The sequence below is a fragment of the Mya arenaria genome, chromosome 3 (assembly GCF_026914265.1).
Source record: "Mya arenaria isolate MELC-2E11 chromosome 3, ASM2691426v1".
NCBI lineage: Eukaryota > Metazoa > Mollusca > Bivalvia > Myida > Myidae > Mya > Mya arenaria.
In genome coordinates, this window is record NC_069124.1 from 54131575 (window position 1) to 54275753 (window position 144179).

Genomic DNA, 144179 nt, shown 5'->3' on the forward strand with positions numbered 1-144179 from the left:
TTGTAGCAAGACCAACACAGAACAAATGGAAAAGACTCAATACAGAGCTTTAAAAAATATTTTTTAATGATAACACCACAACTTACAAAAACATTTTTCATAGAGTTCAATTGCCAACATTAGATTTGAGCAGGGTAAGATACATTGCTTTTGAAACTTACAAATGTCTGTATGGTATCTCACCAAAATATGTCCAAAACCTTGTAGCTTTGAAAACATGTAATTTTAATCTGGTATACGGAAACTGTGTATATGTTCCATCAGTAAGAACAATTAAACATGGAACTACCTGGAATTTAGAAGGTTGATCCGCACCTGGACAGGTCCCTCTAGTAAATGTTCAACAAATAATACCTTATTGCTTAAAAAATAGAAGAAATTGAGAACTATAAGATGTATCACTGAATATCTGTTATCCTCTGTCTTAACGGAAAAGGAGTTTTGTTTTCAGTGGGATGGCTTACACCCACTGGACAAGATTTGGCATCCAAATACCAGAAAAGATTTCAGCGGACATTTTGAATAAAATAACAAATTATCAAATTAAATGACGTGGGCTAATATCTATTTATGATTGTTTCAAATTTATCTAACATCTGTCGAACACATAAAACTACATGTGTTTTTTCTTTCGGCAAGTATTTTGTTTAGGTGTTACTACTTTACTTTTTCAATCAACATTCTTTTACAGTGGCAGGTGTAATATCAAAATTACATGATAAACATAATACCTCCTCTAAGCAATACTTTCCAAAGATTTTTCCTATTCAGCTAGATGAATTGTAAGTTTTTTACCAACTACACATCGATGTACAATGCTGTAATTCCCTTGTATATTTTGCTACTTACAATTTTGCTATTTCAATGTATAGGATTATCCTTAAATACTCTTGAAAGAACTAACCATTTCACAGTGGTATGTCAACTAGTGGAACCATGCGCGTGTGGATTGCGCGTACAGTCGGGAAAACATTTTTGATTTGTCACTGTTTTCGATGCTCTAATCCAATTTTGCTATTTGTTATTGAATGCATGAATATGATAACGAACGACCTTTGTAAATACTTGTCTCAATATGTGTTAATTTGAACTTATATGCTTTTATTTTCAGGTCACAAGCTCATTGTTATTTTTTGATATGTATGTCTGTTATTCATGCTGGAAACTAGCTCATTGGGCTAATGTTTCTTGTTAACACATACCCACCCTAAAAAAATAATTCTTGTATCTTGTCATCTTATAACAGGAGAAAGAAGGAATGCATGTTTCACATACATCTCTTGTGCTGACGAAGTCACCAACAAATGGCACTGGCTGTGTGAATGACTTTGTATAAGTATTTCCATCACCTGAGCAGGAAGTTTGCACACTCCATCTCCCGGATCTGATATTTATAGATATATATGTATGTTTTACCAAGATCACCACACGAACATGAAATGCTTGTGTTTCAAAATATAGTGTATTTATTCCAGATGCCTTGTTAATGCCAAAGCAGACGCTTTGGATGTGAAGTTTTAACAAAGGTTTAACTGTTGTATAAACAACAGATGATGAAATTAACTTTTCAAGAGATGTTTGTTGACAGTAAAGAATATTTTGAGTTGATGGACATACAAACCACAATGAAATGTTCTTGCTTTTTGAGTTTATTTTTGGAATGCAAAATGCACATATAATACAAAAATATGCATGGAATATAGCAATGGGCAGCATAAATACATGTTACCCCTCATATGATCACAGTAGTATTATTTCAGATCAAAATATCAAGCATTTGACATCAAAGTTGAAATAACAACAAAATCATTAGCTCAGAATAATGATTATACTCTACTCAAGAAAACAAACATATTAAACATCCTGAAACTCTGATAAAATACACATGATAATTGTCTGATTATAATATCATTAACATGAGCAAATCATTATAACAAAATCTCATTGTTTTCATATACAATGTACATCTTTGAAGATATGACAAACATGCATGTACAACATACATGTTCAGTTAGGCAACTACCGTAGGTACACTTTTACAAATGACTAGAACAAAACAAACACAATCATGAAGACAACACAGTTGCTAATACATGTTACTAGACAAATGTTGCATTTACTGTTGAAATCTTGTTCTGTTCAGAATCAACCAGCACAAATATTGTACAATGTTTGCATATTCTTGCATAACTTTTTCACTATGCATTTTTATACAAGAACAAGGGAAATATGACATATACTGTAAAAGTTAAAGATCAACAACAAAACAACAAAACAATGGATTTGCAAGGTATTGTTCAAAACTATGCAATTTAATGAGTACAGCAATTATACCAAAAGATAATAATGTAAAAGCCTTCAAAAACATACAATGACCATAATTGATATAATTTTGCTTATTTAATAAAAACACATACATTGTACAATATCAAAATTGTCAATCAGCTCATAAGTCCTAATTCTTTAATTTTGCAGAGATTTTTTCTAAAATCCAAACTTATTAGCTCCTCTTTGATGAATCATCCATGAATCATTCATGCATTTACTGTAGCAATTACTATATCCATATTAAAACATGCATCTGAATGGTCATTTCATGAAAATCCATTAAAATGACCATTAATTTAAGAATCACCGTTCAATTATATTGCAAATATAGTTGCAAACACACAAGCAGGAATCACACTAACTATTGCACATATGTAACATCAATATGTAATTTTCAAATGGACAAAATACAACACCTTATAACAATGGATTGATACCATGGACTCATGATGGTACAAATTAAATGTGTAAAAAGTCTTAATATCTGATATATGACTCAGTCGCTATGAAGTGAGCATTCAATACTTTTTGATATATAAATGGGAGTTTTGGCACAAAATGGATTTCATTTCATAGTGTATAATTTCTCTATATCATTCTGAGTCGTAGAAAATAAGGAATGCAGACGGAATTTAAATCTCTCGTTAACAATATTATTTTTTTAGAAAAGGAACAGTACAAAATACACAACATTTTTTAATAAATGGTTTGATATAAAGCACCACGTATAGAATAACAAAAAATAATATGGCTGCAAAATTCTCAATTCTAGAATATGTACAAATCGCAATAACATAAAATTTCATCGTCAGACTTCAGAATGGTATAATGGGTGTGGTTTGAAAACATAAGCATTTGATATGACTTTTGTAAGTCCAGGAGAAGTAGATAACACAGTTATGGTTCCTGATGGGGTTGGCGGTGGAGACGTCTGCTTCCGCCGGTGTCGTATATATATCACAAGTACAATAATACCTATCAGCAGTAGGACACTTGCCCCAATCAGGGCAGCAATAAGTGGCATCTGGCTTTCACTGTTTTCAGTTTTTTTGCCAGGCTGGTATTGGTCTTCTTTCAAAGACTTCCCATTGAAGTTAAGTATTAAAGGGGCCATATTTGTGCCCTTTTTACCATTCCCAACCCCTGCAATGTCATCGAGGGATCTCCTCACAGTATGACTGTCAAACATTGATGTTCTTGAAATTACATCTCCATTTGTGGCGGTCTGTGAAAACACTATGTGCAGAAACCATAGTTTTTCATCCTCAGTCTGCAATGATAAAATGGTAACAAATGTAAATATTCATAGCAAATCTAGATCATTCTATGTGCTCTATTTTTCAGTTAAAAAAGAGACACAACTCTACTAATATTTCAATAAAACTTTTTGCTAATAACATTGTACATATAATATCAATATGTACTTCCTTATAACTGTGAATAACTTGAATAATTTTTGAATGATTTGTTAGGGCTTTTGTGAGACTACCACACCAAAACAGACACCAAAATAGACACCAAGACCATGACTTACACAATAACTGGTCTGGAAATATCAACCACATGTGCAAGTACTATTGAGCAATATGCTATTATCAACAGGCGCCAATGGGGCTCCATGAAAAATACTTATTAAGTAAACATTTCTGTTTATAACAATAATTTTTTTATAAATTTTATAGATTTCAAATCAAATCTTTTAATAGAAATATTCTTACTAAAATCAAACAGGAAATGAATGAAAAAGAGGGGAAAATTTAGAATTGGAAAATAATTTCTTAATAGTGATTATCCCTACCTGAAAAAGTGGCGAGGAATCAAATGAGAAACCATCTGCCCCTGGAATGTTGAAGACATCAGAGGATTGTGTGTCATCATGGGCCATCTTAGCCGATAAAGGAACCCCTTGGAATGTTGCGTTAACGGAGGAAGGGTCCTCTATGTCCTGAATTAAAGAAATGGTATAAAGAGTTTATCTTCCATATTGCAAACATTGTAGAACAACTTTGTAACATGTATAGGGTAAGTATTTCCTACACTCATACTGCTTTGATGAACATCACACTAATCTCTACTGGTAAATTCTTGAAAGGTGTTGCCAGAATGCTTTCAGGTTATACAAAAGTAAAATGACCCTGATGGTTTGGACAAATATATTGCAATAAAGGTAGCACCAATTTTGTATCCATGTTATACCATTATTAGTACTTATTTTAATTTATCCAGTCATGATAATGTGCAAAGAAGCATAACAAACCAGAATTCTGATGACAGTGTCCAGTTGTTCTGATTTTCCTACACATCCATAGTGGCCTATATCCGGATTGTATAGTGGAATGTAACCCCTCTGCCCTGCACACATGAACACCTTCTCAATGTAAAGATGGACACTCCGATCCAACGACTGTATGGGGCTCACATCTAGTCTTCCATACACTGTATCACCTGAAATGATTTATTAGTATTAGCTAAATACTAATAAATTAGCTGTACAAATTTATTTCAGCTGGATTTTGACATACATGTATGATGACAGCTTATTACAGAATAACTTTCAAATCCAGTTCTTTGGTAGAAGTCAGCAGTGGGGTCCATTTTGAGAAGCCATGAGAAAACATAACAGGAAGTGCTTGAACCCTCAACCTTTTGGGTTAGACATGGACATTATAGATCACCAAAGATGCAAACTCCAAGTGTAATCTTTTTTTTTAAAACATAAAAGGTTATTCTTAATGGTACTTTAAAGCTAAATCGTTTAAGACCTGGAGTAATGGTCATGTCGTCCTCAGAAATGTATGACAGTTTCTCCGAGAGCCAAACATCACTCTTTCTAGTCACCCTGAATTCTGTATTCAGGCTGAACTTTGAAGGCACAGGGTCACTGACTTGCTGCAATCTGATTGGTAGACTGAAGGTCACATTGTCAGAGGGAGAGCAGCTGATTGGTTGAGTGGAAGTCTGGGTAAAGGTCAGTAGGCATGGCAGCAAGGTCACAACAAAGTCTCCAGAGTAGTCCTTCAGCTGAAACACAAATATTTATTTTGCACAATATTGTTAAAATATGCAAAAGAAACCTTCAATTACTAGTTTAATAAATGTACTCTATCAAGTGGCTGTAAAGAGGGAGGCCTTTAAGTATTTCAAAAATATATTTTAATAATAAATAATACTTATTATGGTTGGTTGTATTTATTTATGACAAATGAATAACAAGACCAATTCACCTTTAGTAATTGATGGTTCTATGTTATTTGCAACAACAACAAAAAAGATAATTTATGAATGAATACATTAATTTCATGAATAAAATAAAAGCAATATGATGAATAAAGTTGTCTGACCCCATTATTAACATATTAAAGGCTTAGTAAAAAATTAATCTCGTTTTCAAGATACATGTACACCAATTTCAAGCCTTTCCACCTAAAAGACACAAATCAACCTATTCTATTTGCTTTTCCAACTTTTGATTGGTCCAAAATTAAGATTGAAAGTCATAATATACATCTTCAACAAGAAAAAAAAATAAGCAAAAATATTTTTCACTGTGCTGAATCCATTAATTTATTAAAGAATGAGAAGTAGGACAAATAATATTTTCTTAACATACCGCAGTGGCAGAAGTGACAAGCCAGTTCTGGTGAGGTCTGTCAGATGTGTTGGGGCCAGGAAGTAACTGAAGGTCAAATGTCAAACCACCATGACTCAGAGACTGCACATTAGAGTTGAACTGGTTTCCTGCAGCAACGTTTTAAAAATGATGATATAATTACAATTTCGTTTTATTTGTTAAGTATGATTTGCCAATGAGTTTTTTTTAAACATGGGTATTATTTATTTTTTTTACTTTTCTTTCAATTGTATTAACACTTACCTTAATCATTCATGGCAAACACTGACACAAAATGAGTTAAAAAAAAATTTCTGTGAAAAAAAATAAGATATTTAATTTTACAAACAACCTTCATATAAAAATCTTACCAGGATGTGAAGCCAGGAACTGTCCCCTGAATTTGGGAACAGTCTGGAATCTGACAACTAGTTGACCATCTGCAAGTATCAGGACATCAGAAGGGAACATCTTGGCTGTTTTGAAAATAAAATAAATATACCTCTATGAATCCAGTGATGAACAAAAGAAAAACATGCAAATGCAAACAGTTGTGAATCCTGATCAAAGGGCGTTACTCCAACATATCAGCATATTGCAAGACCATAAACGGCACCAAGGCTATCCCAATATTTTGACTTCCTGAGTCAAGATTTTTCAACTTTGTTAGTAACTTTGACCCAACTCACCTTTGAGCCCAGCTGGGTGCCTGTTTGATTGTATGGCTTGGTCCCACATTGTCCCTGTACCATACACAAACTTCAGTGTGAGGTATCTGCTCACCTCATGGGCTCGCCATGTGTCTCTCATGCCCGGAGTGAAGTACAGGTATGATACAAACAGGGGGAGTTTTACTACAACGAAGGACTGAGGACCACCATGCATCTGTAAAGGGAAGAAAACACTTTTGGAACATGTTACTTCAGGGTAAAATGGTTTATTTTTCCTAAGATCCATCATGATGTAAAATGGTTGCAGAGGAAGGTTAATTTTAAACTGGCCAAAAGGACTGCTTGTGGAGCATGAATAAAATTAATTAAGATTGATTATTATTGGTCATTTTTCTAAAATACTGTTCTCTCTATGGCAAGATGTAGTATAGTGCTGTACCCGTAAATCAGTGTCCATCAGAGCACCACACATGCTGACCAGCTCTGACATGTTGTAGTAGGCATCAAACGTCCACACACACGAGGACATGTCCAGGTTTCTGGTTAAATAGAAACATGTATGATTTTAAACTTCAGTTTGTGTCTAAAAGTAATCAAGTTCTCATTATATTATGACTAACATATTCATTAATGAAATAGTCTTTTCCGTACCTTACATTGTATCAACAATAGAAAAAACTTTAACACACAACTAGTTACCTATAAAGTGCCAGTGTCCTATTACTCCTCAGCGTCTCGCTATACTGGTACGGGAGGGAAGACCCATAAAACCCCATCAGATCATGGTGATTGACTCCAAAACCGGCCCCCATCCCTCCACTTTTCAGCAGGTTCGTGCACTGGTGCTTGTTCTTGTGTGAGCCATCATCATTCAGGGTCAGCTCATAGTTGGCCATCTTGCGGGTAGAGATGACGGGTAACATTCCATCAGTATGGGGAATCTGTACTCTCACACGAACCTTGTTAGGGTGCCATTCATCATCTGGACCTGGAATTTTAAGTTTGTAATAATTAGAACTCATTGAATTTACAATGTGTTATTTTCTATATGACCATCATTAAGGAAATGTTTTGTATACAGTGGCCCAACCCACAAGAATTTGACACAGTGTTTAGTCTGAAACGATATCTTAACGTCATTTTATAGTCAAATAATAACAACAACAAAATTAACTACTAGTATTTGGAACTATTTCTGACTATTCTCTGAGTCAAATTCCTGTAGCCTAACCCAGGCATTTTATAAAGGGTTGGGGTAGTGAAATTCCTGTTCCCCAACCCAGGTATTTTTTACAGGATTAGGGTAGATCTGGTTATTATCTGTTAAGTCTGAATGTTGAAAAGTTTGAGCCAAGGTATTTCAGTCTGGATATGAAATCCTACATATTTAAATCCATCTTCCACATCCTTTCTCTGTTTTTTTTCATCATCTGTGACACTGTCATTTCAGGGCAGGCTAATTTTAGGTCTGGCACTCGTACTGTATTAACCCAGCATGTCGTACCTGTATACCTCATCCTTGCACCGAATGGTTCAGCCAATTTGACGCTGTCAGTGCTAGATGGACATGCACCCTGGCTTTGGTCAACTGTCATAACAGGGCTAGCTACCTCGATGCCTGGCTCTCCTTCGAAATTAACTGCTCTAGCGTAACATTCAACCTGGCTACCTGCAAGATCAAAAATACATTTTGTGATTATGTATTATACCTGTTAGTCTAACTATTGCAAATCAGAACATAAAACTATATACACTTGTGGCATGTTACATTAAACAATGGTATCACATGTGGATGCAAACGTTCATCATCAACCAAGGGACTAAAACCTATTTTATCAAGAGTGATGCTCAACATGGAAGGTTTTGCATAATGACAATGGCTTGACAACTACACAGACAACAAAAATGCAATGACAGTAACATATTCAGAAAGGCTGTAAAGTGAACACCAATGAAACATCTGTTGCTTTTTACTTAAACAAGGGGCATTACTCTTGTATATGAATATTTTGAATGATCTTTGAGCTATGGCAAAGACTAAAGCTTTTGCATGCTAATGGCATAGCTGAAAACATGGACACAAAGGCTATGAAAATACCTCTACTATAAATCAGAAAACAGACAAACTAGGAACAGACACACTGAAATAATTGATGGACCTGCTGTAAAGTAGACGCTATCCAGAGTGACCCCCCTGGTAGTAGTGAAGATGGTGTCAGAGTCAAGGTCAAACAGTACCCCTCCTGCCTGCCCAACCCTCCAACGGAACTTTGTCTGGACATCGTCAATACCGGCCTCCCTACATACATCCTGGACTGACAGGTACTGGGGATGGTAGGGGCTGCAGGACTGAAACACAGTTATTTTTCATAAATTGACATGAGAAGTTAAATGTTAGAAACACTTTCTTTAACTAACTTTTACCCAAATTTTCTGCCATTTTTTGTGGGTGTGTAAGCTTATTTATACACGCACTCGGGCCTGGCCCATTCGGCAAGTGCTCCATTAAGATTGTTAGTCATTTTAGGTTTTTGGAGCACGGATCCGCCACAACCATGTTTTGAGTACTTTGAGGTTGTCTTTATTTGATATTTCGATAACATAGACATCTTAAAATATGATAAATTGCTGATGAAAAGTATACAAGACGCCCTGCGGGACTATACAAGCATGCACATCAATAATGACAAATAGATTATGTATAACATCGAAAGATAAAAAAAATCCTCTATTTCAAAATCACTACAAAATGTAAATAAGTTACTTACAGATACACACACAAGTGGGTATCCCTGTATGGGCCTCCTTTTAAAATCACTGGCAACAAGGTCAAGGTCACGTAGAGAGACAATCAGAGGCGCCAGGGGAAGTTTTATATCAGCGAGCTTGCTGTTCTCCTCTATATACACCACAGCCTCATCGTGCTAAAAGTGTAAAAGGGTTATTAAAATCAAGGTCAACAAGCCTCATGTTAAAATCACTGTCAACAAGGTCTAGGTCAGGTAGAGATACAACAAGCGCAGCCACAGCAAGTTTGATATCAGCCATATTATTGTTCTCTTCTATATTCATTGCAGCCTCTGACTGTTGTGCTGAAAATTTCAAATTCTACAGGCCTCATGTTGAAATCACTGCTGACAAGAAGGTCAAGGTCACATTGAGAGACAACCAGCTGGGCAAGGAAAAGTTCTATGTCAGCCAGTTTGCTGTTTTCCTCTCTGTAAAACACAACCTCAATGTTGTGCTATAATTGTGAAAAGATTATCAGTGTCAAGGTCAATATGCCTCATGTAAAAATCACTGACAACAATGTCAAGGTTATTACAACTTCACTCAACAACTAGTCAGTGAATATTAAATTATAGGATAATCATCAGAAAAACACTAATATTTTGATGTTATGGCCTGTTTTTGGTCTTAGACACAATTTTAATCCTAATTTCAAGGACACTGTATTCTTTTCACAAAATTAAGATTGTTTTTGTGAAATGGATGATAGCAAAGACATGATTTCCCAACTAACAAGGTTCCAAGAGAAGCTACACGTAGTGTCCATTTTGTCCACCTTCAACAGATGTCCTGAGGTACAAGTAAAGAATTGCAGCTTACCCTGACTTGTGCGATCCTCTGTGTGTCCTCGGACATGTGTACAGTGAACATCTCCCTGTCCTCCCCACTCATGTCATAGAGAATCTCCAATTCTACCGTCTGGTGGCTTACCCCAGGTCCAAAATTAAGCGCTGGAATGTTAATGGGATGTTTACAGTTTTTTCGATACATATAAAAAGGCTGAGAAATTCCAATTGCATCTATGACCACCTATCACCCAAGACCAAGGTCTTTGGCTCAAAACAGACTTGTGACAACAGTACCGGCTTCTACTCAAAAAGACTTTAGCGTGATTCTAAAAACATCTCAGTCAAACTCAAAGAAATTATTATAAACTATGGTGAACTAAATGTTAAAACAAATTGTTACAAACCATAGGGAGCAAGAACCATTGAGTGCTGTAGACATGTCATTTACATCCACTTGTGTAACTTGTGTAATTGGCAAATCTAATGTAATGTCAAATATAGACACATCTTCATGACTTGTGGTCAGTTTAAAACAATGGTCCTAAATAAAGTAAAATTGGTTAATTGTTGATTTACCCCTATCATAGTTTCTAAAGTCTTTGCCAGCTAAGGCACTTCCACTGCGCGTTGTTACTTGTACCACTGATGTTCCTTCTGTATCCCCGAGTCTGACCACAGAGATACGGGCAATCGTCACATCACCTTTGATGATCGGCTCATTCACTGTGTACTGATTGAGTTCAAACATGATTATTGGATCTGAAAAAAAAAATTGAAATCTAATGAATGAATTTTTCCAAAATACATCGAGATGTTTCAAAACTGCATCATTTTTCATCCAGAAACAAATTGAATTGAATGGCAACAAAATTTTTGATATAAAGTACTCAAATTAAATATTGTTGTTTCTTAATAACAGTCAAACATGATCACTATGTTATTAAGTAAGACGGTTTAATGCTGAAACTCTCACATATATATATATATATGACCAACAAGCCAAGGTTGTTATTTTTTACCATAAAGACCAATGATCATCACTCACTATCCTCTGGGTCATCAACCACAATGTGAGTGGTGACCTGTCCTCCTAGAGTGGCACCCCCTGGCAACAGACTGTCTGGTGTGCCGAGAACCAATCTAAAACTCTCCTCACGTTCCTGGACTGTGTCATCCACCAGCTGTATGTGACAGTCTGCCTCGATCTGTCCTGTGAGGGAAATAGAGAGATGATTATATCTACATGGAATATACAGAATGACGGCATTTAATATACAGACTGACAGCATGTCCAGAACCTGTCTTAAAGTCTCATCCCATTCCCCAGCTGTATGTGACAGTTCCTCTCAAAGGTCAAATAACATTTCCTTACAATAAAGATATATGTTAAAGAGACAGATCAATTTTCTTAACACAGCAGATTTTGTGCTAGCATATTCCTTGTCAACTTGTGACATTTCTTTTTATAATGAAAGTTATATTTATTATTCCATTCTCTTTTTATAAAACTCTCTATTTATTATTCCATTCTCTTTTTTATTATTGCTTTATCAAAATATGATTGTTTTATCCTAATAATAAAAAACAAACTTGTAAATCATTACATCTATAGAGTGAATGCCTATTTAAGCGTACAGATCTATTCTTTTAAAGAAACACATGTTTGATTTGCCTCCCTTTATCTACAAACCAAACTATTTACCTGGAAGAAAGACCACAAGGGAATCCTCTGAGTCAGGTCTCTCCATAAAATCCACATCACTCTTCGCTGTGATTGGTCGAGTGTAGCACCTCACTTCTGATTGGCTGCTGATGTCACCTGACCTTGTCACCTTAGCAACAACTTGAAGGTCACTTTCAAGGACTCTGTACTCGGCTGCCTTAAACTGCATCTTAGGCACTGGTATAAAAATTACATAATTTGATGATGAAATTATTTTTCATAGCAAGATATCTCACTTTTAAATGATCATTAGAACAGTTGCAAGAAATATTCATTTATCAATATTGAACAAGAGCTCACTGCAATTTGGTTAAGCAGTGTTGAAAAGATTTAAAGGAGATATTCAGTTTCACTTTTTCACTAAATGGTGTTTAACAAAGAGTGAGAAAAAATAAACTTACAATCAGAGACTGAGTCATCTATAGTGACTACAGCAGTGCTAGGCTGCCCAACACGGCCCCCTACAGGGATACGGAAATAGAGCTCTAACGTCTTCTGTCCTTCCAGCTGGGGACTTGCCGAGTCATCTAAGATGGCAACCTTCAGAGTCTTAGTCATCTCACCCGGAGAGAAGTCAAGGATTCGGGTCACTGGTAGGTAGTCCAATCCGACTGGGGGATAAAAAATGTGTAAAATGTCTTAAGGAGTGTAATATTGATTTACCACCCTTATTAACCTATTGGAGTATATATTAAGGATGGTAACATTACAATGTACTAGCAGTACTAGATTCAACTGCAATCACCTAATCACCATTATTATGGCAACACTCAAAATCACCTTCAGCAGGTCAATATACTGGAAGGTTTGGGGAGATCTGTTCAAGTTATACACAACTTCTCCTCAGTGATGTGCAAGTGATGTAGCAAGCCTCATCTGCAGCAGGGTTATTCCCCATTCTCTGGAAATGCATAGTAATACTGAAGAGTTTGGACAAGTCCATTCCTGATATCCACACTTTAACCTCCAGTATTATTTTAAAATTGTTGTCAGTGTACAATATAGCATAACCTATCTTCAGAGGGGTTATTCCCAACTCTCTGGAAATGTACAGTAATACTGGAGGGTTAAGACAGATCCGTGCCAGTTTCCCACACCTTAACCCCAAGTATTTCTGCATTCTTGTTAACAGTGTACATTACAGCAATTTCACCTTCAGCGGGGTTATTCCCCATTCTCCGGGAATGCACAGTTATACTGGAGGGTTTGGACAGATCCGTGCCAGTTTTCCACACCTTAACCTCCAGGGTGCCAGCACTCTCATCCACAGTGTAGTGGGCTTGGTCAAAGTAAAACACGGGCTCTGAAAAGATAATGTATATGTTTTAACATCTGTTGCTTGGCTTCTTTCTTTGTATGTAATCTGTAGGTTTATAATAAAAAGCATACCAGAATCATAGAATGTTTGCTAAAATATATTTATGTTTATTGTCATCCATACATATAATTTACTTTTTATGACGAAAGGCATATTCATCTAAATGAATATCTACCCACACCCAGGGGTGTCTTCAAGAAGCCTCACTGTGTATTAGATGGTCATAGATCATATCTTTCTGGTACTTCCCCACTTTACAGGAACAATTTCCCAGAGTTAGGACGTCTTTATGACAATTCCGTGCCAATTCATACCGTTAAAAAGGTTTTATCCTCGTGAGGTTTTTGTCACATATAATGCAAAATGTTGAATCCTACTAAGAAACAAATATTACCAATAATTATGCTTGTTTTGATGCTAATATTTAGTAATCATTGTCTGGAAATCTTGCCAGAACGCTGTAGTTAAACTTATATTTTGGGATTGGTCCAGTTCCCATGACAAGAATGAGTTGTTTTGGAAACTGTTTACTCAAAACATATTGATGATGGTCCTTTTATTTTTAGTCATGCACCTTGTTGGAACATCAGTTAATAATGGCTGAAAATTATATTTAATCTTAAATAGTTGTCATTTGTTAACATAAAGCATGGCAATATCATGGTTCATCTTTATGAAAGTTTGTAAATAACGAAAAATTCTCTTTTTACAAAAAGAACATTTGCCAAAAGTTTAACTTAATATGATTGAAAAATAAGACAAGCAAATTAATTCATTGAATTGATATCCCCCGCCTGATTAGGCAATAGTGACCTAGTTTTTGACCCCATGTGACCACTTTTACCAGTGGTCATGATTTGATCAAGGGAAATATTCTGACCAAGTTTGAACATTTTCTGATCAATGCCTGCCAAGATATGGCTATGGACGGGTGGAGGGACGGAAGGACGGAATGACGGACAACGCCAATACAATATCCCAATCCTGAAACCTTTGGTTCGGTGGGGGATAATAAGGCAAATACTCTAATTAATTAAATAAATGAGCACACCCTTATCTTGAGTTATATCCCTAATATTAAACATCTTCAGCTGTTACAATTAAGAAACTTATATTTTAATAGAATACTTTGATATTATCATACACAATTACTGATGTCAGTTTTATAGTTTCAATCAAAACAACTGTTAAATTAGAATACCACACTGAACATTAAAGTGGCAAGCTGAATAAACAAACTCTTATCATTCTATGATTTTTTGTTTTCATTGCAATAATTGCCAGAGTATCCCAATAAACCAATGAAGAGCTCATAATGGTAATTAATTGAATGTAACACTTCTCATAGATTTACTTGCCCTGGGAGAACATAAAAACACCACTGGTTTGTTGATGAAAAATAGGAACAAAATTGTAGGATACTCCCCAAAAGATAAGAATTCATTACTCTAATGAAATACTTTCAATCTTTCTTGTTCTTGACTTGTGACAGTACTTTATCAATTGGCTCAAAGTTGCCTACATAATCCTGGCAAGCCTAATTCCATTTATTTTTAAAAATAAATCAAGAGGCAAAATCTAGCATTCATTCTATATAAGCAAGGGTTATGGACGTTGAAACACATATGCAATTTTGTGCACACTGAACAGTTTTAAGACAGAGATGAATCTTAGTTAAGCAAAAGTTTGTCAGCAGCAGAATCTTCATGCATGTTGTAATTATACAGCTGTTAAATTATCTTTCCACAAGTTTGCTATAACTCAAGGGACTTTATAATCAAATATACCTAACAGTCTTCAGACTTATCTAACATCAAACACATATTTAAAACATACAGAGCTATGCACTTTGTGAATAACAAATGTATCGATCAATCTTAGAGACATCTTCTATTTGATTTGTCTTGCTCTTCTGATCTGATGTCATTCTCCCCAAATCTTACTTCAGAGAGTCCATATGTAAAACATCAAATGCCAAAGAAAACAGTTTGGAAAAAAGTGGTTTTCTTCCTAGATAATAAATCATGATATCTTTTGGAAGAGACTGATAACATGCTATTGAAAAACGTATTTGATTTGTTAACAACCCTAAACCGAAAGATACCTGGACATCTGTATTTATCATGTTGATGTTTCTTATTCATCAAAAAAGGCTTTTTGCCGACTTTTTGCCCATTAGTCAAGAATAGCAAATCTTATTAGCTTCCCGAAACAGCCTAAACAATGATACAAAAATTATCTTATAATAGACATAATGTAAAACATATTCTTAGACAGACACAGTTCCATTACTCCAATTATAAAACAAATACAGTCTTGTAAAGAATGATTACATAATTTCCGTTGTGAATTTGCCAGCTCTGAAATTGCATATCATAATTGGCTTTGTATGTTAAGTGTTGGTATCAATTTAATATCCTAATCATTGCGAAAATTCAGTTAATAAGTTAAAAGAATGTCAGAGCATTTGAATCCTGGAATTTCATATAAGTCAGGTCAAGTCAAGTTTATTTATAAAGTAATTCCGGCCACCGCCATAATATGAAAACATGTTTACATCAATGATGTACAATAATAGCATCGTTTATGACTATCTTAACAATATTATGTAGAGCTCTATCAATGTTTAGTTAGTGTGCATAATTGCATGGATGAATTGGCAGGTCTTTAACAATTTGTTATAGTTTTTGCTTGAAAGATGGCTATAAAATAATTCCACCGAGGAATTTGCAGTTGTAATATTGTCTAAGTAAAAACGTTGTATTGTTACATATTTCTTGCATTATAATCAAAGAAATAAGATGCGTATAAATCTCCTGAAATTAAAACTATGCTCTCTCTTTGGTGAACTGTATTATTTTAAACTTATCATGGAATCTAATGGACTTTTATCTCTACAATGGAGGCATTCAGTGTATTGCAGACAATTTTTATTAACACCATTGCATTGTAAAAAGTTCTCTTAAAACATGAATGGCTTTTCTTAAAATTATTTCTGAGCACAATCTCGCTTTTGTTGTGTACAGTAGAAATAGTTCAAGATGATAGCTGTGCTTACAAAACATTGCCTGCTTGTTGAAAAGTGAAACAGATAACAATTATCTTACATACTTGTGAAAATATAAAACATTTGGCTACCCCGTTCTCCTCTGATAACACAAGAGCCCAGACTATGTTAAGTATCAAGATATCTCTTACATTCTAGAAAATGATAAATTTAGAGTAAGATTAAGTACAGAATGATGCTTAAACATTTCACTTCAGAATATCTCCTTACGAATTCAGTATAAAAATAAAGATTTCAGTGCTTGATAAAAAATATGGTTAAATAAATGATAAGCACAGTTATCAAAAATGCCAATTTCAACTTAATAGATTAATTAAGAAACTTTAAGGGCAATGATACAAATCAACAACTCTGCCATCTTCACAGAAGATTTCCATGACATATAACCATAGTAAACACAATGCCTCTTAGCAGAATATAAATGATGTTATAAAAAGATATGTGGTTTAAGAAATCATCAGAGAGAGGAAAAGGATAGTCATTCAACCATTGGCAACAGTGTTTCTGGCAGTGTTTCAAAAGTAGCCTGTGTTATTTTCCAGCTGTTTTTTAGACCAACTTTTTTATTAAATCATGCAGTGTTCCCAAAAGGTCCAAAAACTTATCTTCAAAAACGTCATACCCCTTAGGCTAGAGCGCCATAAGCCTGAGAAAAGAACTTACTTCTGACTGACTTGGGCTTTGATATAACAGGTCCTCTTTGATAAAACTAAAGATTATTTTTAAGCTATCTTTAAAAATCAAGCAACACATAAAAGCTGCATAAATTTCATAAAAGTTTAAATAAGGGTCATTTGAAACTCAAATTAAATTGCCAAGAAGACAGTTATCAGAAAATCAATAAAGAAATGTCCATTGTTTTAGTAAGCCCTGCACACTTATCAATTCACTATACTTGAGATTAATTTTAGCTCTTTTGAATACTGTAACAAACGAATACTCTCACAGTCTTTCTTAATGATAGATGGGCAGAGCTCTTATATGTTTTTGACCAGCTCAACTGACAGAAGCTCTACAAAATATATTCCACCAATCACCTACCATCTGCGGGATCAGGGAGGATTGTGACCTCTGTCTCTGCCCTTGATCCCAGCTTGCCTCCCACTGGTTCCTTCAGCATCATATAGAACCTTTTTTGAGATTCATATAGAGAGTCGTTAAGAAGCATAACTCTGCACACATTCTGGCTGTCTCCCCTGGCAAACCTGACAATACTGCTGTGGTCTGCAGGGCGAGTGATGAAGTCAGAAAAGGGTTCAATCTTGCTGGTAGGTGAGCCTCTTGCTGTTCCTATATGAACAAGAAATTTCATAAATTGCTTGTATGATGCCATTTTAAAATTACAAACAAAACACTAATTTTAAGATTGTAGAGATTTTATATCAATGTAAAGCCATTTGCTTATGGTATGCAATTGAGTGAATAAGTTAAGTACCCTATTAGATAAAGCCTTTCGCCAGCCTTTTGGATACCATTTTTACAATCGTCTGTAACAATTTCTTTCTCTTTTCCAACTGATATTATGCAATGTGCATAGGGATGAAAATATCGATATTCACCCCTCTGAAGGAAATCCAATATTTACTTATTCTATTCAATGTACTTATTTTCCTACCATCCCTGGTGTGGCATATGACAGTGAGGTCCTGGGAAATATCCCCTGTCCTTATTACGGGGATGTCAATATGGCTGGCATTCTCCATTACCTGGTAGTTCAGTCCCTCAAAATACACCTTTGCCTCTGAAAATTATATTATTTAATTGAAGAGTTGTGTATTTTCTGATTTTTAGTAAATTTCTTGGATAAAAAAGTATATGCATGTCCAAGCACTCCTCTTTATTGTGTATTGTCATATAAAAGATTAGTTCAAATTTCATATAAAAAAGTTGTTTTCATGTTATGACCAATGTAATGACCAACCTTAAAACTGATGTCCAGCCAACGCAGCTATGACAATGCTGAATATTTTAGATTGAATACAATCTAGCAAAACTAAAGGGTGAACCATGTATACTGGTTTTCAAAATAATATTATAATCAGTATTTAGCCCAAATTAACCATGATGCAAACACTGAGATGTAAAAAATTGTATAGTGTTATTCATCATCCAGATTGTATTGTGTTGTCTGAATTGACTCACCGTCTTCTGCATCATGCAGGGTGACCATGGCAATGTAAGGATGTTCAAGCACAGCAGATAGGGGGTTAGCAAGCTGCAGTGTTAGAATCTCCTCTCCCTCAAATACATTGTCATCCTTAATGGCCAATCTCCACTGCTTCTCTCTCTGACCTGTGACAGAATATGAAATGTTGTAGGTAACCATGGCAACACAAGGACGTTCAAGGACAGCAAATGGGGCGTCAGTGAGCCGCAGTGTGAGAGTCTCCTCTCCCTCAACCACATTGTCATCTTTAATGGCAAGTCTCCACTAGTTCTCTGTCTGACCTGAGATAGAACATGTAATGTTGTAGGTAACCATGGCAACTCAAGGATGTTCAAGGACAGCATATAAGGAGCCAGTAAATTGCAGTGTAAGGGTATCCTCTCCCTCAACCACATTGTCATACATAAATAGGTCAGTCTCCACTGCTTCTCTGTCTGACGTGAGATAGAAAATGAAATGTTAAAGGTAACGATGGCAACACAAGGATGTTCCAGGACAGCAGATAGGGAGGGAGTAAGTAAGCTGCAGTGTTAGGGTATCCTATCCCTCAACCACACTGTCATACTTCATGAATGGTCAGTCTCCACTGCTTTTCTGTCTGACGTGAGATAGAATATGAAATGTTATAGGTTACCATGGCAACACAAGGGTGTTCCAGGACAGCAGATAGGTAAGTAAGCTGCAGTGTTAGTTTTTTCTCTCCCTCAAACACATTGTCATCCTTGAAGGCCAGTCTCCACTGCTTCTCTTTCTGACCTGAGATAGAATATGAAATGTTGTAGGTAACCATGGCAACACAAGGATGTTCCAGGACAGCAGATAGGTAAGTAAGCTGCAGTGTTAGTTTTTCCTCTCCCTCAAACACATTGTCATCCTTGAAGGCCAGTCTCCACTGCTTCTCTTTCTGACCTGAGATAGAATATGAAATGTTGTAGGTAACCATGGCAACATAAGGATGTTCCAGGACAGCAAATAGGGGGTCAGTGAGCTGAAGTTTGAGGGTCTCCTATCCCTCAAACACATTGTCGTCCTTGATGGCCAGTCTTCACTTGTTCTCTGGGTGAACTGAGGTAGAATATTAAAGGATGTAGGTAACCATGACAGCATAAGGGTATTCCAGCACACCAGTCAAGGGTCATTTAGCTGAAGTGTTACGGTTTCCCTATCCGTCAACGACATTGTCATTCATGATGGCAAGTCTCCACTGCTTCTCTTTCTGACCAGAGGTGAGATATTAAACAAGCATCAAAAACACATTCCAGGACAGAGTCTAAGGGTCTTCTCTCCCTAAAACTCATTTTAATTCTTGATGGCCAGTCTCAACTGCTTCTCTGTCTGACTGGGGCTCCAGTTACTGTTACATGTACAGACACTATGCATAAATGAAACCATTGCAACAAGTTATGTCTTCTTTTACATAATTACTATCATCTTAAAATGTTTCACTCTTTATATCTTGAAGTATTCCTATATCATCCGGATTACTAACAACAGAAAACTTATATTTTATATGAAGATATATTCAAACCTGGGTTAAACTGGATCATCTGAGCAAATTGCCTGGACACATCTGTACCAAAGGACGCAGTCTTCTCATGCACCTCAACAGCTAAAAAGTAAAGTAAAATACTTGTATCATACTAGTAACCAAGACTCTGAAGACTTGTACTATATGAGCAACAGTATTCACATACTGTTCATACATAAGGTCGAGTTTTCATACTTTTATTCAAATGAATTAAATCATGTATCAGGATCAGTTGCCTGAATTCAAGTTCAACTGAAAGGGATTACAAATAAAACAATATTAACATATTGTTTAATGTTTATTATAATGCACATATATTTTCATTAACATAAACAATATTAATAACCTTAACTTACTGACAAGACTTGTTTCTCCAAGGTATCCCCTTCTCTGTAGGGTGACATCGATGTAGCCATCTGTCTCATTACCATGGTAACTGTCAGTCTTGAAAGATAGCCATGCCCACTGTAGGTGGAAGGGTTGGTTTTCCAAGGAATGGCCCTCTGAAATTATAAGTTTGAACTTTGGAAATGGAAATTGAAAATTTCTTATACAAAATACATATAATCCTCAAACTGCTATTGCCAATAGGTAACTGCTTACCTTCAAAGTCAACCAGTTTACAGTTCTGAGAGAAAAGATTAATAATTATTGCTACTTTGGATCTCTTAAAATACCAACAGAAACACCCTCTACCACGCTCATCATTTCCATGGTTACTTGTGATTTACTGGGTAGCATGATTGTAGTCATGGTGACCCTGCAACCTTCCAAAGGTTTTAAGTACAATATGAGATAGATCATGATGAAAACTTTACAACTGCCAGAGAATTAGGAGACAGGATGTTTTAAAAAAGCAGATGGAATTCAAGTAATTACAATCTCAACACCTTTGGAATCGTTTACTTCCAAAAATTAATTAAAACGGAAAATAGCAACTTTACATTATTGGTATGACAGAGATTTATGACTTCTTCTGACATGCAATTCAAAATTGAAATTCCCCAAATAACTGATATTATCTTGTAATTTCTGGGACTCATATTCATAATTGCCTTTATTTTTGTTGGGATAAAACACCTTGAACCATGCAGCCAAAAGATATCAACATTCTTAGATATTCTTTGCACTAGTTCTGTGAAAACTTTCAAGGGAATAAAACAAAAACCCTATCATTTCTATCGACAACAAAGATAATTGCAACTTTCCCTTGTGCAAAATTAAATGTAGAAGAACATTATAAACAGCAGCAAACTGAGCATATCTAAAATTAGCTCACAAAAATCATCTTTTTGGAACCATTTCAAAGCATCTGGCTAAACATCTAGATCTGTAACTCAAAACAAAACAAAACTATGGGAGGTGCAAAATAATTATCTTTAAGTACATAAATCCTGAATTATTCTGATAAACAAATAAGATAAGATTATTTCTTAATGAAAAGTTATGCAATATTCTAGAGATAGTTTTTGATAAATTCAGGAATTCCTTTGCTAATCCTATGATAGGATGTTTGCAAATAATAATAATGAGTACCAACTGCTTCTAAATGCATGTTGTATGAGATTTAACAGACAGAATTATAAAGAAATGTGATAATAGGGATTATTCTGTCATAATAATGAATTGCAGCTGGAGATATTGTATTACATGAGCAAAGTAAATTGTGTGAAATTTAGCATGTTCCTATAGCAAAAACAAGGCACAAAGAAGATGAGTTTTATGATGCACATCAAACAAAGAACTGTTTCTTTACAGTGAAATAACAATTTGATATATTACACTGTTTTAAAATTTCAGTCTGAACTCTCACTTCAAAATCAAATAACAGCACCCTTAGGGCTCAATTTAAAGATGTCAAATATAAATTATGTTTAATTAGCATTTGGCGCAATTTCTCTGATAAACTACAATTAACATAATAACAACAAAAGAAGGTTTCTTTCAGTGAATGTTCATAATATTGACATTTCACCTCATGAACATGGAAGGACAAAATATTTTAGTCATGGCTTTGCCATTCCTGAAATATAGCTTTTGGTGCCCACTGAGCGAAATATATAACAACATTAAACTGAAACAAAAATAAAACCCTTCTCTATTTATAATTTCAATGGATTATCAGTATTAATAATGAATGACTTAAATAATGGTCATTGCTTTAAATATTTAACTGTACCAAAGATTTTTTGTGTATAAGTTTGAAAAGTAACCATCATGGTGTCATCAATGTAAAGTCACTTTCATATTTATCAAGATATATAATGTAATACACTGTACCATTATAAACAAATCATTGGAATGTCACCCCACCCCCCCACACACACACTGCCCTTTACTCCACCCCTAAGCTACACCCCACTCATACAACAATAATGTTTTAAGGTATCCTCAGGTTTCCCCACATCCGACAAGACATGTAAAACTTCATTTAGATTTGCCAGCACATTGCAGCATAATCTGCAGAGAGAGAAATCTCATAAAAATCATCATTTAATGCAGTTTACAAATGTGATAGTTTGCCTATAAAAGTCATCATGAATTTTACTAAAAATGAGGAATACATTTTTATAGCCAACTGTGTGTGGTATTGAGATAAAACTCAGACACCTTAACAGCTTTATGTTCTGATACAAACAGAGAAACATGTCTTGTATTAGCAGCCATTTCTCATGCAAATTAGTTAAGTGTATTGTATTATTTATATTTTAAAACAAGTATTAAAATACACATCTTAAAAGAGGAAAATAATTAAGTTTTGAATTTGGAAATGGTTTCCGAAGGCTAAACATTATTTGTAGGTGCATTTGTGTGGACATTCAGAACTATAAATAAGTGCATGCACTTGCAATAGCATGACTATATTTAACACTATCAAATTTAGTATGGACAGCTTTGTGCACAAGTACATGGGTAGATTAATTAAAAAAGCGACTTGTAGAGAACACTAGAACAATAGTGGTTAATAGAAGATGAGATGTGCAAGCAACCTGAGTGCACACAAACAAGGAGATCAAAGTGAACCAACACACTGAAACAACTGGCACAATAGAACAACTGGTGCACTAGAACAACTGGTACAATGGAATAAGTGGTACACTAGAACAACTGGTGCACTGGAACAACTGGAAACAACTGGTGTACTGGAACAAATGGTACACCAGAACAACTGGTACACTGGAACAAATGGTGCACTGGAACAACTGGTGTACTAGAACAACTGGAACAATGGAATAAGTGGTACACTGGAACAACTGGGGCACTGGAACAACTGGAAACAACTGGTGTACTGGAACAAATGGTACACCAGAACAACTTGTACACTGGAACAAATGGTGCACTGGTGCACTGGAACAACTTGTACACTAGAAAAACTGGTGCACTTGAACAACTGGTACACTGGATCAAGTAGTGCACTAGAACAACTGGTACACTGGATCAACTGATGCACTGGAACAATTAGTGCACTAGAACATCTGGTGCACTAGAACAACTGGTGCACTGGAACAACTGATGCACTAGAACAATTGGTGCACTAGAACATCTGGTGCACTAGAACAACTGGTGCACTAGAACATCTGGTGCACTGGAACAACTGGTGCACTAGAACATCTGGTGCACTGGAACAACTGGTGCACTAGATCATCTGGTGCACTAGAACATCTGGTGCACTAGAACAACTGGTGCACTAGAACATCTGGTGCACTAGAACATCTGGTGCACTAGAACAACTGGTGCACTAAAACATCTGGTGCACTGGAACAACTGGTGCACTAGAACAACTGGTGCACTAGAACAACTGGTGCACTAGAACATCTGGTGCACTAGAACAACTGGTGCACTAGAACATCTGGTGCACTAGAACAACTGGTGCACTGGAACAACTGGTGCACTAGAACATCTGGTGCACTGGAACAACTGGTGCACTAGAACATCTGGTGCACTAGAACATCTGGCGCACTAGAACAACTGGTGCACTAGAACATCTGGCGCACTGGAACAACTGGCGCACTAGAACATCTGGCGCACTGGAACAACTGGCGCACTAGAACATCTGGCGCACTGGAACAACTGGCGCACTAGAACATCTGGTGCACTGGAACAACTGGTGCACTAGAACATCTGGTGCACTGGAACAACTGATGCACTAGAACATCTGGTGCACTGGAACAACTGATGCACTAGAACATCTGGTGCACTAGAACAACTGATGCACTAGAACATCTGGTGCACTGGAACATCTGGTGCACTAGAACATCTGGTGCACTGGAACAACTGGTGCACTAGAACAACTGGTGCACTAGAACAACTGGTGCACTAGAACATCTGGTGCACTAGAACAACTGGTGCACTAGAACATCTGGTGCACTAAAACAACTGGTGCACTAGAACATCTGGTGCACTAGAACAACTGGTGCACTAGAACAACTGGTGCACTAGAACATCTGGTGCACTAGAACAACTGGTGCACTAGAACATCTGGTGCACTGGAACAACTGGTGCACTAGAACATCTGGTGCACTGGAACAACTGGTGCACTAGAACAACTGATGCACTAGAACAACTGGTGCACTAGAACATCTGGTGCACTAGAACATTTGGTGCACTAGAACAACTGGTGCACTAGAACATCTGGTGCACTAGAACATCTGGTGCACTAGAACAACTGATGCACTAGAACATCTGGTGCACTAGAACAACTGGTGCACTAGAACAACTGGTGGGTGCACTAGAAATAATGGATGCACTGGCACAATGATGGTACCAGAACTATGGAGGTTGGTGCACTGCGAGTAAAATAAATTGCTACACTGACATTCTGGGTGCACTAGAATGATGGATTGCCTCTTAAGGTACTCTGATGAGACAAAATATCCACTTCTGTATATTTTGCTAAAATGTTAGCAAAAAGGCCATGAAACAGAATGTACCATACTCATTCACACCCTCCCAATGTCTAACAAAACAAAACATCATCTGCATGGGATCAACTACCTAACTTCCTCAGCAAATATCTGATTGCAATATAAACAACTACATGTATCTTTTAAACAGAGACAGTCTGAGATTCCTCACTGATGGACCACAGTATAAGAAACTGGCACCAAACATCTTTGATGTTTGTGACTTTAATGAAAGTTTTCAACACATGGACAGTTGTAAACTCTGACTTGTTAACAGACAAATTGTTCAACTGACACAAGTCAATTTCTACAAAGTTTCTACACAAATTACTTGTGGTTTGCAAAAATCTAAGCAAAAAGAAACAAGCTAATTTTGAAGTGATTAGTCTGGTCCAGAATATGGCATCCACTAGTCATTTTCCAAATTTATAAAAGAAGGTTGCCAAGGATTGAAAATCAGATTGTTCAAATATGTATTATATGGCATGTAAAAAGTGTTAATTTGAAATCCATCCAAACGATGGAAACCAACCGACTAGAAACTCTTAAAACTGCAGACAACAGACTAGCAACAACAAGCTTTATCTCAATCATAAATACATTAAATGCCACAATATCCAGATATCTGCACTTTGCCATGAAATTTCAAAAGTAAAATAGATAATCCCAAAAGATAATAGTGTAACTAATGCATAAAACAAATATTCCTTCATAAAAATGCCAGGACTGCCTGTAAATACAGACAATGGTGGAATTCTCTGAGACCTGGAAATCTGTAAAACATACACCATAGGTGAAAGGGCTGGGCATTTACAAATGTTAATGAGGTGCAAGGATAATTTTGTGTGTATAATTTTCTTCTCATGAAACTCCATCACACCAATTTGATCAAATTAATAGTCTGAGTTGAAGAGAAAGCAACTTTTCTTTAAAACATTTTTGTTATTTCTGATAATAAATGTTTATAATATAATATTGTAGACATTCAAAAGCAATTAGCATGTAAGTGTTGTACACATAAAATTTTACATAAAATCCACTAAGAGGCGGAGTTATATAATGAAATACAGTATAAAGGGAGGTTCATTATAAGTGAGTCAAAGCCAAAAGAACTTAAGGACCCACATTGTTATTTTATTTTCAAAGTGAATAAAGACATCAAGTTCAGAAGCCTAAACTATCTGCCAAACAAGTGTGTGAGGTACTTGACAATGTACCGGTATCAGCAATATATCAGCATCCTCAAACAAGAATACTTCATTCTTTGTAGTATTAAAGCAGAACAAACTAGTTTGGACATCACAAGCAAGCACTTATAATTATATTACATAATTATTTTAGCCACTTATAAATCTTGAGATGTATCTTCACTTATATGTATTCATAGAGTCCCAATGATTTATCGACATATTAAATTACCAGCAAATGCATTGAGATCATTATAAAATATGACAATTTTTTTACTTTTATCTATTTTTTAGTAAAATTGAAATAAAGGTAGATTATGTAAAAGAAGGATATTTTTACAAAAGACCTGCAAGCATGAACCTATAACGTTTGGCCTACAGACATGGGTTTTGTACATTGCAGGTCTTCACAAGGTGATCACTTGTGCCAATTTAAGTTTTTAAGCATGGCCAAGTAACAGCCCAGATAGGCCAAAATACACAGAATTTTGTAAAGTGTGACCTTAACCTTTGACCTACAGATATGCATGGATCCTCAGTACACAACGAACCAATATTTCATGGTGAACCCTAAGTCTTGTGCCAAGTTATTTCAAAATCCCCAAATCCCTGGTCAAAAACAAGTAATTTCGACCAATTCCATCAGTGACCTTCATGTTTGACCTTGACCTTTGACACATACTGACATGGGTCTTATATGGGACAATTCCTGTCTTCTTATGGGGACACTAATGTGGCAAGTTATTTAAAATATGCAATGCATGGCCAAGTTCAAGACCAGAACAAGCCAAATCTGGACAGATGGAGTCACACACACACACTACACCAAAACACCACTGTGACAACAACATCAAGCTTAGCAAGTGGGCTCAACAAAAAAGTTACATATTGAATGATCCCTGAAAAGAGCACACAACAATTATTTTGATATTAATTTCATGTTTTAAAATGTCATGATTTTGAAGCTAATGGTTGGTTCTTCAGATTTTTACCCAAAAGGATTGGAGCGAGCGAGTGAAAAATAATTTATAAAAATTCAATTTTGCCAGTTTTCATAAAACCCGAAGCGAGCGAAGAGCAACTGTAAGAAACATCAATTTGGTGTGGTCTTATATTTAAATTTGAAACATCACAGTTTCGGAAATTAGGAAAAAGGGTTGCAGCTTAAGGAAACATTTTAAATCCTTAAACTAGTGGTAAAAAATATTTTGTTTTCATCTGGGATTTCATTTTTTTTTCAAATCTGCTAAACCTATATTTTGGTAAATCAGCAATGAGCTATTATTGACTTAATCAGGTGAATCACTTACTTAAAACAGAGGCTGTTACAGTTGAGAAAATATAATCTCGCCCATAATGCATTTAAACAAGAGGCACATCAGTGCCTGTGCTCCACTGGCCAAAAGGTTCATGCAAAGACCACCTAACGAACATTTTCGTCAAGTTTCATAGAAATACAATCATCAATTTTTGAGGAGAAGTTATTTAAAAAATTTTTTTACTTTAATAGCTCTGGCTGCCATGTTGTGCAGTGGACCGAAATGATTTGGGCAATTTGAGTAAAGGAGCACCAAACAAACATTTCTGTCAAGTTTTATCGAAAAAAGGTCATCGGTTTCGACGACAAGTCGTATAAAGTTTTTTTTATTTTTTAGCTCTGGCAGCCATGGTGTGCAGTGGACTGGAACCATTTAACAAATTTTGGTTAATGACCACCCAAGGAACATTTCTGTCAAGTTTCATCAAAATCTGATCATCGGTTTCTGAGGAGAAGTGGTGTAAAGGTTTTTCCTATTTTTAGCTCTGGCTGCCATGTTGTGCAGCAGACCAGAACTGTTTGGGCTATTTTGGTTAAGGACTACCCAAGTAACATTTCTGTCAAGTTTCATTGCAATACGATCATCGGTTTCTGAGGAGAAGTCGTTTAAAGGTTTTTCTATTTTTACCTCTGGGGGCCATCTTGTGCAGTGGACCGAAACCATTGAAGCAAATTTGATAAAGGACCATCCAAGGAACATTTCTGTTAAGTTTCATCAAAATCTGATCATCGGTTTCTGAGAAGATGTTCTTTAAAGGTTTTTCTATTTTTTTGCCCTGGCAGCCATGTTGTGCAGCGGACCGGAACCATTTGAGCAATTTTGGTTAAGGACCACCCAAGGAACAATTCTGTCAAGTTTCATCAAAATCTGCCTATCCGTTTCAGAGGAGATGTCGTTTAAAGATTTTGCTATTTTTAGCTGTGGCGGCCATATTGTGCAATGGACCAGAACCATTTGAGCAATTTTAATAAAGGACCACCCAAGGAACATTACTGTTAAGTTTCATCAAAATCTGCCGAACCGTTTCAGAGGAGATGTCGTTTAAAGATTTTGCTATTTTTAGCTCTGGCGGCCATATTGTGCAATGGACCGGAACCATTTGAGCAATTTTGGTAAAGGACCACCAAAGGAACATTCCTGTGAAGTTTTGTCAAAATCCGCTTATCAGTTTCAGAGGAGATGTCGTTTAAAGTAAAAGTTTACGCACGCACGCACGCACTCACGACGGACAATCTGTGACGACATAAGCTCCATGGCCTTCGGCCAGTGGAGCTAAAAACAATCCAGCAATTACGGAAAAAAAACTACGATCTATTTGATAAAGGATGAAAATGTATGTACATGGAAGTAGATATTTCAACTGAACAAGTGGTAAATTATCACATGGTTGATATCAAACCAATAAAACTACAATTTCAGTGTCAGTTTTACAGCATCTTTATCATCAAAAATTAGACCATGAGCTACAGTGTTGAATTTCATTGATCACAAAAAAGATTTATAAGTAAAAACAGAAATGAGAATGCTTAGAAATATAATAAAAAATGTTTTAAAGGGTTTACATAGAGGATTATTGTTTGTTTCAGTGTTTATCAAGATAGCAATATATATTTTACAGAAAAATCATAAAAGGTTTTATTCCACAAGTGATACCAAGATATTTACTTTTGGTTTTCACAAGGTAATTAACATTATATATTAAATACATGCATGCTATATTTAATTATATAGTGCTGTTTTTGCCAGTTTATATCACTTTCTATAGTATGTCAGGTGACAGCATCTTGACCAATGAAAAGGGCAGAAATATTAATCAAGCAAAGAAACCGACAATTTACCAGTCTGGACTGACTTTGAATGTTGGTCCAAAACAGCAGTAAAAGATGTAGAAATTGTAACTAATATACAAACATTGTTTGCCATTCACACATCCCAAAATAAGACACAGGGGACATCCATATTATTTGAGGAAATATTATGAAAAATGTTTGCCATTGGGAACTCATGACTAGTACACCCATAGTGTTAGACCCACTTTTCTTGACCAAAACAATTTTATCGTCATAATATCTTAACAGTTTCTTCATTTTCTTTTAAAATTATTTTGAGATACTGAAAATGTTATATATCTGTTGAACTGATTCTTTTATTGGCAAAAAGAACAATAGTACCATACTAAATCTTTAAAACATATAAGAATTAATATTTTATTTCATATAAATGTGTTATTTTCAGTTCTGGGTACAAATTAAGGTATTTCTTCACCACATGTTCAAGTCAAGAGCCACAGGTTCTATGATTATAAAATAGAAATAAAGAGCTGAGCAAATTTCTGTAATGGGCTTTTCAGACCTAAAAACATTTTTTCTCATGTTAATTTGACAGCCATGGCAAAAAGGCAAGAGTCAGAACAATAAAATTGTACTCAAACCTCTGTAAAAGTTGCATCTTTACTTCGCACTCACAGTTTTTATTTGTATTTTAAGAAAAAACACCATTATGTAAATTTCTATTATGGATGTAACAAATTATTTATTATCCACTGTGTTTTATAATCTTATTTCTTTTCAAACTACAAACATTATGCACATTACTTTGCCATTTTTGACCCGTTGACTGACAACTTCAACAGCTCCAATAGCAGCACATTCTATCAAAATCTACACTTTAATAACCAAAAAGCAGGTATATATATATTAATCCTTTGTCTTTTGTAAAAATAAGACCTATTATTAATTGCACAATGTTTTTTTGAATATTTCTATAAAAATAAATATTTTCCTAAGTAATTTTGACAGACCTGATTCAACCCATTTTCACTCATCAGAGGTTCGATTGTGATAAAATCATTCAGGTGAAGGGTACCTAACTCAGGTGAACAAGAATGGATTCAACCCTGATCAGTTGCCAGATGATTGATTAGGAATACATTCAAAGGCTGTTGATGGAGTTTGATATAAATCTTACATGGTAATTCAATCAGACCTTCCTAATGCAATGGGACAAGGACATGCAATGGGGATATAAAACCATTAGGAAAACCTCAGGGTTTAAAGCCCTTTGATCAAGGTCCGAGCCTGCATTTATTGTAACAAACAAACCAACACTTTCAACTCAGTCCTCTTTATCTTTCATAACTTTAATTTTAAAAATTGTCTCCCTTTTTCAAAGGGTGATAAATTAATTAGAAATATGTCAGTCTTTACCTAGAGACATCAATAGTCTGAAATCAATTAGTTTTTTATCAGTGTGTGTATACCTGCAGTGATAAATTGCGTCCTAAATGCTATGTCAGAAGTCAATATATTGCTTCTTAAAAAGACTTTAAACACATATTACTTCACCATTTCTTTACCATTTTAAATGAAACAAAGCGCAGTCTACGCCGCTTACAGAGCCCGCCCGTTTGATTAAGATTTATTAAGTTTCTTAAAACACTTTGACAAACCGTCTGACGGAGCACTGTCAAAACATTATTTTGGAAACAGGTTTGTCGAAGTGTTTGATGAAACTCATTACCTTATCAAACTTCGGTAATAAAACGAAGGTGGGGCTCTTTAAGTGTCGTAGACTGCCCTTTGTTTTATTCAAAATGGTGTAGTTAAAGAGAAGTTATCTTTATTTAAGTCTTCAATTTAAGCAAAAAAATGCCTTCTGATGTAGCATATATGACGTAATTTATCACATGGTATACACACACTGTTGATATAAGTTAATAAATTTGACACACTGATAGAAATTAGCTCAGAATGGCAAAATTTCAGATGCTGTTTTTCCAAATGAGTGACACTTTTCCCGAACTTATATGATGTCTGGACCTAACATATAAACTGTAGTGTGCCTGACTTAATATCATATTATTTCCATCAATTAGAAATAACTTTTTGGTCTACTCAATTCTTGAGATCTTCAGGATACACTGTTGGTTGCTGCTGAAGAAGCAGCACAGCAGACTGATTCGACATCCTGAGATAAAAAGGAGGCTTAATATGACACTAAGCCTACTAAGGGTTTGAACCTGTAAACTCCCGCTTGAAAAGAACACTCTTAATAACAACTGAGCTATATTATTATAATCATTGAGGTTGACCAAGCTCAAAATTTTATCCAAATGCATATCATATCCCACAAATAAGAATAACAAAGGCAATCGGGCACATTAAAGGAATTTTGGATTCTGAAATACAGATTATACACATAATGCATTAAGCTGATTTTTGTAAATGCAGGTGCTTGCATAATGTAATTACAGAGATCAATGAAAGTTTTGAAATCATCTTTTTGAAGTCTCAGTGAATTAAAGAATGAGTTTAATTACAGAAAGTAAGCTGATGAGGCTGGTTCAGTTACAGAGAATTCTCCCATCTCAGATAAGTAGATCCAAAAATTTGACCATGCTAGATATTCTTTTCTCCCACCTCAGATAAGTAGATCCATTAATTTAACCATGCTAGAAATTCTTATCTTGCCCACGGGCGAAGATAAAATGCCCGTATGGAACTCCTTTTTAATGGTCACCACAGTGCAATTACCTCCCTTGTTGAAGACTGTCGTCTGTAGCGCATCATGGAAACCTTGTCTTGTCACAATATTTAGAACGCTAGTTAATTATTTCTCGCTTCAAATGTCACCAGAAAACAGTTTTCACGCACCTTTCAAGAAATAATGCTTCACTCTTCTAAGAACTATTTAAAGACCGATCAGACCATTTACATACTCTGAATCACTGCGCGAATATCCATGACAACCACATATTATCGCATATCCGTACGTAATTATTTTCACTAAGCACAAAAGAGTTCTAGCAAATAAATACATTTTTACTTAATTTTGTTTAACTGAGATGGGAGAAAAAGCATCTACCATAACCGCTCATGTAAGATAGGTTCATCCCGACCCTCGCGCAGGGTGTTTTGCGGAAACTCGGTAAACCTCGTTTCCGCAAAACACCCTACGCTCGGGTCGGAATGAAACTGTCTTACACTCTCGGCCATGGAAGATACTTATATTCTCCCACCTCAGATAAGTAGATCCAATAATTTAACCATGCTAGATATTCTTATCTTGCCCACGGGCGAAGATAAAATGCCCGTATGGAACTCCTTTTTAATGGTCACCACATTGTTATTACCTCCCTTGCTGAAGACTGTCGTCAGTAGCATCAAGGAAATCTTGTCTTATGTTAATATTTAGAATGCTGATTAATTATTTCTCGCTTCAAAATTGTCACCATAAAACAGTTTTCAGGCACCATTCAAGAAATAATGATTCATTCTCCTTCGAACTATTTAAAAAGACTGATTTGACTATTAACATTAAATGGATCACTGCGCGAATATCCATGACAACCAAGTGCTGTCGCATATCCATACGCAATTATTTTCACTAAACACAAAACAGTTCCAGCGAAAAATAAATTTTTACTTAATTTTGTTTAACTGAGGTGGGAGAAAAAGCATCTTCCATAGCCGCTCGTGTAAGATAGGTTCATCCCAACCCTCGTGCAGGGTGTTTTGCGGAAACTCGGTAAACCTCATTTCCACAAAACACCCTACGCTCGGGTCGGAATGAACCTATCTTACACTCTTGGCCATGGAAGATACTTATAATCTTGCCCAAGGGCAAAGATAAAACAAGTTCCTGTATGGAATATTGTCATCACACAGTAACCTCCCTTGTTGAAGACCGTCGTCTGTAGCATCATGGAAACTTTGTCTTGTGGCAATATTTAGAATCCTTATTAATTATTTCTCTATTAACCTGATCTGAATCACTGCGCGCATATCCATGACAACCACAAATTATCGCATATCCATACGCATTTATTTTCGCTACGCACAAAAGAGTTCCAGCGAAAAACTATATTCTACCATATAGCCGCCCATGAAAGACAGCTGGTTCTTCCCAACCCTCGCTCAGCGTGTTCTGCGGAAACCTGGTAAACCTCGTTTTGGCAAAACACCCTAAGCTCGGGTCGGGATGAACCTATCTTACACTCTCAGCCATGGAAGATACTTATAATGTCAATTAATTCATAGAGTGGATGCATAAAGCATCGATATGAATAATTGGCACCTGTGAGGAGATATTGTCCAAGATTTGCAGTAATACACTTAGAATTTAACTTATTCTTGCAATGTTTAACTTTATAGGTTTGTTGTTGATAATTATTTTACCAAAAAACTTATATCAACAGTAAACATAATATAAACTAGAGATATCACTAAATGTGATTAATAACTTCCTCTTGTTGTACTTTACCATTGTATGAAGTTTAATTAAATTCAATCCCGTAAATTTCAAGTTTTTCTTCAGACAAGAAAAATTAACAAAGGACAATAACTATGTTATTAGTTGAAATAGAGTTATAGTTAATGTACACTGCGCTTCCACTCATTGCGGTTTACCATTGTATTAAGTTTAATTTAATTACATCCCGTTGATTTCAAGATATTCTCTTGACTAGAAATGGTAAAAAGGGCAATAACTCTGTATTTAGCTTTAATAGAGTTATGATTTTGTACACTGCACTTCCTCTCATTGTATTAAGTTTTATTAAATTCCATTGAGTAGTTTTTAAGTTATGCTCCTGGCAAGATAAAGTAACAAAGGTCAATCACTCTGTAATTAGCTGAAAAAGAGTTATTGTTCTTGTACACTACACTTCCTAAATTTGTGCTTTAACATTGTACTGTGTATGAAGTAAAATTTGATTCCATCCAGTAGTTTTCAAGTTGAACTCCAGACAAAAAAAAGTAACAAAGGGCAATAACTCTATAAAAAACAGAAATAGATTTAAAGTTCTTGTTACACTGCACTTCCTCTCATTGTGTTTTACCATTGTATAAAGTTTTATTATAATTGATATTTAATTATAATAGTAATTCTTTAATTATTTGCCAGATAATAAAAGAAACAAAGGGAAATAACTTAGTTATTTGCTGATATAGTGTTATTGTTTTTGTACAATGTTCTTCCTCACATTGTGGTTATATAACCATTATATTAAGTTGAATTAAAATCCAACAAGTAGTTTTCAAGTTATGCTCTGGACAAGAAAAAGAGACAAAGGGCAATAACTCAGTAATAAGCAGCAATATAGTTATGGTCCTTGTACACTGCTCATCCTCTCATTGTGCTGAACTATTGTATGAAGTTTATTAAAAATCCAACAAGTAGGAGGAACTGCAAAGAACTGACCGATTGAATGACTGACCGACAAACCTACCGACCACAAGGCAACTCCAACATACCCCCTTAAATTCTGTTTGTTGGGGGGTATAATGGTAAACATAATTAAACATAAAAAATGTTTTGTTTGATCTACAACACGTTATAAGATTACATGAGTAGCAAATGTTTTGATGATGTGCACTGATCTGAAATCCAAAACCAATGATACTTTGTATTTTTCATCTCTTTTCAGTTGTATTTAAAACACATTAGATAAAAGTCAGAATTTGAAAAAAAGGTTTGAAATGAATGTGGTTCAAATACAAAAAATATGCCAATTACTTTGCTATCATGGTGATTTCATTACTCATTTGAAGGCAGCTGCTTGCCATGACAATATGTCACATACCTGCTAAAAGGCAGAACAAAATCCCACGTTATCAATTTTACCACCTTCTTAGTGACAGATGCTATAAAAATCTCAGGGTTCATTTGCAGATGACTGATTGAAATGAAAACAAAAGAAAAACAATAGCAACTCATTCTGGTGTTCCCATCAGGAAGCTGTAATGAGTTGGTATTAGGTAAGTAAACTTGGTCAAAACATTGGCAGATGTTGGATGAAGTGGTCAGCTTTCCTGGAAAAACAATAGCATCACATTTCTGGTGTTCCCATCAGATAGTCTTAATGAGTTGGAAAAGCTGAAGAACATTTGGCCAAAACATTCCAACAAGTGTTGAAGGAAGGGGTCAGTTTTCCAGGAAAAACAAAAAGGCAAATTGGTTGTTAATTAGAAACCATTCATCATGTTTTGGATATCACTGGCATAGCAACAGGAAAAACAAGAAAATTAAAAATCTCTTCTGCTACTTGGAAGAATGAGATCATCCAGTCATTGTTTCTCTTTTTCAATCAAAATGCATAACATAAACTATCATGCTAAGTTGTGATAATAAGAGCATATCACTCACGAAAGTTATGATTTCCCAAACTTTTGCTTATAAAGATATCATAGATGATTTCTATTACATAAGGACGCAAAAGAATCACCATAACAATTGCTTGTGGTGCTATAACAAATATACATATGGACTCATAAATAAAAGTATTTTGACTGCTATTTGCAGAAACATTATGAGTCCATCCATCTGTAAAATGGTCACATAACTTTGTTTAAATTATCCACTGCCATTCCATGACAGCTATAAACAGTCATACTGAGCAAGTAATCATGAGATTTGCAGTAACTTGATGTTGGCCAAATCAGGAGTCTTACGTATATCACTGTTGGAAATGTATTCCACAACACTTTGCATTTGTCAAGGCTGAAAATAAGGTAAATTGAAAGCGTTTTACTCTAAAATATGTGTCAAGTGTATAAAATTATTAGAAAACGGCCGTAGTGCAGGAAGTGTTACCAAGGAATTTTACTGTGGCGATACTGACAGTCAAACCTGGATTAAATGGCCACCTGTCTTAAGCAGCCAGTTTGACCTTTTCCAAAGGGTGGCCACTTGATACAGGTTTGACTGTAAGTATCTCCTCTGTTTTTAGGGACTGCTCCTGAATGAGGCATACAACATTTTGAGAGACTTCCTTTCTAGAAATATGATGACAAAATGGCACTAAATCATCATAGAAATTGAAACACTCTAAGAGGGAAAAAATTCAACATATTGGTTCCCATTCCCCTCCGGTAGGGACAAATTGTTTTAGACAAAGTGTGAATCATCTAGCAGGCTAACTGAGGTCTGGGGAAGGCTGGATGTTTTTAAGCTTAAAGAAGAGTGATAACTTAATCCACCCCCTCAAGTATTGGTTCCCAACCCCCTCTGGTGGGAGACAAATTGTTTCTGACAAATGGTGAAACATCCAGCAGGCTAAAGGAGGTCTGGAACAGGCTGGAGGTCTTTTATGCTGAAGTGGTTGCCTTTGAACACTTGAAAAAGATGGGGTTCAAAGTGTATTTGTGTGGGTCATAATGTCAGAGCTTTTAAAATGATATATTTCATGCGGTCTATAAAGCATTTATATCAAGGCATCATAATGAAGTAGTAAGAGAGGTCAGTATGACATTAGCAGAACAACCATGCTGGCAAATGAAACACTTAACTGGCACAATACATGTATATAAAACAATTAACATTAATTGCTTGAAACACCAATTTTTTTTATTTTACTTTGCTTTAAACCATATAATCTTCTGTACATTTACCTTCAAATAGAACATGACAACTTCATTTGTTAATCTTTTCAAACATCTCTCACATCAAACAAATACAATTCAATTTCAATGCAATACAAAAGTACTTATGTTATATTGATGCTGCGGTTGCAATTTGATTTTATCTCAAAATATTTTAATACTTTTTAGCCTTAACCAACACCCATTTGAGTTATCAATAATATTGTTCATTAACCACATAATGACCACATAATATAAACCTTACACACCTTCAAACTATGTTTATGACTTCATTTACAATAGTCATTGTAATTACAATGAAATTGCAGATAGATATGAGTTTATTAAGATTTAGGTCTAAGAAGTTTCCAGCAGAAATGTTTTCCAGGTTGTTATAGAAATATCTGAACTATTATTTAAATCAACTGAACTAAAACTGGCTGAGGCATTCTTAATAATGCTTTCAGACATGGAGAACATGTATTATTTCTTATCTTAAACCTCTAACTTTAATAGAAGCCATGCCTGCTGGGAGCAGAGCCATCCTTGTGTTGTACGCTGGTTCAATTGCCACAGATAGTGTCAAATCCTGTTTTCTTTCATCCCGCCTCCCCAGGATATGTAAATCATGTGTTCTTTTCATCACTCCAGTGTCAAAGGTGGCCAAATTTATAAAAATAAATTTGATATCAGACAATTATCTGAAATGTTTTAATCTCTTGAACAGTTTTTGATCCTTTACAGATTCAAGATAGGCTTATGAGATGATTTATAAGTAGGGATGGCAACGAGTACCCGAGTAATCGAGTACTCGATCGAACGTCCGAGTACTCGAGTACCAAATCACTACTCGAGTACTCGGAAAAAAAAATCTATAAAAATCACCAAATACACGATTTACAGACAAAATATCAGATCTGGTTAGTTGCCAAGAGGACAATTTACGGTCCCTCTAATCCCCGCTGTGTACACAATTGACCTCAGTCAATTAGTTGATAGTTGCAAACTGTCAACAAAGGACCCCTATTTCAAATTAGCACTTATGTCAATTAGCGAAGTTTTGATAGCGGTACTTTCACCTACACAATTCTATTGTATACCAATTAGAGACCTTTCACCAAACAATGGACGCTAACGAGCGAAAGAGTATCGAGAATTGATTTTTTTAATGGGCGTATTTTAACTATTTTTGCAATGATTATCACAATTGATTGGTTGATATTTTAAATCAAGAATTATGAATATTAATGATGTGTGAACAAGAATTGCACAGTACGAAAAACTATCATTTAAAACAAAAAAAAATGTAGAGTAAACAACTGAACAACTGAACTTCGTATTGAATTTCATTCACTATTTTTATGAATGCTATTAATTTTCTTTCATTGTAATTCTGATTGTTGTTCATTTCTGCAGTGCAAACTGGTATAAAATGAAACGAATAAGACAAATTAAAGCCTGAAACAACATTTGTTTTCTTTTTATATCATTTTTTGTTAAAACACGTAATGAAAGTTAACTTTAAAGGTGAAAATGACCAATAATACGACCAACCCACAATATACGTCATTAACGATACATGTATACACAATCTTGTCGGCGAACACATAATCAATTTTTCCGAGTAATCGAGTACCCGAGTACTCGATCGAACGATTGTCCGAGTACTCGAGTATTAATTTTACTACTCGTTGCCATCCCTATTTATAAGTGATCACGCTCATACATCTGGATACACTTTGTGGATTGACAAAAGCTTTTGCCAGAGTTGACAGGCCTCCCATGGAAACTCATTTTTGATACAAACATTACCTTGATGAAACTCAAAATACCTTCTACCACCAACAAAGCTCATGCAGGAACATTAGACTATTATGTTTGCAAGTGTTTGAATGGGTTTATTCCAAGTTTATGGTCAAACAGTTGTTTCTTGAATTGTTTTAGATAGGGTATGAGTGTTTATTGCAAGGTTATAAATTTACCCATAAGACCTTGGCACATGGCAGCATAGTATGGTCCCTAGGCAAAGAAGAATTGACATTCTTTACAATTGCAATACATGTATAACTAGAAGCGCCGCAATGCAACGAAACCAGGTTTTTGTTATGGGCAATCAGAAATTATAGCCAATTAATTTGTTGTATGACTTGTTACCCAATAAATTAAGAAAGTTTTGTTTTTCTATAAATCAACAGAAAAATTAACTTACCTTGTAAAATATTCTCAAAAAATCAGTTGTCTGCTTTTTGAAAAAAAAACCTTAAGTTTTTAACTTACACTCAACAAATCAAGTACCTTGACCTTCTAATCCCCACCCTCAAAAGCAAGTTCAATCTGCAGCTTCATATAAGCTATATTCACACTAAGATTCATCACTATCCATCAATTCTAACTAAGTTGTTGGGCAGAAAAACATTTTTCTATTTTTAGGAACAGTGACCTTGACCCCACCTCTCAAGCTAGCTCTTCACATAAGCTACCTTCGCTCTAAGTTTCATCAATATCTATCAATGCTTACTAAAGTTATTGGGCAGAAACCATTTTTCTATTTTTAGTAATAGTGACCTTGACCTTAGCCTCTCCCTACTCAAAAGCAATTCCAAGCTAGCTCATCACATAAGCTACCTACACACTAAGTTTCATCAATATCTATCAATGCTAACTTATGTTATTGGGCAGAAACTATTTTTCTATTTTTAGTAACAGGCAACCTTGACCTTAGCCCCACCCTCCTCAAAAGCAATCCCAAGCTAGCTCTGTACAGCTACCTACACACCAAGTTTCATCAATATCGGTCAATGCTAATTAAAGTTATTGGGCAGAAACCATTTTTCTATTTTAAGTTACAGTGACCTTGACCTTAGCCCCTCCCCACTCAAAAGCAATCCCAAGCTAGCTCTTCACATAAGCAACTTACACACCAAGTCTCATCAATATCGGTCAATGCTTACTAAAGTAATTGGGCAGAAAACATTTTTCTTTTTTTAGGTAACAGTGACCTTGACCTTAGCCCCTCCCCCCTCAATATCAATCCCAAGCTAGCTCTTCACATAAGCTACCTACACACCAACTTTCGTCAATATCTATCAATGCTAACTAAAGTTATTGGGCAGAAACCATTTTTCTATTTTTAGTAACAGGCAACCTTGACCTTAGCCCCACCCCCCCTCAAAAGCAATCCAAAGCTAGCTCGGTACATAAGCTACCTACAACCAAGTTTCATCAATATCGGTCAATGCTAACTAAAGTTATTGGGCAGAAACCATTTTTCTATTTTAAGTAACAGTGACCTTGACCTTAGCCCCTCCCCACTCAAAAGCAATCCCAAGCTAGCTCTTCACATAAGCAACTTACACACCAAGTTTCATCAATATCGGTCAATGCTTACTAAAGTTATTGGGCAGAAACCATTTTTCTTTTTTAAGTAACAGTGACCTTGACCTTAGCCTCTCCCCCCTCAATATCAATCTCAAGCTAGCTCTTCACATAAGCTACCTACACACCAACTTTCGTCAATATCTATCAATGCTAACTTAAGTTATTGGGCAGAAACCATTTTTCTATTTTTAGTAACAGGCAACCTTGACCTTAGCCCCACCCCCCTCAAAAGCATTCCCAAGCTAGCTCTTCACATAAGCTACCTACACACCAAGTTTCATCAATATCTGTCAATGCTAACTAAAGTTATTGGGCAGAAACCATTTTTCTATTTTTAGTAACAGGCAACCTTGACCTTAGCCCCACCCCCCTCAAAAGCATTCCCAAGCTAGCTCTTCACATAAGCTACCTCCACACCAAGTTTCATCAATATCTGTCAATGCTAACTAAAGTTATTGGGCAGAAACCATTTTTTTATTTTAAGTAACAGTGACCTTGACCATTTTTCTATTTTAAGTAATAGTGACCTTGACCTTAGCCCCTCCCCACTCAAAAGCAATCCCAAGCTAGCTCTTCACATAAGCAACTTACACACCAAGTTTCGTCAATATCTATCAATGCTAACTAAAGTTATTGGGCAGAAACCATTTTTCTTTTTTTAGTAACAGTGACCTTGACCTTAGACCCACCCCCCTCAAAAGCAATCCCAAGCTAGCTCTCCCATAAACTACCTACACATCAAGTTTCATCAATATCTATCAATGCTAACTAAAGTTATTGAACAGAAACCAATGTTTGACGCCTGCCAGCCCGTCCGCCCGCCCGCCCAACGACAACCTCATTCTAATAACCCGGTTCTCGTTGAAAACCTGGTTAAAAATAATGGGAAACATATACAGAAGCAGATGCTGCATCTATTGATGAATTTGAATGTGCCAATATTTACAGTTGAAGCATAAGTGTGCAGCTTATTTTAATTATTGGTGTCATCTCTGAGTGAGCTTAACCCAGTAGATGGACATTACAATTGTGAGCCACCTTGATTGATAAAACAAACAAAAAAAAATTTCATTGAATCAGAATATGACAGTCTTTTTGCAGTTATTTCTGTAACATAAAGAATAAAATATTTTTCAGCATAAAAGAGGGACTAAAACATGGTTGATTATGATGCAGCCAGTTTCAAGCTGAGAAATTCTCAGTTACTTATTAAATTTAGCGCCATTGGATTTTTGAGATAATCATAATTTTAGTAGGAAAATGCATGTTTTGCATAGGTTTTGCACTCAGTTACATCTTCTTCAGAGGGGGCGAGGGCGATATCATGAGAAAATGATGGAAGGTTGTGTTTTCAGTTAGATTTAATACCTTTCTCATTATATTGCATAATCCATGTTCAAATATACCTGTAATATTAGGCTGTATGGAACACAATGAATTGAGGATATGCAATCAATTCAAAGCTATATCATCTTTTTTGCTTGTCAAATTATAGGGAAAAATATATAGTATGAAAATTTGTTACATTAAATATAATTTTACATTTTTATATTTTATTGTGCATTCTATTTAAATTGTGTATTCTATTTAAAGACAACAAAATATCATGGAGGAAAGTGCGTCTTGAAAAGATAAGAACTCCACAAAACACATGCTTGTAAATTTCAAGAAGTTTGCATAAGCAAGAAAAATGTTCATTGATGACAAGTGGATTTACATTCTCAGAAGATGCAGTCAAAAGATAGAAACCTCATCAATCTACGTTCACCAAAACATACAGAATATTTTGAAATATAATGAAAAAATCTAAATTACTGCCAAACCCCAATAAACAGCTGATAGGCAGATGGCTTGACATTCAAAACATAGGTATTAAAGTGCATGGCGAACAGGTAAAAAAAAATAAAATCATAAAATGTATTGAGTGTATTTTTTTTATAAAATTGTTTCAATTAAGATGTGGTTGTCTAATGTTCCCTTTAATGCTGAAACTTTATTATCAAAAGTTCATTTCCATCTTATAGGGAAATTATAAATTAATTGCTAGATTTTCATCCCCGCCGCCCCCTCTTTTTTCTGTCACCCCATAAATTTTTATTGACTCAAATAAGACAGTCCACAATGCAACAAAACCTGGTTTTCAATGATGCAGTTCCATGAAAGATATCTATAAAGTTTTCCCTAAATATAAAGTTTGGTCAAATTTGTCAACCCTAACTAAAGTTATTCTGAGTGAGTGAGTGAGTTTCAATTGTTTTTCTATTTTTAGTCACATTGACCTTGACCCTAGGGGCCCCAAGTGCATACCTGTGAAAGGTCTCCATAAACTCTTCCTAAATACCAAGATATTTCAACCCTAGCCCTAAAGTTATAGTTTCTCTATCTTTGATAGCAGTGACCTTGACCCTAAAAAACCCAGATGCAATCACATGGAAGGTTTCCATTATAAACTCTTCCCAATTTAACTAAGTTAAGTCAAGATATGTTAACCATTGCTAAAGATAATTTAGTTTTAATCATTTTTCTTTTTTGAGTAGCCTTTTACCTTGACCCAAGGGACCCAAATGCAGTCCCATGAAATGTCTCCATAAACTCTTCCTATATACCAACTTAAGTCAAGATATGTCAACCCTAAGTTAAAGTTAGAACAGTTTTTTTTATTTTTAGTAACACTGACCTTGACCCAAGGGGCTCAACACGCAATCTCATGAAAGGTATCCATACACTGTTACTTAATACCAAGTTAAGTCAAGATATGTCAACCCAAACTAATATAATTCAGTTTCAATCATTTTCCTATTTATAGTAACAGTGACCTTGACCTTAATCCAAAGGGTCCCCAACACAATCCCTTGAAAGGTCTGCATAAGTTCCTAAATACAAAGTTTGTTTAAGATAATCTTTATGTCAACCCTAACTAAAGTTTAATTAAGTTGCAAAGGTAAGTATTGACACCACCAGCCCGGCTGCCCGCCCATCAATCACCTTTCACTTTGTGAAAACCTGGTTAAAAATTTAGCTGGGCTCTGTATTTGCATATCTGTCCAGTACCAGCAGGAAATGACATTTATTCATACCAGTGGGTGTTGATGTAAATATTTAATCAACTGTAAAGAAGAAGAATTGTTACGATGCTGTTCATGGCCCATTTAGAAAGATGTATATATGGTCCCTTATTCAATAAGAAAGACCATGAACAGTATTCAACGGTAAAACAATCATCTAAGAAAAAAATATATAATGTCACACCTATATAACCCATGGACATTTAAAAAAATGATGAAAAACTAGTAATTAATTTATATTGGCCTAAACATTAAACATTTATACCTTTATAATACAGCTCTAAATTTGGGCATACATTTTCTTGGGAAAGTTCAAGCCAACTATAATCAACAAGCAATTTATACCATTTTATATTCCTGAAGAACAGTGCCGTCAAACTCCTCAAAAGTTACAAAAGCTTTAATAAAAGCTATGCAATAGATCACAAATCAGGCTGTTTTATTTTCTCCTGTGTCTGGAGTTTGGAGCCAGAGTTCTTGGAAAAACATGAAATTATCATAAACCTTAAATATTTCACAATTGTTTTAAGGCAAACCTTTGTCTGGAAATCACAATTTTTCATTATCTAAGTTCATTCCTAATTCCCTAATAGAGTGAGATGGCATTTCTCTTCTATCAGAATCAGATCATCTGGAAATATATTAGAATTTGGACTATTAGACAAATTGGTATATTTTCTGGAAAACAGAAAATGAAAGTCAAGAAATCCTTGGTGTACAGAGTTCCTAGACAGAATGGAAATAAATAATATTGACAGTAATTATTTTAGAAATCAGGCATCATCAGAGCACAAAACATCAAAGTCAGGCACGGAAATGCAGCTAGGAAGTAGTGTATGCCTTATCTAAGACTCACTCTAGATCCAAGAACAAAAATCTGAATTATGAAGCTATTGCAGTATCCTAATTCACAACAATATTTCCACAGAACAGATGGAATGGGGAAGCAGGACTTGGAAAAACAAACCAATGTTTGCTCAGAAAACATATCAGACTCAGAGTTCCAGGGGAAAGTTGAAAAACATCCAATGTCCCAATTCCACAAGGGATCATGAACAATACTGAGTGCTTAGAGAAAATAAATATGACAGAGAAAACATTAGCAACAGCTATCTTCAAGTTCATGATAAGCCACCAAAAGCTGTTAATGTCTTAATAATACAGATCTAACACATGTCATTAAAAGGAGCAACAAAACCATGAACTAACAAAATCTTTGAGGTATATTGAGTTTCAAATGTTTGGTATTCAGATACAAACTTTCATACCCAGTAAACTATCTGCATTGAAATTAAAGTTGAACTGAGGCAAAATTATTGGTGACCAAGGGATGAAATTTCAGACAAAAAATATTCAAATTGAATCATGTTCAATCAGTGAAGGTAAACATGTAGGAATATAAGCCTAATGCCAGCAGTTAAAAAAATCACATCATGCCATCCGACTTATAATAATCCCCAAATTTCCATAAACTTAGGTTGCAGCAATTATGCCAAATATTTTGCATCCTGATAATCAACCTTAACTTTATTACTGATAAGCCAGGCAGCATGCTCCTAGATCAAACCCTAAGCCAGGCTCAGGAAGAGATTAAGATGCCTGAAGTCAATGGTGTGTCTCCATCAGGGACTGTTTGCGATATGCCACCACAGTAAGTCTCCTGCCAGGACTGGCACATGCATACAGGGCAATACAGGTAACCCTTTATTAAAAATACAGGAACCAGTCTGAAATTCAAGACTGAGACTGGTGAAGGTGTGGATTATGGTCAGGCTTTAACTGCCAGAAATTTTGAACATATAATATGTAATAAATGTAACCCTTAAGTGATGCTATTTATATCATTACAAGATGCAGTTAAAAGTTGCCTCAGGAGCGTCTGTGGTTGCAACATTTAACAGCAACATCATTGTGTTTTCCACTTAGTTGTTAGGCTGCTGATCATTTTATTCATATCATGCTAACATCATTAGGATTTCATAGAAATCTCACTTGAAATGTCTAAAAATCATCATAGCAATCATGACTCCCTGCAGAGGTTGATTAACAGGTATGTCTGAAACACAATGTAATGTTGCTGGGTGTACTTGATTGTTGTGCCTCCAGGGAGGGTGTATCTTCTGAACTGGCTAACCTGGTTCCATGTCTACACCGCCATCCAGTAATCACAGGCTTCAGGTTTGCATGTAAAAAAGGATGGTTGACAGACATTGAAGACACCAGACCAAAGTCAAGACCATGTTCTGAAACTATACAGCCAATTATATCCTAGTGCGGATGAATGGCACTGCAAACATTATAGACAGTATAACTGCTGTAAAACTGAGATGAAGAAAGATCGCACTATTAGAAGTACAAACCAAATATATTCGACAAAGGTGACAAAATGTCTAAAGAGATATTTGGGAATCATTGAATTAATAGATAGAACAATATTAACAACAGCAGAAAAGGGAACACAGTAAACATACAGGTAAACTAAAGGAGCTTTATTGACAATTTATGGGTTTGTATTGTGTTTAAGGAAACAAGTAAAAACAATTGAACAAAACTTTAGCAAACCAACAGGAATGGACTAGAGTGACCTTACTACACTAGCAGACAGTGCTGATTCTGAGCTACACTTCCTAAATGAAATCAAACGGTCCATCATCTGAAGGTTTGCAAGTTTGGAGAAGGGGTCGAAAAACAAGACATCATATGCAAAAACTATTGTCAATTGTTTCTGGCTGGGGTGATATAGCGCTCTGCAAATGAAAGACCGACAGTTGCAGTAAGAACTGAACAACTTAAAAACCAGATATATTACAAGCATTCATTGATAGGCATTTTTATATAAATTTTCAAAATGCAAAAGAGAACAGAGTACAGTTATGCAGGTATATTATGAGCTTCTTGAGAAATTTAATGGGTTGTTAACAGTAATATAATGAAACAGAAGCCAAAAGAAGTACAACACAATCTAAGTACACCAATGGAATTTTTTTTATGACAGTGCAATAATGCCAAATAATATTCATGTTCTGAGGTTTTGCACACAAAAAGTCCTAATGACTTCCAGAAAGGCAGATTGTACAGTTTTTCCTGGAGCTGTATTTTCAAATGCACCGAAATAACTTTTTTCTGGACACTGCAGAGTTCAGAGAGGGAAACTCGTGATCGAGCCACACAAGAAGGGCTGAAACTTAAACCATTGTAGTGACTGCAGAATCATTTTTCCGTCTTGCCAATCTGTCAGGCTTTCCCCAAGGCTTTCCTTATGATATGTCGGAATAACACAGACAAAATGTGTCACATGTCAAAATATGGAATTTTCAGCCAATGAATTGCTTTTGCAGATCTTCCTAATGTCAAGTTAGTTCCACCAATGGTTTGTCTTTTTATGACACAAGTTTTACCAGAAAAAAGTTTTTTTTAACTATTGAAAATACTCTAAAGTCCCTGCCTGCCAAGTGAAGGAGTCTAAGAAGATTTAAATGCCATTCCCTTTTTGAAAGTATGTGCAAGATGCATGCATCTTCCTGTTGCTCAGAGCTAATAGATTGTTCATATCTTTCAACAACAAATGCAATCCCTCAGTGTCCATTTTAATGGTCAATGCATCCTGGCAATAGGCATAATGGATGTAAATGTCCATACTGGCTGTCAAAGAAAATTGTTATTGCCACAGAATACAAGCCATTTGTTCCACTGCTGCCAACAATAAATCAAGTAAATGTTTCTGCAATGCTATAAGAGTATTCTCTTCTTAGTCTGAGGTGATTTGCACTAATAATTGAAAGTAAACATAGCAGATCTTCTGCCAATTTATAAATGCAAAAAGATGATTAAAACTAATCAAACAATGACCTAGTTGAAGTAATTCAGATGTTTTAATGTGAGAAATATACACAATGACCAGATAGGTCCAGATATAATGAGAGAAATAATCACACAATGACCAGATAGGTCAAAATGTAATCAATGTGAGAAATAATCATAAAGTGACCAGAAAGGTCAAGAGTCTCAAATGCAATGGCCAGATAGGTCAAGATATATCAATGTGAGAAATAATTACACAATGGCCTGATAGGTCAAGGTGTATCAATGTGAGAAATGATTACACAATGGCCAGAAAGGTCAAGGTATATTAATGTGATAAATAATTACACAATGGCCTGATAGGTCAAGATATATTTTAATGTGATAAATAATTACACAATAGCCAGATAGGTCAGGTGTATCAATGTGAGAAATAATCTCACAATGGCCAGATAAGTCAAGATGTAATAATGTGAGAAATAATCACACAATGGCCAGATAGGTCAAGGTGTATCAATGTGAGAAATAATCTCACAATGGCGAGATAGGTCAAGATATATCAACGTGAGAAATAATCTCACAATGGCCAGATAGGTCAAGGTGTATCAATGTGAGAAATAATCACACAATGGCCAGATATGTCAAGGTGTATCAATGTGAGAAATAATCACACAATGACAAGATAGGTCAAGGTGTATCAATGTGAGAAATAATCACACAATGGCCAGATATGTCAAGGTGTATCAATGTGAGAAATAATCTCACAATGGCGAGATAGGTCAAGGTGTATCAATGTGAGAAATAATCTCACAATGGCGAGATAGGTCAAGGTGTATCAATGTGAGAAATAATCACACAATGGCCAGATAGGTAAAGGTGTATCATTGTGAGAAATAATCACACAATGGCCAGATATGTCAAGGTGTATCAATGTGAGAAATAATCTCACAATGGCGAGATATGTCAAGGTGTATCAATGTGAGAAATAATCACACAATGGCCTGATAGGTAAAGGTGTATCATTGTGAGAAATAATCACACAATGGCCAGATATGTCAAGGTGTATCAATGTGAGAAATAATCACACAATGGCGAGATAGGTCAAGATATATCAATGTGAGAAATAATCTCACAATGACCAGATAGGTCAAGGTGTATCAATGTGAGAAATAATCACACAATGGCCAGATATGTCAAGGTGTATCAATGTGAGAAATAATCTCACAATGGCCTGATAGGTCAAGGTGTATCAATGTGAGAAATAATTACACAATGGCCAGATAGGTCAAGATGTTTCAATGTGGGAAATAATCTCACAATGGCCAGATAGGTCAAGATGTTTCAATGTGAGAAATAACCACACAATGGCCAGATAGGTCAAGATGTTTCAATGTGGGAAATAACCATACAATGGCCAGAGAGGTCAAGGTGTATCAATGTGAGAAATAATCACACAATGGCCAGATAAGTCAAGATGTATCAATGTGAGAAATAATCTCACTATGGCCTGATCTGATAGGTCAAGGTGTATCAATGTGAGAAATAATTACACAATGGCCAGATAGGTCAAGATGTTTCAATGTGGGAAATAATCTCACAATGGCCAGATAGGTCAAGATGTTTCAATGTGAGAAATAACCACACAATGGCCAGATAGGTCAAGATGTTTCAATGTGGGAAATAACCATACAATGGCCAGATAGGTCAAGATGTTTCAATGTGGGAAATAACCACACAATGGCCAGATAGGTCAAGATGTTTCAATGTGGGAAATAACCATACAATGGCCAGATAGGTCAAGACGTTTCAATGTGAGAAATAACCACACAATGGCCAGATAGGTCAAGATGTTTCAATGTGGGAAATAACCACACAATGGCCAGATAGGTCAAGATATATCAATGTGAGAAATAATCTTACAATGGCCAGATAGGTCAAGATATATCAATGTGAGAAATAATCTCACAACGGCCAGATAGGTCAAGATATATCAATGTGAGAAATAATCACACAATGACAAGATAGGTCAAGTTGTAACCACATAATGACCAGATAGGTCATGATGTATCAATGTGATAAATAATCACACAATGGCCAGATATGTCAAGGTGTATCAATGTGAGAAATATGCAATAAATGGCCAGATATGTCAAGGTGTATCAATGTGAGAAATATGCAATAAATGGCCAGATAGGTCAAGGTGTATCAATGTGAGAAATATGCAATAAATGGCCAGATATGTCAACTGGTGTATCAATGTGAGAAATATGCAATAAATGGCGCTGCAAATATAATTATGTACTATTAATACCCTTTCTTGAACTGCAAATACAAGATCTCGAGCGAGTAAAGGAAATTGGTTGTCGCCCCAATTTATTGAACAGACAGTGACATTGGAGTAGCACAACCATAACAGGGCTTAATTGCAAGAGGATAATGAAGCACCTTCTCTGAGATTGTATTCCACACATGTTGTATAATTATAATTAGTAGAATTGGACTCTCAGTAAGGAAAAGAATGACTTATGCAAGTGAACAAGGCCGTAATGTTTAATTAGTCAAGAATAGGCAAGTCAGGCCTAAAAAAAAATACATTTGGTTCGGGTTACCCGACCCTACCTACGGAATAGGCGCCGACCCTACCGTTTTTATAGTCAGTTTGAAAAAAAAATGAAAAACTTTTTTTTTTAATTGCTTTTCAATGTGTAGTTTAAAACCTTAAATGCTTATTCAGGAGATAACTTTAACACCATTCTCCAATGATGAAAATAACATTCTTACATAAAGCCTAATACAAAAAAAAATAAAAAAAATTAAAAAGCCTACCTACCCTACCTATTTTTGAAAAAGATTGTAACCCTAACCAAACAATTTTTTTTTTTTAGGCCTGAGTACTTCTAGTATATTTATTGCAGTGGACTGCTTGTATCATCATTTTCTTGAACTGGGTCCCAGGTGTACTTGCTAAATGAAATATCTCTTAGTTACACTTACACTGAAGAGATTGAAAACATATTTTTCAACAATTCAACCCATATAAAGCACCTTACACATCAATAATCCACTAACCTTGATCTGTGACCTTGAAGAAGAAGCTGTCACTGGTGGCGTTTTCCCCAGGGGAGAGGATGTACTGGATAAGCCATGCATCTATATCCCCTGAAAATATAGAAGACAAGGAATGAGTTGCTTTAGTTTCTTTTGAACTCATATGACTAAATTTTGCAATATCAGGAGTATAGTTTTTCTTTAACTTTTTAAATGCTTAATGTTTCATAGACATATATTTATTCATTCAAACAATTTTACAGGCAACAAAACTACATTAAATTTATTATTTAATAAATATTGGATTGCAAACGAATATTTGCATATTCGAATATTTGATTTTGGTATTTGAATGTCAAAATCGGTATTCGAATATTCGTTGTTTTTCTATTTCCTGCATGAATAAATAAAATAATAAAGCTTTTTGTCTGCAGCTGTGTTCTTGTGGATAAGTTCATTTTTTCTTGTTTTTACAACCATTGGCCCCTATAGTGCCAGATGTGTGAACGGGAAAATGATACACTGCATGCACGTCATTATGTAAATGTCAATTAGGGGCCCTGTTGGGTATTATATAAACAGTAAACCTATAATTTACAATATCGGCTATTAGAAAAGTGACATCCAACCAGTTTAAATGATTTTCGGTACATTTAAATGACCTGATGCCAGATATAAGGATTCAAGTAACCGGCCTTCATTCCAAGTGCTGTCTAGTCTGCCAATTAAGCTGTGCAATATTGCTCAAACCACCATGATGATATGAATGACATGTGCCTGTAAATTGTGAACACTATCTGCTATTTGAACTGTTTTCCATGTATCAATATAACATTCATGCTTTGAAATGTTAATTGTATAGTATAGCAATTTAGGATATATTTTTTGTATTTTTGTACAATAGCTGAGTTGATATCCACTTATTAGTACTTATAGTTCCTGTTGTTTTTTTCCTTAGTTTAAAAATATTTAGTAAAGGATTCAATTGCAGTGAGGCTGGATGTAATGCAGAATATCATAAATATCATCAATCAGGTTCCCTTTTCGGGGACTCACCCGTTGAAGCATAACGTCATTCAACTGCGTTAAGATCTTTGCTGATATATCTTCGTCTTGTTTACATATAAGAACTTAGTGGAATTGCAATCGTGCAATTTTGATTTTAATTTGCTTAAAAATATGTTGGGATTTTTTCTAAAAATGGGGAATTTCAGAGACTTAATGCTATAACACAGGGTTCGTCAGAAACAGCTTTGACAAAGACAGGTTAAAAGACCCTGGCTATTACTAAAACAAAAATTAATAGTTTACTACATTTTCAAAAACATTTATTTTTGGAAATCAAATATAATTGAACGAAAAAAAATACTGAATATTTGAATATATCAGTTTTGCCATTCATTACATCCCTTACTAATTAATTAATGCTTGCACCAGGTTCTCTTAAATATATATTTAATCATTAAATGAAAAATAAACAGCATGCATTATTTAAGGTAATTTATCCATGGCTGTAAAACAAATGGCATAACTGCAAGAAGTTATATATAAATAAAATCCAAAGCATGTTTATAAACCATTTAAAACCACTTTTATGATAATTGCAACATGCAGCTAATTACGAAGGTCGTTATGAACATGATGACTGCATCTGTTGCTGATTTTAAAGCACAACAAATCTTGACACATAATTAAAAACACATTGATTTCTTTTGGAAAGAACAATTAAAATAAGATGCATTTGAAAAATCTCTCCATGAGGGAAAGCGAACAGACAGTTGGATGCATGGACAGCATGTTTTGAATATGCACACATTCAGTAACTTCCGGGTCATATCCTTTGCGGCCAAAATTGCAGCCCAGTTTAGCCTATAAGTGTGACCTTGACCTAAGAGAACGAACACAAGTTGGCGCAACATATATTGCCCTTATGAACTGAACACATGCGCCAATCACTTTAAAATCCCCGTCCAGCATGACAAAGGTACAGCCTGGACACCAATTATGCTGCTTACGTATATCTGCATCATTCCATAACAATAAATCTCAAAGTGTGACCTTGAACTTTTAAGTAGGGTCATAGGTCTTGCCTGCAACAAACCATATTTTTTTCTGAACACACATGCATGCAAAGGAATTTTAAAATTCCTCCCTGCATGACAAAGTTACGGCCCAGACACAGAAAACATGAAGGAATTTGATGGACTGTGTGATTTGAATACCCCAGCAATTATAATGTTCCATGCAAAATTGCCCTTTCTTGCGCAAATTTTTTACTTGATCATAACCTATGGAACCATACTAGGATAATACAAACAAAAACAAGTCACATGACTGGTGCTCCCGTATTGATGTATCGCATAAATATTTTTTTCTGAAACAATAAAGGTTTTCACTTATTTCCTTCAATCTCTTTGGTCACCAATGTTACGGTAATCAATTTTCGATCGTTATGCTCAGAGTCCGCTCTTCTGGTAGCCTTTTTTACACTATCCATTTGAGCACTTTTGTGAGGACTATTTTTATATAAAATGAAAACAGAAAAGACAATAACGCATGCACCCTGCTAGTCACAAGTGAAACCATGTGACAATTAAGCTATTGACTGAAGCTATAAACATAATACTGCGTGTTTGATGGTTAATGAAAATAACAAAAACTTGGCATGGTAACTTATAAACCACTTATTTATCACATGATGTTCCTTGCTTAAGTGTTTTACAAACATTATGTATTTTTTTTTAACTTGATGTTGACGTCATTTCTCCCTAATAGTTTAGCACCAAACCATAATAAAATCTTCAGGTTTGGCAAGGAATGTGTCATGTGATATCAAGAATCTTAGATTTAATACGAAATTCATAATTTAGGCACTTTTCGATGATCCTACATCTAAGTGCATAATACTTGTGCAAAGTATAGTGATGTTCTATATCTAATAAAACATTTATTGCGGAATTCCCAGGATTGTAATAGGGAAGATCACCTGAAATGTCTGATGTACCAGTACTGATCCTGAAGGAAGGATCATGGCTCCCAGAAAATGTTACATAAATATCTTGGAAAGCCATAATCACATCTGGAAATGCATATCTATATGCCATTTCTGGGACTCAATGTTCCTATTTTATGGCCTACTGTTGTTTAAAGAGATTCATTTAATATATTATATGATTAATGACAGAGGAAAATATTAAACACTTATGTCACCGTATGTGACAGTGTAATTACACAATTAGTGTAAACGTTGATGCCACTTTGCTGCTTTCATAATCTCCTGGTGGTAGTGGTGGTAGTGTTGGTGGTGTTGCTGTTGGTGGTGGTGTGATGATGATGATGATGATGATGATGATGATGATGATGATGATGATGATGATGATGATGATGATGATGATGATGATGATGAAACTTTCACTTAAACTTAAATGATTCTACCCACCCAAAGCTGAAACAGACAAAAAGCATCCGACAGATGCTGGTCCATCAATTAAGTTATGGTCCCTGCTTTAGACTTGCATATTGGTCACTGGTGCAATGTGTTTGAAGGTTAATGAAACTATCTTAAAATCTTTTTGAGTTTATGGCCAAGTTATTGCACCCTATAATGGTGCTTAATTAATCTCAATGGAACTAATATACAGCAACATTATAATTTCTATGGCCCTGCATGATTATTGTTTTTTGTATTCTAAGGTAATTATGGACATTTCAGATTCAGAGATATTTTATATTTTACTCTTTGAATGAAAGTGTCTGGTATTTGTTTGAAGTTGATGATGATACATGGATAGCAAACGTACAGGAATAAAAAGGCAAAACCTCAACAGAGTAAATATAAATAATGCACATTTCACTTCCAATATATGTCCCAAACATTTTCATGCCTTTCAATCAAAACCTTCTGGAAGCAATTAAACATCTGGAACTACTTAAGAGTCAACAAAAATTGTTTATGAGAAAATATCTTTTAAACCCTTGAGATCCAAATACCCCAAATATTATGGCAAAATGTCCACCAAAAAACAAAACAGACAACCAATATATTAAGATAATAAAATCACCTGCAGATACTGTCACTGACATGCGCAGCATTTTTTTGCCAGAAAACAGATAACAACAGGCTTGTTAATAAAGATAAGAACTCACAGTTTTTCAGAGATTGTAATCTTGATGTGGCATAAACTTGATTTTTATAACACATTCCATGATATGACACTTACAAAAGCTAATTCTTATATTTTATCAGAAGAAAACATGGACCCAGCACTTTTGACATGTACCTGAAGGAGATATACCAGAAACAAGTTGTCTAATAAATTTCAAATATACCACTTTAACTAATAAAAATATGGAGTCAAATGTCAATCTTTATATGTATCTGTATGTGCTGATATTACTCCTAGTTGACATATTATCTTAATGAGGAAAAAATATCTGAAAATAGCTTAAGACAAGAGTGCCACCAAGGGAATGCCAATGCTCATTTTTATTGTTGTTATTTAAGTAAAAAAGGGGGATAACCCAACAATTATTAAATTCAGAGTTATGGGCCTTACAATACAAATGTTTTTCTAGACAAGAGCGCCACTGAGGTAAAGCCAATGCTCATATATACTGTTGTTATTTAAGTAAAAAGGGGGATAACCCAACAATTATTAAATTCAGAGTTATGGGCCTTACAATACAAATGCTTTTCTAGACAAGAGCGCCACCGAGGGAATGCCAATGCTCATTTTTACTGTTGTTATTTTAGTAAAAAAGGGAGATAACTCAACATTTATTAAATTCAGAGTTATGGGCCTTACAATACAAATGTTTTTCTAGACAAGAGCGCCACCAAGGGAATGCCAATGCTCATTTTTACTGTTGTTACTTTAGTAAAAAAGGGAGATAACTCAACAATTATTAAATTCAGAGTTATGGGCCTTACAATACAAATGTTTTTCTAGACAAGAGCGCCACCGAGTGAATGCCAATGCTCATTTTTACTGTTGTTATTTTAGTAAAAAAGGGAGATTACTCAACAATTATTAAATTCAGAGTTAATCTCATTTTTACTGTTGTTATTTTAGTAAAAAAGGGAGATAACTCAACAATTATTAAATTCAGAGTATTGAAATAAAATTGGGTACCGGTACATATGTAAATGAAAGAGACTAAAAGCATTTGTATTGTAAGGTCCAATACTCTGAATTTAATAATTATTGGGTTAATGTTATTTCAATTATTTGGGATGGTTTTAGACATAAAGACAAGACCAGTCTTCCCGAAATGTGCCGGTCCGCCGGACATATCCGGCAAATTTTGTATGGGTCCGGCAGGTCTTCCAAAAATGACGGTCCGAATGACCGACATATTTTGCGATGACTAAATAGCGAAAAGGTATTTGAAAGCGCAATGTCTATAAAAACTTTTGCTGATTATTTGCCTTTGCGGTAGTTAGTCGATCCCATACCGATATTTACGTCACATAAGATGGCCAAAAGTCGGACATTTCGGATTTCCGATATGCAATCATGATGTTGATTCCCGGGGATAAACGAGTAAATACGATTCATCAGTAACAGCATTTAATTACAACTGTTTAGATTGGTCCTTGGTTTGCATCAAAGTACAATCAAAATCGTCGGCACTCAATTTACTGCAGTCAAAATGGCGGCGGTTGGTTGAATTACTGGACGACCGAAAAACAGAAAGCACCTTAATGTCGGCGTCAATGTAGTACGTGTTTATATGTTTGTTTTTTTTTGTGAACTAAATAAGGAAAGCATTAAAACAGTTGACATTCATTTTTTTACTCTTTATGTATACTATGTAATGACATATTTGTTCGGACAGGCAAATTATTTTTCAGACAGGCAAAAACTTCCAAAGTGCCTGTCCGGTGGACAGGCAGAATTTTTATAATTTTGGGAAGACTGCAAGACTAAAGATTGTTGCACGGCGACAACAACGACACCAAGGCTTTGAAAATACTCAACTTTCTTTCTTCAAAAACCTTATGAATTAAAGCTTAACTTGTTTTTTTAGAGGGTGTGGCCTTTCCAAAATGTTTTCCCCTTCCCCATGTTAACATCATTGCTTTATCAAAAAGATTTTCTCAAGTTGTACACCAAGAGAGAGGGGAATCACACAATTTCTATCAGATCTTATGTGTTGAAGAGTTGGCTATATTTTTGTATAAATATTTACTTTAATATGTTCAAGTTTCAAGTCTTCCCCAACCCCACCTATTGTCGAATCACATTCCAACCACTCTGTTAGGAGTCATGCACAAAACTTGATGAGATCAGTTCATCCAATCACATTCAACCATATTGGCTATGGTAAAATCTTGAAACAATTAACTTTAAACAATCTCTTTGCCGCCATATTATTACCGAACTAAAGAACCCTATAAATTCTCAAGAATTATTCTCACAAAGAAATTCCAGCCCTTTAACTATTTTGACAATGCGTCTTTATTACTTTTTGGTAATCGTTTGCGCATTGAATTACATAATGAAAAGCTAAAGAATTCAAGACTGCTTGTATGGGGCTGAAAAGTTTTTTCAAGTTAAATCACTGCCACATGTCTGTGACAGAACTCTGCATTGATTGGCCCTTTATTTGATGACAAACAGAAACTTGCACTACCATACAGCAACTGCATCAGCAATATATTTGATTAAGTGGCAAATAAATGCTGGATCTATAAAAACACTTAAACATATTGATACTAATACAACAGACTTCAGAAATACAACGGCTCTGAGGCAGTCCTTTGGGAACCTGGAGGTCACCATTTCAATTGCTATATATATATATATATATGCAATATTAATGGACGTTTAATTGACATGATACTAAAATACTTACTGTTACAGTTCCAATGCTTAATCAGACCAATCAGAGGAAAGTATTTCCTGCACTGTATATTGTTTATTGGTTTACAATACTGAGTCAATTCATAATATTGTGTCATGACGTCAACCTATATGATCTACCTACCATCATAACAAAATACTACAAATTAAACAAACATATTCCCACCGGTAGTTGTTGATCCCTTGGAATAAATTTGTTTAATTTGTGACACAAAAACTATAATACTTATATGAAACCTGATTACATCTATCATTGGTATACCGTTACTGAACAAAAGTTTATCCATTGAAATCTATCGGTTTTATGAATAATCAAATGCTCTGCTTCTCCACCAATTGTCATGTCAATTGTGCTTGAAGTCCTTTCTGATTCTCTTAAAGTGAAAAATCAAGGTCCAACAGCATGGAACTATTTAGTTTATGAACCACATACATTTGTTTTTTCCTTCGATGATTCCAGGAAAAAAAAAAACACACACATAAAGAACCCATTGTTACACAAGTCATGAGGACCTGTGACAAAACCATTCAAGAAGTTTGTTCATAACAGAAAGACAATTGTGCAGAATTCCATACAATTCTCATTCAAAAGTGTTTATGAGCCTCATATGTTTATTGGCAGTATAATTCAGTGTCATGTTTAATACAAACTAATTAACACAAGACTCAGGTGTACATTAATTATCTTTGGATATGACATTATAGGTGCCAAGTTAGGTTTTGTATTACTTCTATCATCCTAAAATTGTCAGATGCAGCACATATCATTACTTTTTGTTGCTAGGAAATACTAACAAATCATCATCACACAAAGCCAATTTACCACAGAACACCCAATGGGAATGGAAGTGCCAACGATTTATCATTTTGTCAGGTTCCAGATAATTGATAACTGTAATGTATGTGCTGTCTATGCAATATCAAAATTATCAGCTAGCACACCATGAGATGCCCAACCTTTGAAAGTTGGAGCCCATTCAAATATCTCATTGCTGGTTAAATGCTGAACTCTCAGATTTGACCTGTTCAAGTAAATAGACTATAGGCATCCTTAATGTAGCATCATCCCTGAAACCACAAGTGTTGATGCTTTCTTGACAATAGCGGTCATGTTCTGTTTATAACACTTAAAAGTTCTTGACAATGATACTGATGGCCTTGGTTTTCAACTCTGACAATGATACTGATGGCCTCGGTCTTCAAATCTGACAATGATGCTGATGGCCTCGGTCTTCAACTCTGACAATGATACCAATGGCCTCGGTTTTCACTTCTGACAATGATACTGATGGCCTCAGTCTTCAGTTCTGACAATGATACTGATGGCCTCGGTCTGACAATGATACCGATGGCCTAAATCTGACAATGATTCTGATGGCCTTGGTCTTCAATTCTGACGATGATACTGATGGCCTCGGTCTGACAATGATACCGATGGCCTAAATCTGAAAATGATTCTGATGGCCTCGGTCTTCAACTCTGACAATGATACCGATGGCCTCGGTCTGGGAATGATACAGATGGCCTCGGTCTTCAACTCTGACAATAAAACTGATGTCCTCCGTCTTCAATTCTGAAAATGATACTGATGGCTTCGGTCTTCAGTTCTGACAATGATACTGATGGCCTCGGTCTTCAGTTCTGACAATGATACTGATGGCCTCAGTCTTCCGTTCTGACAATGATACCAATGGCCTCTGTCTTCAATTCTGACAATGATACCGATGGCCTCGGTCTGACAATGATATTGATGTCCTCGGTCTTCATATCTGACAATGATACCGATGGCCTCGGTCTGACAACGATACCGATGGCCTCGGTCTTCAACTCTGACAATGATACCGATGGTCTCGGTCTGACAATTATACTGATGGCCTCGGTCTGACAATGATACCGATGGCATCGGTCTTCAACTCTGACAATGATACCGATGGCCTCGGTCTGACAATGATACTGATGGTCTCGGTCTTCAACTCTGACAATGATACTGATGGCCTCGGTCTGACAATGATACCGATGGCCTCAATCTGACAATGATTCTGATGGCCTTGGTCTTCAATTCTGACGATGATACCGATGGCCTAAATCTGACAATGATTCTGATGGCCTCGGTCTTCAACTCTGACAATGATACTGATGGCCTCGATCTGACAATGATACCGATGGCCTCAATCTGACAATGATTCTGATGGCCTCGGTCTTCAATTCTGACGATGATACTGATGGCCTCGGTCTGACAATGATACCGATGGCCTAAATCTGACAATGATTCTGATGGCCTCGGTCTTCAACTCTGACAATGATACCGATGGCCTCGGTCTGGGAATGATACAGATGGCCTCAGTCTTCAACTCTGACAATAAAACTGATGTCCTCCGTCTTCAATTCTGAAAATGATACTGATGGCTTCGGTCTTCAGTTCTGACAATGATACTGATGGCCTCGGTCTTCAGTTCTGACAATGATACTGATGGCCTCAGTCTTCAGTTCTGACAATGAAACCAATGGCCTCGGTCTTCAATTCTGACAATGATACCGATGGCCTCAGTCTGACAATGATACTGATGTCCTCGGTCTTCATATCTGACAATGACACCGATGGCCTCGGTCTGACAACGATACCGATGGCCTCGGTCTTCAACTCTGACAATGATACCGATGGCCTCGGTCTGACAATGATACTGATGGCCTCGGTCTGACAATGATACCGATGGCGTCGGTCTTCAACTCTGACAATGATACCGATGGCCTCGGTCTGACAATGATACTGATGGTCTCGGTCTTCAACTCTGAAAATGATACTGATGGCCTTGTTCTGACAATGATACTGATGGCCTCGGTCTTCAACTTTGACAATGATACTGATGGCCTCGGTCTTCGACTCTGAAAATGATACTTATAGCATCGTCTTCAAGTGTCTTAAAAATGGGCCAAATTCATTTGCAAACAGAGGAATAATAATGTGACACAATCAAGTAACTCTTGGTAAATTACAAGAATAAATTTAACAAATAGTTTTGTCTGCAAGAATCATTATGGTGAAATAGGAATTTCGATTCTTTTTCAAACTTGATTGAAGGGATACAAAATGTCAGGTGCATATAAAATGAGATGATTTCTAGATAATGGTTAAAATGTCTCCTCGATTCCAAGGTATTCGCACCTCAGTGTTTGCAAAGATGCACTTGTCTTTGATTGGAAGCCAACTTCATTCCAGGAGATGCAATCAATTCAATGAAAGAGAAAATATGCAGTATTATCTTGATTTTCAATTTACTTTCAATTTACTGAAGATATTGCAAAAAGTTTTCAAAATTGAACAGCGAAATTATGCCATTTTTAAACAGGAGGCAATATCATGAAAAGACAAAAAACATTTTTCTTCATACTTCCTGGGATTTAAGATTATTACAGTTTTATTTTACATTTTGATAGTTATCTTACATGAATGTCTTTTTAATTATGCCATGATGCTGATTCATCCTTAAATAATTGTTTGTTTGCAAAGGCGAGACTTACAGAACTTCCCCCATTTGATGATTTTTTTCACCCCCTGGAGTATTTGTTTGGATTTTTTTCTGGAGCAAATTGAATATAGCCTGATAATTCCTTTCCATAATTTTTTTGCTTTACTTTCATTCATCTGTTGCTGTAATATTGTTAGCGCTTGAAATTTCAGGCCAGTAATCAGACAGACATCAGTGTGATCCTTGTGGCTTTCTTTCTGTGGCTGCATGATTGATTGATTCCCCAGTCAACGACACTATTATATTAAAAAGTTGATCATTAAAAATCAATGTGTGAAATTAGTACTCACAAAAAGAAAAGAAATTAAATAAACAATAATGTACACATTATACATGTGTATGACACCTTTGTGTTAAATTAATTTTGTATGTTGTTCACTTATACGGCCTCGGCAGTCGTAACAATACACAACAGCAGGAAAAATAAAATTCATGACATTGATATAAAATACTACGACAGAAGCACCTTCGAACACTGTTATGACATGAAATACAACTGATGGACATGACCTTGAGATGAAATACTACATTGGGAACACCAATGGATATGGCAGTTAATTGGCCTGCATGTCTGGTTATGTTTTGGATTCCAGCATCAGATCACAGCTATAACCTAGCACACAGAGATGGAAGCAAACACATATGAAATCATATGATGGGAGTATTGACAAACATGGAATGATATGAAATAAGCTTACGAGAGCGGTGGTAATGACACCAAACATTGATGATCCTTAACCTAAAATTTTGCTGTTCTCTGGTTCATAGAAAGCATATAAAATTCTGGGTCAGATCACTGCAATCAAATAATAAAATAAGGATAGCCTTAGCTCAGAAGATGAACAAATTGAAATTGAAAAATGCAACAGCCCAATTATTGTTTGCCAAAGAGAAATAAAAGAACCGATGGCTGTTTATTTTGGCTGAAGTCTGATCTGCAATTCCCGGTACTGTTTTGACTTCTAATTGAAAAAGAATTGTGTGTACACTTTCAAAGCAGGGGAAATGGAAAGTGGAAATGAACATGGCAGGAAAATGCTGGTCTGGAAAGAAAAGCCTGGAGGCTTTCAAGGATTGTTTTGAACAACTCAATATACAGCAATTGAGCTACTGAAAGAAACATTCTTCAAATGGTTACTTGAAATATTTGAAATTGAACATGCTTTTCCTTCAATAGTATACAGCATATAGTATATACAGTAGTTTTCTGGACTTATTTAGGTTCCTAGACAAGTCCTACATGTTAAAAAATATGACATAAACTTAAGGAGACTTATTTTAGGAGTCAATAGGAGTGACTGCGCTATCAAAGAAGACAATAAGCTATATTCAAGCAATCTAAATAAAATAATTACATGAATGAATACAACCATATGATCTTATGGGCAATGACCCAAGGTCGTTGGGTTAAGATGACCACCATTGTTATCTTTGTAAGGTTAGGTAAACTGAGGTGATGCTGGGTCAAACTGTAAAGATACCTCCCTGCACATTTTACTAATTGAAATTGAGAGTGAAGTAGCCACTTAAGATTTCATTAGATATTGAAATATGTATCTATTATACATACATACTTTCTTAACATTTTTCTTGACAAACCACAGATGAGAAGGAGTAAGGGTTGTTTATACACATAGGGAGACAGAGAGGAAAAGATGACAGAGATTAAACAATCTATAGGAAATATTGTATTTCACTGATTGCTTCACGCCAAGATTTTTCTGAAATGAAAAAAACAACAATAACACAATGATAATGCAATAGATATTGTTTATTAAAAGCCTACAAACAAGAGTAACTTAGAAAGCAGTGACTGTCAGCGGTTCATTTATTCACTGATAACAGGAATGGATGACAGTCTCTGGCTGGTCCAGTATCTCAGAAGTTATGTCCCTTGATACCAACTTCACAGATACAGGAACAGGTGACTGTCACTGCCTGGCTGGTGTATTTCAGGGGTTATGTCCCTTGACACCATCATCGTATATACAGGAACAGGTGACAGTCACTGCCTGGCTGGAGTATTTCAGGGGTTATGTCCCTTGACACCCTCATCACATATACAGGAACAGATGACCGTTACAGCCTGGCTGGGGTATTTCAGGGGTAATGTCCCATGCTACCAACATCACATATACAGGAACAGAAGACAGTAACTGCCTGGCTGGAATATTTCAGGGGTAATGTCCCTTGATACACACATTACATATACAGGACAGGTGCCAGTCTTTGCCTGGCTATATTTTTTCAGGGGTAATGTCCCTTGATACAGGAATAGGTGACAGTCATTGGTGGGCTGAAGAATTTTAGGAGTTATGTCTCTTTATACCCACATCACAAATACAGAAACAGGTGACAGTCAGTGACTGGCTGGAGTAGTTCATGGGTTATGTCCAATGATACTCACATCACAGAAACATGTGGCAGTCACTGGCGGGATGGCATATTTAAGGGGTTATGTCCCTTGATACCCACATCACAGTTACAGAAACAGGCTACAGTCACTGCTGGGCTAGAATTACTATGAGTTATTTCCCTTGATACCCACATCACAGGTACAGGAACAGGTGACAGTCAATGCCTGGCTGGAATATTTCAGGAGTTATCTTCCATGATACCCACATCACAGATACAGAAACAGGTGACAGTCACTGCCGGGCTGGAATTATTATGAGTTATGTCCCTTGAAACCCACATCACAGGTACAGGAACAGGTGACAGTCACTACCTGGCTGGGGTATTTCAGGAGTTATCTTCCATGATACCCACATCACAGATACAGAAACAGGTGACAGTCACTACCTGGCTAGAATATTTCAGGGGTTAGATTCCTTGATTCTTACATTACATATACAGGAGGAGGCGAGGGTCACTGTCTGGCTGGAGTATTTCAGGGGTAATATCCCTTGATATACACATCACATATACAGGAACATGTGACAGACACTGCCTAGACACTAGATGAAGTATTTCAGGAGCTATGTCCCCTGATACTTACATCAAAATGTCTTTGACACCCTCATCACATATACAGGAACACCTGACAGTCACTGCTTTGCTGAAGTATTTCAAGAGTTATGTCCTTTGATACTTACATCCCATATACAGGAACAGAAGACAGTACATGTAACTGCCAGACTGAAGTCTTTCAGGAGGTTCATGATATTCACATCACAGATACAGAAACAGGCGACAGTCACTACTTGGCTGGAATTACCAGGGGTTATGTCCCTTGATACTCACATCACATAAACATGAACATGTGAAAGTCACTGGCTGGCAGTTGATTATTTTCAAGGTTATGTTAAAAACCTAAATTTAAGACAAAACTTAAATATATTACACAGTCTTATATAATGTGATATCAGTGCATTTAGCAGTTTGTATATCAAATATCAAGTGAAAAAATTTAAAACTGAAATATTTTGCGATGAAACATTCTCAAGTTATGCAACTCTAAACTTTTTTGTAACTAAATGTTTATCAACATTCCCAAGCATCTGAATTTGAAAAAAGTTGTTTCTTAAATGATCAGGAGTATAAAATATCAGCTTCAAAGTTTGAAACATACAATTTTGAGGGATTTGAGGGTGGAAAATAAAACAAACTTTCAAATGATAATTAAATGGTGCCTTTTTTATTACGAACATAAACAACATTACAAAACAGTCATTTAAACCTTCTCCATTTATGTCAAGTCCGTGAAGTATATATAAAGCATTAATTATCTCAGAATATAACTATATTTCAAAGACCAGCTAGCCCAGAAGCTGACAACAAAATAATGGTTTCCTATGTCCAATTTAGTGCCATAAATCTCAACAAAGATAGTCATAGATCATGATGATTTGTCAAGTTTAGGTAACTACAAAGTCTAATTACACTATTGCATGCTGAAACCAAAGCTTATCCAGATCCCAAGTAGCAGGTTACCCCTCATTTGCATTAATATTTCATGGCTCACATCTTAATTTTGTAATGTGATATAATAGAGCCGTAAATTTGACACTTTTATCATCTACAAGGTTACCTTAATTTTCTAACTTCTGTCAAAGAGCAATCTAGAATCTGTACAGATTGAGATCTATATGAAACAGAAAGTGCATGCAAGCCTTTTTTATTATTATATTTCATGACAAGAAAAAGATGGTGCATGCAAGGACACATTAAACGGCCAGTTAATACAGCTCAAAAAATGATTAATGCGTAGGTACTTCATGACCTTAAAGGGACTAGACACCAGATGATACAATTGTAAGAAAAAAAAAGGTTTCAAAAATTACATAAAATATTGTTATTACTGTGTAAAACGCATTGAATATCACTTACTGATGTAACACAAATTATATAAGCTTATGACACATGCAGTATTTGCGTATCTCTTCAATTCCAAATATGCCCAGGGGTTTGTCTACCACGTAAATACCAGTAAATTTAAAAATAGCTTCGGTATATGTATCTGTACTAATCATGTGACTTTCACATGCTAAATATACGCACTGTAAACAAGGTTACTATTTATTAACAGGTAAACTCATAAATTCTTTTATTCATGTAAAGTGATGTAATCTCAGCCTCGTACTAGCTCGTATTGACAATTCTAGGCTTGCTTTGAGAAAATTAACTGTATTTGCCAATTTTGGGACCATCTGGTGTTTAGTCCCATTAAATGAGAATCAGTTCTTTGAAAATCCAAAAAATGTGTCAGGTAGTCCGTATTTCAATGTATGTATACTGTTGGGTCTCATCCATGTACCAATGTTCGCATTAAAATTCCTCTGTACCATATCTGATTTTAGTGGACCCAGATGCATTGGCAGATAAGAATTGACATGAACAAGAGATGTTTGTCAAACATTATGCCCCCCTGAGCGCCATGTTGTCAGGATTATATGGACAATTGAATGAAATATGCATGGACCGAAATGACAGCTGATTTGTCGCTAACATTGTATGCCGTTGAGGCAGTTTTAAGATTATGACCATTCAAAGTTTGAAGAAAGAGTGTGTTATGACCATGACCTTTGACTCTATGACCTCAAAATCCATAGTACTCATCAGCTGGTCACCAAAAATCTAAATGTTAAGTTTGAGGGCCATGGGTGCAGGCATTGACAAGTTATCACACAGACAAGCATTTTTCGTTCAAGGTCACTGTAACCTTGACCTTTGATCCAATGACCCCTTAAATCATAAGGGGTCATCTACAGGTCAGACACAACTCCAAGTCAAGTTTGAGGGCCATGGGTGCAGGCATTGTCCAATTATCACTTGAAACATTTTCGCATTCAAGGTCACTGTGAACCTGACCTTTGACCCAATGACTCCTAAAATCAATAAGGGTCATCTCCTGGTCAGGCCCAACTTATATGTCAAGTTTGATGATCATAGATTCAGGCATTGTTGAGATATCACTGGGAGAAGATTTGTTAACTTTTTCGTGTTAAAGGTTACTGTGACCTTGACCTTGGCCTGATGACCCCCAAAATCAAGAGGGGTCATCTACTGGTCAGGCCCAACCTTCATGTCAAGTTTGATGACCATAGGTCCAGGAATTGTCGAGTTTGCTTTCAAGGTCACTGTGACCTTGACCTCTGACCCCTTAAATCAAAAGGGGTCATCTACTGGTCAGGCCCAACCTCCAAGTCAAGTTTGAGGGCCATGGGCGCAGGCATTGTTGAGTTATCACTCGGGCAACCTTTTATCGTTCAAAGTCACTGTTACCTTGACCTTTGGCCCAATGACCCCTAAAATCAATAGGGGCCATCTACTGGTCAGGCCCAACCTCAAATTCAAGTTTGATGGCCGTGGGTGCAGGCATTGTTGAGTTTTCACTCAGACAACCTTTTACCATTCAAGGTCACTGTGACCTTGACCTTTGGCCCAATGACCCCCAAAAACAATAGGGGTCATCTACTGGTCAGGCCCAACTCCAAGTCAAGTTTTAGGGCCATAGGTGCAGGCATTGTCGAGTAATGACACAGACAACCTTTTACCATTCAAGGTCACTGTGACCTTGACCTTTGGCCCGATGACCCCCAAAAACAATAGGGGTCATCTACTGGTCAGGCCAAACCTCCAAGTCAAGTTTGAGGGCCATGGGTGTAGGCATTGTCGACTTATCACACGGACAACCTTTTACCATTCAAGGTCACTGTGACCTTGACCTTTGGCCCGATGACCCCCAAAAACAATAGGGTTCATCTACTGGTCAGGCCCAACCTCCAAGTCAATTATGAGGGCCATGGGTGCAGGCATTGTTGAGTTATCACACGGACAACCTTTTACCATTCAATGTCACTACGACCTTGATCTTTGACCCGATGAGCCCCAAAAACAATAGGGGTCAGCTACTGGTCAGGCCCAACCTCCAAGTCAAGAATGAGAGCCAAGGGTGCAGGCATTGTCGAGTTATCACTCGGACATCCTTTTACCATTCAAGGTCACTGTGACCTTGACCTTTGGCCCGATGACCCCCAAAAACAATAGGGGTCATCTAATGGCAGGCCCAACTTCCATATCAAGTTTGATGATCATAGGTCTAGGCATTGTTGAGTTATCACTCGGACAAGCTTTAAAATTATTTTACCATTAAAGGTCACTGTGACCTTGACCTTTGACCCGATGAGCCCTAAAATCAATAGGGGTCATCTACTGGTCAGGCCCAACCTTCATGTCAAGTTTGATGACCTGCGTCCAGGAATTGTTGAGTTATCACTCGGACAAGCTTTGGTCTACCGACGGACCGACCCTCCGACCGACCGACATACCGACATGCCTGTGCAAAGCAATATTCTCCTCTTCTTTGAAGGGGGGCATAATAATTTAAACACTGACAAAAAGTGCTCAAATAGTGCCAAAGTATAAGTTTAATTTGTACAAAAAAATATCAAACTGCCCATATGAACAGTTTGATGAAATAGAGGATATATACACAGCACTTCTTTTTTACTTGTACGCTCAACCATTATATATATGACATAATGACCATGCAGTTATCTGCCTTTATGTCTCTTACTTTTCAACTCCTCCTTTTTGGACTTATTAGGGCACCACAGACCAGTTTAACTCTGCCATCTTTAAACATGACCAGGATAACATTCAGCTTACCAACAGACTTTGATTCAATTTAAATATTTTTGAGCATTCCTCTCGATTCCTCCTCAGTAGCAATGATCTGTTTCCACCCTTTCCCTTTACCCTGACTTCTCTCCCCTATCCTGGATGATCTCCATCGGTCTTATTATACTGTCTTAATCTATCCATTTAATTGACTTAAACATTGTCAATGGAAACATTCCACAAGCATTATACACAACTTATAATTGTTTATATATTCTGTAATGTTTTATATATTGAAATAAATATTGTTTATTTAAACCAAACCTGTGGCTTCGTTGCTCCTCTCTTAAAATCAGCTCAGCTTGACTGTTGGAGGTTTTACCAGGGAAGTCTGATAGGGGCAAGACTATCACAGTCAAGGGTTTAGAAAATGCATTATAAAGGGGAAAAGATTCATCAGCGGACATTTATTGTGACTGGATCACTTCCAACAATAGTTTCAGTTTAGGTCAATAACTACCCAGTGGTTTTGTTAACTTCCTCAATTCAGAGGAATCAAATTGCACATTTATAAGCTCAACAAAATTGCCAGGAAATGATAATTAATATGTTTGACATGCAGAATCACAAAGTTCATTGATCAATAGAAACAGCAATCAAATATAATGAAACTATCCCATCCTAGACAAATTGCACCATTGCTGGTTTTCGTCATTTCGCCAATATATCTGCTGCACATGTAATATCGACCAGCATCGGGTCAAAGAAGCTTGATTCATCAGGTCTCTAACATGATTATGGAAATCAGTTCTATAACTGATTTGTCAGCACAATAGATTCTGAGGTTTCGGTTTATGAACATGATGTCAATTTAGCTTTTTTTCTAGCTTGGTTCTGCGGAAATTTGTATTCATTTCTTAAGTCAGATTGTGAGAAAAAAACTCTCTGAAAATTTATAGCACACTGATTCAAACATCTGCATCAATGCAATGAGCAGAGGTATGCAGATAATGAGAGCATGCAGGAGGCACTAAAAGCTCTTTTCCACAAAAATGACATATAGTTTTACTGAAAATGTGGAAGTTACACCAACTCTCAGACAATCAAGGCTAATGTAGTATGATTGGAGAAAAACAATTATATGATCATTACCAAATGATGGAAAAGAGGAACTGTTAATATCTTTATGTAAACAACTTCCAAGAAAACCTGACACATTGATTGTAACATTATAGTGCCCGAGATGAATATATTTTTATCAACTATTACTGCCCATATTCCAGGTGTGCTGTCAGTTGCTTGATGATACTGATAAGCCAAGCCAGATGCATCGGTGACAGTTGACATGAAGCAAGGTTCAGGGGGCCAACATTGACTCAACAGTACCTGCACATCAACACATCAGTAGAACATGTTGTCATTTTAATAAAGGGGTGACAGCCAGAGGCCAGAGTAGAAGGCATGTACCAGACCTTCTATTGTGACTCAGGTGGCATGGTTTCCCTAGATTTTTTTTAACACTAGAATGGCCGTAAAAAAAATCAGCATATGTAAGACTAAAAAGGAACATGTTCTTAAAATTATGATCAACTCAGTACCTACCCTGTACCAGTGACAGCAAAAGGTTATAAGATAGTTAATAGAAAAGCATTAATAGAATCTTTCCACTTGGGTCTCTCATGCACTTGGTTAGACATGACCTGATGCTGGAATCCAAAACATAACCAGACATGCAAGCCAATTAGCTGCCAGGAACATTAATGTGTCGGTAAACTACCAATGTATAACAATAACATCAAACATGCTGTATACATATTATTTATCTTCTCTGTTGTGTACCATGATTATTCAATATTGCTGTTTCATTTACTGGTCATCCACATACCGTAAAAAAAGCAGAATTTACTATATATAATAGTAAGTGTTTATTTTTTGGCTTCTGAATGATTCACTTGGCAGGCTGTGTGCAGCAGGTGCTGACTAATCGTATAAAAGACACAAATAAGAGCTCTCTTAGTGTTTGGCGCCAAATGTTTATCAAATACCTGATCTATACTTGTCAGTGCCTGATCTATACTAGTCAGTGCCAATGTGCAAGCTTCTAAAAATTCTCACTTAATAAAACCTTTAAATGGCTGAATGGAAATATGGTGGTTAATTTGTTACTATTAAATAGAAATTTGGCGGTTGTTAAATCTGCTTAGTGGGTTTGGGGTTGCCAGCTAGCTTAGGAGCCTGTTTCTAAATGATTAAATGTGAATCTGTATGGGTTTCCATCAACAGGGGGAGGCATGAGCCTGAACACTAAAAGTAATATACATTTTATAAGGAAAAGACGTATGTGCTAATACTAATAATCAAACAAAAAATGAAAAACAAGAGGCCCAAGATGGCCCTTAATATTGATCACTCGATTGGACTAATGGTTCTAAAGTTATTGTTCAGACAACAAAAATTACTGGACTGCAGCCCACCAGAAACATAGTATTATTTCAGAAGATGTTTAAAGTTTGAAGTTGATATCTTCAATGATTGTAAAACAAATAAAAAATTATAAAAAATATAAAAAAAGTTTCTGAAGAGACGATTTTCTAAGTTTTCCATATAGACATAAAAGTGGAAAGTAGCCCATCCCCTGGCGGCCATGTTTTTTATGAATCAAAATGGGGTGAATGAATTTGATAGAGGGTCACCTAAGGAACATTTCTGTGAGTTTATAATTTCAAAATCAGCAGTAGATTCCGATGAGAAGATTTTCGGAGTTTTCTATATAGACATGTTTTGAAAAGTAGCCCAGCCCAATGGCAGTCGTGTTTTAAATTTTTATGAATCAACATGGGGTGAAGGAATTTGATACAGGGTCACTTAAGGTGCATTTCCGTGAAATTATGTTGGAATTGGGCCAGCGGTTTCTGCATGGAACCACTTCTTTTATCTAAAAGAGGACCACCCAAGGAATATTCCTGCAAAGTTAAGTTGAAATTGTCCCAGTGGTATAGGAGGAGTTGTTTGAAGGAAAATGTAAACAACGACGTTTGGACAGAAGACGTCTGAAAATCACCCTATCACGAGAGCTCACGCTAAGCCCTTTGTGAACAGAATGATGAGCTAAAAAAAGTTCAATTCAATATTTCAATGTGCCATTTCAATAAAATTATAGTTTTAAAGGCTACTCCAGGGCTTAAATGTTCCTGTTAAGTTTCTATTGCATTAGTATTAACCAATACTAATTACAGCTACACTAAATGTTACATTAGAAACATGTAATTTTTTCTTGGCCTTAAGCAATCTTCTAAATACATTTCAGACCAAACCTACTCATCCTTACCAAGCATCAGTAGCAACAAATAAAATAATCCATCATGTCAACAGGAAAGCCATTGAAATTGAATACCCATAATATATGGTATATTTAACTCCTTTGTTGCATTTCAGTGGGGTAGTTTTCTTAATGTGTCAAGCTATGATATAAAGCCAAGTCATCCTTGGAGTATTGATGACAGAGTGGGTACCCAAGTGATAATGGTTGGTGACGCAGAATTCAGCTCAATTACAGAAATTTGTATCTGACGTTTCGATGTCTTTCTAGTTAGTGAGACATAAAAAACTTAAATTTGAGACTTAAAGAAAATATATATGTAATTTAGTACTGTTAAATCACGTCCAATTTCTTCCGACACTCTTATTTTGTCATACTTCTCTTTTGTGCCTCTGCCTTATTCTTATTCTAAATATTATACAAGGAAACATTTAAAATGACTGCCTTAATTTAAGTGCTAATTACTAAAATTTCATGGCCTGTTCAATAAATACTCTTATGACATTTAATTTGTATTTAGTATTTAGACAATTTAATTATTTCCCTTACGTTACAAGTAATTATAAAGAATTATGCACCAGTCAATTGTATCCCCCCCCCCCCCCCCCCAGGTTTGGGGGTATACCAGGGATAGCCAGGGAAATGGGCAGTGTTTTTACCTTTCAGGTAGGTGGCCCGGCAGTGCCAAGTGGATGCGGCGGTGGTTTTTTCTTCGCGCAAAATATAGTGGGGAATGGGCCTTACCTAGGGTCCCTTGAGTGTGGGGGCATTTGGCGGGGATTTTACCATCTGTTCGTCCCCTCAGTGCGGAGGCCATGGTTACAATTGACTGGTGCATTATCACATTAAATAACTGGAATATTTATAAGTCACAGACCATTAGAGAGCTACGCTTATTTTTATTTCTTTTCCATTTAATATGTTATTATATATATTTATATATATATATATATTCAGATGATTACAATAAAACACTTCTAATTATATTTATTTATTCTTTATATTGGATACTGTCTTTAATGTTTATATTATTTTCAAAAGTTTATTTACTATCAATTTTTGGTCCCTAATGACTTAGAATCCAGAAGAGAAGTGCAGATAATAAATTGTGGTAGATTTAGGGTATTATGAAATGCGGTTACATAATATACTATAATAATACTCAGTATTTGTCTCAAGTCAGTACTTATACATTTAATTTTAATATCAATTAAAGACCTCATTGATACCTTAGGAGCGGATCCAGGATTCGATGTTAGAGGGGATGTAACCTAAGCGCGTAACCTTTTGACTTGCACCCCTCCCTCTGATCAAAATTGATTTAGTAATAGAAGTGTTGGTTTTAAAATAAAAAGTAAACTTGGAGGATTTAAGGGGGTGAGGGGGCAGCCCCCAACCCAACACTGCATGGCTCAGCTAGTGGATTGGCAGGGGCATGCACTGTTTTGGCATGCACAGTTTTTTCAACAAAATTGATGGATCATGCATCAACATTCTCTTGTAAATGTTCATGTTCATGTAATTTAAAAAACATCTTAAGAAAATTTCTCTACATCTTCATGATCTTTTAAAGTCATCCTTCAATTACATGATGCACATTTCCAGTAAAAAGACACTTGAAAATTACAAAAGGAATCTACATCAAAAGTCTGTAACAAAAAGTTAATTACATCCATGTTCTGCGTCCTTCAAACTGCACTTAAACACCGGGTCAGTAACTGATCCTTAAAATTTAGCTGGATTGTGGAGATTTTATCTCAAAGCCTTTGTTTCATGGGTGATCAAATGTTAAAAAGCCATACAGATTTTAACAAACTTGTTGCACAACTTGGAAATACTAGCTCACACCTTGGGTGAACTAAAAAATCAAGCCCCTGGATATCCCTTGAAACAGGATCAAGCTGTCAGCATACTATTTTTGTTTTGGTATGAGTTGTGTGTTATGATTTTTGAGACTTTTAATGCGATTACTCTTTACAATTATCACCATTTATTGTATTTTGCTAAATAAGATTGTGAAAAATGCTTGTTTCTGTTGAATTCAAAAAATAGAAATGATGCTTTTACCAAAAAAATATGAAAAAAGAATGAAAAGGGTCCGTGAAATGATATATATTGTAACGGTCCGCTGTATGCGGAGGATGTGTGTTTATAGTCTCAACTTCTATGCACTTGCTAGAAAGCTCAGCTATCCTGTGAGGCAATATTAGTAAGTTGGAACTTCAACAATCTTTAAAGCTCTGCTTTCCTGATGGTTGAAGTGTAACGGTCTCCTGTAGGTGGCAGAGGTCTACAGCGGCGGAGGGGCGTTTATAATAATATTCCGTATAAAACGGAAGTACGTTCATACCGGATGTAAACTTGGTTGGTAATATGCATATTAACAAATCCCAGGCTATGTGAGAATAGAGAAGTTAGTGTATATAAAGACCAGTGGACCCCTTCAGGGTCGAGCATGCTTTTCCCTGAAGGGATCTGTTGGTGTTTGTTTCATTACGCCAGAAAGCTAGGCTATCTGGTGTTTATTTAATGTCGCAAGTTACAAATGGTGGCAGCGGTGGGTTGATGACAAATGCCGGAACGGAGTTGCCTTTCCCATAAGATTCCCAGACTAAGACTCGGGACGAGTCTTCTCGGAGGGGAAAGTAATGTAACGGTCCGCTGTATGCGGCAGATGTGCGTTTATAGTCTCAACTTCTATGCGCTTGCTAGAAAGCTCAGCTATCATGTGAGGCATAGTAAGTTGGAACTTCAACAATCTTTAAAGCTCTGCTTTCCTGATGGTTGAAGTGTAACAGTCCCCTGTAGGCGGCAGAGGTCTACAGCGACAGAGGGGCGTTCATAATAATATTCCATATAAAACGGAAGTACGTTCATACCGGATGTAAACTTGGTTGGAAATATGCAAATTAGCAAATCCCGGGCTATGTGAGAATAGAGAAGTTAGTGTATATAAAGACCAGTGGACCCCTTCAGGGTCGAGCATGCTTTTCCCTGAAGGGATCTGTTGGTGTTTGTTTCATTACGCCAGAAAGCTAGGCTATCTGGTGTTTATTTGAAGTAGCACTTTACAAATGGTGGCAGCGGTGGGTTGATGACAAATGCCGGAACGGAGTTGCCTTACCCATAAGATTCCCAGACTTAGACTCGGGACGAGTCTTCTCGGAGGGGAAAGTAATGTAACGGTCCGCTGTATGCGGCGATGTGCATTTATAGTCTCAACTTCTATGCACTTGCTAAAAAGCTCAGCAATCCTGTGAGGCATAGTAAGTTGGAACTTCAACAGTCTTTAAAGCTCTGCTTTCCTGATGGTTGAAGTGTATTTTTATGGTCCCCTGTAGGTGGCAGAGGTCTACAGTGGCGGAGGGGCGTTCATAATAATATTCCGTATAAAACGGAAGTACGTTCATACCGGATGTAAACTTGGTTGGAAATATGCAAATTAGCAAATCCCGGGCTATGTGAGAATAGAGAAGTTAGTGTATATAAAGACCAGTGGACCCCTTCAGGGTCTAGCATGCTTTTCCCTGAAGGGATCTGTTGGTGTTTGTTTCATTATGCCAGAAAGCTCGGCTATCTGGTGTTTGTTTATTTGGCTTGCAAGTTACAATATGAATAGATTCAATGAAAAAACAGAAAATTTAAAATATTTGTTAAAAATATTCATAAACTTAAATATGTTCACTTTTAAGACTAATTTTAAGACTTTGAATTCACTTCAGGAATGGAAATAAATAATGATATATTAGGTAAGGTTCACTGAAATTATAACAACATCTGAAGTGGTGTTTCCTTAATGCCCACACCACACTAGGCCATGTTCCCACTACGGCCTCAAAAATCTCGAAGGACACAGTCAGAACATGGTCAACGTAGAAGGAACACAATAGACACTGATAAGGACGTGGTATGGTCTTTATGGATGTGTAAGACGTGAGTGGACTTTGTAGCGAAAATGCGGTCGAATCAGGACGTAGTAAGAATGTAGTAAGAACTTAATAAAAACGTATTAGAGACGGCATGGGCGTAGTGAGGGCATAACTAAAACCTAAGTCTGGGAACATGATTGATGTAGTGCAAGCGTGGTATTGGACGGGAAATATTGAATGGCGTTCTCATCACATTGTCTTTAGGTTGTCATTGCGTTCTTGCAACTTTGACAGGGTTCTCACAACAACCTCTCCAACATTTTACTACGAAGATGGTATGATCGTGTCACCTTGCAGAAGACCTAATTTGGTTGCAAATACGTTCTTTCGGTGCTTAACACATCTGAGACACATTTGTATCAGGTTCTTACCACGTCCTGTCAGGTTGTGAAAAGTGATCATGTACTGGATTCAACTATAATTTAAAACCAACACTATATCAGACATCAATGAAAAATAGGCCAGTTATAAATAGAACACTGTTTTACCATCTCGATCACATTCACAAATAAATTCAAGTCAAAAGAACATTATACCGGTAATGAGGATCTAATAAGCACTTGGTAAGCGTGTGGTGCCATCTTCCTTTTTGTAGTAAGAACATACAAAGAGCGATTGGACATGGTGCACGCGTATTAAACACGTATTGGACGTGGTGCGCATGCAAAGATGCGCACAGTAAGAACGCATTTGGAACTTTTGAGACGCTGTGAATGCCTGGCAGGGACGCAATAAGGAGGTAGTATGAACTTGAGTAAAGCATTTTTTAATAATTTGACATTGTCAAAATCGCCAGGATGTAGTGCGGTCTTCGTGGTCTAGTGTGATTGGGGTATTACATCCTGACCATTAAAGAACAGTCATTCCTTCATATTTCTATGAAATAATTGATCGAAATTACTGACTGTTTTGTACATTAACTGATAATTAAGCCTCATTCTGATTTTACATAATTAATGAGCTACATCATCTCTGAGGTAACCAATGGAGGAGTTATGATGCAGGAGATAAAATGGTCAATCAATCAAGGGTAACCGGATCAGGCTGCTTTTCCATCCTGAAAGTGTCAGGGGGTTTCCACTGATCAAAATGATGTTACCTATATATCCTTTATCTTTGGCAAGAGATAGAAAAGGGTGTGTACACCATTACATTATCACAACTTTGAATTACAAAGTCATTCCTTTGCTATCCAAATGAAGAAAACAGGACAGCTAGTCAGGGGTGTGTTTTTTCTGGCATGCTTTTATCTTCATGGCACAGCATAAAAAGATCATTATAAAATTTTGAAAAGAGCTTCTTTTTTGTCAGCAGAATGGATAGTTACCTTAACATTGGTGTTGTCAGTCACTTAAAGGGGCTGTCTCACGTATGATAAAATAGCGGGAAAAAAAGAAAATTGTCGAAAACTGACATAAACTTGGCATCGATGTGTACAATGCATTGAAACTTACTAACTGAAGTACCACATAGTTAACAATTTATTTAAGTTTAGCAGTTATTTCGTATTTTTCCATTAAAAGCAGGTAGAATTCATTCCTTATGCGTAGTCGGTGTTATCACGTGATATTGCCGAGGTAGGTGTATAGCTTAATTATGTCACCCTATTGGAATAAGCCTTTGTAGCTCAGTGAGTAAGACGCTGGACTTCAATTTTGGCGACGCTCAGGTACGAACCCGGTCTCTAACACAATTTTTTTTTTACATTTTGGTACTTTTTTTACAATTATGATATCAAAGCTTAACACATTCTTTTAGATAATTGTCCCGAGATTCATAACAGAAAAAAACTTTTTTTGGTGCCAATCTGTGACACAGTCCCTTTAAAGACCTAAAGTGTGATCTAAAAATGACTGAACCAGCCGCAGGTGACCGCAAGTGGTTTTACAAATTTTGGTATTTGCAGACTCTTGATGAAGCACGAAGCGTGCAAAAATTCTACTTAAACACTCATTATTGTTACCATCGACAAGAGTAACTTAACCACATTTGAACTCTTGACAGGAACATATACGTAACTTTAAAATTGTTGATCTGAGGTTACATCAACATCCAAAATAATTCATGCTGATTGACTTTTTTGTGTCAGAAAAAATATTGCTATAATTTTAACATTCAAATAATAATAATAATAATAATAATTCATAATACTGATAGTAACAGTAACTGTTGTTGCATCAACACATAATTAAACATATCAGTTCTCGGGACTTGTACACATTAAAATGAGCACTTGCATGTATATTATATTTATCTAGTTCTGCTTCTCATCAATGATCACAATTATCTACAGAAATCTAGAAGACTTCCCCTGTACATCATTTATGAGTTTGTCTCCTTTGAAGGCATTTCTTCAAAGACGGTAATTAAAATGATGAGCGCAGCATTTAAAACCTAATATCAATTAATTCATGTAAATGAACACTGTATACACACAATTGCTCCAAGTTTCACCATGCATTTGCCTGCCACATAATTATACATAACGTACATTGCTGAATAATGTTTTCTTCTCTTAGAGAAGCATGCATGAACATTGCAATTAAACATAACTTAAAAAAAACTAATCCTGAGTTTTATAGCTATTATAAATCCTTATATCAGACAAATAAATTATATATACGAATTTCTATTTTTATCTCATTAATTGATTTATCTCATTTAATTAGAAGGAATAACTGCAGGAATATCCATGCAGCCACATGGCCTATTAGTAATAGGGACAGGTGGTAATTACATACACTGTATTTAGCAGGTAGTTAGAGGAATTGGGTAACATTAATCCACTGTTAATTGCTGATTCTCTGTTACAGGTAGGTGCCTTTAGATGTCAAGAACTAAGTCAAAGGAAATCTGCTACTTTTGAATGGCTATTTGAATTAGAACTCATTGATTCAGAGCAGTACAGACAAATTACCATTTTCATACATGTATGAAACTTTCTAATGATCATATAGTTACACTTACAACAAAAGAAGGTCTTATGACCCCCCCCCCCTCCACCACCCCCCACCACCCCCCGGTCCAGAAATAGCAGGGGAAATAGGCAGTGCCGAGTGAATGTGATGGTTTTGTTTCCACGCCAAAAATAGTGCAGAATGGGCCTTACCTAGGATGTCCCCTGGGTGCAGGGGCTTTTGGCAGGAATCCTGCGAGCAGTTTGTCCCCCCAGTTTTACCTGGGATCGGCTGGACCGAAGGTCAAAGTCCTCGTTCAAATTAAACTTGGTATCCTTCATGAGAACCATTGTTTACGACATTTATTCATCCTTTTTGGTGTATTAAAACAATTGTATTCATTTAAGTAAATCTTTTTGGGAGTAAAAGTGCATCAGATGCTGTACAACTTCCATAAATATTTCTTTACATAATTACATCTAGTCAGATATATTGTTAGGGGTCAAAAAGACAAATTTCAACTTTCCATGCATTGACCACCAATAATCAAAATTATTATCAGTTACTTTACATAATTAAATAAATTTTGACAATTAACAGCATTATGATCTCTATAATAAAGACTTATACACCAAATTATTTCTAGGAAATATTTGGTAACACTGATAAATTAACCTACAAGTTTAATTAGAGCTACAAGAAAGACCAATGAATCGCAAATTTAGCATTGATTTAAAGTCCCATGCATAAGTCTGTTTTGAAGTATGCAAATGAATGATATATAAACGAAATATATATATTTATACATATTTATATTATCGATTATCGATTAAATAAAACACCACATGATTGCATGTTCTGAGGCGTAAAGTCTATGTGTACAAATAAGGGGTAAACGATACGCCAAAAAACGTATACCAATATATAATGTAATATGCTGTACCCATATTATTATTGCTATATATGTATATACTTCATTTACAAGCTATTTACATTAACTAATTTATCTGTTATCACATTTAAGACATTTGTGTTATATTTGCATGTTAATTTAACAATATTTAAAAGTATTATTACTTATTTGTTGCAAATGGCGAAACAATACACCAGGTACTCGAGGTTACTTCAATTAATATTTCAACTAAAAATAATAACTTGAACCTTGAACGGAATAGAAATACATTTTATTTGTTTATGACTGAATCAAGTCAAACTAATTTTGGGTTTAATTAGACAATAATATTATAATACACCTATACTGAAGTCTTAGATTCCTCTCATTCAGAATAAAGTACAGTTTAATGAGTTGATTGCTTCAAAACTAGGTTTAAGTTTGTTTTTATTGACTGTAAAACTTGCTTATAAATATCTTTAGCGGCGAAATTCAGTTAGCTCCAAAATACCACTCAGTTAGCTCCAAAATACTGGAATCCAGTATTATAAAGCTCCCAACTACCAGACTTGTGTGTCTGCTATCAGAGAGAGCAAAAACTTGGACCAGACACAAGACTCTAATCCCGCAGAAATTCTAAAGGCACAAAACTAGCTCTTTAACCCTTGAAATATAGTTCATTGTGTGGAAAATAATCAAACAAGAGAGATTATTGAAGGAACCTGCAGATTATTATCAGCTATATGAAAATACAATTAATATAACCAGATGCTTGGCCCTATTTTGACAGTCTGCAATCAGTTTTTTCCACAAAAAAAGATGAAAAAAATACTTTTAATCAGAATTTGCCAAGACCTAACTAATAAATTGATTATTCTTTACTGGCACAAACAAATCATTGTGTTAAATAAATACTAGTATCAACACAAATTAAATACAAGGAGTTAGAATAATCATCAATGTCAGTATGATCCACAAACTGTATGTTTTTAACAAAACTACTTAGGCACATCCAACAGCATTTCAAAAATGTATTTTTGTATACACTTATAATATAGTGAATTGTTTTAGTTCATATGATAAACATCGAAAAAGGCAGGCACATATAATAGATGAATCAACATGATTCTGATAAAAAAAAAAAATCAACCAAAGTTACAGTATTCGTACTTGACTATACATGATGTTACAGACATATGGACTTTGAACATTTCATTATACAGTTCAATGGCAAAAATGACTGAAAAATAGACTTCTGTAAGACAATCTGATTGTTATTAACTGATTATCAATCAGGGCTTACTTGTTTGATGTTTTAGAGGAAAAAATATGCATAGTATAGGGTTTATTTATTGATTATTATCCTAAAACTGTCCATTTTCCAGTTTTTAATAAAGCCCAATGCCCCAGACCCCCTAGCACAATTATGTATCTACATGAATAGAGCTAGCTACGCCCCTGAAAGGAAATGGATGTATGTGTCAAATGCATGCATGTGTCATAACATAGATTTGACAATTTACCTTGTGTCCACATGGCAATAGCTCCACCTCCCTGTGCAGTGTTTTGCAAGAACCCATGATGTGGTCCGACAGTCAACATGTATCGTAGTGCATCATCCGGGCTGTCATAGTCTTGGCTTTTTAGATTTCTGTTAGTTATGTGAAACCCTAAACCATTGGTTAAGTTGGTCAAGAAGTTAGACCCTGTGTTGACCACTACTCTAGGGGCTCCACTGCTCATGGGTATTATTTCTATGTCCATTTCCTGGGGTGTACGGACAGGCATGTCAGACCCTGGTATGTAAAAATGTTGGTGTAAGCCATCAGAGACGGTAAATATTAAACTGTCTGAAAATGTTTCACTTCCATCATGCTGGTAAGATATGAGGCCCTTCTTAAGGTCACTTTGAGAGAACCTTGTCACTATTCTAGAGAGGTTGTACAGCAGATTTCCATGTAAAGGCACTTGTGTTATGGTAAAAACCACATCTTCATCAGCAGTGTCCACATCAAAGACCCTGAGTTCCAGTGGCGTTAGTATTTTAGTTGTTCCTTCTTTTAGTCTAAGAGTTGTAACCATGACAACAGGTAAATTATTGTCCTGTCCACTGATTGAAATTCGTAAAGTTTTGGCCATTGGTTTTTTATCATCACTTACTTCTACTTCAAAGACGTCAAACTTAACTTCATCTTCATTCCGGTGAACATATCTTACTTTGTTAGAATCTAAATATTGGAACAAGAAGTTGGAAAGTTTTTCACCACTCTGATCAACATATTCTAAATGGCCATGTTTTGGTGGAACAGTAATGTTGAAAAGTAGTTCCTCAGATACTTTTATCTCAGAGTTAGTCAGAATAGCCCTAGTTAATGTTACACCTCCATCGTTTTGCAGAATTAGAGCTGTATTAAAAACATCAGGTTGAAGCAGGTTAATGCCTTTAAATGTCACATAGAAATATCTGTTAATAAGTGAGTTCAAACCATCTGTCACATCAAACTTGATCAAGTCTAATTTCATTTTTTTGCCAAAATGGATATATTCCACAAGATTGTTATCAATGTCTGTCTGTGTGAAGTTAGACCCATAAATCAGGTTCACTTTTGTATTTTGGATAGTTTTTGTCAGGACACCATATTGTGGAATCTTCTTGATTATAAATGTAAGGTTACTGACCAAAGAGTCAACATCCACAGCCTTCAGCATTTCATTTGTGATAGTCTTTTTGTCTCCCAAGCTCTCTATTTCAAGTCCATTGTTTACAGCAAGTCTCGGCGGCTCATCATCAATTAGAAATATAGTTATTGGGACAGTCCTTGTGACATTGTGAATACCGTCTGACAGAACAAACACAAACACATCATTAGTAGTCTCAGAGCCATCATGTTCATACACAATCGTAGAAAATTCTTTGATTTTGTCAAGAGTGAAATTTTGTACTTGGACTTCACCAGTTAGGGATTGCTGTACAATTTTACCATGTTTAGGAGGAGTGACAATAAGAACATTCAACTCATCAGCAGGTTCATCTTTATCAGTCACCTCTAGTATAGCAGCATCTATTCTTATGTCCATGCCTTCAGAACCAATGAATTCCCTCACAATTACTCCAGGAACTTCATCATTTGCTGGAAGTATAGCAATAGATATTTTCTTGACACCACTAAGGTTTCTCCCATCTGAACATTTTATATGGAACTGATCACTTCTTGGTTCAATACCTTTATGAACATTCTGTACATAAAATATGTCACCATTCCTGATATTATCTACATTGAATGCTGATATAGGTAATCCAGCCCTTGAACCTGGTGATTTATTTTCAAGAAATCCATTTTTAGGTTGTTCTGTTATCATACACATTATAGTACCTTCTTCCGAGTCAATATCATTAACATCAATATGTTCCCTACGTAGTTGTACAGTTTTTCCTTCAGCAACCTCTATATCATCATGTGTAATGATTTCAGGCAGTTGATTGTTTACTGGTTGAATTTCAAAAACTAATTCAATTCTTTCAAGTATGGACCCATCTTTTAGTAAAACATTTGACGTACCAAGAACTACAAGCTTGATTCTGTCCTCCGCTTTACTTCTTCCAATATCTGAGCCAGTATGTGTGTAAGTAATCTTTCTGTTTAAAATGTCATTTTGTGTGAAATAACTGCTTCCTTGCCCGTTTAATAATATTGAACCAAACAATGGGTACTTTTGAATAGAATACACAATATCTCTTGGGTTGAGGGATGTATCATATATTTTAAAATGTTCAGGACTTAAAATAACTGTACCATTTTCATTCACTATATGATAGATAGTAAGTTTACCATTATCAGCAACAGAATTTCTTTGGAAGAGTACTTCACTTCTTTTAACAATGTTTACATAGAATGTCACAGGAATGAAATGTATGCCATCAGATATTTCTACCATGAACATATCTTTGAATCTTTCATCATGTTCTTGATTTCTGTACACAATTTTACCCATTTCAATGTCAAAAGGGGAAAAGGTTTTATCTGTTTTAATTACAGTTCCATTGTTATACAAAATACCAAACTGTGGAAGTTTACTCATGATGATAACAATATTCTGTGGGTCAGTATCTTTGACAAATAACATCTGTGGAGTTATCACAATTTCACCATTTACAACAACCTCAGCTCCAGTGTTAATAACCACTGGTGGAACACTATTCACCGGCTTAATAATAATGGTGAACACTTGATTTGTCAGAATGTTTTCAGACTGGTCTTCAACATTAAAGTCAAATTGCAGTGTTCTTTTTGCAAGTCCAAGTCCTGTTGCTGGTGGTAGGTAGCAAACTTTGTGTTGGTTTATGTCAGCTTGGCTAAATTGTGTAAGATTTCTGTCAGAGTTATCGCAATAAGCAACTGTACCAGCTTCTAACGGCCCATAATCATACGTATCATACGGCTGCCTTTTTATGGTGTACATAATTGTCCGGTCATTTGTGTCATCATCAGTAAATCTTAAATTTTTCTTGTTAAAGGGTGTACATCCATTTCCAGTGACATCTAATTCAAGCTTTGTGTTTGGATACAAATAGGGCGGTATCTCATCAATTGGCTGTATTTTAACATGGATTTCATGAACAGGGGACTTATTTGGTGGTATACCCTTATCTATTATTTTAAATCTGATTCTTTCATCCATAAAAGCTTCATTAGATTGAGATCCTGCGTGCTTATAAAACATTTTTCCTTTCAAAATATCCAGCTGAGTAAAGTTGTATACTATTTGCACATAAAATCCATTATGAAAATGCCATTCATTTGTATCTGATGGTTTTTCTGGCTGCTTTTTTATGATCAATCCTCGACTTGAATAGGGCGGTTCAAGAACAAAGATGACATCACTGTCATCAGTGTCAGTGTCCGAAGCTGACAAATCTAAAGATGAAATCAATGCTATGTCATTTTTCTGGATATCAAGACCTTTGTTAACAGTCAAGATAGGAGATTTGTCGTCTTTTGGATAAATGGTTACTGGAAATAAAAATGTAATCACATTTTGTCCATCAGAAAGCTGGAAGACTATATTGTCACTGAGTGAATCACTGTCATCATGATGATAAACCACTAGTCCATGTTTTAGATCCTCAGGTGTGAAATAATTTCTACCAGCTGGGAGAGTCAAGTGACCATGCCGCAATCCATCAATGTGATATATTTTGACACTTTCTAAGTTACCCACATGAGAGATTTCAAGCATATCTGGGCTTATAATTGGTCTTGATTGACCTTCAATTAAGAACATGCCCATATTTTCAGTAACAACAGGTGCATTTGTACTCATTGGTTCAACAACAATCATCAATGGCAATGAATCTGAGGCCAGGCCCTCTGGGTCCACAATAGAAATCCATATCTGAAAAATTCTCTTGATGTTTGAATCAAATTTTGTTGGCTTATAAGCAATTTTGAGGTCATTAACTTCATACTGAAAGAAGTGGTTAATTGGTTCATCTGCATTATCCGTATTAATGATAATTCCTTCACCGGGGCCTAGTGGTTGAGAAATGTTAAACATAAGTTTGTCCGACTGTGTCTGTCCATCAGTAGCTGACAAAATGTCAACAGTGATTGGTGTAAGGATGGACTGGCTGACTGAATCCATTATGAATTTGGCTTTATCGCTGGGTTCCGGTGGAGTGTTGTCTCTACCGGAGGATATCAGTACTTCCAACTGAAAATATTCATCCTTTACAAGTTCTCCAAGTTTTGTCAGAAGTTTTACCTGCATAGGAATATTGTCATGTTTCGGTACACTTTTATGTGCATAGTATCTATACCTTATATCAGAAGTCAAAAATTCTTCACAGTCAATGTTAGATAAGGTTTTGTTCAGCAACTCACCAAATTGAGGTAGTCCAAGAGATTGTGGTAAAACACTAATGAAGCATGAATTAATGCTTTCGTCAAATGAAAACTGAAGTGCTGATGAATCTATTGGTGAGCTGACATCAGAATAGCTATTTACTTGTACCGCAACATTTTTGGTAACAATCTCATATGGTTTTTCAATGATATTGAACTGAATGACAAACTGAGTGATAAATGTCTCATTCTGTGAATTGTATTGAAGCAATGTAAGAAATTTGTCAACACCATATATCCTCCCATAGTGAATGTAAGTTAAATCTCCAGTACTAAATCTGCAAGGAAATTCAGATTTGCTTAGTTGTCCTGCACTGTATGGCAAATCGTCTCTTTTCACAATATTCAAAGAGCACGAGTCCCCGTGCTTAACATGTATATTCAAGTCCTTCAAGGGGTTTAAAGTTACACTACGGCCAAAAGGAACATCCACTTGCCTATTAACACGAATTATCTCACTTTTGTGTAGTCTACATTCCACAAGTAACAAACTGAGTATCACAATGAATGATATCTTGATCACAACTGTCAATTGTAATCCACCCATGATTTCTCCATTACGAATAACATCTGATGTGTATAATCATTTCAATCTAATTCTTTAACATGTTATTAATCAAAATAAACAATCACTGTATGTTGTTAACACGTATCCTACCATAAAACATCAGTAGTTTCGTACTGTATAATGCAGCATCCTCTCGGCTACTTTCATCTTTAAACTGCAACCGATTAACCGCGCAATGATATTAGATGAATAATTATTAGGCACGTGCGTATGATAATACTGCAGAAGAAAAAGAAAAGTTTATCTGAATGGAAATATAACTGTTTTGTTATGGTATATTTATTGAAATATTGTACAAATAAACCTGATTCACCAAATATATTAAGGTATATTAGTCTAGAACTATTTTTTACAACTGGCCAATGAGTGTAGCCCATTCACTACAGGGTGTTGCAAAAATATTTGGCATACTTTTAACGGACAACATTTGGACATTTTATTATAGCTCAATTTATTATTTTTTCCCTCTTTAATTGTTTTTACATTTGTATTCAATGCTCTTTTCTCTTGATTTATGTGAGTCATTTTAATATGTTTTGCCCGAACAAAGTATCAAAACCATGCCTCTAGGGAAGTATGTTGCCTACATGTAGATGTTGTAGACAGATGAGGGCATGCCACAGTTTGCAGGCCCCGTAAGGACTATGGATGAGGTTTAAGGGACAAGATAAGCCCTGAACGAACATATTATGGCCAGGTTGCGGCCGAACAATCGTATGCGCGAGTTTCCAAAACCCTTACAGGTACGGCATCTGCATTTACGGACCATTGGTGTAAATGCTCAAGCCCCAATTTCTCGAAACTTCTTAAGTCCCTTATAACAGGATTTAGCTAATTCCACTATTTCTCTTTGTCTATAATTCGCGTAATATAAACATCATTTAAAGTTAGTCAACCTTAAATAGATATTTCTTTTATGGATATCACAAATAACCATATTTCATTTACCAAAATCACATTTTAGTATGTGTTTTGACTATTTGAAATAAGCTACTTAAGCCTGTTAAGCTTAAGAAGTTTCGAGAAATCGGGGCCTGGCATTTACAGGTTTTTAAGAATCTACCGTACAAATCATGTGAGAACCCGACTTACACCGGTATGCATGGGCATCACAGAAGGGTAATATGAACAAATTCATACCGAATTCCCATTGGACTCGGGCTATCGGCCCGGAACCGGCAGGAAGCTATTTTCTTACGATAAGTACGGATACCGTGAGAGCTACGAGTATGTAACACCCGTATGTCCAGATTCTCGAAAAAGAAACATGGTCGGAATTAGATGTCATAACATTAAGACTCCGTATGGGAGCCGTAACAGAAATATGATTCGTGGTCGTGCTGTGCTTCGTCCCCGTAAAGGACCCATACGACTGTCTGCGGCCCTTCTACTGACCAAAAGAACATGTCTGAAATTAGTGCATGCACTTTACATTAAAATTTGTTCAACTGTGGAGGCCCGAACAGATTTTCTCAGGTATCGGTTTGATTTCATCTACATTAAAATAATACAGCAGGGGGAATTATCCAGGATAATAAGTGCTGTTTATTCTAAACAAAATTGCATCCCTTTAAAGTAGAGACTGAAGATGTAAAATATGTTTTCCATTACATATATCAACTGTAAGTCGTGAGCATGATGCCGTGACGCAATGTTTATATACATGGTATTAGTATATACATTATGTATGTATGTGTTTATTATTATTATTATTATTATTATTATTATTATTATTATTATTATTATTATTATTATTTAATGAATATGTGTCAGATACGACCGAACGCCTATAAGATGAATTTACTGACCACGGCCATGCTCTCCGGAAACAAAAAAAGTCACGCCGACGACGCCGGACAAAGTAATAAGTACGTGTCTACCATGCTTTGCAGCCGATACAAAAGGTCAGATCCGGTCAAATCTTATTCCACGAGTAGTTGCCGATTGGCTGAACGACCATTGCTGCTTATCGTAGGAGTATCATCCGATCATCAGCAGAGTGTTGGAAATTGGTGGCCAACGCGTGCGCGAATGGCAGCAACTGATCGACAACTTCTCGATAAGCAACAACTACATGGTAGCATAATGGCATCGTCCACTGAAGTATGTGAGCCACAACGGCATATGAGCTGAGAGATACCACCAGTATTGCTATTTACCTTGCTGTCGGTTTCAACTGACTTGAAAAATACTTAACAATTACTTAAAACGACGCGTATGTCGCCAATTGCTACCCAGATGAGCCATGTGCCGAAGGGCAAGATAACACCAGCAACGTAATTTGCATTGTCTCAACTGACTCTAGAATTCTCAACAAATTCTGAGGCAATGTGCTTGTCGTCAATTGTCCATCCGGTACAAATAGATAATCTTTTATCGTCATTTGTTGTCTCTGGGCTTCGGCCGCGTCCCTAGTCGATTCCTCCACCCCCGACGGCACCAAGAAGGGTTTCATCCTATGAGTCATCGTCATCCTGCGAAGTTCGACTCCCATCCCGGTATCGTGGCTCGTCGCCTGTAAGAGTAATCGGTCGTGTATCCTGAGCCCGGTTTACCGGCCGCCCACGAGCAGCGCCGATGCGCACTATTTAATTACTTCCCTCGTCATATTCATATACGCTGTCATCAACGATCAGTTTATCGAAGCTAAGCCTTGCGAACCTCCCATCATTGCGCTCTGCCACCAAACGTTTTGAAAGTTCTCGCCTATGGCGCATTACACGTTCTGTGTAGTCCTCGTGCACAGCGTATCCTGAGCCTCGATTGAGTAAAGTTCCTTGTTCAAAATGGTATCTTTGTCCTTGTACTTGCCGAACTTCACAATAATACTACACTTATTTCTATCCTTCCCTTTCACCCTATGAGCCCTTTCAATCTCAGTATTTTCAAGCTCAGGCAAAGATAAATCATTTTTGATAAAGTTTCTGACTTTGCTTTCGCTCGTTTCCCAATTTTCATTCATGTCGCCGTCGATACCAATAAAACGAAGATTATTCCTGCGTGAGGCCCCTTCAACATTATCCACTTTTATTATCAAGTTCTTCAGAATTGATTTCATTTCTAAATTTTCAGTTTTCAAGAATTCATTTTTCTGTAAATTACTGATTGTGCTATTTATATCGTCAATTTTACTGTTTATAGACATCAATTCACTTCTCACCTCTGTTTTCATGGAACCTAGGAAAGACATAACATCCTCATTATCACTTCCCGCCGTGGCCTGACGGGCCTTGCGCGCTGGCTCCTTACCCCGACCCCTCGGTGGCGAGAGGTCATAATCCTGGCTACGGATGCGAACGAGAGTGTGCTCTGTCGAGTAGCCCGCTTTGACCCTGGGGCAGGCCCTGGAGTAGGTCCCGGATTGAGTTCCACGTCTCCACCCACCACAATTAGTATTGACCACGCCAAAAAAGTCTTAATAATCCACTACAAAAGTGACACTCTTATTCAAAATCAATACATACAAACATAATTTTTGAGTGATAAACCTTTAACTATTTACTAAATAATGCATTTATGGAAAATATTATATACTGATTACAAGATTGTAACCGTCTATTTTATAGTTGAAAACGCAAATATATTAAATGATTGGTGAATGCTAAAAGATTTAGTGTGATCTACTATAGTCTCATAAGGAAGATATACCATGTTTTCTGCACCTTTCTTTCAAATTAAACTAGGTATCCTTCATAAAAACCTTTGTTGTCGACATATATTCATCCTTTTTGGTTTATCAAAACATTTGTATTAATTGTGGTAAATTTTATTTGGGGTAAGAGTGCATCTTTAACTTTTGCGCCAAAATACCACGTGACTACAGAAAGGGCGGAGCTGGTGGGTCAACTTAAAATCCTTTTTTTAATTCAAAGAAAGAACACGAGATTAAAAATTGCCCATAGCATTCACGATATTAGGCCGTTTTGACTTAATTGTACTGGTAATTTCTGGCTCAAAACCACAGTTATCTGCCCCCGTTGACCGCTCAAAACCACAGTTATCTGCCCCCGTTGACCAAGATCCGGATGTAGATACAGAAAAAGAGTCCTTGTGTTTAAGTATCAGTATTTTATTAAAGTTTAATAAAAGAGAAGAAACAGGTGCTCTTTTTGCATAAAACATAACATAATTTGACATTGTATTGCAAAAGAGGATAGTTTCCAGTGTAAATATTGGATAAATCATTGCCTGTGGAACTCTGTCAAATGATAGTTTGTAGTCTTATTCCGTATTAACCTCACGGGCCATGTATTTCTGCTCAATTTTATTAGAAACTGCATTTGTCAAAGTTTGAATGTGTTTTATGATTTGTTTTTGTCCTTGATTGCTCTTAAGCAGCCAGTTGCCTTTATTTTTCAATTTGGACTGTTTTAAAGTGAAAAGCCAGGTTAGTGTTTCTATGAAACATACACGTTAAAAACAACTGTGTTCTCACACCTTCTATATTAGAGCATACTGGGAAATGTCAACGCCATAATTTAATACAAGCCGCTCATAAGCTCCTCTATACTCTCCAATTATATAACGAGTAAACACTCATCGATAATTAGAAAAGACAGACAGACACGATCATGCTTTCAATAGATTAATGGGTATTAAGACGAGGTGCATCCTAGACCATACTCGCGGTTACCTTGAAGTATATAAAACTCGTATAACATGTTTTAAAATAGACTTTTATGTAATATGGTTTCAAATACAGGTACGCTGTCTATTGTGAAATTTCTGATAGTCAGTAAAAGTGATAAATTTATCATTCTTTCTATATAACCACTTATATTTGGCTTCGGTAAGTAAGTATTGCATCATGATATGATATTATAACTATATAGCCCATTCTTTGTATCCATTTATTAAGAACAGATGCAAGCGAATGCATTATGAAAACAAATAGGGCAGCGCACATTTAAAAATAAAATAAAAAAAATGTGCGTGTTTTTTGAAGTATGTCAATATGTGAAAAACATTGTACATCAGGGTTACTATAGCCATAACCTGCACCATACAAATGCGTGTACCTTATAGTATAAAACGAACTAACACGTATTACTTATTCTTATCAGTGCTAGTATGTTATATGGTTTCGAATAACAGGTACACTGGCTATGGCCAAATTTGCATAACATAAATGTTTAATATTTAGCATTCTTTCTAACCACGACTTATGCTTCGCTTCAGTATGTTAGCATATGGGCGATATTCCCAATATGAACATTTCGTCCTCATGCATGATCACCAATTTGTGACTTACAGATGCAAGCAAATGCTAGCATTTTAAAAACAAGTATTGTTCGTCCGCTAACATTCTTAAATAAGTGAACGGCATGTGTTTTTGCAACTCGTATTTGTGAATTGAACTCCTGGAGATCGAATTATGCACGAATGAAACTGGGGAAATAACACTTTTACTATGCGTACCCAGCGTATCCGTAACTAGCTAACGTGCGGCCCTTAAGTAAAATATGTCATGCTTTTCATGTTACTTAGATTTATGTTTTGTCTGTTTTCTTTTGCATGGATTGTCAAAAAGTGTACAATTATGAAGCAATAAAATACGATTAAAGTAAAAAGTAAAAAGTGCGGCCCTTTGGTGAATTGCATGTAAGTGTAAATCATGTACTTATCTTAAGTGAACGTAAATATAATATAGTGCTATTAAATGAATAAATAATAATAGCACACCATATTGTAATTCATGTTATTCATTTGAAAAAAGGTCATGTCAAACTGATTAATTACTACGTGTTTTGGTGAAGTCCTAGTGAAACATGGGTATTATTGTTTGATATAGTCTATCGGAAACCTATTTCTAGCCCTCTCTCTTTAAATATATGCATTAACATGCGTTGCAAGGCACACGCACTGTTTTATATCTCCCTGAGTAGGACGACAAGATATATGGAGTCTGCACGTATACTTAAGCCTCAGACAACAACATTATAACATGTGTTAGCTTTATACCAAACCGAGACATCACTTTCCGTGAACGACAATTTTTCAATGCGTATTGCATGCGCTTTCCGGTCTCTAATAATAGTAACATGACCGAACCATTTAAAAATAGGGCTCAAAACACCATGTTTTTCTTGTTTACAAAATTGAAATGCACTTGTTGAGAAAAAGCTTTTGGTAAAACCAAGATGTAGCACCAACTAACATTCGCTGCAATTTGTGTCAGTAGAACCTTCGGTATCTCCGAGAAAACGGCCGAATTCTGCAAATTTAATGACGTAACAAATGCTTCTTCCCCTTGCACATGAAATCGTCCAAATCCTTTGTATCTAAACAATAGCACAGCTTTGCGAGAATGCTTATTTGTGTTGTGTCAACTCTCATACACTATGTACAGGTAGCTCAGTGGTTAAGCGGGCTGGACCAGTAATGCACATCCGAATCGTTCGGTGTAAGTTCAAGTCCGCTCGGCATCACCATTTTCTTGTAAACTTTTTATATCTTATTTTTGTTGACATTTTTCGTCGTTTCTCGTAGCCTTACCAAGTTAAAAGTGACGTCCATACAGGAAAGACCCATCATATGCACGTGTGCAAAAAGTACAACATCGGCAAAGAAATGCAACAGTTTCGACTCAGAAATATGAAGTGAAGACTCTGCCATTTCGTTTGCAGAATTTCCGATTATCTACAGGACGTGAAACGTATGTGCCCAAATGGGTTACAATGTATAAGTTAGCTTTCATGATTTATTTTCATAGAAAACTTGGTCATGCCCAAGCTCTTTTAAGGGACATCCTGAACCATACATGTGCTTACGTTAAAGTATTTCAAAAACATACACGCATAACGTGTTCTTATAAGTACTAACATGGTATATGGTTTCGAATAACAGCAACGCTGTCTTTTGTCGAAATTTCAGATAGTCAGTGAATATTTTTTACTTAGCATTCTTTCTATACAACCACTTAATTATGCTTGGCTTCGGTATGTATGCATGGCTTCTATTCAAAATCTGAACATTTCGCCCCATGTATATTGCAACAATCTTGTCAAACTGATTTACTTCTACGTCACTTTAATACCAGAAACATGGACAACAGCAATGCACTTAAATATAATTTTATTTCAAATGTTGCCAATCGGCAATCAATTGCTTTTTATGTATTAACATGTTTTGCAGACAGATAAAGTGGTTTCCGTCTCACTAAGTTGGAGGACAAGATCATAGAGTCTGCATGCATACATTAGCCGTAACCTGCACCATACAAATGCGTGTACCTTATAGTATAAAACGAACTAACACGTATTACTTATTCTTATCAGTGCTAGTATGTTATATGGTTTCGAATAACAGGTACACTGGCTATGGCCAAATTTGCATAAAATAAATGTTTAATATTTAGCATTCTTTCTAACCACGACTTATGCTTCGCTTCAGTATGTTAGCATATGGGCGATATTCCCAATATGAACATTTCGTCCTCATGCATGATCACCAATTTGTGACTTACAGATGCAAGCAAATGCTAGCATTTTAAAAACAAGTATTGTTCGTCCGCTAACATTCTTAAATAAGTGAACGGCATGTGTTTTTGCAACTCGTATTTGTGAATTGAACTCCTGGAGATCGAATTATGCACGAATGAAACTGGGGAAATAACACTTTTACTATGCGTACCCAGCGTATCCGTAACTAGCTAACGTGCGGCCCTTAAGTAAAATATGTCATGCTTTTCATGTTACTTAGATTTATGTTTTGTCTGTTTTCTTTTGCATGGATTGTCAAAAAGTGTACAATTATGAAGCAATAAAATACGATTAAAGTAAAAAGTAAAAAGTGCGGCCCTTTGGTGAATTGCATGTAAGTGTAAATCATGTACTTATCTTAAGTGAACGTAAATATAATATAGTGCTATTAAATGAATAAATAATAATAGCACACCATATTGTAATTCATGTTATTCATTTGAAAAAAAGGTCATTGTCAAACTGATTAATTACTACGTGTTTTGGTGAAGTCCTAGTGAAACATGGGTATTATTGTTTGATATAGTCTATCGGAAACCTATTTCTAGCCCTCTCTCTTTAAATATATGCATTAACATGCGTTGCAAGCACTACGCACTGTTTTATATCTCCCTGAGTAGGACGACAAGATATATGGAGTCTGCACGTATACTTAAGCCTCAGACAACAACATTATAACATGTGTTAGCTTTATACCAAACCGAGACATCACTTTCCGTGAACGACAATTTTTCAATGCGTATTGCATGCGCTTTCCGGTCTCTAATAATAGTAACATGACCGAACCATTTAAAAATAGGGCTCAAAACACCATGTTTTTCTTGTTTACAAAATTGAAATGCACTTGTTGAGAAAAAGCTTTTGGTAAAACCAAGATGTAGCACCAACTAACATTCGCTGCAATTTGTGTCAGTAGAACCTTCGGTATCTCCGAGAAAACGGCCGAATTCTGCAAATTTAATGACGTAACAAATGCTTCTTCCCCTTGCACATGAAATCGTCCAAATCCTTTGTATCTAAACAATAGCACAGCTTTGCGAGAATGCTTATTTGTGTTGTGTCAACTCTCATACACTATGTACAGGTAGCTCAGTGGTTAAGCGGGCTGGACCAGTAATGCACATCCGAATCGTTCGGTGTAAGTTCAAGTCCGCTCGGCATCACCATTTTCTTGTAAACTTTTTATATCTTATTTTTGTTGACATTTTTCGTCGTTTCTCGTAGCCTTACCAAGTTAAAAGTGACGTCCATACAGGAAAGACCCATCATATGCACGTGTGCAAAAAGTACAACATCGGCAAAGAAATGCAACAGTTTCGACTCAGAAATATGAAGTGAAGACTCTGCCATTTCGTTTGCAGAATTTCCGATTATCTACAGGACGTGAAACGTATGTGCCCAAATGGGTTACAATGTATAAGTTAGCTTTCATGATTTATTTTCATAGAAAACTTGGTCATGCCCAAGCTCTTTTAAGGGACATCCTGAACCATACATGTGCTTACGTTAAAGTATTTCAAAAACATACACGCATAACGTGTTCTTATAAGTACTAACATGGTATATGGTTTCGAATAACAGCAACGCTGTCTTTTGTCGAAATTTCAGATAGTCAGTGAATATTTTTTACTTAGCATTCTTTCTATACAACCACTTAATTATGCTTGGCTTCGGTATGTATGCATGGCTTCTATTCAAAATCTGAACATTTCGCCCCCTGTATATTGCAACAATCTTGTCAAACTGATTAACTTCTACGTCACTTTAATACCAGAAACATGGACAACAGCAATGCACTTAAATATAATTTTATTCTTTCTAACCACGACTTATGCTTCGCTTCAGTATGTTAGCATATGGGCGATATTCCCAATATGAACATTTCGTCCTCATGCATGATCACCAATTTGTGACTTACAGATGCAAGCAAATGCTAGCATTTTAAAAACAAGTATTGTTCGTCCGCTAACATTCTTAAATAAGTGAACGGCATGTGTTTTTGCAACTCGTATTTGTGAATTGAACTCCTGGAGATCGAATTATGCACGAATGAAACTGGGGAAATAACACTTTTACTATGCGTACCCAGCGTATCCGTAAATAGCTAACGTGCGGCCCTTAAGTAAAATATGTCATGCTTTTCATGTTACTTAGATTTATGTTTTGTCTGTTTTCTTTTGCATGGATTGTCAAAAAGTGTACAATTATGAAGCAATAAAATACGATTAAAGTAAAAAGTAAAAAGTGCGGCCCTTTGGTGAATTGCATGTAAGTGTAAATCATGTACTTATCTTAAGTGAACGTAAATATAATATAGTGCTATTAAATGAATAAATAATAATAGCACACCATATTGTAATTCATGTTATTCATTTGAAAAAAAGGTCTTGTCAAACTGATTAATTACTACGTGTTTTGGTGAAGTCCTAGTGAAACATGGGTATTATTGTTTGATATAGTCTATCGGAAACCTATTTCTAGCCCTCTCTCTTTAAATATATGCATTAACATGCGTTGCAAGCATACGCACTGTTTTATATCTCCCTGAGTAGGAAGACAAGATATATGGAGTCTGCACGTATACTTAAGCCTCAGACAACAACATTATAACATGTGTTAGCTTTATACCAAACCGAGACATCACTTTCCGTGAACGACAATTTTTCAATGCGTATTGCATGCGCTTTCCGGTCTCTAATAATAGTAACATGACCGAACCATTTAAAAATAGGGCTCAAAACACCATGTTTTTCTTGTTTACAAAATTGAAATGCACTTGTTGAGAAAAAGCTTTTGGTAAAACCAAGATGTAGCACCAACTAACATTCGCTGCAATTTGTGTCAGTAGAACCTTCGGTATCTCCGAGAAAACGGCCGAATTCTGCAAATTTAATGACGTAACAAATGCTTCTTCCCCTTGCACATGAAATCGTCCAAATCCTTTATATCTAAACAATAGCACAGCTTTGCGAGAATGCTTATTTGTGTTGTGTCAACTCTCATACACTATGTACAGGTAGCTCAGTGGTTAAGCGGGCTGGACCAGTAATGCACATCCGAATCGTTCGGTGTAAGTTCAAGTCCGCTCGGCATCACCATTTTCTTGTAAACTTTTTATATCTTATTTTTGTTGACATTTTTCGTCGTTTCTCGTAGCCTTACCAAGTTAAAAGTGACGTCCATACAGGAAAGACCCATCATATGCACGTGTGCAAAAAGTACAACATCGGCAAAGAAATGCAACAGTTTCGACTCAGAAATATGAAGTGAAGACTCTGCCATTTCGTTTGCAGAATTTCCGATTATCTACAGGACGTGAAACGTATGTGCCCAAATGGGTTACAATGTATAAGTTAGCTTTCATGATTTATTTTCATAGAAAACTTGGTCATGCCCAAGCTCTTTTAAGGGACATCCTGAACCATACATGTGATTACGTTAAAGTATTTCAAAAACATACACGCATAACGTGTTCTTATAAGTACTAACATGGTATATGGTTTCGAATAACAGCAACGCTGTCTTTTGTCGAAATTTCAGATAGTCAGTGAATATTTTTTACTTTGCATTCTTTCTATACAACCACTTAATTATGCTTGGCTTCGGTATGTATGCATGGCTTCTATTCAAAATCTGAACATTTCGCCCCCTGTATATTGCAACAATCTTGTCAAACTGATTAACTTCTACGTCACTTTAATACCAGAAACATGGACAACAGCAATGCACTTAAATATAATTTTATTCTTTCTAACCACGACTTATGCTTCGCTTCAGTATGTTAGCATATGGGCGATATTCCCAATATGAACATTTCGTCCTCATGCATGATCACCAATTTGTGACTTACAGATGCAAGCAAATGCTAGCATTTTAAAAACAAGTATTGTTCGTCCGCTAACATTCTTAAATAAGTGAACGGCATGTGTTTTTGCAACTCGTATTTGTGAATTGAACTCCTGGAGATCGAATTATGCACGAATGAAACTGGGGAAATAACACTTTTACTATGCGTACCCAGCGTATCCGTAAATAGCTAACGTGCGGCCCTTAAGTAAAATATGTCATGCTTTTCATGTTACTTAGATTTATGTTTTGTCTGTTTTCTTTTGCATGGATTGTCAAAAAGTGTACAATTATGAAGCAATAAAATACGATTAAAGTAAAAAGTAAAAAGTGCGGCCCTTTGGTGAATTGCATGTAAGTGTAAATCATGTACTTATCTTAAGTGAACGTAAATATAATATAGTGCTATTAAATGAATAAATAATAATAGCACACCATATTGTAATTCATGTTATTCATTTGAAAAAAAGGTCTTGTCAAACTGATTAATTACTGCGTGTTTTGGTGAAGTCCTAGTGAAACATGGGTATTATTGTTTGATATAGTCTATCGGAAACCTATTTCTAGCCCTCTCTCTTTAAATATATGCATTAACATGCGTTGCAAGCATACGCACTGTTTTATATCTCCCTGAGTAGGAAGACAAGATATATGGAGTCTGCACGTATACTTAAGCCTCAGACAACAACATTATACCATGTGTTAGCTTTATACCAAACCGAGACATCACTTTCCGTGAACGACAATTTTTCAATGCGTATTGCATGCGCTTTCCGGTCTCTAATAATAGTAACATGACCGAACCATTTAAAAATAGGGCTCAAAACACCATGTTTTTCTTGTTTACAAAATTGAAATGCACTTGTTGAGAAAAAGCTTTTGGTAAAACCAAGATGTAGCACCAACTAACATTCGCTGCAATTTGTGTCAGTAGAACCTTCGGTATCTCCGAGAAAACGGCCGAATTCTGCAAATTTAATGACGTAACAAATGCTTCTTCCCCTTGCACATGAAATCGTCCAAATCCTTTGTATCTAAACAATAGCACAGCTTGCGAGAATGCTTATTTGTGTTGTGTCAACTCTCATACACCATGTACAGGTAGCTCAGTGGTTAAGCGGGCTGGACCAGTAATGCACATCCGAATCGTTCGGTGTAAGTTCAAGTCCGCTCGGCATCACCATTTTCTTGTAAACTTTTTATATCTTATTTTTGTTGACATTTTTCGTCGTTTCTCGTAGCCTTACCAAGTTAAAAGTGACGTCCATACAGGAAAGACCCATCATATGCACGTGTGCAAAAAGTACAACATCGGCAAAGAAATGCAACAGTTTCGACTCAGAAATATGAAGTGAAGACTCTGCCATTTCGTTTGCAGAATTTCCGATTATCTACAGGACGTGAAACGTATGTGCCCAAATGGGTTACAATGTATAAGTTAGCTTTCATGATTTATTTTCATAGAAAACTTGGTCATGCCCAAGCTCTTTTAAGGGACATCCTGAACCATACATGTGATTACGTTAAAGTATTTCAAAAACATACACGCATAACGTGTTCTTATAAGTACTAACATGGTATATGGTTTCGAATAACAGCAACGCTGTCTTTTGTCGAAATTTCAGATAGTCAGTGAATATTTTTTACTTTGCATTCTTTCTATACAACCACTTAATTATGCTTGGCTTCGGTATGTATGCATGGCTTCTATTCAAAATCTGAACATTTCGCCCCCTGTATATTGCAACAATCTTGTCAAACTGATTAACTTCTACGTCACTTTAATACCAGAAACATGGACAACAGCAATGCACTTAAATATAATTTTATTCTTTCTAACCACGACTTATGCTTCGCTTCAGTATGTTAGCATATGGGCGATATTCCCAATATGAACATTTCGTCCTCATGCATGATCACCAATTTGTGACTTACAGATGCAAGCAAATGCTAGCATTTTAAAAACAAGTATTGTTCGTCCGCTAACATTCTTAAATAAGTGAACGGCATGTGTTTTTGCAACTCGTATTTGTGAATTGAACTCCTGGAGATCGAATTATGCACGAATGAAACTGGGGAAATAACACTTTTACTATGCGTACCCAGCGTATCCGTAAATAGCTAACGTGCGGCCCTTAAGTAAAATATGTCATGCTTTTCATGTTACTTAGATTTATGTTTTGTCTGTTTTCTTTTGCATGGATTGTCAAAAAGTGTACAATTATGAAGCAATAAAATACGATTAAAGTAAAAAGTAAAAAGTGCGGCCCTTTGGTGAATTGCATGTAAGTGTAAATCATGTACTTATCTTAAGTGAACGTAAATATAATATAGTGCTATTAAATGAATAAATAATAATAGCACACCATATTGTAATTCATGTTATTCATTTGAAAAAAAGGTCTTGTCAAACTGATTAATTACTACGTGTTTTGGTGAAGTCCTAGTGAAACATGGGTATTATTGTTTGATATAGTCTATCGGAAACCTATTTCTAGCCCTCTCTCTTTAAATATATGCATTAACATGCGTTGCAAGCATACGCACTGTTTTATATCTCCCTGAGTAGGAAGACAAGATATATGGAGTCTGCACGTATACTTAAGCCTCAGACAACAACATTATAACATGTGTTAGCTTTATACCAAACCGAGACATCACTTTCCGTGAACGACAATTTTTCAATGCGTATTGCATGCGCTTTCCGGTCTCTAATAATAGTAACATGACCGAACCATTTAAAAATAGGGCTCAAAACACCATGTTTTTCTTGTTTACAAAATTGAAATGCACTTGTTGAGAAAAAGCTTTTGGTAAAACCAAGATGTAGCACCAACTAACATTCGCTGCAATTTGTGTCAGTAGAACCTTCGGTATCTCCGAGAAAACGGCCGAATTCTGCAAATTTAATGACGTAACAAATGCTTCTTCCCCTTGCACATGAAATCGTCCAAATCCTTTATATCTAAACAATAGCACAGCTTTGCGAGAATGCTTATTTGTGTTGTGTCAACTCTCATACACTATGTACAGGTAGCTCAGTGGTTAAGCGGGCTGGACCAGTAATGCACATCCGAATCGTTCGGTGTAAGTTCAAGTCCGCTCGGCATCACCATTTTCTTGTAAACTTTTTATATCTTATTTTTGTTGACATTTTTCGTCGTTTCTCGTAGCCTTACCAAGTTAAAAGTGACGTCCATACAGGAAAGACCCATCATATGCACGTGTGCAAAAAGTACAACATCGGCAAAGAAATGCAACAGTTTCGACTCAGAAATATGAAGTGAAGACTCTGCCATTTCGTTTGCAGAATTTCCGATTATCTACAGGACGTGAAACGTATGTGCCCAAATGGGTTACAATGTATAAGTTAGCTTTCATGATTTATTTTCATAGAAAACTTGGTCATGCCCAAGCTCTTTTAAGGGACATCCTGAACCATACATGTGATTACGTTAAAGTATTTCAAAAACATACACGCATAACGTGTTCTTATAAGTACTAACATGGTATATGGTTTCGAATAACAGCAACGCTGTCTTTTGTCGAAATTTCAGATAGTCAGTGAATATTTTTTACTTTGCATTCTTTCTATACAACCACTTAATTATGCTTGGCTTCGGTATGTATGCATGGCTTCTATTCAAAATCTGAACATTTCGCCCCCTGTATATTGCAACAATCTTGTCAAACTGATTAACTTCTACGTCACTTTAATACCAGAAACATGGACAACAGCAATGCACTTAAATATAATTTTATTATTTCTAACCACGACTTATGCTTCGCTTCAGTATGTTAGCATATGGGCGATATTCCCAATATGAACATTTCGTCCTCATGCATGATCACCAATTTGTGACTTACAGATGCAAGCAAATGCTAGCATTTTAAAAACAAGTATTGTTCGTCCGCTAACATTCTTAAATAAGTGAACGGCATGTGTTTTTGCAACTCGTATTTGTGAATTGAACTCCTGGAGATCGAATTATGCACGAATGAAACTGGGGAAATAACACTTTTACTATGCGTACCCAGCGTATCCGTAAATAGCTAACGTGCGGCCCTTAAGTAAAATATGTCATGCTTTTCATGTTACTTAGATTTATGTTTTGTCTGTTTTCTTTTGCATGGATTGTCAAAAAGTGTACAATTATGAAGCAATAAAATACGATTAAAGTAAAAAGTAAAAAGTGCGGCCCTTTGGTGAATTGCATGTAAGTGTAAATCATGTACTTATCTTAAGTGAACGTAAATATAATATAGTGCTATTAAATGAATAAATAATAATAGCACACCATATTGTAATTCATGTTATTCATTTGAAAAAAAGGTCTTGTCAAACTGATTAATTACTGCGTGTTTTGGTGAAGTCCTAGTGAAACATGGGTATTATTGTTTGATATAGTCTATCGGAAACCTATTTCTAGCCCTCTCTCTTTAAATATATGCATTAACATGCGTTGCAAGCATACGCACTGTTTTATATCTCCCTGAGTAGGAAGACAAGATATATGGAGTCTGCACGTATACTTAAGCCTCAGACAACAACATTATAACATGTGTTAGCTTTATACCAAACCGAGACATCACTTTCCGTGAACGACAATTTTTCAATGCGTATTGCATGCGCTTTCCGGTCTCTAATAATAGTAACATGACCGAACCATTTAAAAATAGGGCTCAAAACACCATGTTTTTCTTGTTTACAAAATTGAAATGCACTTGTTGAGAAAAAGCTTTTGGTAAAACCAAGATGTAGCACCAACTAACATTCGCTGCAATTTGTGTCAGTAGAACCTTCGGTATCTCCGAGAAAACGGCCGAATTCTGCAAATTTAATGACGTAACAAATGCTTCTTCCCCTTGCACATGAAATCGTCCAAATCCTTTAGTATCTAAACAATAGCACAGCTTTGCGAGAATGCTTATTTGTGTTGTGTCAACTCTCATACACTATGTACAGGTAGCTCAGTGGTTAAGCGGGCTGGACCAGTAATGCACATCCGAATCGTTCGGTGTAAGTTCAAGTCCGCTCGGCATCACCATTTTCTTGTAAACTTTTTATATCTTATTTTTGTTGACATTTTTCGTCGTTTCTCGTAGCCTTACCAAGTTAAAAGTGACGTCCATACAGGAAAGACCCATCATATGCACGTGTGCAAAAAGTACAACATCGGCAAAGAAATGCAACAGTTTCGACTCAGAAATATGAAGTGAAGACTCTGCCATTTCGTTTGCAGAATTTCCGATTATCTACAGGACGTGAAACGTATGTGCCCAAATGGGTTACAATGTATAAGTTAGCTTTCATGATTTATTTTCATAGAAAACTTGGTCATGCCCAAGCTCTTTTAAGGGACATCCTGAACCATACATGTGATTACGTTAAAGTATTTCAAAAACATACACGCATAACGTGTTCTTATAAGTACTAACATGGTATATGGTTTCGAATAACAGCAACGCTGTCTTTTGTCGAAATTTCAGATAGTCAGTGAATATTTTTTACTTAGCATTCTTTCTATACAACCACTTAATTATGCTTGGCTTCGGTATGTATGCATGGCTTCTATTCAAAATCTGAACATTTCGCCCCCTGTATATTGCAACAATCTTGTCAAACTGATTAACTTCTACGTCACTTTAATACCAGAAACATGGACAACAGCAATGCACTTAAATATAATTTTATTCTTTCTAACCACGACTTATGCTTCGCTTCAGTATGTTAGCATATGGGCGATATTCCCAATATGAACATTTCGTCCTCATGCATGATCACCAATTTGTGACTTACAGATGCAAGCAAATGCTAGCATTTTAAAAACAAGTATTGTTCGTCCGCTAACATTCTTAAATAAGTGAACGGCATGTGTTTTTGCAACTCGTATTTGTGAATTGAACTCCTGGAGATCGAATTATGCACGAATGAAACTGGGGAAATAACACTTTTACTATGCGTACCCAGCGTATCCGTAAATAGCTAACGTGCGGCCCTTAAGTAAAATATGTCATGCTTTTCATGTTACTTAGATTTATGTTTTGTCTGTTTTCTTTTGCATGGATTGTCAAAAAGTGTACAATTATGAAGCAATAAAATACGATTAAAGTAAAAAGTAAAAAGTGCGGCCCTTTGGTGAATTGCATGTAAGTGTAAATCATGTACTTATCTTAAGTGAACGTAAATATAATATAGTGCTATTAAATGAATAAATAATAATAGCACACCATATTGTAATTCATGTTATTCATTTGAAAAAAAGGTCTTGTCAAACTGATTAATTACTAGCGTGTTTTGGTGAAGTCCTAGTGAAACATGGGTATTATTGTTTGATATAGTCTATCGGAAACCTATTTCTAGCCCTCTCTCTTTAAATATATGCATTAACATGCGTTGCAAGCATACGCACTGTTTTATATCTCCCTGAGTAGGAAGACAAGATATATGGAGTCTGCACGTATACTTAAGCCTCAGACAACAACATTATAACATGTGTTAGCTTTATACCAAACCGAGACATCACTTTCCGTGAACGACAATTTTTCAATGCGTATTGCATGCGCTTTCCGGTCTCTAATAATAGTAACATGACCGAACCATTTAAAAATAGGGCTCAAAACACCATGTTTTTCTTGTTTACAAAATTGAAATGCACTTGTTGAGAAAAAGCTTTTGGTAAAACCAAGATGTAGCACCAACTAACATTCGCTGCAATTTGTGTCAGTAGAACCTTCGGTATCTCCGAGAAAACGGCCGAATTCTGCAAATTTAATGACGTAACAAATGCTTCTTCCCCTTGCACATGAAATCGTCCAAATCCTTTGTATCTAAACAATAGCACAGCTTTGCGAGAATGCTTATTTGTGTTGTGTCAACTCTCATACACCTATGTACAGGTAGCTCAGTGGTTAAGCGGGCTGGACCAGTAATGCACATCGAATCGTTCGGTGTAAGTTCAAGTCCGCTCGGCATCACCATTTTCTTGTAAACTTTTTATATCTTATTTTTGTTGACATTTTTCGTCGTTTCTCGTAGCCTTACCAAGTTAAAAGTGACGTCCATACAGGAAAGACCCATCATATGCACGTGTGCAAAAAGTACAACATCGGCAAAGAAATGCAACAGTTTCGACTCAGAAATATGAAGTGAAGACTCTGCCATTTCGTTTGCAGAATTTCCGATTATCTACAGGACGTGAAACGTATGTGCCCAAATGGGTTACAATGTATAAGTTAGCTTTCATGATTTATTTTCATAGAAAACTTGGTCATGCCCAAGCTCTTTTAAGGGACATCCTGAACCATACATGTGATTACGTTAAAGTATTTCAAAAACATACACGCATAACGTGTTCTTATAAGTACTAACATGGTATATGGTTTCGAATAACAGCAACGCTGTCTTTTGTCGAAATTTCAGATAGTCAGTGAATATTTTTTACTTAGCATTCTTTCTATACAACCACTTAATTATGCTTGGCTTCGGTATGTATGCATGGCTTCTATTCAAAATCTGAACATTTCGCCCCCTGTATATTGCAACAATCTTGTCAAACTGATTTACTTCTACGTCACTTTAATACCAGAAACATGGACAACAGCAATGCACTTAAATATAATTTTATTTCAAATGTTGCCAATCGGCAATCAATTGCTTTTTATGTATTAACATGTTTTGCAGACAGATAAAGTGGTTTCCGTCTCACTAAGTTGGAGGACAAGATCATAGAGTCTGCATGCATACATTAGCCGTAACCTGCACCATACAAATGCGTGTACCTTATAGTATAAAACGAACTAACACGTATTACTTATTCTTATCAGTGCTAGTATGTTATATGGTTTCGAATAACAGGTACACTGGCTATGGCCAAATTTGCATAAAATAAATGTTTAATATTTAGCATTCTTTCTAACCACGACTTATGCTTCGCTTCAGTATGTTAGCATATGGGCGATATTCCCTTATATGAACATTTCGTCCTCATGCATGATCACCAATTTGTGACTTACAGATGCAAGCAAATGCTAGCATTTTAAAAACAAGTATTGTTCGTCCGCTAACATTCTTAAATAAGTGAACGGCATGTGTTTTTGCAACTCGTATTTGTGAATTGAACTCCTGGAGATCGAATTATGCACGAATGAAACTGGGGAAATAACACTTTTACTATGCGTACCCAGCGTATCCGTAACTAGCTAACGTGCGGCCCTTAAGTAAAATATGTCATGCTTTTCATGTTACTTAGATTTATGTTTTGTCTGTTTTCTTTTGCATGGATTGTCAAAAAGTGTACAATTATGAAGCAATAAAATACGATTAAAGTAAAAAGTAAAAAGTGCGGCCCTTTGGTGAATTGCATGTAAGTGTAAATCATGTACTTATCTTAAGTGAACGTAAATATAATATAGTGCTATTAAATGAATAAATAATAATAGCACACCATATTGTAATTCATGTTATTCATTTGAAAAAAAGGTCTTGTCAAACTGATTAATTACTACGTGTTTTGGTGAAGTCCTAGTGAAACATGGGTATTATTGTTTGATATAGTCTATCGGAAACCTATTTCTAGCCCTCTCTCTTTAAATATATGCATTAATATGCGTTGCAGGCATACGCACTGTTTTATATCTCCCTGAGTAGGAAGACAAGATATATGGAGTCTGCACGTATACTTAAGCCTCAGACAACAACATTATAACATGTGTTAGCTTTATACCAAACCGAGACATCACTTTCCGTGAACGACAATTTTTCAATGCGTATTGCATGCGCTTTCCGGTCTCTAATAATAGTAACATGACCGAACCATTTAAAAATAGGGCTCAAAACACCATGTTTTTCTTGTTTACAAAATTGAAATGCACTTGTTGAGAAAAAGCTTTTGGTAAAACCAAGATGTAGCACCAACTAACATTCGCTGCAATTTGTGTCAGTAGAACCTTCGGTATCTCCGAGAAAACGGCCGAATTCTGCAAATTTAATGACGTAACAAATGCTTCTTCCCCTTGCACATGAAATCGTCCAAATCCTTTGTATCTAAACAATAGCACAGCTTTGCGAGAATGCTTATTTGTGTTGTGTCAACTCTCATACACTATGTACAGGTAGCTCAGTGGTTAAGCGGGCTGGACCAGTAATGCACATCCGAATCGTTCGGTGTAAGTTCAAGTCCGCTCGGCATCACCATTTTCTTGTAAACTTTTTATATCTTATTTTTGTTGACATTTTTCGTCGTTTCTCGTAGCCTTACCAAGTTAAAAGTGACGTCCATACAGGAAAGACCCATCATATGCACGTGTGCAAAAAGTACAACATCGGCAAAGAAATGCAACAGTTTCGACTCAGAAATATGAAGTGAAGACTCTGCCATTTCGTTTGCAGAATTTCCGATTATCTACAGGACGTGAAACGTATAGTGCCCAAATGGGTTACAATGTATAAGTTAGCTTTCATAATTTATTTTCATAGAAAACTTGGTCATGCCCAAGCTCTTTTAAGGGACATCCTGGACCATACATGTGATTACGTTAAAGCATATCAAAAACATACACGCATAACGTGTTCTTATAAGTACTAACATGGTATATGGTTTCGAATAACAGCAACGCTGTCTTTTGTCGAAATTTCAGATAGTCAGTGAATATTTTTTACTTAGCATTCTTTCTATACAACCACTTAATTATGCTTGGCTTCGGTATGTATGCATGGCTTCTATTCAAAATCTGAACATTTCGCCCCCTGTATATTGCAACAATCTTGTCAAACTGATTAACTTCTACGTCACTTTAATACCAGAAACATGGACAACAGCAATGCACTTAAATATAATTTTATTTCAAATGTTGCCAATCGGCAATCAATTGCTTTTTATGTATTAACATGCTTTGCAGACAGATAAAGTGGTTTTCGTCTCACTAAGTTGGGAGGACAAGATCATAGAGTCTGCATGCATACATTAGCCGTAACCTGCACCATACAAATGCGTGTACCTTATAGTATAAAACGAACTAACACGTATTACTTATTCTTATCAGTGCTAGTATGTTATATGGTTTCGAATAACAGGTACACTGGCTATGGCCAAATTTGCATAAAATAAATGTTTAATATTTAGCATTCTTTCTAACCACGACTTATGCTTCGCTTCAGTATGTTAGCATATGGGCGATATTCCCAATATGAACATTTCGTCCTCATGCATGTTCACCAATTTGTGACTTACAGATGCAAGCAAATGCTAGCATTTTAAAAACAAGTATTGTTCGTCGGCTAACATTCTTAAATAAGTGAACGGCATGTGTTTATGCAACTCGTATTTGTGAATTGAACTCCTGGAGATCGAATTATGCACGAATGAAACTGGGGAAATATCACTTTTACTATGCGTACCCAGCGTACCCGTAACTAGCTAGCGTTCGGCCCTTAAGTAAAATATGTCATGCTTTTCATGTTAGTTAGATTTATGTTTTGTCTGTTTTCTTTTGCATGCATTGTCAAAAAGTGTACAATTATGAAGCAATAACATACGATTAAAGTAAAAAGTAAAAAGTGCGGCCCTTTGGTGAATTGCATGTAAGTTTAAATCATGTACTTATCTTAAGTGAACGTAAATATAATATAGTGCTATTAAATGAATAAACAATAATAGCACACCATATTGTAATTCATGTTATTCATTTGAAAAAAGGTCTTGTCAAACCGATTAATTACTACGTGTTTTGGTGAAGTCCTAGTGAAACATGGGTATTATTGTTTGATATAGTCTATCGGAAACCTATTTCTAGCCCTCTCTCTTTAAATATATGCATTAACATGCGTTGCAGGCATACGCACTGTTTTATATCTCCCTGAGTAGGAATACAAGATATATGGAGTCTGCACGTATACTTAAGCCTCAGACAACAACATTATAACATGTGTTAGCTTTATACCAAACAGAGACATCACTTTCCGTGAACGACATTTTTTCAATGCGTATTGCATGCGCGTTCCGGTCTCTAATAATAGTAACATGACCGAACCATTTAAAAATAGGGCTCAAAACACCATGTTTTTCTTGTTTACAAAACTGAAATGCACTTGTTGAGAAAAATCTTTTGGTAAAACCAAGATGTAGCACCAACTAACATTCACTGCAATTTGTGTCAGTGGAACCTTCGGTATCTCCGAGAAAACGGCCGAATTCTGCTAATTTAATGACGTAACAAATGCTTCTTCCCCTTGCACATGAAATCGTCCAAATCCTTTGTATCTAAACAATAGCACAGCTTTGCGAGAATGCTTATTTGTGTTGTGTCAACTCTCATACACTATGTACAGGTAGCTCAGTGGTTAAGCGGGCTGGACCAGTAATGCACATCCGAATCGTTCAGTGTAAGTTCAAGTCCGCTCGGCATCACCATTTTCTTGTAAACTTTTTATATCTTATTTTTGTTGACATTTTTCGTCGTTTCTCGTAGCCTTACCAAGTTAAAAATGACGTCCATACAGGAAAGACCCATCATATGCACGTGTGCAAAAAGTACAACATCGGCAAAGAAATGCAACAGTTTCGACTCAGAAATATGAAGTGAAGACTCTGCCATTTCGTTTGCAGAATTTCCGATTATCTACAGGACGTGAAACGTATGTGCCCAAATGGGTTACAATTTATAAGTTAGCTTTCATGATTTATTTTCATAGAAAACTTGGTCATGCCCAAGCTCTTTTAAGGGACATCCTGGACCATACATGCGATTACGTTAAAGCATATCAAAAACATACACGCATAACGTGTTCTTATAAGTACTAACATGATATACGGTTTCGAATAACAGGTACGCTGTCTTTTGTCGAAATTTCAGATAGTTAGTTAACGTTTTTACTTAGCATTCTTTCTGTACAACCACTTATGCTTGGCTTCGGCATGTAAGCATTGCAGATATTCAAAATCTTGATATTTCGCCCCCATTTGTTAAGAACAGATGCAACATTTTGAAAACAAATGATGCAACACACATTTAAGGTTGCACACCCCTAATGAAAACCTCCACTTGAAACTCGTCCATTTCAATGCTTTAGCCTACGTTGTTAAGCACATGACTACACATCTTTTGAGGGTTTCAAGATTGTGGTTCGAATCCAGCCAGAAGCACTATTTTTTCTTTTTTGTTTTCATTAGCTTACATTTTTTACAAAAGTAATTAAGTACATTTCTACACATATTTTTTTTTAAATGAGACGGTAAAACATTTTGATTTTTTATGGCATAATGATCCCAAAATATTAAAGATAATTATTAATAAAGGATAGGTCATGAGTATTTCTAGAACTTTTTGATTTTGCTTTTAAACATCGATGTTCCAATTTTACTCAGTCACTGAAACAATATGTTAAAATTGATATACCATATGGCTATTGCAGTACAGTATGATTATATTTGTTGGTGATGTGAACAATAATTTATTATTTCTGAAAGCAAATGTATTTCTTGTGACTCTGATACCAATTTATTACCAAAAAAAAGAAATAAAGGATTTTTCTTGTCTCTCGGGTGATGTCGTTTTGTCGACAATTCTGAAATGTGGGTACGGTAATTCAAATTCAAAAAAAAATGTTATTTGAAGGTAAATTTCTTTTAAATTTTGTTTTTTGAATCCAGAAAATAATACACATTAAGAAATAATCAAGCTGATCATAGTTTGAAATTGTGCCCATGAGGGGTGTGCTACCTTATAGTGAAATGAATGTGTTCTTGTTCGTTCGTTAACACTTTTAAAGTATGTACGTTGAAACTCAAACATTAATTAATACTATTTTTTAGAATTTTACGAACTACTAAGAACTACAGATGTACCGGCTTACATCCGAGGTTATTTTCGACAAAAATGACCGAGGACCACCGAATGCCATGGACCGTTTTACTCTAGGACGTTTTGACCATTTACAATCCCACAATTCACAAGGCAAAATGTCTGCAAACAAATCGAAAGTTGCAGATACTAGTGAAAAATTGTTTTAAAAGAGAATGTTTACATACGATATGGATGATTAATTTATATCTCTTTTCCCTTGAAATGCGTTATTAAAATGGCATCGACTTCAGTGCTACCAGCCACTCGTAGTGAGTTGGAATTATTTTTACACGGAAACAAATTGGGTCAAAAATTTCATGAACTGTTTCAAGTGTCCGAGGACCCAGTGGTTCCAAAGTAAGTTCTCTTAAATATTTCGTTTAGCTGCTTAAAATAATGGTCAAGGGTGTTGTTTTTAAAAACAATCGATACATAAATGTTGTAAAACCTGCTCTTAATCCAACAAAGTATGCCAAATGGGTGGACTTGATAGTCTCAAATCAATCATTCAATGTTTGGCATTTATGCCATAAGATATCAGGATCCCAAGGACACCAATTTTTCAGAAGGGATACCTGAACTTCAAAGTCTGGTATTCTGTCAGGACACTTAAATTTCTGGCTGATAAAAGCTAAATATGAATAAGTATATTTAGCCTTTCACTAATTTATTACCTACATTTCTTGGTAGTGCATGCAAAGATGATATTAATTATACGTTGCACACACCAAAGCTAAAATAGGGCTAACTTCATTTTTAACTATAGTTACGTCATGAATCTACAAATGACATGGTCATCTCACAGTGCACAGTATCGAAGGTGCCCAATTAACTCTTCAGTTTAGTATTTCAGAATCATGCTGCGCAGAGTTACGTTTCAATTTTGTTTTTTAAATTATCAACAGGGTCAGAGATGACAGAGATTTGTTATTGGTTCAATTTGCGCAATTATCTTGCTAATGTGTCTGAACTGCCCAAAGAAATCGCCAACTTTGATGAATTAATGAAGTGACCTTAGAGTTGTTACACTGTAACATTGTGCTACAAACTAGTCATTCCTTGTTGATGTTGGTCCTTTGTTTTTGCTGAAAAGACAGTGGTGGGATACAAGGAAGTCTGGGTGCTATACCCTAGCTCTTTTTCGAAGAGACCCGTTGGTTCTTTTACATGCTCTGTGTAAAGTACCGATACACAGGGTACAACTTTCCTGGGTTAAACCAGTACTGAGAGTGAGTACACCACTTTTTCTAAGCACCACCTTTAAATGCCAAGCGAAAGGCAAGGGAGCTACTTGTAACAACTTTTAACGTCTTTTGGTAAGACGCGACAAGGGATCGAACCCACGACCACCCTCTCCGTAGGCGGATGCTTAACCACTAGGCCACGGAGGCGGTTTAATTTGGTGTATGCTGGAATTACAAATTTTATGGTTTAACATTGCTACTTTTGTATGTTGAATTTAATACTGAACAGGCTAAATGAAGATTTTTTTTATAAAAACTGTAAGGGACTCCTGATTTAGGAAGGGGCACTTGATTTCAAGTGTGGTGTCCCTTCGGGATCCCTTGGAAAAAAGGTAAGTGTTGACCCCTGCTAAAATAATATATGTTCAATACAGGATTCTTCTAATCCCTGAAGAATTTGCAGATTAAAGATTGTTAAAAAATCTGTCCACGTTCAAATATTTGGACTAGTAGAATTGACTGAGAATAAAACTCCAATCGTATCCATTTTCTTGTCCTTTCAAAAGTGTATATGTTTTCATCTGTCTCCATTTTACAACTATTCTAAACAAGGCTTACTCCATGTTTAGAACATCTGCAAAACCTTGCAATGACCATAATCATGATTATTCTTGGTAACTTTTGTGATTCAGTTGGCAATCTTCGGTTTCCGATCTACTTTAGAATATCATTTTTAAAGGCATAGCAGTTAACTTTGGATTTTACTATATTTAGAACAGTGACTTATTTTACGATGGAAATTGGTGAAAGGCATATATAAAATAATTTAATGTATGCCTTCTGCCATTTTCCATCGTAAAATAATTCTTCATTTCTTATGCCGCAACTGATCATAATATTTGTTGAACTTCTGTGATGTTGATGATATCCATGCATGTACATAATAAATTATAAGAATCAAATTGACAAGATACTGCTTGATGTTCACAGGCTTTTCTGCCCTTTGTAGGGTACAATTATCAGGCACATTCCTAGCGCAATGTTGACTTTAATTTTTCTCAATCACCACAAAAATAATTCCAATAAAAATAACATTTAAGTGACTCTGTTAAACCAGAAAGGGAGAATGTACATGTTGATTGGCATTTTAAAGCTGCACTCACAGATTGAACATTTTCACATCTTTGTTATTTTTTGTCTTGGAACAAGCCAAATTTTGCGAAAATGCATGGAAACCAGTTCTATATACTGCTGACAAAAAAAATGATCGCAGATTCTATATTTAAGTTCAAAAATTGATGTTTTATGCATTTTTTCTTAAACTGTTAGTAACTCATCCCACATGATTGTGCTCTATAGGGTAAGGAGCAGGAGACAATAACAGCCAAGCTAAAAGGTGAATTCCATGCATGCTAGTAACTCCTGCCCTATGAGAGGGCGCATTATCCTGTTGAAACATCAACCCTTTACATGCTTGGAACATGACCAAAACAATGGGTGTAAGAATCTGGGAGATACACCGGTTAGCGTTTAAATTTTATCGCAAATTAGTAGCACTGACTTAGTCAGGGTTGATAGCCCCAACATCCATCACACTGCCACTTCTGTAACATTCGTGTTCCTTTATACAGTTGTTGGCATCATGTTCCTTATGCCTATAGTATATCCTTATATGTCAGCCGTTAGACAGATTAAATCCATTGTAGTCTGGTGCATTGATATCGAGCGTTAAAAACAGGTACTTTTACCGGCCTCTGACAATGTATCTCGTAATCCTGGGAATGTTTTGCCACTGCGGGAAAGTTAAATGGAAGACCCCTTGTACTGGCGACCAAGTCAAGAAGCCATGGTGGAGATGCCATTGACAGATATAAACATCTTGACATGCTCTCGCTGCGCGCATTGCATCCAATAGTGGATGGTCAGAAATGGAGCTGTTAACATTGTATCTTTGAACAAGGCGAGATAAAGATGACTGTTGACATTTAAATGTTTAGCAACAACAGTTTGTGGTAATCTACAAGTTAAAAAAAGCAAAAGGTTTTGGAAGGTGATCTGTCGGTTGAAGAATTATAAAGGCGGCATTCCTCTGCAAAACTCTGCTAAGAATTTATGCTAGTAAAATTAATTTTGTTCAAATTCGAAATTCATTCGATTATGATGGCTACTGTAAATTAGTGTTATTGTTTTCCACTGCCATTTTAATTTATTTTTCAGATCCACATTATGTTTTGCATTCATGAAGTTAGTTTATCACAAGAATGTAGCTGTATTTGCCTTGTTGACAATGTTTGATCTTATCATGACTGAATAGTTGCATTTTATTTTGATGTATGTAATATATATATATATATAATTAAACATTGATAAATACATTTTGTGGACGTTGGTGTCACACCTTATTTAAGGTTAGACATGTCAGCACCTTCAAGTCAATATCTCAGCAAATAGGTCAATATCTCAGCAAATAGGTCAATATCTCAGCAAATAGGTCAATATCTTAGCAAATAGGTCAATATCTCAGCAAATAGGTCAATATCTCAGCAAATAGGTCAATATCTCAGCAAATAGGTCAATATCTCAGCAAATAGGTCAATATTTCAGCAAATAGGTCAATATCTCAGCAAATAGGTCAATATCTCAGCAAATAGGTTAATATCTCAGCAAATAGGTCAATATCTCAGCAAATAGGTTAATATCTCAGCAAATAGGTCAATATCTTAGCAAATAGGTCAATATCTCAGCAAATAGGTCAATATCTCAGCAAATAGGTTAATATCTCAGCAAATAGGTCAATATCTCAGCAAATAGGTCAATATCTCAGCAAATAGGTCAATATTTCAGCAAATAGGTCAATATCTCAGCAAATAGGTTAATATCTCAGCAATAAATGAATGTATTGCATTGAGGCTTTATACACAAGTACTCAACCATCCATCCTACTTTAAACAAGTTAGATAACTCTTTTACATACATGTACAATGCTCTTAAATATCATTCAACGTAGAAATTCTGGTTAAGATTTTGCATGTTTTAGCCCATTCAAGTCAATATCTTAGCAAAATACCTCTTGTAATGCATTGAATTTTTAAAATTTTATCCCAACTGTCAAAACCTCTTTAATTAATTAAGTTAGAAAACTCATTTTGCATATAAAATGTATTTTGCTCCTTTATTATTTGATATAGATTTTCTGGTTAAGGTTTTGCATGTATTAAAGCAAGTATCAGTCAATAACTCAGCAACTACTTGATGTATTGCATTGAAACTTTAAACAATCAAGTATTGATAACTGTATCATGCATATCATGCAAACTTTTGCCACTTTATTATTTACAAGTTGACTTAGAAGTTCTTGTAATGGTTTTGCATTTGATTTAATTTTACAGTGTTCCATACTAAAACTTGACAATCATGAAACTAAAAAGCGGGGGAATAGTTGAGCATGCAGTCCTTGTGACAGCTCTTGTTATTCCTACTCTTTCATCGATCATATATACTAGTCACAAAGATAGTCAAAGATATTCAAAATTGTCTTAATGTGGCCACAGAAATCCAGCTCAGGCTACAGAAATCTCTTAGTTGGTAGCCCCATTGACTACCAGAGTAAAAGGTTTATTTCGCTCACTGTGGTTAATTTACATTTTTTACTTGTAGCTCTTTTCATAATTATAACTATTATAAGGGCGTTGGGTTTATTAAAAAAATGAAAAAAGTTAGAGAAAAGAACCCACTGATGCACATTATGCCATGTATACAAAAACCTATTTTTTCTAGGGTGAAGGTTCATAGATGAAAACAGTTCTTTTACACCAAATAGATTTTGTTCTTGATACCATTTTTGGAAATTTAAAAGGCTTTAAATGTTCTGGCTATGGATCGTTTAGATGGTCAATCATCACTCTGTCAGCATGGAAACAACCCTCATTTCAATAAGTGTCAGGTTAAATGCTATGTTAAAGCCATATACGGTATACATTGTGGTGGGCAAGTTGTAAAGTTGCTTCCATATTTTATTTTGTTTGCAGGAAAAAGACTGAGAAAAAGGCAAAAAAGGCTAAACACAAAGGAAAAGACAAAAAATCGAAGGTAAGATACAATTTTGGGTCAAAGTTCACATCCATTTATGATTATCAAACTTCAAATAAATACTTTTTTCCCAACATTGAAAATACAGTTCTCAATTATTTTTTTATATATTTGACTTATTTTATCAAATAGATGGACCCTCAAACTGTTTTCATAAAAGAAACAAAAATTAACTCATACTTTTATCTTTTATGACCATCTTCACAAAGAATTTTGGTTTATTCTGAGGCAAAATTGGAATTCCCAATTCCATTCAAAAGAGTGAAAAAACCCATTGGCCAGTCATTTCAAATAACCAGACATTGCTGGTGGATTTTAAGTTGTTCTACATAAGGCCTTAAATAAATATTAAAGCTTTCAACTCTCATGACCGACTGAAACAAATCGAGAGTATCTGAAAAATCTTAATAATGTATTATTTATGCCATTAAGGCTATCAGTATGTGTGTTTTTATTTAATTTCAGCGAGATCAAAGCCCAGAAGAACTTCCAGAGACTCCAATTACAAATCTAGAACTCCATGCGAATCCATCGACATTCAATGTGTACGCCTTGGTGAGACAGGCATTGCTTGAGAAATGCATGAAAGAGGCAACAAAGGTGTACCAGAAGACAACACTCAGCCTGTCTGACTCTGAGACAGAAGAAGAAGGGGAAGACAAGAGTAAAGATGCAGGAATCAGGATTCCTAAGGTATGATGTTTTAGATGAAACTGGATGAGGAACTATTGTGACTTTTAAGATTGTCCGATTACAAAGAAAATAGTTACGATAATGTGATACATTTAGATTTGGTGTCTGTGTCTAGCTGTTTACAAAAACTTTGACATTACTAAAAAAAATTAAGATATTCCCATAAAACAAATAACATACATGTATAATCAGAACATTGGTAAATCATGAAATAACAATTTCATTCTCAACATTATTATATAATTACAATTTTATACCTTGGCCATTCTGTGAAGTATTAGTGAAATACAGATAGATGTCCTTAGTAAACTTAGCTTTTTAAGACACCCTTAAAGCATTAACACTTTGTATCATACATGGACATACTGGTGTAAATGTAGCAGTGTCAAACCCATTAACCCTTTAAAAAGGGTGAGAGTGTTTAATGGTATAGATGTCTGCCTCCCATTGAATGGGTTGTGGGTTTGATCCCCACCAGGGGTATTTTCTCACGGCATCTTAAAATAGACACAGTAGTGGTTTCTACTAAGGAAACAGACTCGAGAGTGGTTCTATAAGCTATCGGCTTTCATCGAGATCCAGCTAAAAGAAATTAATATAAATTGGACCCATTATCATAGAATATAAACTTAACTGAAATCAAGATATGATATGCCAATGTTTGAAGACAGAAGCTGTAATAATAGCAATAAAACATATTGATAATGTATTGTGAAATGTTTTTTAGAACCTTTCACATGTAATTAACTTTACCACTCACGGTAATTTCTCCTCCTGCAGATTGTGGGTCTCGGCCTGTGTGGTGTGTTTGAGCTGGTACGTGAGACCCGGGAGAACTACCCGGAGCTGTGTGTGAAGGCCATGAGGGCTCTACTGGACATGCTCCAGGGCCAGCAGCCAGAAAGCATGAAATACGAGCCTGCCAACGTTGTCGGTAAGGGCAGTAGTTGCAAAAAGATACTTGCATTGCTATAAAGGCTGCAGGCTTTGAAGTAGTTACAAAGCTGCGTCTATTAGAGTTTGAAAATCGGACTCCATTTGCTATCGATAATCAAGTCGAAGCGGACCAAGCATTTCAATTTACTATCGAACAATAATCGAAAGTTCATAATATCAGCAATTTAAATGGTTTAACCTGGAATCAGTACGTATGATGCTATAGTCATGCTTTTTGCAACAGTTAGTAAATTTCCCTAACATTTTTCTGTCTTTAATAACTTAACGAAAAAACATAGCAACACAACACATACTTAATAATTGCACATCAATTGCAAAATGATGCACACCGCATCAAGTAAGTTATCTAAGCATTTTATCCATGTAAAAGCATATAAAATATTTGTGAACCAGCTTATCATTCAATAACCTGTTATATTGAACGTTTCATGAGAATATGTTAATTTCATGAAACTTTCACAAAAAAGTAAATTAGTTCATTACAAATGATACCGAAAAAGGTTTCAAAAGCAGAATGCATCGAGTCAGGATCCCCAGTATTTTATGAAATATATAAACAATTAAAACAATTTGTAATTTTGAGAGAGTTTGTACGTTTTTAAACAAAAGTGTTTACATTCACCGCAATTGTGTAAGAGTGACATCCCTTGTTAAAATGAACTCAACGACAAATTACTTTAAAGAAAAATTGACATTTACTCGACTTTTACGAAAAAAACAAAACAAAAATAAATATCTAGTTACTGGAAGGTACATTAGCGACATCGATTTTGGACAACCACTATCAATTGTTGCCGACATAGCGTTGTCAGGGACAATTTATCGATTGTACTCGATAATCGTTTCATCACTAGCGTCTATGATGTTTTTTAAGAGAACATTAGTGAACTAGTCGAGTTGTTGGGCCATATTATGCTAAAACAAATCATTGTCCTGAGACTGGCCACTGTGATTTTATTTAATGTTATGGACAATTGAATTAATTGTCAGATTTTACTCCTTTAATAGATTATCTAAGATGTTACTGAATATGGTCCGTTATCATTTATTGTTTTAATTTGTTTACATCCTGTGATGTCTAGTGATTAATGTATTGTTTTATAACTGTTTGTCATTATTTACAGATGGTCTTTTCCAACTGCTGATGGAGATAGCCACCAACTCTGGTCCAGACTTTGTACATGAAGGCCAGTCCCTGACCTCCCTGGCATGCTCAGCCCTGCTGAGTCTCGTGATTGCTCTTGGGGACACAGGAAAACTGTTGACTGCAGTGTCTGCTCTCCTCATGAGCACAGGCTCCATGGCCTCTCAGCACATCAAGGTGCTTTTCCTGACCAATTAGGGGTCGAAATTTTGCCCCATTTTCAATGCTGATACTTAGTCTTTTTTTCCTGTTAAAGAAATAACATTTCTAATTTTATGTTTTGAAAAAAAGAAAATAAATTTGACCCTTAAACCATTTTCATGTATTCTTTGAGAAACACACTTTATCTCAATCTTTTATCTTTTGTGTCTTTTTGTCTGATGAGCTTAATATAGAATCTCATGGGAGTTTATTTCCTAGGAAGATATCAGTACTGGTGTCCATTGTAAAAGAATATTAATCACATATTTTTTTATTAAAGTTAGCCTCTTCAGGCTTTGTGCTCTGTTCTGTTAATAATAATGAATAATATGTTCCAGGTACCCGGTATCTTGACATCCCTCCAGAAGAGCGTCCAGGCTGTCCTACAGGGTCGCACCCAGCTACCAGACTGGTTCACACACGGGGTCAAGGACAAGGCTCTTCTCTTCTCATTCAAAATGGAGGATATCCCACCTGGTGAGTTCAGTCTACCTTAGTTTTGGAATCAGATCTGATCGGTCATAAAGATTTAGGTATTTATCTTGTTATTTTGGCTTGAAATTCCAAGCCAGCTGAATAGATCTAAAGGCTAAATTGTAAATCTGGTATCAAACAATTTGATTGTGGGTTGCATTTTGGTCTGATTTTGCAAGACTATTTTAAGACCTCAGTTGTAATGTTTTAAGGGCAATACCATACCTGATATTGTTTATAGCCATAGTTGCTCAGTTACTTAGTGCCCTGATGTTTTTTGTATTCTCAATCTTATATCTTATTCGTTCATTCCATTCAGTTAGCTCACCAGAGAGCCAGGGCATAGCAGCGGTGACAAGTGATGGCAGATTCCTCTACATTCACAACAAACAAGGGCTGTTCAGGATTGGATCAGGATATGGGGGATCTTTGAAGGTGTGTATGCTACTATCTTATAAGTGTATGGAATCAGTGCTTCACTTAGGTGCCAACCCCTCTTAATATAGAAAAAACAAGGAAGCACACTGCAGATTTTTATTATTGATATATATTTAGAACAATCACATGCTTCTCAGTTAAACATATTCAATGAAATAAAAGAAAACCAGGACCTTATATAACAATGTTGATTTATAAGTTTTAATTTTACTATACAAAACTTGATATTTATCATAAACATAAACATTGGCGGTCAATTTGGAGCTTAGTCAGAAATTGAAAAAATCACCATTTTTTCCTATTTTTCTGCTTTCAAAACGTTCCTGATCAGTTTATATATTTTTATGATTTTTATACTTTTTCTTTCTTATTATTTGGATTTTTTGAGTGTGCTTATCTGTGCTTTATGTTAATTTCAATGGCTCTATTTTTTTTAAGGTAGAATAATATATGATAAAATGATAGGACTGATCCTCTGTACTGAATTATGGTACATTTGTGAACAATGTGGTGATAGCAATTAAATTACCCCATTTGAAAGCTTCATTCACAAAATGTCTGTAAAGCTAAGAAAACTGTTTAACAAGTGTGCCATGGTTAATGTTTCAGGGTCATATTTACTGCTACAGAGAAATGTTGCCAGCAAAGTCAACAGTGTGGCTAGCCTATGCCGGGGTAAGTGTGCTAAAACTCATTGTAGAAAAAACACAGCCACTTCCATAAGTCATTACATCAATAGAAAAAACTTCAAATTGTCAAGCCCATACAAATAAGTTAGTGGTGTCATTTCTTGAAGCTGTTCATGTTCTGTAACGACGGTCTGTGCCGTGCAGTTCTAATGATATAATGCAGGGTAATAATAACAAGTAAGTATCTATATATTTATATTAAAAAAAATTTGCAGTGAGAATAAAGGACCTGTCACAGTTTGCGAACTCCCATATGTACAGGGATTTTCGGTTAATTTTACCTGTTTATGCCTCAACTATAACTTGTTTGATAAAAGTTAATCCATTAAATTTCTTGCAGGATATTCTCCTGTGTCGTATTGACAACTCGTCCCAGCTGTGCACCATCAACACGGACACTCTGGATGTGGAACGCATGTGTGAGATGGATGGTAAGTGTTCTCGATGGTTTAACTGAGTCTTACTTTTATTGCAGATACTTTATATTATATTCAAATTTGTTTTGGCACAATAATAATGATATAGATTGGAAATGCACAATATTTAGGTGCTGATGCCTGAGTTTGAATACTCACAATAACTACATGTGATATTGGAACATGTTCATTTACTACTGATGTATGTGACAATTAAGTTGCATTATATGCTTTTTGGTGATTTATGGATCTTTCTCTGATTTTTTATCGTGGGCAATTTAGCCTGTGTTAATTTTCACAAATTAAATCTTATGTGTGGTTCATCAGAAGATGTTATTATCAGATTAACATCGCCATAAATTTCACCTTGTGAATGTATATATTATTAATATATTTGTTTTTATTTATTTAAAAGAAATATGGTTTTTGGTGCTCTTTCAGAAAAATAAATTAGGACTTTACATTAAAACAAACAATTATCAGCTATGTATTATTTAATTACATAGTGAGTGTTTTATTTATACGATCTATGTATTTTTGTTTCAGGCCATGGTGTAGCTCCCTGTGCTATGTTCTGTGATGGTGAACACGTTGGACAGATCACTGCGGCAAAAGATGTAAGTGGACCGTGGGTTAATTCCTTCTGAAATTTACTCAACCAAATTTACTCAACCTTTCTTGTACATAAGGAGGAAATGAAATTATGAAAAACATTTTCTAAACACAATTTGAAAAAGTTAACACAAGCTTTATTGCCCAGGATAAAAAAGGGGATCCTTTGTTTGTAAAATGTGGGCTGAGGGCTAAAGAAATTGAATAAAATATTTTTGCACATGTCTACAACCATTTATAAACATGTGATGTTCTTGTTTTACAGGACAGTTTTGTGGTGCGTATGTTTGACCCACACAAGTCTCCGATGGAGGTGGTCAGTGAGCTTCCCCTGAAACTGACCAGGAAGTGTGTGGATGCCTTTGGGCTTGACAACTCTGAAGTCGGGGTCAGCGAGAGGAAAACTATCAGTATGTATAAAAGCCTATACAAAGAGTTTGTACACTGTTCTGAATGTAAAAGTGACTATTCTTGTAACATGAAAGACTGGGCCTCTCAAGGTCAGGTCCAAGATTATTAAAAGAAATTGAATATATACTAATTTTTATCTAGAAGGCACATGTGTGGACACTTGTGATATAAAAGATTAATGATAGAGGAAATGTATTATAATTGTTTACCATATTTGTTATCTAAGAAAAATATTAATGGTATTGTCATAGCCTTATTGTCCTTTTTGACAAAATTTGAACCTTGGCCAGGGCTTCCATTAAAGGAAGTTTGGAAGTATATTACTCCCTGGAAATTGGTTAAAACTTCCAAAATTGATTCTTTGGAAGTACAAAAACTTCCATAATTCTGAAGAAAACTTCCAAAGTGGAAAGCTTGGAAGTTCAAAATATCAAAACCTTTTGTCAATATTACTCTTCTGGTCACAATTTCAATCAGTTTAACTCTTTTAGTAAAACAAATTATTAAAATATAAGTCTGTGAATTTGGCAAGTTAAAGTTGCAAATTATTTGATTTTTAATATACTTGTTGAAAAATAGTTGAAAATGATTTTGTATTCTAGAGACTTAAACTTCCACATTTCAGTGAAAATTGATTGTCAGGAAGTTCATACTTCCAGTTTCAAATTCTTAATGGAAGCCCTGCTTGGCCATGATTACTTTAAAAACTGTGCAAGATAATCAATTTAAACTTGACAAACATGTTGCTAGAGATGATTCATACATACATAGCAAGGCCCATAACCCTGGCTTTAACAATTATGGAGTTATACTGGATTCAAAAACATGACACAAGTGTTGCCATTCAAATCGCAGAACTCTTATTTTTGTTTCCCTGGTGTTTAGTTGAGCTGGTTTATATTGTTTGTGTTTTCTCAGGCACAGGCATGGATGAAGATATATCCTTTATATGTGCTGGCAAGGACTTCAGTTTAATCAAAACCACTGGAAATAAGGTACATATATGTTAACGCAATGCACCGAAAAGATAAGTTGACATTCTATCATAATACTTATTCTTTATTTAAGCTCTGCCTTTTAATAGAATGCTGCTATTTGCTGGTCTATCCTGATTAGAATATTCATAACAATTTTACTATAAAAAAATGAATTTATGACCGAAACTTAAAAGCATTTGAAATGGAGTGAGTAGCCCAGGGCTTGAGTTAATTTTGAAGTAGATTACTCCCTGAAAATGGGCTATTTAATAGCTTGAGTGCTTGGAAGCACAGAAACTTGATGCACTGTGTATAAAGCTTGGATGAACAGTTGGAAGTTTAAGATATCAAAATCTGGTGTCATTGTTGCATTAAAGGTCACATTTTCAATGAGTTTTAAATTTAAATTAAAAGTTTGAATACACTGCTGTGTAGTGGGCATGTTTTACCTGAAAATTATTATGCATTTTGTCAAGATTTTTGTACTGCAATGGAGAATTTCTTTGTGTTGAAGAGACTTGTACTACTTTAAAAAAAAACTTCCAAAAGTGATAGCAAGGAAGTTTAAACTTCCACCTTTAAATTCTTAATGGAAGGTCTAGTAAACAGTTGTGTTGAAGTGTTGATATAGTCTAGATAACAATGATTTCAATGTCTATGACTACAGCAATGAAATGTCATCTACTATTGCAGGTACTGTACACAGGCAAGTCCACTGCTCTGGGAATAAAACAGGGCGGTCCCGCAGCGGGCAAATGGGCGGAGCTTCCTGTGACAAAATCTCCAAAGATCGTGCAGGTTGCGGTGGGTCACGAGGGTCAACATGCTCTCTTGGTGTCCGAGGATGGTAGCGTATTTTTTGCGGGGACACCAAGACGTGGGGAGGATGGAGACACAAGCATTTGTAAGATGATTTGTTGTTATTTGTGATATTCAGTTTACATTTCGTTAGGGATGGCAATGAGTACCCGAGTACTCGAGCGAACGTTCGAGTACTCGAGTACCAAATCACTGCTCGAGTACTCGGAAAAAAATCTATAAAAATCACAAAATACATGATTTACAGACGAAGTAACAGATCTGGTTAGTTGCCGAGAAGACAATTTAAGGTCCCTCTAATCCCCGCTGTGTACACAATTGACCCTAATCAATAAGTTGAGAGTTGCAAACTGTCAACAAAGGGCCCCTATTTCCAGTTAGCAATGATGTCAATTAGAGAAGTTTTGATAGCGGAACTTTCACCTACACAATTCTATTGTTTACCAATTAGAGACCTTTCACCAAACAACGGACGCAATAATACAGTACGAAGTATTTCGTTCATTATTTTTATGTATGCTATTAATTTTTGTTCATTGTAATTCTGATTGATGTTCATTATAAATCTTGACTATCTAGACGCTCGAATAAAATCCGGGTTTAACTTTCCAGCTTTGTTGTAGCTAATTTGCAGTGCATTCTTATATAAAATCATTAAAGTGAAATGAAAAAGACAAAATTAAAAGCATGAAACAGCATTTGTTTTCCTTTTATTTAATTTTCTATGAAAGTACATAATGAAAGTCTAATTTAAAGATGAAAATGACCACTAATACGACCAACGCACAATATACGTCATGAACGATACATGTATAAACGATATTGTCTTTCCAAAAAATGAATTCATTTTGTCCGAGTAATCGAGTACCCGAGTACTCGATCAAAAGATTGTCCGAGTACTCGAGTACCAATTTTACTACTCGTTGCCATCCCTACATTTCATGTTTTATATGAGTACAATCAGATAAAAAGAGTAACAAGCATGTGGCTATATTTTTTTCGCTGGCTTTAAAAGTAGCAGTCAATTTAAAAAGGTTAACAAGTTAAAGTTAACATCTTTGAAGGATACCATTGAACAATGCATGGTTTATTTGCTTGTACCTGAGTTGTGTCATAGGCAGTAAATAATTTTTTGGCCCACATATTGATTAATGTATGAACTTATCATCTTTCAACTCAGTTTTATTTTTCTCACTTAGCTAAAGTTCGCAGGCAGCCTAAAGCTGTGAAGCCGAAGAAGATGATTCGCCTGGAGTCCCGCAATGTTGTCTATGCAGCTTGTAACAATGGCAGCAGTGCTGTCATCACTAAAGAGGGGGGACTCTACATGTTTGGCAAAGATACTGCTCACTGTCACCAATCAAGTGGTAAGAATTGATATTTCTCAATTTTGTTTATATATAAATATATATATAGTTGAAACCTGTTGACTCGATATCCGGCCAAAATACTTCGAGCCTCGCAAATATCAGGCAAACAGGAATGCTTACATAGAGAAAAAAAGAATCGGTTCCATCCATCAAGTTTCTTTTGAAGATTCTCATAAGAAAATTGTGATTTTAGAATTCATGTTGTTCAAGAATAGACTTTTAATTATGACAAGCACAGATAATACATGTAGCAAGTATTTTGCCCCATGTTTAACGGCCATGTTATCGACCTCAAGGAGCTGGTTGTGAGCCAGATCTGCCTCATTTATTCCATAGGATTCTTACCAGTAGACATAACATAAAATAAGATCCATTCACTGGTCTATAAATTGTAAATACACTTGCTCTGTATTTCAAGGTCATGTGACAGACCTGAAGGAACAGGTTGTTAGCCAGATCTGCCTTGGAAAGGCACACGCAGTTGCTCTCACCAGTAAGGGCCGCATCTACACCTTCGGCATCAATAACAAAGGCCAGTGTGGGCGTGATTTCAACCCTGCGGCTGCTAAGGACAGTAAGTTGGCAAATTGTTATGTAATTGGCATCTTCTAACTACTGGTTACAATGATTATTTTATGTCCTCTTATTTTACAATACCATGTTCACGCACGAGACAGTGTTTGAAATTAGATGTGAATGTGGTAATCACTTAAAAAATTCTGCCTTGAGATAAAGTTTTTGTGTGCAACCAACAAAGGAGAGCAATCTTTTGAGCTCCTTATGGTTAAAATGGTGCTTTGCTGGGTGAATTTTTTAACTATAAATGTAGTATTAAGTATTTCTGCGCATCTATTTTGTGTTCAAAAGATAGATAAAAAAGTATAAAGGCATGTTTAATTTGTATCATTGCAGAGGGCAGTCAGAATGTCAACATGCATGGTGAGCTTAAATTTAAACTGTTAAAATTGTGTATTTTCTTTGCCCAACAATATCGCTGTAAGAACAGGCAGAAGGTAAAGGTATTATAGGAGGGCCATACAGGAGTTGCATCTATTGCATCTAGTCAAGTCTTGTCCCAACACAAAATCTTGTTATGCAAATAGTGCCTATGGTATTTTACATACACACATGAAACTTAATGGGAATGTTGGTCAGCCTAATTAATAGTGCACTTGCAATTTGTGTGATATTTCACCTCAAATGACAAAAGTAATAGCCCTTGAAGATTAAAAATGGCCTGAAACAATATCCTGATGCATGTAGCTCCCAAAGTAGAGCACCTTCAATTATTAAACTTCATAGGAATGTCTGTCAGCATGGAAATTTGTGCACCTGCAATTTGTGTGACTAGTCTCATAAAAGTTATGGCCCTTGACTAAATACATATCTTGTGTTGCCTGTAGCTACAAATGTATTGCACAGGCATGAAAATTGTTTGGCATGGGAACTAGTGCACCTGCAATCTGTCTGACATTTCCATCCGTCTAGCAAGAGTTATGGCACTTGAATTAGAAATAAAGGTCTAAACAATATTAGGTCGCATGTAGCTGGAAAAATATTGCACCGGCACATATTGAACTTCATAGGAATGTCATTCAGTCTGGAAAATTGTGTCTGAAACATTGTTTGATGCATGTTTCTCCAAAAGAATAGCACCTTCACTCATGGAACTTCATATGAATTTTGGCGAGCATGGTATATTGTAGGGATTTGTGTGACTCTCACCTGTCCTTAAAAATGTTTTGGACTTTTACTTTTAAGTATAGTCTAATTTCATTCAGTCTATATTTTGTTCAGCCTGTCATTATGATGAGATGCATGCTTGTGTTGTTAAATCTAAACTCAACATTTAAGCAGTCCAGTGTCCAGGTGACATTAAGGAAACTATATTCATCTCTTCTGGATAGCTCTAGTTTCGTTTGCTTGATTTCAGTGGGGAGCCAGAATGTGAACATGACGGAGGAAGAAGAGGAGGTGGATATGGAGTCTATCATGTGTGCTCAAGGTAGGGGAAAGCAAGGTTAGGAGGTGGATATGGAGTCTATCATGTGTGCTCAAGGTAGGGGAAAGCAAGGTTAGGAGGTGGATATGGAGTCTATCATGTGTGCTCAAGGTAGGGGAAAGCAAGGTTAGGAGGTGGATATGGAGTCTATCATGTGTGCTCAAGGTAGGGGAAAGCAAGGTTAGGAGGTGGATATGGAGTCTATCATGTGTGCTCAAGGTATGGGAAAGCAAGGTTAGGAGGTGGATATGGAGTCTATCATGTGTGCTCAAGGTATGGGAAAGCAAGGTTAGGAGGTGGATATGGAGTCTATCATGTGTGCTCAAGGTATGGGAAAGCAAGGATAGGAGGTGAATATGGAGTCTATCATGTGTGCTCAAGGTATGGGAAAGCAAGGTTAGGAGGTGGATATGGAGTCTATCATGTGTGCTCAAGGTATGGGAAAGCAAGGTTAGGAGGTGGATATGGAGTCTATCATGTGTGCTCAAGGTATGGGAGAGCAAGGTTAAGAGGTGGATATGGAGTCTATCATGTGTGCTCAAGGTATGGGAGAGCAAGGTTAGGAGGTGGATATGGAGTCTATCATATGTGCTCAAGGTATGGGAAAGCAAGGTTAGGAGGTGGATATGGAGTCTATCATATGTGCTCAAGGTATGGGAAAGCAAGGTTAGGAGGTGGATATGGAGTCTATCATATGTGCTCAAGGTATGGGAAAGCAAGGTTAGGAGGTGGATATGGAGTCTATCATGTGTGCTCAAGGTATGGGAAAGCAAGGTTAAGAGGTGGATATGGAGTCTATCATGTGTGCTCAAGGTATGGGAAAGCAAGGTTAAGAGGTGGATATGGAGTCTATCATGTGTGCTCAAGGTATGGGAAAGCAAGGTAAGGAGGTGGATATGGAGTCTATCATGTGTGCTCAAGGTAGGGGAAAGCAAGGTAAGGAGGTGGATATGGAGTCTATCATGTGTGCTCAAGGTATGGGAAAGCAAGGTTAGGAGGTGGATATGGAGTCTGTCATGTGTGCTCAAGGTAGGGGAAAGCAAGGTTAGGAGGTAGATATGGAGTCTATCATGTGTGCTCAAGGTAGGGGAAAGCAATGTTAGGAGGTGGATATGGAGTATGTCATGTGTGCTCAAGGTATGGGAAAGCAAGGTTAGGAGGTGGATATGGAGTCTATCATATGTGCTCAAGGTATGGGAAAGCAAGGATAGGAGGTGGATATGGAGTCTATCATGTGTGCTCAAGGTAAGGGAAAGCAAGGTTAAGAGGTGGATATGGAGTCTATCATGTGTGCTCAAGGTATGGGAAAGCAAGGTTAGGAGGTGGATATGGAGTCTATCATGTGTGCTCAAGGTATGGGAAAGCAAGGTAAGGAGGTGGATATGGAGTCTATCATGTGTGCTCAAGGTATGGGAACGCAAGGTTAGGAGGTGGATATGGAGTCTATCATATGTGCTCAAGGTATGGGAACGCAAGGTTAAGAGGTGGATATGGAGTCTATCATGTGTGCTCAAGGTAGGGGAAAGCAAGGTTAAGAGGTGGATATGGAGTCTATCATGTGTGCTCAAGGTATGGGAAAGCAAGGTAAGGAGGTGGATATGGAGTCTATCATATGTGCTCAAGGTATGGGAAAGCAAGGTTAGGAGGTGGATATGGAGTCTATCATGTGTGCTCAAGGTATGGGAAAGCAAGGTTAGGAGGTGGATATGGAGTCTATCATATGTGCTCAAGGTATGGGAAAGCAAGGTAAGGAGGTGGATATGGAGTCTATCATATGTGCTCAAGGTATGGGAAAGCAAGGTTAAGAGGTGGATATGGAGTCTATCATATGTGCTCAAGGTATGGGAAAGCAAGGTAAGGAGGTGGATATGGAGTCTATCATGTGTGCTCAAGATATGGTAAAGCAAGGTTAAGAGGTGGATATGGAGTCTATCATGTGTGCTCAAGGTATGGGAAAGCAAGGTTAGGAGGTGGATATGGAGTCTGTCATGTGTGCTCAAGGTATGGGAAAGCAAGGTAAGGAGGTGAATATGGAGTCTATCATGTGTGCTCAAGGTATGGGAGAGCAAGGTTAGGAGGTGGATATGGAGTCTATCATGTGTGCTCAAGGTATGGGAAAGCAAGGATAGGAGGTGGATATGGAGTCTATCATGTGTGCTCAAGGTAGGGGAAAGCAAGGTTAGGAGGTAGATATGGAGTCTATCATGTGTGCTCAAGGTAAGGGAAAGCAAGGTTAAGAGATGGATATGGAGTCTATCATGTGTGCTCAAGATATGGTAAAGCAAGGTTAAGAGGTGGATATGGAGTCTATCATGTGTGCTCAAGGTTAGGGAAAGCAAGGTTAAGAGGTAGATATGGAGTCTATCATGTGTGCTCAAGGTAGGGGAAAGCAAGGTTAGGAGGTGGATATGGAGTCTATCATGTGTGCTCAAGGTTAGGGAAAGCAAGGTTAGGAGGTAGATATGGAGTCTATCATATGTGCTCAAGGTATGGAAAAGCAAGGTTAAGAGGTGGATATGGAGTCTATCATGTGTGCTCAAGGTATGGTAAAGCAAGGTTAAGAGGTGGATATGGAGTCTATCATGTGTGCTCAAGGTAGGGGAAAGCAAGGTTAGGAGGTGGATATGGGGTCTATCATGTGTGCTCAAGGTAAGGAAAAGCAAGGTTAGGAGGTGGATATGGAGTCTATCATGTGTGCTCAAGGTAAGGGAAAGCAAGGTTAGGAGGTGGATATGGAGTCTATCATGTGTGCTCAAGGTAAGGGAGAGCAAGGATAGGAGGTGGATATGGAGTCTATCATGTGTGCTCAAGGTAGGGGAAAGCAAGGTTAGGAGGTGGATATGGGGTCTATCATGTGTGCTCAAGGTATGGGAAAGCAAGGTTAGGAGGTGGATATGGAGTCCATCATGTGTGCTCAAGGTAAGGGAAAGCAAGGTTAGGAGGTGGATATGGAGTCTATCATGTGTGCTCAAGGTATGGGAAAGCAAGGTTAGGAGGTGGATATGGAGTCTATCATGTGTGCTCAAGGTAAGGGAAAGCAAGGTTAAGAGGTGGATATGGAGTCTATCATGTGTGCTCAAGGTAAGGGAAAGCAAGGTTAAGAGGTTGATATGGAGTCTATCATGTGTGCTCAAGGTAAGGGAAAGCAAGGTTAAGAGGTGGATATGGAGTCTATCATGTGTGCTCAAGGTATGGGAAAGCAAGGTTAGGAGGTGGATATGGAGTCTATCATGTGTGCTCAAGGTATGGGAAAGCAAGGTTAAGAGGTTGATATGGAGTCTATCATGTGTGTTCAAGGTAAGGGAAAGCAAGGTTAAGAGGTGGATATGGAGTCTATCATGTGTGCTCAAGGTAAGGGAAAGCAAGGTTAAGAGGTGGATATGGAGTCTATCATGTGTGCTCAAGGTATGGGAAAGCAAGGTTAGGAGGTTGATATGGACTCTATCATGTGTGCTCAAGGTAAGGGAAAGCAAGGTTAAGAGGTTGATATGGAGTCTATCATGTGTGCTCAAGGTATGGGAAAGCAAGGTTAGGAGGTGGATATGGAGTCTATCATATGTGCTCAAGATATGGGAAAGCAAGGTTAGGAGGTGGATATGGAGTCTATCATATGTGCTCAAGGTAAGGGAAAGCAAGGTTAAGAGGTTGATATGGAGTCTATCATGTGTGCTCAAGGTAAGGGAAAGCAAGGTTAAGAGGTTGATATGGAGTCTATCATGTGTGCTCAAGGTATGGGAAAGCAAGGTTAAGAGGTGGATATGGAGTCTGTCATGTGTGCTCAAGGTAAGGGAAAGCAAGGTTAAGAGGTTGATATGGAGTCTGTCATGTGTGCTCAAGGTATGGGAAAGCAAGGTTAGGAGGTGGATATGGAGTCTATCATGTGTGCTCAAGGTATGGGAAAGCAAGGTTAAGAGGTTGATATGGAGTCTATCATGTGTGCTCAAGGTATGGGAAAGCAATGTTAAGAGGTGGATATGGAGTCTATCATGTGTGCTCAAGGTATGGGAAAGCAATGTTAAGAGGTGGATATGGAGTCTATCATGTGTGCTCAAGGTAGGGGAAAGCAAGGTTAAGAGGTGGATATGGAGTCTATCATGTGTGCTCAAGGTAAGGGAAAGCAAGGTTAGGAGGTGGATATGGAGTCTGTCATGTGTGCTCAAGGTATGGAGCCTACAAACTTACTCTAGTGTTCACAATCAAAGTGAAATAAATAAGAACATGTATTTCTGGTCTTGTAGAAATATTTTTTTCTATAAAAGAACCTGGTAGATAATAATTAATTTTGTTAGTATTTGTTTGTAGTAAATTTGCCTTGTTAGGATGTGTTTGTTGTAAATTTGCCTTGTTAGGATGTGTTTGTAGTAAATTTACCTCAAAAAAATGGTTATTGATTGTTGTTTAAACAAAAATATAAAATTGTTGACACTTGTCAATGCAACTATCTTACTTTTAACAAAGTTCCAAATTAACAAACATGTGATGAACAAAGAACAAAAATCCTAAGTATAGCTATGTGACTGCCCCCTTACATAATGCCCTTCTATGCTTAAAGGTAAACACAAGTGGAAGTTGGACCAGTGTATGGTGTGTTTTGTGTGCGGGGAGTGCACTGGCTATGGTCTCGGCTGTGTCAACTCTGGACGCCGCAAGGACAGGAACCCGGGAATGTATGTTTACAGTTTGTGTAGACAGTTGATTCAAACATTATTTTCTTCGTAAATGATATGCTGAAAACATGCCCACCTTTAATTATACTGTTTGTCATATATTCATAAACTGAGCTATTGAAGTTCTAATGTGTAGAAACAAGTCCAAATATACACTGTAACATTTCAGCAATGTTCTTAACAATTTTAAGAGCTTGTCATTGGCGGCATTGTTCCAAAACTTCAGCTTTGGCTATATATCAATAAAACGTTCAGGTTATTCAAATGAGACTTGGCATACATGTTTTGTTTCCATGGACAATACCCACATGCGAAGCAATGCCTATAAATCTTGGTTTAATTATTGTCAAGCCATGGCCCTTATTGGATTGAACTTTTTTTTAAATGTATAATGGCTTTCTCTTTGTGTTGCTATAGTTTCACTATTTTCATATTCCTTAGCGCTTATAAGTGGCAAGTCTAAACTAGCCTTAAATACCCTTTTACATTGCTTTACCACTCATTCCCACAGGCCATGTTAATGTGATGCAGGGGAGGCAGGGTGTGTATAGAGTGGAGTATGCCATCAGTGTGCCAGGGAGGGCAATGTATATATATATATACCCTGTAACATTTTGTTACCACTCTATCCCCACAGGCCATGTGGTTGCGGTGCAGGTGAGGCCGGGTGCACGGAGTGCGGGGCTTGTCGCCAGTGTGCTGGGGAGCAGTTGGATGGTGAGGAAGCTGATGGGGAAATCCTCGGCAAGGCCAAGGACGCACCATTCGATCTTGCAAAGGACTTGGTCCATCTCAACCTGATCATGGGTGAACCTCTACCTACGTATTGTGTTTTTATATTCAATCATATCTCGGATTAAACTTCTTATCTTCCCATATATAGACACACATATTGCTTTTTTGAGTCTTGCCTGAATCTGCATTTTTTTTTAAATTTAGCTACCTCCTTTCTTGTGCATGAGAATTTTTATTTTTTTATTTCATTTACAAGACTGATCATTTTCGTTTTGGCTGTTGATCTAAAACTTGTTTTAATTTTCTTTAGTAGTTTTAGAGGTTTAGCTCATGTTGATGGTTTTGAGTGGACTCATTTGCTTTCAGAAATCATTTGCAGGGTGAACATAACAAATTTATTTGTAGTTAATCCCTTTCTACTTATCAGACATACAGAATTTGTTTCTATCCTAGTGTACATGTACCTTATTAGCTAACAAAGTTTAGGTAGTGTGTTTTTAAAGCATGTTCCTTATCATCTAACAAAGTCTAGCTTGTGTGTTTTTTACAAAGAAGAAATAGAGGAATAGTCTAGGCCAGCGAGAAGCATTGATGCTGTTGGTTTGTAAAATCTTTAATCTTGCCACAACTCAAAACCCATTTATTTTATTGACGTGTATAAACATTTTAAAATGGCAATGGGCATATGTTCCTAAAATGGCTACAATATTTCTTGAATGAGGCCCCTTTATCAAGTGGAATAAGCGTTGATTTCCCATATGGTGATTCTGTTTTTAAAAGATCAGCTTTTTTAAAAGATATGCAAGACAAATTCATCAAATTTATCTTGATCTTCATCACTGTCAGTCATAACCACTTTCATATTTTAAGCAAAAAATGAAATGAACTTTCAGCACTCATCTTTGAATGATACTGTTTGGAGTGCATGACTACATTCTGAACACCTCTGTCTTACTTCTGTTATCCTTGGAAAAGGCAAACTATGTAATTGAAGCATGAAGGTTTTAGCTAAAGTTATTTAGAAGGATGCTGCACTCTGCCGTTTATTGTAGGACCTGTCAAATTCATAATATTTAAACTATTTACAGCCTGATACTATGTGCAATTCTTACCCTAACACCCTGCTCCTTATCTGCAGCACCCTGCCCTTTAGTTAAAACCCTTAGCATGTTATTCTCTCATGAAGTTAACTTATTTAATCATTGCTTTTAGATTTAAAGTATTTTTATGTGTGGTGTTCAAAATATTGGTTTAGTGTTTTATCTGTAGTATTTCTTATATAAAATATAATGCCGTTTTTTATATAAATAATACATATTCTGTATTAAGGTGGTAACCGGGATGCGAAGAAGGGTCCCCTTGTAGACCTGTTTGCCAAAATGGAGAGATCACGAGCCCAACAACAAAGGAACAATGTTAAACTCCAGCACAAGTTCAGAAGTAAGACCCAAGTTGTAGAGGAATGTGTTTGTACGGAAGCAGTTCTTGAATAATATTCTGATGTTACACATTTTGAATTTTCTTGTTCTGTATTTCGGAAACTTAATTAATTGAGACAGTAGTATGCTTCATGTTTCCATGACTACCGAGTCTTATTGCTTGGAAACAATCAGTTCGTTTGACTATTGTATGACTAAGATTTGATATTTTGAGTTTTATGTATCTCATCAGTGAAATAAAAATACTTGATTTTATTGGTTAAAGCAGTTTCCAAAGAAGGAATTTCCATGCTCTGTCATGTTCGTAATTCACATGGTATGGTTATGCTTGTAAACACATATCTTTCGCATAAATGATCATGAAATCTTCCTTTTTTGTTTTGACATGTCACAGAATTGAAATATAAAATAAAACAATAAAATCTAATTTATGTCCAAAGGCCAATAATGATGTGTTCTGGGTCATTTGAAGCAAGACCCATAACTCTTGCTAAGGTGTTTGCTCGGATATGCCCATTGATCATGGCCTGAGAAGAATGGACAAGTATTGGCAACAGTTCCCATTACTCTTGGTAGAACCTGAAATCTTGAACCTCAATTTTATATGTGTAAGTGAACTGTAAATGACGTATTGCAGAAGAAGAAGTTGAAGGTGACAATGATCAAGGTAACAAGATAGTGAGCCTGCCACCCCAGGATATCGCAGTAGGCCCTGGGGATGTCCCAGTCACCCAGATAGCCTGTGGCATGCACCATACAGGTAACTGAAAACATAACCCTAATCTCATGTGTCTTTGAGACACTATTTTTACTGATTTTATTCTAAAATTCTAACCTGCAGGTAGCTTATTGTAGCAGATATGTACATGTACATAATATAAGTCTAATGGGAATATATATCTACTTTTACAAGTCTGAAAACCATTTGTCATCTTAATGACGGTATGAAACCACAACTCAACCCAGAATCCTACTTAATGTTGCTGAGTAAAAATCTTCTTGTGTAATATCAAAATTCCCGAGAATTCAGGCCGAGCTTCTCAGAAATATGGAATGTTTGTCCTTGTTACAACCCCCATTCTAGGATTGTTGATGAATTGGCCCCTGGACCTTAAAATATTGACTTGGAAAACATTATATACCTTTGTTATGACTAAAATGTAATGTAGAGAGTATTTTTTATTATTTATGTTTTTAAGGTTTTATTTTGAAGCTGAACTTTTTTTAAATTTCATTATTCAAGGTAGAAACTCATTTTTGACATTAAATTTTTGAATATATAACAATGAGATGAGTTGTTATTTTTTCAGCTGTGCTCCTTCAGAATGGTGAAGTGTACACATTTGGTAGCAACCAGTATGGCCAGCTTGGGCTTGGAGATACTATTACCAGGTATGTGTTGACTGCTTTCAAAATATACTGGATATTAACAGAGGATAAAGTCTATCTTTGGCAGAAACAAGACCAATATGAGCAAATGAGTAGGCTGATTGCATCATTTGATTGCTTTGTTATGTTTGTTTATTTATAGATAAGAGTTTTTAGCTAAAGTCAAGAGAGTTATGGAAGGGTGCTGCACCCTGTCCTGTTATGGTAGCACCCTTCTACCCTCATGGAGACCATCATGTGTACTCTCCTGCCTTCATAGAATTTAATGCTTAAGATAAAAAAAAAATGATTAAAATTTGACATTTAAGTATAAATTCATAGAAACTTGACATATTTGGCATTTCAAACGTATTATTACTTCAATAAAGCACAATTCCTACTTTTTGTGTGAAATTCATTAAGTTCAAATTCTTCACTGCCAGATACATTGTGCCCTTTTCTCCCTTAATAGCACCCTGTCCTTTTTCCACAGCACCCTGTCCTTTATAAAAAACCTGGCTAAAACCCTATATACATGTGCCTTCCGAATGGGTATATATATGAACAAAATAACATTTACACCCATACACACACTACAATACATATTGCACACCAGGGGAACTCCAACACGTGTACCATTGCCCAGCACGGCCCAGCAGGTGGTGACAGGGAGCCATCACACGGTCATACTATTAGCCAATGGCCAGGTCCTTACCTGCGGAAACTATCAGGTAAGCATTTTAGTTGCTTACATGTATTTTAGGATAACCCATGTTCTAAAGTTAATCAGCAAAAACTGCCGTTTGTCTTTAAATAGCTTTGTATTTTTGAAAAATTCTTTTTCAATGGCCTCTTCTAAAGTCGTCAGGCTTTTGATAAAATATTTTTGATATTACAAACATTATTGTGTATTGTAGAAGGGAGCCCTGGGTCGTATGAATGCGGAAGATGGAGCTAAGTCAAAGATGAATAACTGGTATGCCGTGCCAGGGCCAGTACCTGGAGTGGGTAAGGAAATGTTCTTGTTTTTATTTTGATACGGTTAGAAATAGATTAGATATGTTGGGATGATTAATTTGTTAAGAATTTGTAGCTTATAAAACTTAAATGATCAATTAATTCTCCCTCCCCCTAGGAGCCAGGTTTGGACGTCGTGCCACATGGGTTGGAGCTAGTGGAGACCAGACTTACATGAGGATTGATGAGTCCCTCATCAACGCCCATATCCTGTCATCGTCCAAGGTGTTTGCGAACAAAACCACCATAGGTAAGCTGTATGGCATAGGAGAAGTATCTACTGATTGGGATTGAACAATAAATTAATGGGAGATACAGTGGGGTTTTTTTACCTAATATTGGGCAGAAATTGGGCCCCATTCATTATTTAAAAAAGACTTCAAAGAAGAGTACAAAATTCACAAATCCAAAAACTATTACATTACTATGCCTCTATTTCCTCTATTATTTTGTTTATTATTCTTCCAATATAAGAGTACTTGAGCATAGAATTTATTGTAAGCAATGATATTAGCCCCATTTCCAGCACTATGTTTTAAAAATATAGCGTTTGGCTATTTTCCCAAGTCTAATGGCCCTAAACCCATTCACAATAAGGTGAGAAAAAAACCTGAGATGATTTTAGAAGTCTGAAATTATTTGACAGTGGATTTGAGATATCATGATATGTGTCTTCTTGTATTGTAAATAAATATTGAGCATCATTTGGACAGTGAATATTGCCCGTTGAGCTAAAAGATGATGTTTTAGAATTTACAAGTGATTGTAATTTAATGCTAATGCATAATTTGCATCAAGTGTAAGGAAGCAAATATAACATAAGGGAATAAGTCACTTGCAGTGATAATTCTGATATACATTAAAGGTCTGATACCGATGGGAGAGGACAATGCGGGGATCATGAAATGTCTGATGATCAACAAGACTGATGGAAACTGTAAAAGGTAGGTGTCTTTATGGGCGTCATTTTGGCCTATTAAAGCATAAGAGTAGGTGCATTTCAACTTGAAGCATCATTTTAGTTTTGAGAATGAAGCTTTATTTTTTTTATTGCTTTAGACTTTTTTTTATTGCTTAGATTTGATATGAATTGCAGTTCAAAGGCAGGTTTCACAACATTTATGACAAAAAAATATTTTGCTGTCTCAAATCCTATATTCAGATTAGACAGTTTTAATAACAAGAAAATCTTTTTGCTTAGTCAATTATTCGACTTAAGTTTCTTTGTGAAACTTGGCCTAGCTTGTGCTGCATGAATGAACATGTTCACCTCTTGCACTGAGATCCAACTAATTTATTTTTGTGGTATTTTATCATGAAAGTATTGCTGTATAGCAGAATAGTTCATTTGCATTGTAGTAAGGGTTTCCTCAGAATCAAAAGTATTAGAATAAAATCGATTGACATGCATAACAAAGTTTCAAAAATATACAGGCGCGTAGGAAGGGAATTGACATTGGGGCCGCAGAAGGGGTGGGCTTGGGAGGGGTGTCCCCTCCCGTCGATATTTTTTTCAATTTTAAGCATTGAAAGACTCGATTTCCAGTGAGTTCAGGTTTTATTTTCATTTTTTTATCTAAACCTTTTTCAGTTAAACTATTATATATTTTCTGCACCATATACAATTATAAATTGTCACAGTAATTCAAACCCATTTAATATATTAATTTGCACACTTTGTTGAACAATCAAAGCAACATCATTCAGAACTTGCCGAGAACGTCCATTTTAAAGTCAAACTTTAATGTGACGAGTATGAAATAATACATATTGCTAGCTATTTAATGACAATTCTATTTTAACGAGTTATTGCAATTGTCACAATAAACAACATTTTTGAAACATCAAAAACGATACAAATAATTATTTTCTTATTGCCTCTTCTTCCACTAAGCCGTCTTTAATAATCCGCCGACAGTTTTCACGCCAATTAGCTAGGTGGTGTAATTATGACATGGTGACCTGTATATTCAATATCGTGTCAGACTGGTATTGACCTATATGCGCGTAGCTTTATTTAAAATACGATTATTAAGAAAATCTGTATCAAATATTCGCGGCCCCATTGCCGTTACTAGCCATCGCGGCCCCTGCGGCCCCAGCTCCTACGCGCCTGATATATAAATCATCTAAATAATCAAGATTTAGAAGAGTAATATGGCATTTTGTGACTATATTATGTTACATGTATGTCTTAATCAGAATAGATAGATATACATGGATTTCAAATCATAGCATGTTTATTTAATCTTTCAGTTCAGTTGGAATAAATAGGTACTGTTACTCTTAGCTTCCTTGAATTTCACCCACTGAAACTAAGTTCCTTTACGCATACTGTAGTGCTTTGTCTGTTCCAGCTTTTGTCCTATATATTCATGTTTGTTTCCGGTAATGAAAGGTTATTTTAAACTTTAAAATACCTTCTCTGATTCCATAGCACTATAGTATGACAGACAGCCTAGGTTTCAGTGTTTTAACAGTTTCTGTTACCAAGTTTATGTTCATTTTTACTTGTTACTTTGTTTTTATAAATAGACTCACTGAGTTGTTACTCATTCAAACTCTAACCAGTGCCTTGTCTTCAGTTAACCTGGGACTTGAAATCAGTTATCTTCATGCATTATGTAGTGTCTAGTTTATACTGGCCTTGTTCACCTTCAAATGAGCACCTTAGATTTTGCAAAACTTTTATTCATACATTCTAATGTTAACCAAGTTTGCTGTTTATTAATGATGAAAGAGAAGAAATGATTACATATCCTCATAGCCTTTGTGTTCATTGGCTGCAGTAACATGCAAAGGAGGATTTTAATATGAAACTTGGTACCCATGTTAACAATGACATTATAAATTGAAAAAATAGTCCCATATTTCTGACATAAACTTTTGCTAGAGTTATGCCCCTTGACCAACTGAAATAAATGGAGAAACAGTGGCACTCGCTTTTTGTTTTTTAAACTGTGTTTCAAAAGAAATTTTTATTTGTCAAAGCCTTGATGTTATAGAAATGACAATGTTTTTAGAAAAATGAATGTTTGTCTTTATGGAAGCATGGTTTGTTCACATGAATACTTACATTACATGCATGATTGTTTTAACAAAATGCACATTAAACAAGACATTTTTGAAGACTAAAATATTCAACAAGGTGGGTGGAGGTTGTCCAGTAAGAGCAGTGGTCAGGGCACTCGCTTTTCCCCTATGCAACCTGGGTTTGATTCATGGCCAGGGCGTATGTGAGTTCATAAAATCAGGCCAATGAGAGTGATTAATATAAAGTTGTAATAACTTGTTTCACAATTGTTGTAAAATATTAAAGTTTAAACTAACTAGATTTGTCCCTCAACAACTGGGTAAAATAACTAGTGACATGCATACTGTACTTTACAGAAGTTCCTAAAATATGATAAGATGCAATTTTGGGAATCAGTACAACTTACATCAATAAAAAAACAAACGGGACTTGAAAACTGTTCCATTTCTTTAGCTAGTAAGTTTATTTCCATAACGTTGGTGTCTTTTATGTCTTGGATGGTGTTCAAAACCATGGCAATAACTATAAAACCATTCAAGAAATTCATTGAAACTTCGTGTACATGTTGCTAGAGACAATACGTTCATTTATTATATACCCATCATAAATCCACTCTATATATGTCACAAAATACAGTAGTCTGTATTCCACTCCAGTGCAATAAGACAGTATTCCACTCTTGTGATGTCACGTCATAACAAGTTTCATTGCGCGATGTTAAAATAATGTCATAAAACAAAATAGTGTGTCGTTAAAATGACATTTATTATGAAAACATGTGGCTTTTAAGTGATCTAACCAGTAATGTATATAATAAAAAAGTTATTAATACTGCGTTTTGATCCGGAATGTTGTATTTGACTCTCCAGGATTTTTGCAGATTTTGATTTTACGAGGCTTGTGTTGAATTGAGTTGAATACAACCTCCCGGATCAAAATGCAGTTCTAATAACCCTATTTTATTGCAAGACCCTTGAATCTGACGTTAATATTTGACAAGTTACTAGTATGCATGTTGTAAAGCTGGGTAAGAAACTTGATAAACATTGTCGGTAGCTTCGCAGCTCTCTTGTTTATAATTATTTTGATTGGGCAGTAAATATCTATAGAAATTGCAAATATGTTTTTAATATGTGGCGCTTATTCTGTTTGTTATTTGCTGTTGCTGCTTAAAGTGTTTTCACCTTCCCAGAACGATGTATTATTCCCATCCAAATGTTTGGAATGACATTTACTGCCATACTTAATTTATCCCTCGTTGCATTTGATTTAAAATTGGGCACATAAATAAATGTGTCAAATATATTCGAAAGTTTATTTCTTCTCAAGACATTCTAGCATAGAACAGAAATGACCAGATATAATGTACTTTACAAATATTGATATCAAAATAGCACTTCAGATAATTCCAAGGGAACTTATTTTGTATGCCAGGCTGCAGTGTATACGTGTTCATTACTGGCCATACAACTGGTAAATTATGACTGCACATATACATAAATCAAATAGGCTAAAAAGCACTGCTTGACCTGAACATGCTTTCATTTCATGTAAAATTACTAGGCACATTTTAATGATTTAATTGCAAAGTAACAAGTTCTACACAGTTCTGTAACTTGCATGGATTAACACTTCATCCTGCTCTTAGTATACTTCATCACAGTTGGTACTGAATGTTCTGGCATTTTGGAGAGTCTTAGCACTGCCCATTTGAGAGTGTTATTGGACACACATCATCATTGTGACATGTGATCAGTCATTCCTGTAGAATTCCGTCTCCATCACAATCCAAGTCGGGGCTGCATTATCCTCCACGGCGATATTGACAATGTCTGGCCGACTGTAGGCAAGGTCCATGTTGGCTAGGAGACGCATCCCTGTATTCCAACGGTACCTCAAACACAGTTTGTGGATGATAGTCTGAGCAGAGAACCACTTTCGTAGTCTGTAGATCTTTAACAGACGCTTGACGCCCTCAGCCACAGACTTGTGCATCAGCAATGCCATCACACGGTCGAACTTGCCCTGCACGGCGCAGTTGAGGGAGTGTGTGTTTATCCTCCTGATGTATCGATCTGAAAAATATAAAAGTTTATATTTAGAATAAACCAAAAGGGTATTCATTTCAAAATTAACGAAATAAGTTCATATATTGAAGTGTTAGGTGTCAATTTATGAATGTTAGTGAAGGTAACTTAGAAATGAAACGAATGAGAACACCCATCTCTGGATCAAATATACCAATGAATCATTCAATCAAACCATCATGATCCAATCAAACATTTCTAAAACATTCCTTCAAATAGAATAATCATAAGAAACCAGGTTTTACCCATGTTGAGAATGTTGCTGACAGCCCTGTCGTGACAGCGAAGTATGGACTGAACCTTCTTCACTTCTTCTATCAATTCCATAGTGCACATAGTTAATGCTATTACACTGTTCTAATATTAACTTTTGTATAATATGCTGTACTACACTTGAACAAATTATCCTATGAAATATGTTGTATTCAATCCAACTGCACTTGGTAGAGTGATGTTTGATTTTACAATTTTAAGAACTGAATTTTACTTTTTTGATTTTTTGTTCATTTTATTTGTTGAGAACTTAATTAACTTCTTTTTGTACTCCCACAGTTTGGAAGTGTTATTTTTATCATTTGTAATATCCTTTCTTTTGATCTGAATGGACCCACTTAATTTTTTCACAAAAGGCACCTGTTTGTTTGCTGATTGATTAATCATTGTGTAATTAGAAGACAATTAATGAAGTGTGGGGGGATAATTAGGTCATGGGGAGATAATTAGGTCATAAGTGTGAGAAGTTTGAGATAATCTCTCAGGAAATATTGATCCTATTCTGAATGTGAGAAAATTCAGATAATCCCACAGGAAACATTGATTCTATTCTGTTCAGAAAATAATTCTTTGTGGGTTGTAGGTTCAAGTATAGGACAAAAAAAACACACACACAGAAATTAACAGAAAAATAAGTTCTTTATTAACTTCCATATATTTTTGAGTCTATCATCCTCCAAGAAAAGACCAGTGATTAATCATTGTTACTTAAATTGAAGCGTTTTACTGTTGTGATAGCTAGTGTATATTTTCAGTTTTCAAAACCATTAAGTGAGCAGGGTGGGCCCTGACTAATCACTTAGAAGACCAAAAATAAATGCTTACTTTCAAAATGCGAAAGGCTTTTTCAAGCTTCGAAATAACTCACTTAATAAAACCAATTAATGACTAAATAGACATTTGGTGGTTGTTTCAATAATAAATGGAAATTTGGAGATTATAATCTGCTTAATGGATTTTTTTCTTGTCAGAGCTTTTCTAAATTATTAAATGTGGATCTGTTTGGCAAACCCATTGGCTGGGACATGAGCATGAAGTATTATAGATGAAAGAGAACTATGGATTGTAGTTTTATATTTAATTGTGTATTCATTATAGTCTTGTATAAGAAATGCCTTTCCCAAGTTTCCTGAAAAAGTTTCACTATGTTCTTCTAGCGACCTCTAACCCTCATCTATGACCTTGTCATTTCAGTTTTGGTAGTAGTGAACAGGTGGACCTCTCAACCAAAGCTGTCTGCCTTGATCCCAGCTATGATGTGCTATGGAGGTAAGGGGGGGGAGGAGTGAGCTTATTTACTTTCGCCATCGAGTTATACCCATTCGGCGAGCACGCTACGTTTTACAGTATTTCTACAGATTTAATAACATTTATTACATCTTGTCTTTAATCGTAGCGTGGGTGCTTTGGACTGTATATATATATAAATAATCCTACACAGTATGTACAAATCTCTGGTTAAAAATTCAATATTTAAATAATGTCTTAAGAATATATCTCATACGCATTGAAATCAAACACTTAAAATATATCATAGAAATTATACTATAATTTGTTTCTATACAAACATTTTATCCTCAGCCTACATTTTGAAAAGATGTCTAAATTTTAAAATTCTTTACAATAGTAAGTGTTTATATACAACGTATCCTTGCATTATAACAACTAGCTAGTAAGTTTTTTTTGTTTTTTTTTAAAAGACAGATTTCTCACTAGTTAGTTTCCTAAACCACCCCCATCGAGATGGGGCGGTATATGCTGGCTATGGAGGTAAATGTTGCCTAGGTTAATGTCACTTTGAAGAACAAGATGCAGCACATCATAATGATGTTAATTATCTGTTCTTTTCTTTGGCAAGAAAAGTTATTACTGTGTCATGTATTTGGAAAAAAATATGAACAGAATAATGATTCCTGATTTCATGTTGAAAATGATAAATTGTCTTTTACAATGGTATGTTTTATTTAAATAAATAAAAGTGACCTCTTATGATATTAAAGCAGATTTATATGACTCATAACTTTGTTTAGTTTATTTTTATCATAGTATCCAAGTTTTATGGATATAATTTTTTATTTTTCCATTAGGCATCCATACTTGTATAAATCTGTAAGATGTTTGTAACTAACTGCATAAATTGCTATTTGCCCATGATGGCTGCAGGCATACACTCTACCGCATTATTCTAAAAGCTATCTCAATAACGAAATAGCTTAACTGCCTCTAAATTCATTTAAATACCTGGTTTCTTATCTTTTCAGCTACAGCCAGGAGACCAACGAGGTGGAGTGTTACAACGTGATCTCAGCTGAGGCTCGCCCACTCAAGCATGATGATAAGGTGGTCAGCGAGATCTTCAAGCCCGAGCTGACTGTGCCCACATGTTGGACTACAGAGGCCACAAGATCACACTGTGCTCTGCATGTTCTGGGTATTAAATAAATTATTGAAATACTGCAAAGTTTGATAATGAATTATTGAATAAGAATAAGCATTGCAAGAATTGTTATGTTTCACAAAGAGGAAAGAAATGTTTTTTATATATATGAAAATGAAGAAAACCCACAGAGTGAAAAAAGATAACTACCAACATAGCTAATCTCATTCAGGACAATTACAAGCAAATTGAATGATAGCATTTTCCAACTAGTATTTCTCAGTGGTAATAATGTCTTTTACTAAAATAATACATTGATGTGTCAGTTGAGAATAAGTTTATTTGATATTGCAATTAACACAATCAATATAATTTGTAACAATGACATAATGTTCAACGGAACATGTTGGTCTTACGATGATGTATGCTCATAAAGAAAAGATGGCCCCAACAGAGGAAAATACTTATGAATGGGAAATAAGAGTACTTCTTAAGGATTAAAATTCGACATGTTGCATTTTATCGGGGTATGGTAAGCAATGGCGCAGTTCAAAATGTTGGTGGAGTCCTTCGGACTCCACCAACATTTTGAACTGCGCCATTGCTTACCATACCCCGATAAAATGCAACATGTCGAATTTTAATACTTATATTTACATTCATTTAAATCTACATTTCTGCTAAAATAAATTGATTATTCAAGAGCATTTTCTCTTTTCATTCTCTCGTTGTTCTCAACGGTGGGTAAATTAGAACAGCTATCGTAACCTAATTGTATACGACAAATGCACAGATAAAATAGTTCCTTATTTATATGTTTATTTTCTATCTTTTCAAGGTCAAGAATATTATGAATACGTATTTTTGCATACAATGTGTGTTTTCGGTCCGTTATCGTGGTGTATTAAAACGCAAAAACCCGGTCGTTTTCGGTAGAAAACGGTCATTATTCAGTAAATTCACGTGCCGTTAATGCCCGGTTTTTTGTTTTACATATGCGCTTTCAGGGCCCGCATCATAACAATGAAGGCTGAGCGACCTGGTTTCTGACCGAAAGTTGGTCAACGATGCAAACTTTTGCACAAAAACATATTTTAGAATATATAATGTAGCTGCATACAAAAAGCAAAACAGGAAATAAACCACAAAAGTCATATAACTTACATATTTTCTGCTGAGTTGTCTTTTCCTGGCAAGCTGATGTGTTTACCAAATAGTTTTTTCTGCAGTTGTTTTGACTATTAAAAGCACTAAATTATGTCTAAAACGACTAACTCCTCCGAACTTTTAGTTATTTCTGTCGATTTTATTCAGAACATACGACTTATATGGACATGATTCCACTATGTCGTATGCAATGAACAAAGAAATTTCAAATATTTTTTCTCTGTTGCTGAAGATGCTGTACATTTTATCAAGAACATGTTTACAAAATTTTCAGGCTTAAATTAGTTATCAAAACAAATAATGGTTAAAGTAGGACTGCATAGGTAATTAATTGATTACCCAATAGGTATTGTGT

At 36.0% G+C, this 144179-nt stretch overlaps 2 protein-coding genes across 8 annotated transcripts in view; one reads left to right on the forward strand and one right to left on the reverse strand.

Annotated features, from left to right (window-relative positions):
• Nucleotides 1-1633: 1633 nt before the first annotated feature.
• On the reverse strand, nucleotides 1634-85144 carry LOC128227726 (extracellular matrix protein 3-like). Its single transcript, XM_052938510.1, has 25 exons — nucleotides 80067-85144; nucleotides 50073-50162; nucleotides 20347-20493; nucleotides 19991-20071; nucleotides 18438-18587; nucleotides 17911-18036; nucleotides 17337-17585; nucleotides 13064-13213; nucleotides 12312-12521; nucleotides 11890-12087; nucleotides 11233-11397; nucleotides 10764-10946; nucleotides 10219-10349; nucleotides 9378-9533; nucleotides 8769-8958; nucleotides 8114-8278; nucleotides 7309-7597; nucleotides 7049-7148; nucleotides 6628-6823; nucleotides 6310-6414; nucleotides 5939-6066; nucleotides 5091-5349; nucleotides 4586-4773; nucleotides 4127-4273; nucleotides 1634-3598 (listed from the first exon to the last, which is right to left on the reverse strand). Exons 1-25 carry the CDS (start codon nucleotides 84991-84993, stop codon nucleotides 3137-3139), a joined length of 9192 nt encoding a protein of 3063 aa, XP_052794470.1. The 5' UTR covers nucleotides 84994-85144; the 3' UTR covers nucleotides 1634-3136.
• A 24155-nt stretch (nucleotides 85145-109299) lies between these two features.
• LOC128226745 (E3 ubiquitin-protein ligase MYCBP2-like) overlaps nucleotides 109300-144179 on the forward strand; it is a 78621-nt gene continuing 43741 nt past the window's right edge. For 3 of the 7 annotated variants that reach the window (XM_052936770.1, XM_052936774.1, XM_052936771.1), the window contains exons 1-29: nucleotides 109300-109541; nucleotides 114397-114457; nucleotides 114923-115150; nucleotides 115931-116084; nucleotides 117232-117428; nucleotides 117791-117929; nucleotides 118246-118361; nucleotides 118974-119039; nucleotides 119394-119484; nucleotides 120016-120086; nucleotides 120347-120491; nucleotides 121411-121487; nucleotides 122163-122373; nucleotides 123488-123655; nucleotides 124077-124232; nucleotides 124571-124597; nucleotides 125592-125663; nucleotides 130213-130327; nucleotides 130965-131134; nucleotides 132392-132502; nucleotides 133139-133261; nucleotides 133812-133893; nucleotides 134486-134600; nucleotides 134787-134877; nucleotides 135005-135136; nucleotides 135752-135830; nucleotides 137143-137160; nucleotides 141475-141549; nucleotides 142542-142711. In XM_052936770.1, the coding sequence (XP_052792730.1) occupies nucleotides 109420-109541; nucleotides 114397-114457; nucleotides 114923-115150; nucleotides 115931-116084; nucleotides 117232-117428; nucleotides 117791-117929; nucleotides 118246-118361; nucleotides 118974-119039; nucleotides 119394-119484; nucleotides 120016-120086; nucleotides 120347-120491; nucleotides 121411-121487; nucleotides 122163-122373; nucleotides 123488-123655; nucleotides 124077-124232; nucleotides 124571-124597; nucleotides 125592-125663; nucleotides 130213-130327; nucleotides 130965-131134; nucleotides 132392-132502; nucleotides 133139-133261; nucleotides 133812-133893; nucleotides 134486-134600; nucleotides 134787-134877; nucleotides 135005-135136; nucleotides 135752-135830; nucleotides 137143-137160; nucleotides 141475-141549; nucleotides 142542-142711 (3382 nt within the window). In that variant the 5' untranslated portion in view covers nucleotides 109300-109419. Of the gene's footprint in view, nucleotides 109542-114396; nucleotides 114458-114922; nucleotides 115151-115930; nucleotides 116085-117231; nucleotides 117429-117790; nucleotides 117930-118245; nucleotides 118362-118973; nucleotides 119040-119393; nucleotides 119485-120015; nucleotides 120087-120346; nucleotides 120492-121410; nucleotides 121488-122162; nucleotides 122374-123487; nucleotides 123656-124076; nucleotides 124233-124570; nucleotides 124598-125591; nucleotides 125664-129741; nucleotides 129768-130212; nucleotides 130328-130964; nucleotides 131135-132391; nucleotides 132503-133138; nucleotides 133262-133811; nucleotides 133894-134485; nucleotides 134601-134786; nucleotides 134878-135004; nucleotides 135137-135751; nucleotides 135831-137142; nucleotides 137161-141474; nucleotides 141550-142541; nucleotides 142712-144179 lie in introns of those variants that run through there. The other 4 variants (XM_052936772.1, XM_052936776.1, XM_052936773.1 and 1 more) reach the window with 3 other exon arrangements.

Coding starts and splice junctions, on each gene's coding strand:
- LOC128227726 (XM_052938510.1), bottom strand. CDS start 84,993: ATGGGTGGATTACAATTGACAGTTGTGATCAAGATATCATTCATTGTG. Junction 6,067..6,309: donor GTTCCTGGCTTCACATCCTG/GTAAGATTTTTA, acceptor ACGTTGCTGCAG/GAAACCAGTTCAACTCTAAT. Junction 4,774..5,090: donor CGACATGACCATTACTCCAG/GTCTTAAACGAT, acceptor AAATCATTTCAG/GTGATACAGTGTATGGAAGA.